Here is a 144179-nt window from a genome sequence, read left to right as displayed (position 1 = left end):
ACACTGATCATACATGAATTAAAAGCCCCAATCGAAAGTAGGCTCAAATCTTCAAACGGTGCGAGATTTTGAAAAAGTAATCGAAAAAATATTCCCTTTACGGTATCTCTTGCCTATTTTTATCAAGACGTTTTTCCCTTATGTCTGTAAAGGGACATGTACAGATGTTGTGAGGAATGAGGAGGTTTCTGCTCGTATGCGAATGATGCGCTGTGTAGAGAGCGCAGGTTCAGCTTGTTTATATATTAAAATACTAGGTTTATACCTAGGTATGTTTGTCTCCAAAGAAAAGTTTATATGTTTGTCTCCAATCCTTTCGACAATGAGATCTCGAAAACCACAAGTGCTAGAAACGTGCTATTTTCACTGGTCGAGTCAAAATTTTATGTAGATTGTCCAGTTCTAATTGATTATTACAAAAACATGGCTTTTATTTCTTTATTACATTTTTAGGGGTAAACTGGAAGTGTTGAAATTTTTAAAAAGTAAATCATTATATCCTACGAGTTATACATCCCAACACCACACATTTGTATAAAGGGGTTGCATTTCTCTCATTCGTTAATGTCATGCATAACGAAAAATGAAGAATAACCATTTCTCCAGCCTAACATGAAATTTTACCATTTGGAATGTTTTGCACAATGAACACTATATATCACTGACATTATAATTAATTGTGTGTGTAATGTATTTGCTTATTGCATAAAACAAGAAAGAAAACAGTGATCTATCTATATATATAAAAGAGAACGTACAAAATCCTTTGTCCGCTCATCACGCTAATACGGCTGAACCAATTTCTTTCATTTTTGGGGGGTTATTAGGATTTGGACCCTAGATGGTTTTTATCATATCACTTTAATTTTTAATTACCAGTGTCTTGAGATAATTGACCATTCAAGTGTCCATAACGTACAAATCCTTTGTTATTAGTTCATCATAGGTAAAAATAAACGTATTTATATGCAACCCGCATGACCGTGTCACTCGGCGGGTTAACATAAATGACAGGCGATATACAGCGGAAAATAGCTTGAATCTTCTGTTTAAAATTTTTTAATTGATTTGCTTATTTTTACAGACACTTTTACAATATGCCAGCACCGGGATGACCGCAGCGAAGCGGGGCGGGTTAACATAAATGACAGGCGATATAATGTTAAGATTTACTGCAATCTTCTATGGTTTTTATCATATCACTTGAAAGCGAAAAAGTAAAAATTATCTAAGTAACAAAGTTTATTGCGTTCCGGGGTGACCGCAGCGAAGCGGGGTGAACGCTGCTAGTCACACATGAATTAGAAACTCCAACTAGAAGTAGGCTATGTTGAAAATGTTGCAAACGATGGGAGATATTGAAAAAGCAATCGAAAAAGTCTCCCCTTTATGATACCCCTTGCCGATTTCTATCAAGATTTAATTCACTTGTGTCTGTAAAGGGACATATACAGATGTGACGAATAACAAGATTAATGCTCATATGTGAATGATGAGCTGTGTAGAGATCGCAGGTTCAGCTAGTTTACATTAATATTTTTTCTAAGTTAAATTGTCCTAGTATCAGCATTTTTAACTCATATTCCAATTCGTTTTAATATATTCGTAACATTTTATAAAATATAATAAAAAGAAAAAATCTTATTGTTTTATTTTTAAAATTCCTAGTAGTGTCACCTAGTGGCACCTAGTAGTGTCAGGTATACATAACGTGAGGGAGTTTGATTTGTATGGTATGATATTTTTTCAATTAACACTGAAACTCTAACACGTCCGGTCTTAACAGAGAGACTACAATGAAGATGCAATATATTCTTGAAACTCTTAACTGATTGCAGAAAACAGCTTCTCGCTATTTACAGTTTTTACTGTAGCGATCAATGGTAAAACCGGAAGTGGTTGATTTCTGCCCCTTCATTTTTAATAGAAAGATTACAGTGAAGACAGAATATATTCTTGGAACGCTTAACTGATTGCAGAATACCACTTATCGCTATCTGCTACCATTTTTAGTCTATAACGATCAATGGTAAAACCGGAAGTGGTTGATTTCTGCCACATCCGGATTAGTAGAGAGATTAGACTGGAGATGGAGTATATTCTTAGGACACTTGATTGGTTACAGAAATACGCTTGTCGCTGTCTATTATGGTTTTAGTTCTATAGTTAAACCACTAGCAGGTTGAATAGAGATTTAAGGAACAAGGTGGTAACTATTCTTAGAACACCAAATCAATTCGTAAAACAAAACTACTTTCGCTATCTCTCATAGCTTCTCCTTTGTATAGCAAAATGTTGAAGCCTTAGGTGTTAATGAGTTTCTGTAACTTCTGGTTTTAATAAGGAGCTAGCTTCTCACTGTCTAGTAACACTTTTTCTCTGTAGTAATTAACGTTAAAACCGGATATGGTTGATCCATATCGTTTTCACCATCAACTAACTCGATTCCTAAACTTTTGCCTTTCTACGTCCATCAAGTGATTCTTGAGTTTTTTTTTCTTCCGGACAGATGAAGAGAATAAGTATACAATATAAAGGAGTTTTGGTAAATCAGACTCCTTAAAAATTCTATCAGATCATATTTTGTTGAAAATATATCCCGATAAAATTATATCTTCACATCTGATAAGTATGTACTGAGGTATTATAAGCAGAACAAGTATTGTGTCAAATATTGTATTTTAGTATCTATTAGCACTGGAATCTTAAAAGTAATACTTTTCAATGTCATAAAGATTGAATATCCATCTTCGTTTCATTTTCAAATATGACTGCAAATATTAAATGTTATCCATACTAATCTTTATTCTGCGTTATTGTTTAGCATTTACAAATTACTAAAATGCTTAAAGCTTGCAGTGGATCTACTCTGAGAAACAGTGAAGAAAAAACATGGTTAAATTATAGAGGGATAAATAGTCCATTGTCAATCGTGGATCTCATTTGCAAACTAGAAATTGTAGTTATGAGTGTTGAGTACGTAGACATCTTTATTTTTCAACCCTTGAATTTAAGAACAGAATGATTCTTTTCTCTTTGAAGTTAACTAGAATCTTAATGATTTGATTTTACCTGTTTTCTCTTCAAGCCTAGTTAAATATCTTTGTTTTATTTTTAAAAAATGCGTTATAGATAAATTTAATATTGCTCAAATTAAATTCGTACATATAGAGTGTTCGAAAATGTAGACAACCTTATGGGGAATGTCACTTATTATTATTTTGTACATTTTCTACATTAAATGTTGGAAGTGGCTGGCGTTTGTTCTTCACACAAGTGAACACAACGAAGCATATTGTTTTAAAACCCTTTTCAATGCTATCTGTAAGGTGTTACCAATATAACAACGAATATTGGTTATTAATGTAACCATATTGAACCATGCATCATCAGTCCAGTAATAATCCTCAAGTTCCTTTCCTTCTGGCGTTACAGATTCCATGAACCAATGATAATAGTCTTTTCGGGCACACATGTCTTCAGCTAGCAGTTGCTGGACCCCTCTAACTTTATAGGGGCAAAATTTCAAACATTTGCGCAAGGCTGTGTGCTCTGCCAATAAAAAGCTCGGACTGGATCGAGTCTTCTTAGTGATTTTATTTAAATTCACGACATACACAGTTTGCACATCAATCAATTAATCTATTAATAAACTTGGTCGACCGCTTTTCGTTGTGTTGCGTTCACTACACTACTTGTCTGATGGAACTTGTTGTACAGCCACTTGATGGAAGATTTATTTGGAGTATCTGTTCCTAAGTTCTCTGTGTGTAGGCCTTCTGGGTCAAAGCACAACTTGGCGCGGATATACTGTGTCACAATGAGTATACGGTGTTGCAACGTGTACCTCATGACTACTTAATTATTCAACATTATAATGAAACAAAAATAATTCATGAGATTACCAATAAGGCTGCATTACTTTTGAATTCACTGTTTTATAAGTACATACGTATTATTCACAAAGAAAGGAACATTTAAGTAGACTTGAAGAACGAATCAATAAAAATCAAACCAAGAAAGCTTCAGTTCATTTTCAAGAAAGAAAGAAGAATACTTCCTCATGTAAGTGAATGAACTAAACATTAAAAGATTTTATGGGTTCGCAACATCCTTAATGTAATTCTGAAACCGGTTAATGTATTTTCCATTGCTATTGCAGCTCCAGTTACTTGCCAACGAATTATCACATAGAAAAGTTCAGCTTACAGCCTGTGGGATATTTCCTCTGGATATGACAGTGTTACATTCAGTAAGTATGAGAAGAATTTAATTGAAAGCAAGATTTTCTATACAGTATTTTTACATAATTACAAAAAATAAATTGAAATATAAAGTGAACATTTGTCCAGAGCTGATATTAAAATATTTAAAGTTCTAGTAACATTCATGCATTCATAATCCATATCGACAACTCTCTAATACCAAAGATTCGAAGAACTATTTGGACTAAATATATGACTTAAGAACCCAGACATCCATCACTGTAGCAACAAAAATGCTACGTTGGATTATCTTGTGTCAAAGAACCTGTGATATTATCCTCCTCTATGAGTTCTGTCCTTATATTGACCTCCTATCTTTTTGGTCTGTTCGAAGACTTGTAGGAATATGTAAATGTTAACGTAATTATCGGGCATAGAATTGTTAAAGTATTGCTGGTATGGACTCTGGTTATATCGCAGATTTAGGCCTATTATTAATGTTTCAGTTGGTCTTGATCTTAGAAAACAGGAAAATTTAATTATTTTTGTTCATGTTCTGATTGCAGTATTGGTAAATTTGCAGTAAGCTAGCAAGAGGGTTCTGATATGTAATTGACAGAGCATAGAAAAATAGAAATGTGAAGTTGTACGAGGGTCATTCAAATCAGTTTGAGATATTTTATAAGTTTCAGATCGAATCCCAGGGTGAAGCTAGTACATGCAGTAGGGATTGGCAGCTGTGTCCTGTTACTGGTAAGCGGTACTCTTTTCACACGCCAGTCCAGAGACCATTAAGAGTGGCGGACAACAGTGTGAACGTGTGCACGGAAAAACGTGTGGTGGTAAAGCTTTTTAGGAAGGAGGCTTAAAACAAACTGAATTTTGCAGAAGATTCAGTCACTACGGTAATGAGACACTCAGCTGCAATAAGACATATAAGTAGTGCAAGCGCTTCAAAGTTGGTCGTACGTCTGTCACTATTTATTTATTATTTATGCATTATTTTGTGTGATATTGTTTTCATTTCCATTTCCACTTCATATTACGGCACTCACTTTATAACATATAAAATAACGATCAAAGAGTGGACTGTGCATGTGTTCGCTGATAGTGCTCTTATATTCTAGAAATCCTGCAAGTAATGCAGAAAAACACATTTCCCCTCCAGACAACTCCTTCAACCAATAACCCATATAAACACAACAGCTACTCTGCAAAACATAGTAACTCGTCCGATAGGTAATTCATGTCTTTCCCAGACTCAAAGATAGCAAAAGGACAGCGGTTATCTGTGAAGGTACTGCTCATTGTCTTCTGTTTCTGGCACAGTGTCATATGACTGATCACCTGCGCAAACGTTCAAACTGTTGCCAGGAAATATTATCACGATCTACATACCAAGTTATAGGGTATTATCACGAAGAGTCCCCAAATTCAGAGAAGGTGATTCCTGATCCTTGTAGATACGTAATTACTAGGAATGGCAAATATCGGAAGTTTTACTTTCCGGAATCCGGAAAGCAAAACTGGAAAATTCTGGAATTCGGAATAATTCGGGGTTTCGGAAAAACTACGACCTCGGAAAAATCCGGAATTCGGAAAAATTCTGGAATTTTTCCGAGATCAGAATTTTCTAAATTTTGGAATTTTTCCGAAATCCGGAAAGTAAATTTTCAGGAATCCGGATTCCGGAAAATTTTGGCATCCCTAGCAATTACTCAGTCTAATCCGGAGACGGTGACGCTTTGAAGTCTGTGCTTTGTGCTAAGTTCTTACGAGACGATTAACTTATAATTTTTGAAGTGGAAAGTTTCTTCAATACGCAAAGTTTCAGATTTTTGCAATGATCTGCCGTCCTGGAGAAGTGTGTTGCTATTTTTGGTGATTATACAGAATATGTATACCTGGCTTCCTTTCTTTCGGTTTTATTGCGTTCATGAACATGAAACAGCCTTGTCTTAAAGTGTATAAACTTTCATACCGATTTCCTTATATGCCATCAAAAAGACTTTCGCATCTTATATCACTAAGGCTATACAAGTATTAAGCTATTAAGATATTGTGTAAAATATTATTTATGTGCTATCAAACATAAATCTGATAATGCAGTATACTATTGTATGTATTGTCCGATACTTTAATTATTGGAACGTCTTTTTAATATATTAATTAGTAGATGTCTTTTTTCTTGACAGTAATCAGAATAACATTCTACATAATCATTGCACTAATATTCAATTGTTGCTCCAGTATCTTTTTCGTATGTTCTCTTATGCTTGTTTTGTTTTTATTCCAGATGGCAGCTAGTATTATGACATACGTAGTGATTCTTCTTCAATTATTCAACTAACCAGAGAAGGCATCAAGTATTGAAGCAGAAACCATTTATCCACCAGAGAATCAAACATTGTCACTCCCTATCAATACCACTATATAGTAAAACTTGGTGAAGAAGATGAAGTAAGTTTTGTTGAATTCGGTGAAGAACTAACTGTGATGTATGTGTTTCGACTATTCAAGTGTTCAATCGAATCACTCTGTAAGGTTCAGTTAATTAACATTGATAATAAAGGATAAGAAAACACTATCAACATCATCATTTAAACGTTTTGTGTAACAGGGCATCATCTATAGAGCAAATACAAATACTCTATGTCACTGTGCAATTAATTGTATTCATTCTGTGGAATAAAATTCTTGATTTCTGTTTTATCAATATTTATTGGTTCCCAAAAAGTTGTAACGTGTGCAGCACATCGTCCTGAATAAAGTGGAAGTATCATTGATGTACTTGTTGTTTAGTCAGGCTTATTATTATTATTATTATTATTATCATTATTATTATTATTATTATTATTATTATTATTATTATTATTATTATTTTGAATTTGACTTATTTTTCTCACATTAGCAAGCGATGAAGGTATAAAATCATAAAGAAATATGAGTAAACATTTACAAGAGAGTTGCCATTATATGCAGGAAGTTTGGTGCACTTTGGTTGATTAACTACAATCTGACAAGGGCGACATTCGTAACTATCATGAGATACATTTTACAAAGTAGTCTTAGAAGTTATAGGAAAATGTTATATATTTTTCTTGCTTCTGAATCATTTTGCTAGCAACTATTTTGATTAACCAGGTATTGTATTTTTCATTTTATTTTCCTTTGGAAATGACTCACTTGCAACGATTTTTATTTGCACCAATCTAATACTAACACAGAAATCTCAGCCACAACACACAAATAACGCTCTTTCTACTGCATTTATGTGTCCTCTTAACGGTTATCTCTTCAATAGTAGTTTGTTTCCTTGGCACCTTCCAGAAAGCATAACTGAAGTGTCATAAGTTGTACATTGTTTCCTCTCTCAGTGACTACAAGTGACGACATTGAAAGGCATATATGTCTTCACCTTTTCCAAACAACGTTCTTATTCAGCTGCTACTGTGCATAACAGAACAGGAAAGGAAAAAAACATTTCAGAATGAACAATTCGGGCAACAGGAAACGAAATTTCTGAGTTCTCAGACGGTCACTATCTTTATTTTCTGAATAGTAACTAAATTTACACTTTCAATTTTACAGTTTCTATCCTTAATAGTCATTCGACTACACATATCTAGTATCTGAAGAAAGAATTAAATAATAAAGTATATCGCAAAATAGAAAAAGCAAAATTAATAGTATATTGTATATGATACAGTCAGACAATAGGTTTCACTGTGACTTTGTGAGATATAAATATCTGGAAATAGGGAATAAAAACTTTTGAATATAATGATAATAAATTTTATTCAATATAGAAATTTAATAAAACAAATTACAATTAAAATTCTTAAGTTCAATCAAAAGCTTGGGAAAGGATTTCTTCGTAGCTAAGAATTCCAGCCGATTACCTTAATGCACCTACCAAATTGATATTTCGATGATTGCTTAACTAACTTTAATCTAGAATATGGAACTTCAGTCGGTTTTATTGTTATCCTTCTTTTACTGTCGTTTGTATCTTCCTCATCCACTTTAATCAGTTTAAGTTGTTTACAAACTAAATTGAAAACATTTCTAAACAAATTTTCACACAATTTCTATTAATGTAAACATATTTACTATAGCAGACCTTGACGTTTTTAATGCATTTAGCTAGCTAAAACAAATACACAAGTCATCGCAAATACAGTGAATTGAAGCACCACCCAATAAGTCAATACAAAATGAGAAAATTTGCTGAAAATATATGCTTTGTAATATTTATTATAAATTTTGTTCGGTGAGAGTTACTGGTGTTTCTCGTAATTTATATAAAGTTGTAAATCACTATGTTTGTGACTCTAAATCTCTTGAACCGCCAGACCGATCTCTATCAAATTTGTAACATGAATGAGGTTCGAGGCTGGGCTGGTTTTAGGCTATTCACTTTGATGGTAGAGGTTGGGTTTGAGGAGGAGGAGGGGGTATAAAAATAAATAAAACTTAACTCCACCGATCTTGTTCAAATTTTCAACATAGATGAGGTTCAGGCCTGGGATCGTTTTATGATTAAAATTTGACGAAGTAACGTAGGGGACGAGAAGGGGGAGGAGATATATAAAAATGAATTTATATAAGACTGAAAGTGACTATTTTTGTAACTTAATAACTCTTGAACTATCCTACCGATCTCAATCAAATTTTCAAGATACATGAGATTCGGATCTGGAAAAACATCTTTATAATTTCACTTTAAGGGTAGATTCTAAGGGGGGGAAGGGGACGTAAAAATAAAAACTAATAAAACCTAATAACTTTTGAACCACCCAACCAATCTCGATAAAATTTTCAATGTATATGAGGGTAGACCTTGGGTGTTTCTTGTCGTTTCACTTTGACGAGCCAACGTAGGGGAGGGGGAGGTGAAGATATATGTAAAAAATAAAATAAAAATGACTGCTTTTGTGACTTCATCACTCTTGAACCACAAATTTTCAACATACATGAGTTAAGGAGCAGGGAGTACATCAGGCTATTCACTTTGACGATGCAACATATGGGAGGGGGTGGAGGAGAGAAATTTAAGAATGATCAAAAATGGCCGATATTAGTGTTGAATCCATAGTTTCTGGGGTAGATAAGAGAAACAGTGACACTTCTGATGCTGTTTCAATCCAAGTTCAGCCCTGATAGGTGGGGAGGGGGAGAGTACAACGTAGAGGAGGGGAATAAACATTTTAAAATGATCGAAAATGACTAATATGAGTGTTGAATCCATAGTTTTAGGAGTAGCTGAGATTAACAGTTACAATTCTGATGCCATGTGCTGCAGCACTGAGGAGGGGGAGTTATATATAATAATGATTGAAAGTGTCCAATATTAGTGTATAATCCATAGTGTATAATCACTCAGATGAACAGTGACATTTCCGATCCGGTTTAAATCCAAAATCAGCACCGCCACTTGGAGACGAGGAGAAAGAGATACATAAAAATGATCGAAAATGGTCACTATCAGTGTAGAATTTATAGTTTTCTGGGTCCCTTAGATGAACAGTGATACTTTCGATCCCGTTTAAATACAAATTCAAACTCGCAACTTGGGGGAGGGGGAGAAAGATATATTTAAAAGTCATCGAAAATGACTGATATTAGTGATGACCACATTTTTGGGGGTCGCTGAGATGAACGGTGACACTTCTGATGCCATGGCCCACAACATGGGGGAGGGGAAATATATATACAGGGTGGTAGGAAACTCCACCGACAAAATTCGGGAGGTGATTCCCGACACCGACACAAGAAAAAAAAAGTACGTTTGCACTTTTCTCTAGGACACACAGTTCCGGAGCTACATGATGCCGAAAACGTCACAAAATACACTTTAGAGCTCTCTATCTTCTCTATTTCGAATGATAGAAGCAAGGCGGCATGGTTACCTCAAAGGAACGAAACCTGCTCTATTCAAAGATGGGTATGTCGCAAACGTGAAATCAGTGCACAAGGGATTCCCCAGAGGAGCGTAGGGACTCCCGGAGAAACTGTCAGGTAAAGATACGACGAAATAGGAGTGAATGGATAGGTTTTCCATCTGGTAACCATAAATAGTTGTAACCATGTCGAGATCTGAAAAAGAGACGAATTGATGGACGCGTCTTATTAGGTATGTGTGGTTGCATAACCACCAGGTACTGATGGTGACCAACAATGAAGTTGTGGATATGAAGTGTGGGTGAATACACTTCGGGAGGTGACTCCACAACTGAAACAAGGAAACAAGCAGGGGTGTAGCCAGCAGGTTAATGTAGGAGGGGCCCGTCGTTTTTGAAGGGGGGCCAAGCCAAAAAAAGTGTTGCAGCTAGTGTTTTTGAGTCCTGAAAAAAAAAACGGAAAATTTTTGTTTCCTTCCGGAACACTAAAACCACTGCTTTTTAAGATGATGATGATGATCATGATTATTATTATTATTATTATTATTATTATTATTTCTCCATAAATTATATTCCAGATAGTTTTTATTATATTTAACCCAGAACTACTATCCCGGACCAAATGTTATACCTTTGTGCGTAACTATTTCAGTTTAAGCCTTTGTACACAGAACCTATCTGCATAAGATTGATTTTCTTTGAAATTGCTCTTAATTTCTTTAAGATTTCCTAACAAAAATATTTATTTATTATTCGTGACTAAACAAACATAATTATTTTATTAACAGTTATATCTTACTTCCTGTTTTACACCAAGTAGATTTTAAAAAAGCGAATGAAATCCAAACTGAAAAATTGTATAAAAACTTTGTTTTTCACCAAATTTTCCATATGATAAAAAATGTTTTATAAAACACGAGGTAGAGCATATAAAAATATAATGTACTTACAAATTAATTTAGCACCAATGTTTTATGGTAGTATTTATACTACCTTATTAAAACGTTTGTCACCAAACTGTCAAATACAAATCGCAGTAAATTGTGTAATCTACTGTCACAGAAAAGGTATACCATGCTACTTTCCGATCGGTATAAGGATGAGATACCATCAGCGGCGTAGCGAGCATTACAAGATTGGGGGGAGAGGGAATGAAACTTGACATTGCCAAGTCTTGATTTTAAAAATTGCCAAGTATTATTTTAAAAAAAATGTAAAGTGTTTCGAAAATCTTAGTCTCACTTTTACCAACCCTGTGGAAATCTATTACAGCAACCTTATTTTCATATTAGTCCCATTCCATGCTTCGTCTGAGATACGAATACGAACAGCCCTTGTTCCACTTTCGAGTGCAATTTTACACCTCAACTCAGGATCATTATCACCATGTACGATGCACAACTGCTAATTTGACAACTTATGGCTAGGTTAGATAATCTGCGGCACCCAACCCTCACGAGATTTTTTTTGAAGGTCAGTGTTCTCACCTGCTCGGAAGGCAGTAGCAAGAGTCTCTTGGCGGAGACAAAAGGAAATCGTTTAACTACAATGATAAGGGTTGAGGAAGCGGGAGAACACCTGTGATATTTTCCAACCCTTCAACTTTCATTCCAAAATAGGTTCTTATGATTCCGGGACCCGTGTCACTTTGATTTTTCTTTCTCGGTAATTAAAACGTATTTTACAGTATATATAGTTGCACGTAAGAAGATACATAATATGAATTTTGTAATTTAATATTTAAAAATACAGTATGATAATTAATTATAAAGTACTAATTTTATTTCATCACTTTCAGCCCAACAAATGAAATTCAAACAATTCGCACCCTGGGTCTTGGTCATCAACACTGCGTCTTATTCTTTGTCGTGTACAGTCAAGTCTTGGCCCTGCATTTCACAGTCTTGGTGGTTTTCATGCTATACAAGAGCCAAGAATGCTAGCCTCATCGGTATAAATGAAGACCAAGTGTAATTTTGATTATGGCCTTTCATACTATACGGAAAGCAATAAAATATGCTCATCGCTACTTGGTGATTACCAAAACAAGGCCAAGAGCAAGATTACTATGCACTTCGCCTTGCATATCCAATCTTTATCTTGTTCTTGTATCGATGTTCTTGGGCTTGGTGAAATGAAATGAAATATTCAGTTTAAGGTAACTCGATTCTTCACCGAGGCTAAGGGAGATGGTGACCATGAGAAATGAATGAAATGGTGGAATGAAGAAAGTGGAAGGAAACAGGAGAACCCCGAGAAAACCCTCTACACGGCGTTTCTCCACCACAAAGCCCACTTGGACAAGCTGGGATCGAACCATGGACACCACGCACCAGAGGTGAATCCTCTACCACTGAGTCACCGCGGCCCCGCTTGGGCTTGGTCTTCCATATCCAATCTTTCTTTTCGCCTTACTTAAACAACTTCTAGTTTTGTTTTAAATCCAGACTCCATATTGGCGTAGATATTAACATTACAGTCGATTGGTAAAATCAATCTTCCACATTTAAAAATTAAAGTACACACAAGTGCAAAAATAAGCATTTGCCATAAAAACATTAGCTGCAAGTGTTCAAAATAGATTTATGGTATCTATAAAATTAATTGAGAATTGCTATTTTTAATTAGGCAGATGGTGAAAAACAGCAGCTTTCGACTCGAGCCGAGTTTAAGCTCAACCTAAACTCAGTTGACCAAAGTGAACTGACCCGAGTGACCCGACCCGACAACTCGACCCGAGCTGACCCGACTGACCCGACCCGAACGGACCCGACCCGAGCTGACCCGAATGACCCGATTCGACAACCCAACCCGACCCGACCCGTAACCCGACCCGTTTGAGAGCACTAATGATATGTCATCAATTGCCGTTGAGTTCATTTTTCTAGCCGCTGCCATAACCTAGATTTTTGGGTAATTCAAATTCTGGTCACACTGTAATTTCTATGGATGGCAACACTGAAGATTCTTCCGATTCATATTTTCGGGTGTAGAACAACATTATCTATTATTGAGGTAAGTTACATTTTATTATCTCTTTTCATTTACGAAAAACTGGAAAAAGAAAAATTGTTAGCTTTTGAAAAATATTTAGTAGTCTGTCCCCTTCTGTCGTTCACTGTCTAATACTGTCTAATTTACTAAAGAACTGACTCCAAAGAGGACGCTGGTTGGCAATAATCAGCAGGGCAGACCAAGGCAAAATATTCACCCGAGCAAAGTCACTTTTTGGCGCCCTCTAGTCCTAGCATATACGAGTATTTTACATTTTATTACATGGTGTTAATATTTTTAAATCCATTTTCTAAAAAGAAAAATTAATACTCAAATATATGATATAAGTATATTTAGCTTAAAAATATACATATGATTTTAATAACATGGTGTTTTTTTTATTATTAACGTTTATGTAACGATATGTATAAACAAAAACAATATCGAACATCATTTCTTGAATACTACTAATGGTGACATGGTCACCACTATATTGAAAATTGTTTGGTTGTATAAGTAACATCAGGAGTCATTCTAGCCATAGTCGCCTAACACATGTAAATAGTGGCGTGGGGCAAAATTGGCCAATAAAGATTAATTGAATTTTATAATAATAATAATAATAATAATAATAATAATAATTATTATTATTATTATTATTATTATTATTATTATTATTATTATTATTATTATTATTATTATTATTATTATTATTATTATTATTATTATTATTATTATTAAAATGATTGTTCTTTGTGTAATTTGGCTTTGATTATAAGCATAGCTTCAATTTTTATTTGTATTTGTGGTCCACAGCAATCATGGTTACTGTTTGTACGAGGAGACGATCACCGTTGAGCGCCCTATCGGGAAGGAAGACTATTGGTGAAACGGGGAAAACCCAGGAAAATCTATCAGTATATTTTCTCACATTTTAGACCGATTGTACTCTCTAAAAATTGAAAGTGGATTCGCTTGAGCCGAAACCAAGATCACTATCAAATTGCGCTACGTAAGACCCCAACGAAGAAAACACACTATTGTAAATAAATGTTCTGATAACAATGATATTAAATTGTGCAATCAACAAATAAATTGCGCTAACCTCAATTAACTAGTGGTTTTCGGTTTATTAAAATTTTCGACACCTTAATGGGAACATAACCCGAAGACATTGGGAGATTTCACCGCACAAAATTAAAAAAAAAAAAAAAAAAACTCCTTACGGAACTCTCTTTTACCACACAAGGCATCGATAATTCGGTGAATTTCAGAACAAAAAATACTCGCCCAGAAGTCAAAACAATTTTTCACTATGAACAGCAAAATGAACAACCATTGCTAATCGAATTAGGAATGAATGTTGCCTTTTGAAAGTATTATACAAGAACGAACTAATTATATAGTAAATTACTGCATTGTTTTTCCAGGGTAAAAAAGTAATATATTTATAACTTACGTAATTTAAGGCTTCTTTCTTGAAAATGATCATTTCCTGGTCTTGTAGAAATATATATAAACACCAAATGTTCGAAATGTTTAAGATACAGAAGAAGCTGTTTATCCAAAAAAAAAAAAAAAAAAGTCAAACTATATCACTATCACTGTTCCCTATCGCTATCGCAGTTCCCAACACACCACATATACACAATAGTTTTGGCTTCAGAAACAACCAAATGTTTTTCTGAGGATTTCTGTCTTTAATACGAATTAATTTGCTATATCACGTAGACTTAATTTGTCAAGTCTTTCCTGGTGAGTCTGAAGAACAGCAACATGATTAAGTCTTCTCTGAGTCATTGTGCTTCTAAGATAGGTCTTTAATCGACGCAGAGCTGAAAACGTTCTTTCAGCAGTAGCCGTTGCAGCGGGTAAAACTAAATGTATATACATAACCAGAAATGTGTCAAAAATTAAGAAATTAAAGCAACGAGTATCCGGAGATCTATAATGAACTCCCACTCCGAATTAAAGAGGAAAGCAATTTCAAAGCATATAAAAGGTTACTTTTACAGTGGTTAAAAGAAAAAAAAATATTATTAACAAAAAGTATGAATTATAAACCTTATATAGTACGGTAAGAAAACAAATAAATAAATAAAATACTAGAATCAGGCTCGCACACAAGCATTTGCTTATGTTAGTCAGTTTCTGTCTTTTTTTAGTCTTGGAATAAGAAATACAAAAATTTTCGCAATATAGAAACAAATGCATTGAATTAATCTGCCCAACACCGGATGATAGACATGACTTCTGCAGGTCCGAAGCCCTGTCATCTCTGAATGCCGGGTACATTAAGCTCTATTAATAAAGGGAATCAAGGTGGTCCGATTTACTTTATAGAATTAATAGCACATAAAATACAAGTTAGTTTGTCAATTTCTGTAGCAGTTAACCTTTCCTTATTCTTTTATTTTTATTCCATTAATATTTTGTATTCTGTTATTTTATAATGTAATATGTTTATGCTTTAATATGCTGTTATTTTGTATGTGTATGCTTTAATATATTGGATACACCCTATATTTCAAATTTTCTTATTTCTTTAAATAAATAAAATAAAAATAAAAATAAAACAAAATATCTTAGTATAAGGGTAATGAATACATATGAAGTAAATAAGAAAACAAAAAAGGAGAGAGTAGATTATGGTTGAAAATGGAACGTACTGCTCTATGCAAAATCTTTTATTGTCGCGGACAGTACTGAAGGATTTACACTAAAAATCCATAAGAACTTTACTCTGCCTATAGCAGATATAGATGTTAAATCTGCTCGTGAGAGGAAAAGGAATTTGTTAAAAGTAAAGTTGAAAGAAAAATACTCGATTGTAAAATAACTGGATGGAGAAAGCTATATGAGGTATCACTTCACTATATGTGATCTTAGACTTCAAGAAAAAACCTAAACACCATACGGATAATAAAGGTACAAGGCATCAAAGAAAACACGTCCTAGCACGAATAACACGAATCAAGGTATATACCACTATAAGTATCAAATGTATAAACTTGAGATCTTGTATTTGACTTACTTTCGCAATACCTGCTACAAAGGACAGAGTTTACCATTAAAGCGGGTCAGAATCACGACCTGGGCTTCACTGTGGTGATTTAACCTTCACAATATAAGTCGTTCTCCATCAAACTAACTCGCCTCCAAGAAGACCATGACCACGCTACCTGACCCAGTGAAAACATATGGGTGAAAGACCATTGAGTAAACCAAGATCAAAGTGGAAGACAATGTAAAACAGAATCTTCGGAAGCTGTATTTCAACAATTAGGGCTATATTGGCTCAGTGGAGGATACTGTCCAATAACAGTTTTGTTTCTGTGGTGAGACACCTTAAGTCACTTAGATATGTGTCAGACAGGAGTTAGGTCAGGTCAGGACTTCTTGAATATAATTTTTGTTATCGAACTGATTCTATCATAAAGATAAACGTCGGAACGTTTGAATAAAAATAAGATAGAAACAGAGAAAATATAACCTTTGTATAGGCCTACGTAACGAAAACATGATCAACTTAGGAAAGATAAGAAAGGCATATAAGTGTTTTGAATCTGATTAAGATTTTTATCTTATGTGAACGAAGCCGAAACTATTAAACACAAGTAGGATATTCTAGTACATATAAACTTTTAAAGGTTTCAAGCAATGGGTACGATTGTACGAATATTAGCCTTCTTAGGTTTGCTGTCTTTGGTGGCAGCCCAATATGAGGCTACGTGGGAGAGTTTGGATACCCGACCACTGCCAAGTTGGTACGACGAAGCGAAAATTGGTATTTTTATTCATTGGGGACTATTTTCTGTTCCTGCTTATGGTCACGAATGGTTCTGGTGGAATTGGCATGGTAAGCTTTACTGTTACATATTTCAGTTGCATTCAGTAAAATATCTCAAAAAAGGAATTATACATAAATTAATGTAAAGTTATATAAGTAAATTTACATACAATATGGGGTCGACCAGGTTCTTAACTGGGCTAGTATTGGACATAAAGACTTAAAACGAAAACTTGATATATAAAATCACATGTACTAAATTTAATACTGATATTTTGAATTTCCAAAACCAACCAATAGAAAGCAGTTATTTATTATTTAGTTTCTATTCCGCTAAAAGTGACATTAAATATTAAATAGAAACGGAGCTTAATATTCAATCAGTATGATTGAAATCTCTGACGAGGAAAGGGCACGATGTCACTCAGATATAATTGTACAAAACTTGGTGTAGGAGTAGCTAATGGGAATAGGAAAGAACGTGTGGAAGCATTCGTTTCGCAGGTGTTCGGAATAAGAGATAATGGGCCCTACAGCTCAGGAGAAGTATGGCCTGTCAATCAGATATTGATGGGACGGAGCCTTTGCTCGCTGTTACGGTCAATGCAAAAAAAAGTTAAATAAAGTAGATTGAAAACAGAAAAGATAAACTGAATAGAAAATGCGCCAATGTCCGCTCTCAGTCCCACCAGGCGAATGTCGAGATACTAAATCTATCAACTGCCCTGCCCTTGCTGTTACCAATTGGGTACGCATCACTAGTTAGCTTAATGAAATTATATTTAAAACATAAAGAAAATATATACAGAAATTAATCATAAGTATCCTTAGAAGTTTTCCAGGGAAGAGGTCGAAATGAAGCTGCTGTATTTCTTCATACTATAAGATGCTGTCAGTACGCAAGTATTAAATGTTTGAACCCACCAATATTAACTGATTTCATTTGCACGGGCGTTTGATATTTACGACGTGGCGCCCACCAAAATTAAAGTATTGTGTGCTTGTGAGGTGAATTTAAATATATATTTTGGGATTAGTGATGTTTAAAATGGGAACAACTGTGGATAGCCATAACAAAAATAACCGTTTGAATACATACAGGACTGTTCATTAACACAACTATGTTAACAAGGATATAGGAAATATTTGAATTTGTTCTACTCGCCACTAGAAAGCAGCAAAATGTATTGTACAGAAACAGCCTTGTAACAACTGCGTTCAAGTCTCCAAATATAACTTACTCATCTTTTACAAACACTACGCTTTAATAGTGTGAATACAAAATGAACATGAGCGTTTCACTTCTGTTGCCTAGCACACAGGAGACAGAACATCTTCACTGGCTACACACACATGCCATGTTCGTAAAGTTAGCTTCCAAATTTGCCTCAACAAGATTAGAAAATGCCGTAGTTAACCTTAATATAGAAATACAGTGAGTTACATACTTTTTTTTACATGAAACAGTTGTTAACAGAGGCATTGAAAAGTATAACAGGCACACATAGTACCGGGAACTGTGTTCGAAAGAAATATAAAAAACACGTTCAGTTTGAAAAAGATGAGACTGTCTTCTTAAAAATTTATTTCAATTCCTCTTTGTAAAGACAAGGTGGGTAATGACAAGGGCAGGTGATGATTTAGTATCCCTGTATTCGCCTGGTGGGACTGAGGGCGAACATTGAAGCATTCTTTTTCAGCTCACCTTTTCTGTTTTCATTCTGCTTTATCTAACTTTTTCTGCATTGACCGTAACAGCGAGCAAAGGCTCCGTTCCAAAAATATCTGATTGAAAGGCCATACTTCTCTTGAACTGTAGGGTCCATTATTTCTGATTCATAACGCCTGCTTAACGAATGCTTCCACTCGTCCTTTTCTTTTCTCATTACCTACTCCTACACCAAAATTGGTGAAATTATCTCTGAGTGACATCGCACCCATCCCTCGTGAGTGACATATATCACTTTCAAAGGAAAGAAAAGAAACTGTTTAATTAAAATTGTCTCCGATTGACACTACATAGGTTTGCCATCGCTCGGCCAATCAAAAGGTACCGTGACGAAAGAACTCTAGAGTCTGCGACGCAAAGAATTTCTCAACTGCACGTATATCTTGCCATGAGGGAAGTTCCTCCCATCCAAGAAGGCAATCGAGATACCGGAAGAGGTTATAATCGGTGGGATATATTTCGTAGGTACGATGGAAGGGTTTAATACTGTAAATCATAAAAAGTCCTTGATATACAACATATTTATATCTATATATGAATGTAACAGAAAGAAAATTAGATGCTAAAATAGTTATTAGCCGACTACTTAGAATTGAATGTGAATTGACGATAAGTCTTACGAGAAAAGAAATTGAATACTTTGCTCAAATATAGAAAATATACAAATTGTCACACGTGACGTGCCTATATATATATATATATATATATATATATATATATATATATATATAGTTGGAAGTGGAAAAAAGCAGAGGCGGTATGTTTTATTACGATTTTGATTCAACATACCGTCTATTTAAATATTGTCTTGATCACTGAAAAAACAGAGACGGTTGGTCCTCCTTACTGAAAAACCAGAGGCCGTATGGCATACCACCGCATACCGTCTCATTTCGACCACTATATATATATATATATATATATATATATATATATATATATATATATATATATATACACTGGATGTTTCAAAACAACACAGACAACATTTGGGAGATGATTCCTGACACCAAGATAAGACGAACAGTATAGACCAACCTGGGTGCACAAATGCTTCTTTGGGAGTTATAGGCTGCCGAAAACATGAAAAAATGAACTTTAAAAGTCCATAGTTCCAAAACTATGCGACCTACCTTAGTCGAGACAAAACTTTATTTAGGAACTAATATGTACCTTATCCAAATATCCATGTTTCAGAATCCTGCGATACTTTCGCAACAATTTTTATAGGGGTAGTTGGTTAGTGCTTCAAACTATATGCCCGTAGCCAAACTCTCTCTGTAAAAATTATTGCGTAAGTACCTTAGGATTCTGAAACATGTATTTTTGGATAGCACACATTTTAGTTTCTAAGTGAAGTCTTGATCCGACTACGATAGGTTCCATAGTTGTAGAGCTACGGATTTTTAAAGTTTTTTTTTCTTTTTTTTTCATGTTTTCGGCAGCCTATAACTCCCAAAGAAGCATTTGTGCACCCAGGTTGGTCTATACTGTTCGTCTTATCTTGGTGTCAGGAATCATCTCCCAAATGTTGTCTGTGTTGTTTTGAAACATCCAGTGTATATATATCCGGAAGGAAGCGTTTGTGCACTCAGGTTAGTCTACACTTTTTGTCTCATCTTGGTGTTAGGAATCACATCGCAAACGTTGTCTGTATTGTTTTGAAAAACCCTGCATATATAACTGACATGTCCAATTTCGTTGTATGACGATGAATGGATGCAATAAATTATGATTATGATTATAAAAAGCTTTAACTTGGTCAAAACATTAAACATCATGAAAACCAAAACCTGAAATCTCTATTAAATAGTGGTGCTCCACATACTCCGTTCTGCTCCACCTTTCACTATTCCAATGCAGCCTTAAGATGAGCATTTTGTAATATAGTAGGTTAATAAATTAGTTAATTTTAGCTTCTTAAGACATTTCCTTATTTACGAATTGCATCATTTAGTGTCTACAATGCATTTTTTTAAAAATAGCCACAATATTTACACACATCGTTTATTAATTAAGACATTTAATTTTTGAGAGGGATTAGAACGTACAAAGTAGGGTTCAAAGGAAAACAAAAATAATGTTTACAATTCATGAACCTCAATTTATCTAGTCTCACACGAATACCTAAGATAGTTTCCCGGGATTATTTTCTATTGTATTTATTAAATCGTATCTTTACGGACAGGTTTGAAGCCATTGGATTCTTTCCATTAAACAGAAAAAAAAAATATATCCGAACAAGGAAGGAACGTTTAACTTGAACCAGAAAGCAGTTTAATGACTAGCATGCGTGTTTACTACATTGGGTTCCATGTTCAATTCCTAATGAGACAGAAATACTGTGGTTTCGATTCCACCTTAAACTGTAGGTTCTTATCTCACATAAAAGCTGTACTGGAAAATGACACTACACCTTAACAAACAAACAAATGGAATGGAAATGCACTTATAATTTACAATGTAATTATCGTAGTTCTTATCTATATATAGAAATTACTTAAATTCAAGTAATATAATTATTAAGTTACATTCAAACTTCTAGTAGTTACTAAAATTTTATGTACGAAAACATGCTGTAGTGTTGTTATTTTAAGTTTTTATTTTTTGGTAATATTTTTAGAGAAGGATCCAGTATTTGTTGAGTTTATGGAGAAGAATTATCCCCCTGGATTTACATATCAAGCATTTGCTCGTGAATTTACAGCTGAATTTTACAATCCTAATGAATGGGCTGAGATTTTTCAAAGTTCAGGTGCAAGGTAAATTATTCCACTTGTACTTTTTTTGAGTTGTATGGATTTAGTAAGTATGCATAGACATGGTGATTTTTATTATAAGTAGTATGCGTGTCACAGTTAGGAAAATATAAACTACAATTACGATATGCTAGTCAATATTGTATTTTGCTACATACGTATATAAATAAATAAATAACAATTTCCTCTAGCAAAATATAAATTATTATTGCCAGAAATGATATACATTTTAGCAGACACGTACGCAGAATTTATTTCGGAAGAGGTCCAAACCTTTTAAACGAAGAGTTTCAAATTCAGTGAGAATAAATTATATTAAAATTTATAAAAATCATCCCTAAAATTAGGCTAAATTTAGAGAAAAGTCAGGATTTCGGGAGAAAGAGTCCGTACCTCCAGGACCTATCCTTTCTGGCACTATAAAACTTTGCGATTTTTTCGAGTACTACGCATGAGGGTTTGGTCTTAAGCGTGCTATGTATTTTTATTCAGCTGGATAATGACCTATCGACTCACAGATGTCTTATCTTCAAAAAATATTTTTGCTAAACAGAAATTTACTTGTAAGAATTAATTATGCGAGATCTCTCCGGAAAATAATGTAATATATTTTATTGTGAAACGACTGTACATTGCAGTGCACTCTATCCGTCAAGATCGATAGTGGCGTGATTCAACTACCGAGGAAGTGCTTGCTCAGTTGTCTCCAAGCTCTCAGAGGTGAAGGACGAGCGATTTCGTAAACTTTTTCTTCGTCTTTTTTTTTTTTTTTTTCGTCGTCTCTTGTACAAGTTGCGATGTAGGGCTCAGTCGGACAAGGATACGGGATCAAGTTTTGTGTGAAATTCGGCAAGTCTGCAGCGGAAACTTTTACAATGGCTTAACAGCCCTTTGGGCATGAAAATTTATCATAAAGGCAAGTCCACAGATGACACAAGGGGTTTTTGGGAGGAAGTGAAGAAATCTACGACGAAGTATGTGCTGGACGCCTATCAACTTTCTCAAACGACGGAAATATGACTCGTGTGAAAGAACGTTTACAAACAGACTGTCGAATGAGTGTTTCTTTAGTTGCTGATATGTTCAATATTTTCCACGAAATTGTAACCAAGGATTTGCACATGAGAAAACAACTTGGTGACATTATTTTCCAGACAGATCTTGTAATTTAACTTGGTTATATCTTATTAATCATACTATATGTACTACTAGGATCAATTACCCGCTTCGCTGGATTAAATTAAGTAAAAATAGTAATATGTTCCGTTAGTCAGTCACTTTTTACTAACTACTAAAGCGCTCTCTGATATCGGTCATTTTTGATCATTTTTATATTTTTCTCCTCTCCTCCTTCCACTATGTTGCTTGGTTGAATTTAGGTTTAAACGGTATCAGAAATGTCACTATGCATCACAGCAACCCCGAAAACTTTGGATTCGGCACTAACATCGGACATTTTCGATGAATTTTATACATTTCCACCCTCTCCTTCCCCATGTTGTAGGGCATGGCATCGGAAGTGTCACTGTTCATCTCAGCAACCTCTACAGCTATGGATTCGACACTAATATTGGTCATTTTTAATCATTTTCATGCATCTCCCCTTCCCCAAGTTGCAGGGCTGAATCTGAACGTAAACGGCATCGTGTCACTGTTCCACTCAGCAATCCTGAAAACTATGGAATCTACGCTAATATTGATCATATTCGGTCATTTCTCTCTCTCTCTCTCTCCACACACACACACACACACACACACACACACACATATATATATATATATATATGCTTCCTCTCCCTTCCCAAGTTGTGGTGCTGAATTTGGAGACTCTAATATGGGAAATTTTCGATAATTTTTAAATGTCTCTCCCCCTTCCCCTCCTCCACCCTAAGTTGCACCATCAAAGTGATATCATAAAAATCATTGCAGGCCCGAACCTCGTCTATATTGAAATTTTGATCGAGATCTGTCGGGTGGTTCAAGAGTTATTAAGTTTTATACATGTAAAACTCCCCTCCCCTTCCCCTACTTTCTACCGTCAAAGTGAAATTATATATATATATACTTTCCAGACCCAAACTTCATCTATGTTGAATTCTTTTTTATATCTCTCCCCGCCCTCCCCCTTCCCTAAGTTGTACCGTCAAAATGATATGATAAAAACCATGTCAGGTACGAACCTCATCTATGTTGAAAATTTGATTGAGAACTTTCAGGGGGTTCAACAGTGATGAAGACACAAAGATAGTCACTTTCAACTTTTTTTAAACATATATCTTCCCTCTCCTAGATTGCACCGTGAAACTGAAACGATAAAAATCGTCCCAATCCCGAACCTTATTTATGTTAAAAGTTTGAGAGAGATTGGTCGGGTGGTTCAAGAGTTAAGTTTTATTAATTTTTATATATCTCCCCTCCTCTCCTCCCCAACCCTAAGTTCTACCGTTTAAGTGAAATAGTAGAAAAGTTTCTAGGCTCGAACCTCATCCACGTTGAAAATTTGATTCAAATCGGTCTGGTGGTTCAAGAGCTATTAACTGACAAACCTAGTTACTTTTATTTTTATTTATATTGATTTTTGTATATTTTCCCTCCTCCCCTTCCCTATGTTGCTCAATCAAAGTGAAATGATTTAAAAAAAAAAAACATCGAACCTTATCTATGTTGAAAATTTGATCGAGAATGATCGGGTGTTTGAAGAGATTAGGAATTACATAGTCACTTTCAATTTTGTAATATAGATTATCTTGCAATTATCATAATTAAGAGCTAATGAGGGTATATTTCAGTATGAAGAATGTCCTCCTTTATCTTTACAAAGAAATTTGGTTTTGTCCATTTTCTGGAAAGTTACGTTTGAGGCTTTAATTCACATACTAGTCTATATCATTTTGTTCAGCAATACGATCTCTCGATTGCCATCTATATGTCCTCGTCCCTTTCTATTCATAGGACGTTAATCATATTGTCGAATATTGCTATACGCACGGTATTTGTTTTTCTACTCATATTTTTGCGGAAAAAATCAACGTAAGATATGTTTTATTAAATGAAGAAAAATATTCATGACAACATACACAATTCCGAACATAAAATGAGTTTGTGTGTGTGTGTGTGTGTGTGTGTGTGTGTGTGTGTGTGTGTGTGTGTGTGTGTGTGCGAAATTGGTAACATTCCAACAATAGGGCTTTCTTTAAGAAAATTTCGTCCAGGCGCGTAGGGAAGAGGCAAAATCACAATGTGAGCGAGGTGCATTGCGACCAGCTCATCACACGAATAACATCTACCTAGGAAATCACAATTTAATTTATCTTAGCTCCAGGAAATTCCCTCCTCTTTCTCAGGAACTGTGCTAGAAGAAACCTCTAACTATAATACGAATATGCAATGAGTACATGAATATACGATATATACAGAACCTTTCTAATAATGAACCAGGTTTGTCAGAAAGTAATCTTATTGCAATGTTTATCTTCTTCATAAAATGGTAAACTTATTTTATGGGCTTTCCCCTCCTGTTAGAAAGCACTCGTTTTATCTAAAGTACCATTAAACAGAACAAGTACAAAAAGCTATTGGTTTCATTTGTCCTGCCGAGTACTTGAGATAAGATATTGGTTGCATGAAAGAAACAAATCTAGTTCATTTTTTACTTTAGAATTATTACATTAGCTCTGTGTTGTATTACATTGGACACTACTATTAAGTTTAATGCTGTTTGTTCATAAATCCAGACTGCATCTAATAAAACTCTAAGGATTCTGTATTTGAGAATGTTCGGGTTTATTTAGCTCAGCGGCGGTTCTTGAGCGAAGTGACACCAGTAAAAATTACAAGCTATGAGAAGAAAACGTAAATACTAATTCTTATAGATCTATTCAAGGATTAGGACGTTAGACACGTTTCCGTCTTAGCTTATAGTGATAAAATTGTAGGGCGGTATTCAGAGAGAATTCGTTAAACGAGTTTTAGTGACAGTCTACTTAGAGGCATACTAACTCTTTACTAAGGAAGGTGCACTTTTTGGTATCCAGAGTCTACTTTGAGTACAACTAAAAAGATGATTTGGGTATGATTAACTTATATAACTCCAATGCATCGGGTGAGAAAAATAAATGTGGCAACTATGGAAAAGTAAATCAGCACATGCGCAGTCTGTAAAAATGAAAACACATGAAATACGAAATACGAAATGTTCTGTCGCACGCTAAACCGTGGGTACAAGATTAGCCTCTGCTTTAGATTAGTTAGTCACATGTGATTAACTTCGTTAAATACGTCCTAATCAGAGACTCTGAATACAATTTTGATAACCATCCGTTAGTCAACCTCGTAATATGGCGTTAATCAGATTTCAAAACGACTCTGCATAAGGCCCGTAATGTCTGCCAGTATGACTTTCCTCAAGAGCCGCCACTGAGTTAATACATACTAATGAATGAATTGCAACGAAAGCTTTACTAGTACCATGAAAACTGCCTTAACCGATTCTCTAAATAGCGGACAACTTCAGAATACAAACAAATTTGATTGTCACGGAAAATATACCTGTATTAATGTGACAGAATCCCTATCTTGTACGGATAAGACAGTCTTCTTTTCTCGCACCGCCTTAGTCCTTCTTCATAACGGACATTAACCCCTTGCGTTCCAATGACATCCGGTGGATGTTAAAACACTCCATTGCAAAATATTAATGACACCCATGGAAATGTACCCTTTATTAAGGGTCATATTAATAATGGAGGTCATGATTTTTTTGTAGCAGACGCAAGAAACGAGTTAGTTCTACTGTTTCTCCTTAGGTGACAGCACCTTACTCATTTCCGGTCAGTGTTACCAACATGAAGCAACATAAAACCCCTTCAGAACATCAAAATTTACCTTTTCAGCCCAAATGTTCAACAACGCAAATATATATATATTTTTTTTTAATCAGTAATGTGAACTCTCCTCGTGCATGTATATGTGCAAGCTCGCTCAATGTATGTCTTTGTGTGGGTGTGTATAATTTATCCAAAAAGGAACAGATTTATATGTATATATACGTGTGTGTACGAGCTTGTGCGATTGTACAAAAATTTATATTCATTGAACTTTATACATAACTATGACCTATATAACGGTTTAGACAGTCTTTTAACAGTGAATAATAACCTGGCATTACAGCATGCACATAGCAAAATTACACCTGGAACGCTAGGAGTTAATTGTTCTCAGTTCATACATATTTAGCACAAAATTTGTAATTTGAATTTAAATCTGTGAGGTAGTACACTAGACAGAAAAAACATTCCTTCTCAAAATGTCTTTGCTGTAATAAGTCAATGACCAAGTGAACCACCACACATAACAGTTGCAAATTAAAGTTGAAATTTTTCTGACCACAGTAAATATCCAGTATTCAATAGTAATGTTGCATCTGCTTATTGTATTATTTTTACTTTTAGTACAGCCAGTATGCTAGTTTAGGAGAAATTATAAGAGGGTAATATGTACTTCCGAGTAGAAAATTACAACACTGTATTATGTTTTGCATCCTATCTTTCAGTGATACTTTTGCTTTTATTACAGGGGTTGATATCTCCCTAATTTCCCTCGAATATTGAGTAATGTATTTTGATATTTGTCTAAATTAACATTTATGACTAATATAATGACTGTATTTTTCACACAATTAACGCATGACTTGGAGTAATTGATATAAACTTGTTTGTACCATGTTCAGGACAGTATCAGATTATTTATTAGACCTTCAAACCATTCTATGCATAAGTTTCGGACGTCTTACAGAATGACTTTATCCGTCCGTTTGCCTGTGTTTCGAAAGGTATCAAAGGAGAAACTTTAAGAGAGATAGAGAAGAGACTTACTGCCAATCAATTCAGCGTCCCAAGACTAAGTTACATCTCATCCGTTCTTCACCGCTATTTAAACCTGAAGTGGCAAAATTAAACCATTTCCGGTTTCAGCGTTTATCACCATAGAGCAAGAACTACAACAGATAGCAACAAGTGACTTTTTGCAATCGATTCAAAATCTCAAGAGAACGTAACATCACTACGTGCAACACCCTACTGGACACGGAAGTTATTGAAATTCACAAATACTTCTGGTTTCAATATTGATTTTCATAGGCCAAAATGGTAATAGATATCGAAATCGGTATCAAAATATTTTCTGCAATCGATTCTGCGTTCAAAGAATAGGTTTTATCTTCTTTGTTAATCCTTCATTCAAACTGAAAGTAGTAAAAATCAAGTTTCTGGTATTAACGTTTATCGCCATAAAGTAGAAATTGTAATAGATAGTGACAAGCGGGTTTTTCTACCAATCAATTACCTTAAGAGAATAACCATCAGTATCTGAAATACTCTACCAAAACCCTAAGCAACTGATATATATTAGTATTTCCTGCTTCAATAGATATTCCCATAGAGTAAAATCGATAAGAACGCGAGTGATTCTTTTTACTCAGATTCAGCGTCCCGAGGATGATTTGTCTTTTTTATCTATCCGTTCAAACCGGAAGTGGTGAAAATCTATGAATGCCGGTTACAATCCTGATCGTATAATGGATAAAATGGAAATAGATATCGAAAAGTAGTGTTTTGATGTGCACCACGAGTGCGATATCGAAAAGTAGTGCACCACGAGGATGTATATTTCATCTCTGATATTATTCCTCTATTGTAACCAGAAATGATATACATCAATTAGAACTTTCGGTTCCAATACTCATCCCAATATAGTGAAAAGAGTAAGAGATAGCGTGTAATGGCTTTTTGATATGGATTTAGTGTCAGAGAGACATTTTCTACCTTCCATATGATTCCTCTATTGGAATAGTTGTATATGTACTTCAAATTTGAGTATTGAATTCATATACTTTGGAAGTCTACGATAGTTTCTCACTGTGAAATGAAACTCACTTGTTATTATTGTTTCATTTAGGTATGTTGTGTTGACCACCAAACACCATGAAGGTTATACTTTGTGGCCTTCTAAATACTCATTCAGTTGGAATTCAATGGACGTAGGTCCTCGAAGAAATCTTGTAGGTAAGCTACTAACGTATGTAAATATCAATCATACCAATTATGTTATTAATATAATATTTAAATAGCACATGTAAGTATAATAATTTACAGTCTACTTAATTAATAGTATTAGTTACATTAATACTTTATGTTGTCTGTTGAATTTTACAGTTTTGAAAGCACTTAACGTTTACTTTTTCTGCGTAGTTGTTCATTGATTACGTAAACTTAAGAACTGTATTAGCTAACGCATGATTCTTTTAAGATTAAGTATTTGAATTATGAATGTGTATTTTGAAACTTTAGTGAATGATAGTTTGTTTATTGCCATTAACGCCATACTTTTCTGACGTTTCCTCCTTGGGTAATCCAGAAAGTCTGCTACATAACTCAGTCTTCACTTAATAAAATACGTATTCTTTTACACATCTCGTTAATATGACTATCTCCACAATATTTACAAATTGTTCATTTGTTATTGCATTTATTTACTGTATGTCCATATTTAAAACACCCAGTCACGCATTGTTTTACCATCGGAATATATGTACAAACCGGTAATCTCATGAAACATAGCTTACTATTCTTTAGTACCTCAATGTCTACGAATTAAATGTTAGAATTATTGTTTTTGAATGTATTTTAACAGAACTGGTCTTTCCTGTATATTCTACAGACAGAAGTAACGGATACATCGCATTTAACATCATGCAGTAAACCGTCGATAGTGGAATCTGTATCAACGTCTTTTATAATACCTGCAGTATACAGAACGTGACTGGAAATAAAAGCTTCCCACTCATTTTTTACAATTATGTCATTATCAATAAAATTGCTAGCTTCCTTTCCTGTATAAAAAATAATTCTAACAAGATTTCATTTATGGATTAAATTTAATCAATACCAGGTATGTGTGCAAGATGTAATTTTCTGCTAATTGACATTATGCATTATTTCCCAAATATACTCCTTTTTAGATTTTAAATACATCAGATATGGAACATACTGGTGTGATGTATAAAGGTTCTTGACTATTTGGTTTTAGCTCATTCGCAATTGTGCACAGGCTCTGATGTGTTATTACTCTTACATTTAAAGATTCTCTACCAACACTTATCTCCCTTCTGGTTTCTGTTAATTTGATAAATTCACTTTACGTGTACTTTCTTGGCTGTCCATTATAGTAATAGTAGGTACTGAGTTTAAAGGGGAATTAACTTCCGCCATCTTGAACATTATTAATATTGAATATTTGAAGATTATTCCTATTTATTTGGCATTCGCGCAGTTATTAAATTTACTATACTTGACTAAAGTAAAAGTGACCTCTCATTAGTTATGAATAATTAGTGGATCTCATCTATGTAAATAGCGAAATAAATAAGAACACATATCACTCAGAATCTTCCAGAAATTTCAGGACAATGTAAGTATTACAACTGATCAGTTTACAGTTGTTCTGTTTTCACATATATGTAATTAATGCTATGGAACATTAAAAGGATACCGAAATTAATAATTGATTTCCCACGACATTGTAATTGCAGCTCAATTCCAGTGAGCATTTGCTTTCATCCGCCAGAAACCCCTCATTTCCAATTTTATCTCTAATCTTAAGTGCTTCTTTTGCTAGGTGAATTTGCTGCTGCCATCAAACAAAACACTACGTTGCGGCTTGGATTATATCACTCGTTACTGGAATGGTTTAATCCTTTGTACTTAAGAGATAAAGACAATCAGTGGACAACGAATGATTTCGTGGTACAGAAGACGATGCCTGAGCTGTATGAATTGGTACGGTTTCTTCTTCAAACAATATTCTGAATCTCCATAGGTTGTTTTAAAGTTATAATTATTTTTAATTTAAATATGGAAATTATTACAAACATGAATACAAAAATTTGATTTCTCTGACACGATAAACAAAAAAAAAACTATAAAATTTTCCATTAAAACATGATCAGTATTATTGTGTAAAATTGGTCCAGCAATGAACTTCACTAGCAACAAAGATATTTGGCTCGAATTTTCTTTTTGGCGTAAACCTCAACTAAAATCGCCTTAATAAAGTACAATCATGCTGAGCAACATTATGAACTAACTGTAAATATATATCTTTGACGAAAAATTAGTTCTGAACTGAAGTATCTAGATTAATATGCCAATATTAATAATAATTTATGAGAGTGCCAGTATTTTAAGTACATAGATTTTAAAATTTATGGGAGAAATAGTTCCACTTTACAATATTAATGCATAAGTAATGAAAAATATGGGTATCTTACCTCTAACACGTATAATAAGGTAGAAACACCTAATGCAGACTGTGTGCTCTATAAAACGTAGTACTCCGTAACGAAGCAATGATGAACTCAAAGCACTGTACGGAGTGATTATGCATAACCATAGAAGTGTCGCAAAGTTGTGCCAAACGCAAAGTATGTAGTTTTATGTAATATAATTTTTTGGACTATTCTCGCTTATGAAGATGGCTATCGTAGCTGACGTGCTGCTCCTTAGAAACGCACATCTTTCCCCGAACGAGCCCCTCTGCTGCGCTCGTGCCCTGACTCGGTTAGATAGCATTTGTGCTTTCTAGTGGCTACCTAGTACAAGGCAGTTCGTGTTTTTCGCATTGTCATTTGTATGGTATACTGTATTTATACCCACAATAGATACGCCCTTCTAAACTAAACCTACAACCAATAATACAATTCCTCCCTTAAGAAACACTTGTTAAGATACTTTGAGATAATTTTCTGTTGAAGGAAGTTTAATATCCTATCACTGAAAGTATGCGAACTTAAAATAGGCTAGCATGTAATAATGTTATAACAAATAACTTATATTAACATTAGTGGTGGCCTGTGAGGTAAATGATATTGAAAAAAACTTTTATCGCTTCAAACTAAACAAAGAAAACTAATCTAATGTTCTAATTCTTGTATACAGATAAAGCGAAGGAAACTTACCTAATATTCTAATTCTTGTATACAATCTAAGGAAAGAATACTTACCTAATGTTCTAACTCTAGTATGCAAGCAAAGGGAAGAAAGCTTAACTAACGTTCTAATTCTTGTATACAGATAAAGGGAAGGAAACTTACTTAATGTTCTAATTCTCGTATACAAGATTTAGTACATTAAGTATGTTTCCTCCCTTATTTTACGACGAAAGATATTTAATTTTTCGTAATATGACCTTTCAAGATCCGCCACTGACTAACGTATTAACTATTTGAAAGAAAGAGCATAAATGTCCTTGGTTTCCAACAGTCATTAATATTTGCTTGTCATATAATAACAAAATGTTGTAGCTTAAATTGTAAAATGTCTATAAGACTGAAAAGTAAAATGTTTGAATTGTATGTGATTGCCAAGAAATCAACACTTAAATTTTTAATATTGCAAATTTTGAATTGTTGCTGTAGTAATATTTATTTAAAATTGTTTCACTAAGAAGCTTTTGAAATTTGTAGATGTAACATCAATGTAACGTGAGTTAGTTTCAACAATAATTCTAAAAAAAACAAACACACAAACGACGCACAATCCTCATTTATGTATCGCCATTTTATCCTGATATTAATAGAATTTTATATTTTCCTACAGCATATACCAATCTACTGTAAAATAGTCTACTGTACCTACATTTACTTCTCGTTATTTAATATCGCTGGAACAAAAATATTTTTTACTTCCTGTGTACGATCATAGACCCAAAAAGTTTTGAGATGTAAACCAGCGTTTCTCATCACAATGTAAATCATACCATTAGACATGTTGGAGAGTAATATCTATGTGAAGCTTGTAATCACAAGATACATTTTAATAATAACAATTTTGTCTATTGACTGATTTTTAATGTTTAGGTAGAAACCTATGAGCCTGAGATTGTATGGAGTGATGGAGAATGGGAAAATCCAGACACATACTGGAATTCAACAGGATTTATTGCTTGGTTGTACAATGAAAGCCCTGTGAGGGAAACTGTAGTAACAAATGACCGCTGGGGATACAATACTAACTGCCAACACGGAGACTTTTATACATGTAGCGACAGATTTAATCCAGGTAAACATTTTTTAGTACACAAATTTGTTTTAATACCTCTTTTATTTATTTATTACCGCTAGAGCATGTACCACGGTAGTATGATTAACTTTGATCAAAAACCAAGTTCAAAATACCTAGAGAAACAATATTATATTGTAACTTTTATATATTTATAAATATTGAAGTCGATATCAAAATATTTAAAGTTATTTAATATTACATTATTTAAACATTATAACTTAAACATTATTTAAAGTTTAAACACTGTCGTGTCATGTGTACCTACAGTCCAATGATTATAAATATTACAACATCTGCTTTGCCCTAAGTACGTTATATTATAATTTCTGGAACTAATTCAAACGTAGTTTACTCACTAAATATTCAATGATTACAAGATAAAATATACTTAAATTGATATATTTTCCGAAAATTTCCTGCATTTGCCTTTTTTTATTTTTTACAAAATTACTTCTTTATAATTGAAGATACGTCCACTATTAATGGCTTCTTTCCGTATTATCTCTGAACCGTATAGAAAAACATGTTTATACATGTCTGGCCACAAAACTTAACAAGTTAAATGTTCAGGTCGGCCCATAAAGAAAAAATGATATCATACGATACGGATTGTTTTCAATATCAACATATAGGCCTACATATTTATAAATGTTATCGTTATAATATTTAGGAGATTTATTTCTACTTAAGAGTAATATTAAATTAATAAATTTGTGTCGTTTGCACGCACTAAACGTTTGTTACCGATATAGAAGAAAATGAACTTTTACGGGGTACGAACGCTTTAGATGTGCTTTGCAAATTCCTAAAAAAAAAAAAAAAAAAATAGTTATACCAAACTTTGATTGAACACGATTTGTTTATGAAACTTTCAGTGTGACAATATACATGTACTTCAGCTACTTTTTAAAAGCATACTGTAAGCAATTACAAATAATTAACGTAATTGGACTCTCATACAAGCGCTACTCGTATTAGAAACCTCGGCCCAGGATTGATAATTTAGCATGATCTCACCAAAATAACATGGGCATGAGATTTGGAACATAAAATATAAAAGTCTTTATAAGACAGACGCATTAAAGTCCGTAACTAGTTAAAGAAATATATTATAAGTCTGGAGGGAGTTCAGGAAGTTAGATGGGAAGGAAAGGGTACAGTGTAGAACGGAAACTTATTGTTCTAAATGTATATCTTTCAACAGAACATAACTAGGGGTGTCCACAAAGGGGGGCTATGACGCAAACTGCATCATTGAAATATTTGGGGAGGTTAAAAATCTATATAAATATGTTTGAGGGGGTGTAAAAAAGTAATCGAAAAAAAATTTTCATGCAAGAACACCTACGGATAGACAATTGAGGGGGAGTGCGTCATGGATATGAGGGGGGAGGCACCACTGACATAACAATTACCATATGAAAGAAAGTTTTTACGAAGAAGTAGAAGGTGTATTTAAACAATTCCAGTGATATCCTATACAAGTTCAGTTAGGAGATTTCACATGCAAAGGTAAGACGAGAGGATATTTTCAAACCGATTATAGAGAATGAAAGTCCGCATACGGAAAATAATAACAACGCCGCTGAATTCGTAAACTTTGCAACATCCAAAAAATCTTATCGTAAAGAGAACGAAGTATTACATCTCGACATTCGTAAATATACTTTGAACTCACCAGATGGAAAGAGAGCACTTAATCAAACAGATCATGTTTAGTAGATAGGAGAAAACAGTTTAGCATAATTGATGTTCGGTCATTTTGAGGAACAAACTGTGAGACTGATTACAACCTCGTTGAAGCAATGACAAGAAACAGAAAATCATTGAAAAAAAAGAAAGAAAGAAAGATTCAGCATCTGAAAACGGAGAAATTACATTTAAAGAAATTAGAGGAGTGTCAGGTGAGAAGGGAATGCCAGATTCAAGTTTCAAATAGATTATCGGTTTTAGAAGGTTTGGAATGCACTAATATTCAGGATACTTGGGTTAAAATTAGAAATAGCTTTAAAATTTCAGCAAAAGAGAAATTGAAGCACGCAGAAGTATAAGGGAACGGCGGGAAAAGTGGCATACAAGTCATAAATGGCGTAATATTGTCAGAACAAAACACAATAACAGAATGTTTATACACATATGGAAAGCTTGGATCTTCTGCCATATTATACAACAAAACTGAAATAAAATGATGAATCATGTTGGTGATAGACGAGATTTAATGTCGATATGCGACAGTCCACTTTGCCCGCATATAAGCGGGAAAACTCGAACGTGTATGTGTGTAGTGTAAAAATTGTTGTTTGTTGAAATAGTCGCGAATTTAGTTAAGACATTGGTTGCGCAACTATTAACTTCGGAGAACAAATTATGAAGTTACAGATTTGTAATACTTTATGTTTACAATACATTTGTAAGAAATGAAATAGAAAGTAAAAATAAAAATATTCAAGGAGCTTTTGCATATAAATGTCTATTCAAACGATATGAAAATCTACTCAGAATACAGCTCATTATGTTCACGTAGTTCTAAAAGTGGCAGTTTAGTACTGAAGAATCTTGACTGTCCGAACAATTATCATGAACCCACTCAAAACAAATCATACAATAAAGCCATGCTTGAAGTAATTATTGCATGGCAAGTTGGCGATATGAAATTACATAGTTATAATACACTCTTAAATGGCAAGTCCTGTGTAAGAAAGAAAACAGGTAAGTATCGAATATAAAAATGTAAAAAAGCTCATGTGTAGAAACACCTTCATACATTAACACGAACCATCTAACAGCTGAACATTTGCCTACACAAACTGCAAGTTATCATGGAAGGATCTCGAATGCCAAACAGTTTTCATGAGCCCGCCGGAGACAAATCATACAGTGAAGCTGGTCTTCACATGGAGGATCTACATATTTTTCATCACGAATAAGATAATTGTAAGCAGCATTTGCAGAAGTGACAGTTGCATTCCATTCCATACGTATCTCCTTGGGAGATTTCTTCGTCCGTTTGAACTGTTGTTCTTCAAGAGACTTCTTCACAGGTATATCCTTAGCACTTCAGCGTGGTTTGTCTGACGTTTCCATATTGCCTTCTGCTTTGTGGCATTGGTGATATATATGCAACATGGGAGAATGGTAGCGGAGAATCACAATGATTTTTTGAAGTGACGTATCTGAAATAGGAACAAAAAGATCAGCCAGATTATTTTCCTGATACAAGTTTTTATTTACTCGAGTTTGATCCCTAAACGTGGAAGGTGAATCTTGTGGGAGAATATTTTCATTCTCAGTGATTGTGTTACGTGGTGCTAGGCATGGCATGAAGTCCGAGTCATTAAATACATTCTCATTTATTAGGTTAACTTTACATCGCACAATACCATTCACAACAGTTTCCATTTTTACAGCACGAAGATAAGCGCTCTTAAAAAGCTCAGCAACATGAAAATCGGTGATGGATTGTCCAGGATGGGCAGACAGCTGTTGCTGGCAAGCACTGTTGTAATATTTCTTAAGAGGTCCGAAGGAGACATTTAGGGATTGTAACCTATGCGTCGTGTGTGGCGGAAAACAAATGGCAACAATACCAAGTTCTTTAGCTAAATCTAATGCAGGGAGTGACGATTTATGTGTCCATCTAACAATAGCAAAACCTTTTCATCCTTTGAAGGTCGAACGTGCTTCATAAAATGTCCCAACCATGTAATAAGTAGTTCACGAAGACTTTTCGAATACTACTTGAATTGTTTGTGTGTGTGTGTGGAAGCGGGCGAAGTGAAACAATTCCACTTTGCTCGCCGTCTGTTATTCCTCTTTGCCTGCGTCAGCAGGATTCAGATTTAATACCTCTCCAAATCAAGGTTTTCATCAATTCACAAAACCATTTCATCTATTTCTACCATGAATAATACTGTACTCATCTAATTGCAAAATACGTATTTCAGTTGAATATTCAGGAACTACAACCCTTTTCTTCCTGGCCTTCCGAAAACTTGTCTTTTCATGTCACACGATTATCCTCTATTACTCATGCGCAACGCAGCACATGGAGTTTTCCATTACATCATAGCGTCATGCCACTTGCTTCTCTTCAGTGCTACCACCTGTGTCTTGATGTATAGCGTTATGTTTCTGAAAATGTCAAATTCCGCTTTGCCCGCACGTTTCACTTTGCCCGCCCTTTCCCTACAGGAACAAATCATGGCTCGACTAGGAATTCACAAAACTAGCAGAGAATAGAAACAGGCAAATCTGCGTAGGGTGTGCAATCTGAATGACATAACTGCACAGAATTTCGTTGACATCAAGCGGGAAACTTCCAAAACTTTTAGAATAAAGACACGTATCTCTTATAAAGATAAAATTATTGAGCTTGCAGAAAATTGTAAAAATAAAAACATTCGGGGGATGTATAATGGCATCAACGAATTTACAAAAGGTTATCAACCTCACGGACGGAACCTATTAAAGAAAGCGGACGGAACACTTCTCACGGAAACAGATAGTATTATGAATATCCTATATGGAAAAATTTCTTTGACAATTTGATTAACACTCAGTGCAAAAATAATATTCGTACAAATGAAATGCATACAACAGTACCAGAGCCTAACCAAACAGAAATAGAAATTACTATAAAGAAATAAAAGAAACACAACTCTCCTGGTGTAGATGATCATCTGGAACAAGGAGGAATTGCCACAAGACTGGAACAAATCAGTCATTGTTCCAATTCACAAGAAAGGTGACAAAACTGTTTGTAATAAGTATCGAGGCATCTCTCTTTTGTCAACATCCTATAAAATCATCTCAAACATTCTATTAGCAAGATTGATCCCATACGTAGATGAAATTATTGGAGGTTATCAGTCTGAATTAGGCAAAATCGATCAACTATTGACCAGATATTTACTATCCTCAAATACTCGAAAAGAAATGGGAATACAATACTCCGGTACATCAATTATTTATAGACTTCAAAAATACCAGACTCAGTTAGAAGGGAAACATTATATAATATTCTTATCGAATTTAGAATATCGAAAAATCTACTTAGATTAATTAAGATGTGTTTAAATGAAACCCAAAGTAAATTCAGAGTAGGAAGGTACTTTTCGATGAGTTTTAACCCCACGATTGGACTGAAAACAAGAAGATGCATTGTCACCATTATTATTTAATTTTGTTCTGGAACACGTTATAAGGAAAGTCAAAGATAGCAACCAAGGCCTAAAGATGAATTTTACTCACCAAATTGTGGTATATGCTGATGTAAATATAACAGGGGATGATACAACAACAATGGAAAAAAGAAGTGGTTTTATTAAATGCAGCAGGTAGTAGTTTAGAAGTGTGTGCAAAGAAAAGTGACACACTGAAATTTGCCACGACTATAATACCACAAATTAAGAACATGTTAAACTATCAAATAATACTTTCAACAAAGAGGATATTATTTTTATTATTTTTATGACTTATAAAAATAGTAGTAAAATAAATATTTTAAAACTAAATTATAATTTACATATTTTTTATTTGTAGAACAACTGCTATGTGACTTTCTTTCTAAATATTAAAGTTATTTACTTTACACAAGTTATTGTGTAAATTTGTGTATAGAGAAATGTGATAAAAATATATGTAAATACACATATTTACTATTTTACTACAGGTATAGTAAGTGCATAATTTTAGCACTAGTTAAAAAACAAAACAACCTTTTTTAAGATCGGGATTAGTTGCAACGCTAATTTAATACAAAATATCCATATCAAACTGTAAAGCCAATCTCAACATTAAAAAATACAAAAATATATTATTTACTAAACTTCTATTAAACCAACATCTATAAATCTAAAGTATATACTCGTTTCATATTCATCAATACCTAGTCATAATTCAATACTTAAAAAGTTTCAACAACCACAAATAAACATAAAATTACACGCATTAAAATCATTCCTCCACAACTCTATTCTTTCATTTCACCATAAACAAAATATTCATAAATGCTAGCCTAATATAAAAATTATCAATAACTAAAGTTCTTGATAAAGTTAATTATTGATATAACTACAATACCTCTCGCGTACTTCCCGTTCCATATTAATCATAAATAACTCATAGGCTAACCGCATGGTGGAGACTTATTCCCATTTTTCAATCCCAAAAGCATTTCTACAGTTCTTAAATATAGTTATTTCAAAAGTTTTAGCCAATAATTCAACAGTTTTTCTTCTTAATTCTTAGGGAAACACTTCAAAAGTCAGTGAAGCAGAAAGAAGAGTTACAGTTCTTTATTTAATTTTCTTGAGTAATGTTTATGTTTGATACTTTTTATATGTTAATATAATCCTTAATATACGTACATAATTCTAATTAGTGTAGAATTATTTCAGTGTAAGAACTTACCAGAATTTTTATTCACGAAGTGACATACAACAGAGTTCTTGTAAAATTAAATTAATCCCTATATCAGTATACTGCTTTAGTGTCATATCTAAATGGAAATATCTATAATTATTACATGCTCGTGACCAAGAGGCTAACATCCCTGTTTTCTGTGCAGTTGGTGCTGAATTTGATCCCAGTTGAAGACACTAAGCCTCGGGTGGAATGTCCGAATAGTGGTTTGGATCCACTTGAAACAATAAGTTCTTATAATAATAATAATTTTTAAAAATATAGTTTTAGCATGATTTGTCAGCAGCAAAGGAAAAGCTCCAATCAGAACTTCTTTAATTATTATATTAAGTACATAACCTTCGAAACCTACCACGTGTATATACCGGGTTACTTAAGAAATGTATACACTTTAAAAGTATTTTTTAAGGATTCAGGGTCTAGTTCTATCGTTCAGCAAGAGAAACAGTTGGCGTAAAAATATTAATCGATACGATGCGATGCAATCAGCTGAAAAAGTACAGCGATGATGAAAGTACGACTGTCATTCGAGCAGCGAAAAACATTGTGAAATGGCATTGGAAGTTCGGGATATCTGTGAAGTGGAACAATAATGGAAATAGGAATATGGAACTGAACCGCCAACACGGCTAAGGATTGCTTCCTTTATTACGCGATCATTTAAAAGGGAAGGAACAGTGGTAGGTATGCACAAGAGAAGTTCAGGTTGGCCAATCACATACACGCTCACCACAGTTTCTTTGAGCTTTGTAAGCAAAGGTTTTCGAAAAGAAATCATTTTCCATATGTTTAACAATAGATTAGATTTGTTTCACAGTAAATACACCGTATGTATTATAATAAGCTCATTAGTTTGTTCCTAATTGCAGGTGTACTGCAACCTCATAAATGGGAAAATGCTTTGACATTGGATTGGAAATCTTGGGGCTATCGCAGAAATGCAAAATTGTGGGATTACATGACAATGGACCAGCTTCTTGACCAACTGGTGTCGACAGTCAGCTGTGGAGGTAGGAGGTACTTTTGTATCTTACATAGTTTGTAAAAACTGTTGAACGTAAATATTGTAAATATACGAGTAGAATACACCAAGTGTTATCGTATTTTAATATCTGACTAATACTTCTAGCCACTGAATTTTATTGTTTCCAAAATATCGTTTCAAAAGTGTAATTAATTGTATATAACAATCATACATTTGTAGTTCATTTCAGAGCTGAATCTTGAGTTGACATTAAAATTTCTTTATTACAGTTTATCTTACACGAATCCTAACATACAAAGTGTATAGATCAAATACAACATTAATATATTTCTCAATTATATTTGTATGTGGTATTACGGTTGACAACTCACCGGTATTTTTATCAGTCTCAACTATATATTTCACGGTTTATAATACAATTATTCTTCATCTGTTTTAAGGATTATAAGCGGGTGCCAGTAATTTTATTTTTCAGAGTTGGAAGCCCTACATAGCTTCCCACTGGTAGTCAATCAGAAGATAATTTAGTGCGCGCTTACATACTTCAAGAATTTGTTTTAGTTACATCGTACATCACATATAGATATATATTTTGTATTAGTTCCAGAGGAGTACTATCTAATGCCAAATACACTGTATTAATAGACATCCTCGTGTGTTTCACTCAAAATCGCTTAAGAAGTTTCGCTAAATATCGATGTAAAAATTACACTAATACAATTGTGCTAACACCAATCTAAAGCATATTACAAATAAAAATAACTGTACTTACTATGTGAAATGTAAAGAAATGTAAAAAGTGTCGTCAGAGAAGAAATATAATCAAAATTCCAGGATTTCACTTGCTTGAGTACAATATGAACAATAAACTTACGATAAACGAGAGGGGTACAGTGGCTTAGAGTAACTCACCACCTACGAACAAACTGTTTACCTCTGGTGCGATAGATAGCTGGTATGATTCTAAAGTAGTTTGTAGCATACAACATCAGGTGAGTGGATTTTCTCGGGGTTCTTCCGTTTCCTGTATGTTTTTATTTCATCAATTACTTTTTGCAATTAAAGTTTGTTTCCTTCAGCTTAAGGACATTAATTCCATTTTATATATTTTACACCAGTATATGTAAAGACCTAGAAGCAATTTGTAAAGATGTTCCATATATAAAACTTTTCTACTGAGCTACTAGATCATTGAGATATTCAGGCTACACATCTTAAGGAACAATTGCTTATAACAACACAGCTTGTGCTCGTGCGTCCCGTATATATAGTAAAATATTTTAAGTATAATTATAATTTGCACGATCATATTATTTCAAAAATTGTTCTCTATTGTAAGAGTAAGCTATATATATGTATGTATAGTGATGTATAGTGTGTGTGTGTGTGTGTGTGTGTGTGTGTGTGTGTGTGTGTGTGTGTGTGTGTGTCACATTTCGCTTTTGAATGAAGTTACTATAATACAATTGTTCCTAATCTACTTCTTATTTTCTGCTTATGAAGGAAATATTTTGATTAATGTTGGTCCAACGAAAGATGGGATGATCGTGCCAATTCAAGAACAAATATTACGCAATTTAGGATCATGGTTGGCAACAAATGGAGAAGCTATATACAGCAGTAAACCGTGGAGTGTTCAAAACGATACTCTTTCATCCGGTGTTTGGTAGGTGAATCGACATTTATCATTACATGTTACTTTCTATTTATTTACTCATTATATCATAATATAATAAGTTTTCAATGTCCAAATATGGTTGTTTGCACAATATAGAACTTATTACCTAAGTAAAATGTATATTATTAAGAACATCAGCACATAATAATATGATTGCACATCAGCACATAATAATATGATAGTTCCGCTAAAAAATACAATTATTTTGTAAATTTCTTGTGTATATCTTCTGAAATATCGAAGGACATCAACACTCGAACTCTTTCGATTGCAGCCAGTGCAGGTGGCGTTGTCCTATAATTCAGCTCTCTTAGAGGCGAGATAGTGTGCTGGAAAACGGTCTACACTATGAGGGTTGATTTTGCGTGATGACCTGTACATACACCAGCTCCATCGGCGTACTTCATAACTCACGTTAAGAGAGTGCGCCATCCTTGATAACACACGTTAAGAGTGTTCTATCCTTCATAAACCACGTTAAAAGTATGTCCCATCCTTCATAAACTACATTAAAAGTATGTCCCATCCTTCATAAGCCACGTTAAAAGTATGCCCCATCCCCCATAACCCACGTTAAGAGTATGCCCAATCCTTCATACCCTCGGAGCAACATAAGGACGCAAAAACATAACAACTCGAACTTTCCATTGCATCGTAGAAGCAACTATTCTCTCTATATTAGAGACCTTTAAAGCGTACTAGTTCTCTTTCTGATTATAAAAATGGTATTCTTTGTTACTCAATTTTTAATTGATAGAACTTGCAAATAAAGTGATGGATTTAATTCAGAGGAGGTCAATTTTATCATATTAATCTGTGTAAGTATATAAGGTATCTGCAATGTTTCCTCAGAAAAAATATACATAATGTTGTAAAACCCATGGCTATACTAGCAAAATTACTTTTGTATTTGCTAATAATAATAATAATAATAATAATAATAATAATAATAATAATAATAATAATAATAATAATAATTATTATTATTATTATTATTATTATTATTATTATTATTATTATTATTATTATTATTATTATTATTATTATTATTATTATTATTATAGTTATGCGAATAAATCAAAAATATGTAAAATCATTACTTGGAGCTAGGAATTTTAGGTGCTGTACCTTATTTGTTTCATATTAAAACGCCCAAACTAGCTTGTTTTGAAAAGAAAACATTAACTAAAAACTCCTGTATATTGATTGCACCTTTTTGCACACTTTTTTAAATGCAAGCACCGTATCTCAATGTCATCACATTTTTGTATCAAAAGATCCAATATATTTCAATCAAAATTTTTCTTGTGGGCCGTATATCTGGAGAACTACATACAGTGTAGAAAAACCCAAACTATCACTTAACTCAGTATGATGTTCCTATTCCGTAGAAAATAAGAAAACTCGATTTAGGTGCCGTTCAAAAATTTTGTGGCCCCTGATCCAAAAACTAATTGTTGGCCAAGATCGCAATCTTTTGATCCACTTTTGGATCATTCCTAAAATTCTTGTTTAAAATATTTTTGGCTCCTTTGCTGAATGTTATTCCTATAGTAATAAAGCAAGGGACAGTGAATTTGTGCAACATCACATTAGTTTCGCTCCAGTGAAGTCCCGTTAGGTGAAAGCTGTTGAATAGAAAGTAGAAAGAGGTGACCACATTGGACTGACAATCAGAACTTTCACCAATCGATATTGTTGACTGCTTTTCTGCTTACAAATATTTTCTTAGTGGCCGGAGGTGCATCGAGGAAGTTACATAAATCGTAATTTCAAAAATCACCAATGAGCATCATAGAAATGATAATATGAGAAAGATATGTTACTCGATAAGAAATGCGCCAAACAAATATGTAAACATTCTAATTGGGAAGTATGTGAGTGAAGAGACTTTTGAGTACCTCAAGAAGATAGAGGGATAACATGGAACAATAACGTAAATTGGCAGAATGAATCTTATTTTACTACACTAGCCTCAAAGAAGAAGATAAACAAATGGCATATATATGTTGTCATAGTAACACTTGTTACTACGATCTGTGGTATTGATATGTGAAATGAAATAATAATAATAATAATAATAATAATAATAATAATAATAATAATAATAATAATAATAATAATAATAATAAATATAAGGATTAAGAGATTTTAACTCATTGTTCTTTCGAAGATAGTTGAATATTCAACTATTGTATTTTATATTGTAATATTCCTTACATGACTCTGTTTACAAACAACTAACATGTTTGTATTTATAAACAACAATATGTGAGTCCTACTACGAACTACCACATAAGCAGACTACAGGAACACCAGCGATACCGTCAGTCGTTTGTAGAGGAAGAACACCATCGCCACTGCCACACTAGAGTAGCTATATAACCGAGAGAACATCAGTGTTTGGCTGGTCTAATCCATTCTCTTAGGTTGCCTGGAGCTTTGAGAGGAACCTAACCCAAAACCTTAACTTGCTCGGAGCTTTAGGCCTCTTATTCTGCCTTGGAACTCTGTGAGACTCCTAACCTCAGCCACCCAGCTTGCTTGGAGCTTTGTGGCTTTCTAACCTCTCCTGCTTGCTCGGAGCATTAAGGATCCTAAGTCCACTCCACCAAGTTTGCTCGGAACTCTGTGGAGATCCTTCTCTAGGCTGTTCGGGCTTTGAGATATCATATTTTGCTCAAAGTATTAGAAGATTTTCATCATAATAATTTTTATAACATATTGTTTATAAAAGGGAAGGTCCTGTAATAAAACTTGGTAGTGGGAGAAAACGATTCCGAAGTATAATTGACTATACTTGGCTTAACTAAGTTTTCTACATTTAATTATCTATGAAAGAGCAATGACTTTCAACTTTTTAAATCTTCGTATTTTATTATTTTCGTTTCTTCTCTCCATATCATTACTACAAATCGTTGTAACAAGTACTACTATAAGAAGATATTGTTACCATTTCTTTATCTTCTTTCAGAAGAAGTGTTTAAAAATAAGACACTTCCCACCAATTTACTATTCCGTTAATTTCTGGAAATGTAAAATAAAATTTTTACTTAAATTACAATGATACCTATTACATTGGGTAGGAATCGAATATGGTGCATTTTCGAGTTTTCGTTTCTGAGACAATGAACGTTAGGTTATCTTAAGTCATACAAATAATAATAGTAATAAGATAGTAATAAATAACTTAACACGTTGATCTGATTCCTCCATGTTTCTTGTTAAGGTATACTCAAAAAGAAGACGCTGTGTATGCAATGTTCTTGGAATGGCCAGTAGGCGATGTGATTACACTTGGTTCTGTTGTTGCCAATGATGCAACTAGAGTGACTCTTTTGGGCTATTATGGAGATCTTGAGGTAAATAAACTTTTTGAATCACATTTTCCTTCTATTGTGTTATTCTATTTACCTTCACGTACCTTGATGTCAAATTAATATCAATGTTAAGTCTTATATTATGTAGTAATATTTTTTAAGAACTGGAAACACTGTTTCTACGAAATTTAGATTTCATTTGTTATTCAAGATGGAAAGTGTTGAAGAGAGACGGTGCATAAGGCACGAGGCACGAACATTTCTTCCAGAATTTTAAAGTTAAGTTTGTTATTTAAGTGCACACAGTGCAGTTATTATATGTACTTTGTGGTTTATTTGAAGTGTTAGTTAAAAACCAGGGATTAGTAGGGTACAATAAAAGCTAAAAACAAGTATTGGAAGTTTCCATTGTTAGAAGACAGTCCATTACCAGTTAAAGTAAATCGCGAACATGTAAGAACATAAGCATAAACAATCAGTAATGTATGCTTTTAATCTTAACGACTTTTGTGATTTTAAAGTTGCACAAATATGTTGGAATCAAGATGATTAATACCTCAAACCATACTGTGATGTATTATAATTACTTTGCAAACATCATTTCGTGAAGTCAATTTCTTCAGTTCTAAGACCTCTTTCACACTATCTTGTCTTCCGTACGGTTTACAATACCATTCTTGTTCTCTTTCATTCTCAAATTTCGTTTTTGAGATTAGGCAGAAACACAAGCGGGATCTTATCCATAGGGAAATAAATTAAATGTGTTAATATATATAGTGCTGTATGGTTTATCGGTTTCCATTGGATATCATTCGTACAAAATAATCCAGATGGCTTTAAAAGGGTGTTACAAGTTGCAAAATGATTTTCCATTCCTTGTTTTTAGTATACCACGAACATATCTCTGCTAAAGAGAGCAATTGCTGTTTTCATGTTTAAGTGGTAACAAGTATGTTCTGCATAAGAAGCGACTCCCATATATGGCGCATTCAGTTGATAGTGGAATCAAATCTACTTTTCATCGATCATTTTCGACATATTTCATCTTTAAGATTTGAGCTCCTTTCAAACCTTAAAAGATTCGTGTCCAGATATTATAACTAACTCTTACAATGTGAAAAACAGTAATAACATTTCCATATACTTAAAAGTGTGTATGACCAAAGAGTAGCAAGTACCAGAAACAGGTCTGTTCCTGTAGCTTCTGAGAAACTTGAGCGATTCACGTTTCTCACTGATCTCCATTATCCCGTATCCTGTAACAGTCTACATGTTATAACCTTCTTGCCTGGTGATATTGAATTGTTAATTTTTTGTGCTTTTTCTTTGCGTTTAATGAATAGAACTGTAATGAAATATAACTAAATATATGCTTTCTGTTCATTTCAGTGGGTGACTACTGATCAAGGAACACAAGTAAATCTTCCAGCAAAGGTCCCTGGAGAGTGGGCATGGACATTGAAGTTCACAGGATTAACAAATAAATGATGCAAGACATAAGATGAAAGAATGATTATCTCATGTTGGAGAACGGATGCAACAAAAAAAGGGTTAAAATTCAAGTATATAGTTCATACATTCTGTATTGTTAATTGATCATAAATAAATATGTTTTTAAAAACTTTCATCTCCATTATTTTTAATGAAAAATAATTAAAGCTTTATTTTTATTGTCGCTAAAATTCCTCTGTTATTTGTAAATTGTTTATTATAGCTTTAGAAAAATTCAATCTATCTATATCTATCTATCTATCTATCTATATATATATATATATATATATATATATATATATATATATATATATATATATATGTGTGTGTGTGTGTGTGTGTGTGTGTGTATGTGTTACGTTACAGCTATATAACAATGTGTCTGAGGAAGGCTATGTAACATAGCCGAAACTGTAACACATGTATACACTCTTAAAATATATATACTACTTTGGTCAGTTGCAGTTTTATTAACAATTCTCTGTTAAGTGGGCCATACATTGACGTATTTTTCGGACGTAGCCATAAAATTTCATACGCTAGTCTTGTTAGCAGCTGTCAATACGTTAGTGTATGGAACCTAGCGTTAGTTTACGCGCCGAATTTTTATACACTGGAAAAGTCTGGATACTTTTAACTTCGAGCGTAAATACGGCGCGTAAAAACGGCTCAGATGAAAGAGTTTTTGAGCAGCAGGTGGTCTCTTCCACTTTCCAGGCCTTCTCCCCGGTCTAGTTTTATTGTTTTCAGAAGAGAAAATCTGTTCTTGTGTTGTCCTCGCGAATCGTTGCTGAGGTTTGCTGGTAGACTCACCAGAAATCATCATTCCAATCTAGTTTCAGTCTTTCTATACAATACATGATTTCGGCTAAATTAATATTTTCTATTGTACAAAACGAGACATTATTTCCTAATTAAAATTCATAATTAATTTTCAGTACATAGAGAAAAAGGTATTTAAATCCAATACTTCCTAGTCAGAATTCGCAAATAATGAGAGCTCCTCCTTGGCTATATAGTCAGCGTGCGCTTCTCCGGCGCGGGACATTCTGTTCGATTCTCGGCAGGAGCTCATGCAGTGTGGATCCCACTTCTCATATAGCCTCGCTGTTTAAGAGGTCGCTAAATTCCAACCCAATCCAATCGAACATGATGTCTTTCGACTACGAATTTAACATTAAATTTAATATTTGTACATTAGTCCCCCCCCCCACACACACACAGAGGTCGAGATGGTTATAAAAATGAAATCACACCTTTAGAGTTGGCTCATGTTCTGATATTAAAAAGAGAAGTATAACATGACTTTAGCAGTGACCAATTCTCGCCAAACGCTATTTATAAAAGAGAGAGAAAGCAAGAGAAGGGAAAGAAGGTTTGGGCAACCAACAGCAATGTAACTTCCAGACATACTTTCGGGCACTTGGTTCTCTCCCGTCGAATATGAATAAAATGTAACCAGTAGCAAAGATAATTATATTTCACTCTCATGAAGAACACTTTTTCACCAAATAATGTTCAAATGCAGCTCTCTGATATTTTGTTTTGTCCCACGCTACACAGAGAGAAATCTGTTCTCCGGACAGCGGTATATTGTATATACAAATATACCATATCCTCTTGCTTACTATAGAAATCAGTACGTTATCCGTATGCTACATAGGCACTGCCCTTAGATGTTACATCATGCCGTTGCAGGAAGTCTGACATAACAGTTTTCCATATATCACATGCATATATGTACTTATGTTACTTTCGTCAGCTATAGGTTATATACGTCCATTTGTATGTGAGATCCTGCCCGCCTATATTGTTTCATACAGAAAGTACGTATAGATGGAACACTTATACAGAAAGTATTATAAAACATGCGTTATCAGTTATACGTCTGCTGTACGTTAAGTCCAAAAATTACCGGAATTACGCATGTAACCTATCTTTTAAAGTATGCCACCTACATTTTTTCTGTGTACCCATACAATATTCTTAGAAGAAATCATCACCAGCATAGAGGCTAGAGTTACCTACTAGGTATATTTAAGAATAAAAAGTAATAATCCTGACCTTCAACAAGATACTATCTCGATATCTGCCTGATAAAACTGAGCAAAAATTGCGTTTGAGTATCGAAGTTCGCTGAAATTTTTTTGCTATTTCGACCACATGTTGCTTGTTATTTTAAGTACCCTCTCAATCTTACAAGAACTTGTAGCAAAATAGGTTCAGAAAGTCACTAGTTTTTTTCACGTAATCTTAACATTACTCGTGAAAAAGAAAATGTGATAAACCACAATACATAGCCTAATGTTTCTTTCTTTGTGTATTATTTCAAACCTCAGATTGTACACATATTTAAATTTAATAGACTTAATAATCCTATTTCGCCATTAATGTTCACATAAGGGGCGTCATTTAGGGGGACAGAAGGGGCAATTACCCTCCCAGGAGTTTGAGGAATACATATACTTTAATCGATTGTCTACTAATATACTGATACAAAACGTGAAAGTTTTATGTCGAGGTGCTCTTGCCCCCTCAAGCGAAGTCTGAAATGACGCCCCTGGCTCACATACTAAGCCTAAGTAGCACAATCATTGTACCGTTCGTTTTAGTGTGCTTGGTTTCCAACCTTAAAAGTTCTAATTCAATCCAGGGTACCCGCTATGTTGAATATTTTTCAACATTTTATTATATCTCGTCATGATGGGGACTGTACCAACACTTACTTGAAAAGCTTATGTAGGTTCAAAACAGAACATACCTAACACCAAAACTGAAATGACACCCATTTGCAGGAAATAGGAATACACTCATAATAGTTCATGTTCATTTGCAGTATTCCATTAAAGCATTTCTCAACTTTTGTGGTGTGGTTACTATCATTCCTTCCCAGATAAACGTTAACTTATATTGCTACAAAATATTAAATTACAATGCATACCTGACACTTAAATAATTTATTTCACGAACGACTCAATCGTAATACTGAGCTCATTTGTGGCTAAACGGTTAGCGTACATGACTTTGGCGTGGAAGACCCTGATTCGCTTCCCAGTGGGAGCTCATGTGATTCGGATTCCACGTTAATCAATAGGTCTCGTCTCATATAGCCTGAAAGGGATGTTAAACTCAAAATCAACTCAAGTTAATCGTTTTACTATGTTTATAAGTAGCATATCCATCACTGTCAGGAGAATTTATATAATAATTGACGCAACTTCCTACTTAATAGTTTGTTATTGTAGTGGTATTTTTACCACAAGAGCTTTGATATTAATTGATATTTAATTGTTTTCAGTTTCGTATAACATACAAGTTTGTTTACATTTTTCTTTTTACTTTCTGCTTAATTCCTTATAATTACGCTTTCTTACAGTGAAATATGCCTTATGTAATGAATATAAGAACTATGAGTATTAAAAACATACAATTCGACGGGATCTATACACTGAGAAAAATGAAAATTTAAAATAAAACAAATCTGTTTATTTTCTGAACCAGTATGGAAACTCTTCCGACTTAGATTGCTTCAAATCATTGGTTCATAAATTGTGAAACAAATATAGTAAAAAAAAAAAAAAAAAAAAAATTTAAACGAACGAATGGATTTGGTTGAAAGTGTCTTTAATGAGATAACAGTTTAATCATTTGAAAAAAAAAAGTCTGAACCAAGATTGGGTAGTTCTCAATTCATTTTAATATGCAGTTGGATGTTTGTACCAACATGTAGTAAAATTTAAACAAACCAGTCGTTCAGAATAGTTTAACTTCGTTTGAAAATAACCTAATCTGAGTTGAATTGGAGAATAGAGAGTTGTGAATAGCTAAGGTTTGATCCGAATTTGACTACTATAAGTTCGAAATTAAATAAATTAAGGTCTATATTATGGTAAAGCTTCGTGATAATATGCCAAATATCATAGCTACGCCAAATTCATGAAACAGCTACAATCAGTTGTAACAACCCCACATTTTATTATTTGCAGTTTCTTATGTTCCCCTGTAACATATACGTGCAAACCTATTTTTTTTAGACAAATTTAATATTTAATATACTAAATAACTATAACAATTTTAATAAAGTGTTAAATTTATCTTACTTTCCACGATCAATTGTAGTTGCGCAAAAAGACGGATCCATTCGCTTGTAATGGAAAGTACCAGTGACGGAAATTAGGTATGAACACTAAAAAGAGGGACAAAACACTACTAATAGAAAGGGGGCATGTAATATAGTGTAAAGAAAAAAGTGGGGACAGCAATTACCTCCACGCCCGTAATCGCCGATGGACAGCACATTTGTTAATAATATTCCTAATTTAAGTGAATTTTAAGACATTATTGAGGAATAATTTTAGTAGTATTTAATTATATCTGTACGCTTTTATTTGAATCACTTCACTTCAGATCTACAATTAGTTTCATTATATTTTCATTAACTGTTAGTCATCCAACGATGCGTTTAAACATAGAATATTCATTAACAGTCATTATATTGGCCAACAACTTAAATTAATTTGTTTACAATTAACTAAATTAATTTAAAAAACACCAAATTTGTTAGGGGCTATATTTAATTTGAACAGGTGGTTTGGTCCAGTCATTTGAATCAATCATTTTTTAATTTAAAATTTGGTTTACATCGTATTTATTTCTTTTGTATGAACTTACAAGTACGAGGAATGTCCTCAAGTAAGTGTAACATGCGTCATATGTACAAAAAATTTACATGAGTAAAATAAAGTAATATTACCTTGTCATGATATTTACGTACTCCTCAATCGTATAACAAGAATTTTCTAATAGAAATAATTTTAACTTTTGTCTGAACCTTTTCATATTTGCTTCATACTTTATACCAATAGGCAACATGTTGTACAACTTAACACCACCATAACTTACACTTTTTTGATACATTGATGACCGGTGATTACACAAATGAAAATCATTCTTATTTCGCGTATTATGATTATGTACATCCTTATTTGTTACGAATGCCGATGAGTGTTCTTTCAAATACAAAAAGAGACGATACAAATATAAACTATCCAGAGGTAGTATATTGACCTCCTTAAACAAATGTCTACAAGAAAAATTCGGCTTCTTATCACAAAGTATTCTTATGGCTTTCTTCTGAATTTTGAAAACATTAAATCTCTGACTTGAATTTCCCCAGAACATGATACCATATTGCAAGATAGAGTTAAAACACGAATGGTACAAGGTTTTAGCTAATTTTAAATTTACCTTCTTTCTAATAATCCTTAGTGCATAACATATTCTATTTAATTTATTAATAACTGACTCTATATGAAATTCCCATGTCAGGTTATGATCTATAGTAAGACCTAAAAACGAACAGTGTGTTGTATAGTTAATTTTATTTTGGTTCAGATATAGGTTAGGGTATATTGGTTTACTGCACTTGTTATGAAAATTTATAGCAATGGATTTTTCAACATTAACAAAAAGATTATTGTTCTTCATCCAAAGAGATACTTCATTTAATGTTTGCCTAGCATTCTGTTCCAATAATTTTTCATTTTTTCCACTCACTAGCAGAGTGGTATCGTCAGCGAAAAGGGTAACATCTGCCGAAGATATGCTTTTCTCAAAATCATTAATATATAAAAGGAAGAGCAATGGCCCTAGAATAGATCCTTGTGGAATTCCGTGTTTTATATATAATTCATCTGATAAATAGCTTTCTACAATGTTATTATTCTTATGCGTTATTTCTACGACCTGCCTACGATTTTTTAAGTACGAACCAAACCAGTCCCTTCAATCAAATCAAAAGTGTCTGCTTACTGTGTTAAAATGTTTTCAGTAGACCACACATTGAATGCTGTAAATTTCTTTTCTCTTATACATGAACACGGGAGGCGGACATAGGGCGTATTGTGAAATTGTACAGAGAAAAAAATGTATGTGGCATACGTAAAAACGTAGGTTACATGTGTAAATTCTGTAGTTTTTGGATTTAACGTACAGCAAACGTATAACTGAAAAAGTACATTTTATACATACTTTCCTTATAAATGTTTCGAATAAACGTGCTTTCTGTACGAACGAGAGAACTGTATATAAGTGGTCAGGATCTCACATACAGATATACGCATGTAACATACAGCTATCGTATGTAACATACGTATACGTGTGTGATATATGGAAGACTGTTAGATGTCACACATCCTGCAACGGCGTGATGTAACATGTAAGCGAGGAAAGTCTGTAGCATATGGATAACGTATGCTCTGTCAGATTTCTGTAGTAAACATAACGATTCCGTATATTTGTACAATATACCGCTGTCCGGACAACGAACATTTCTCAGTGTATTAATTAATAAGATTTTTTCGTCCGGATATATATATATATATATATATACAACAATGAGGAACATCACAGTCGGATCGCTAAGTGTCAGTAAACTAGACAAATGTTTAGAAGAGGGATAGAAAACAGAGCCATAGCTAGAGATTTCGGTGTCCGGGGCGAAGTAGAATTCGGCGCCCCTACACTCACCTTATCAAGCTTTTTTTATTCTTTTTTCTTTTTACAAATAACATATACAGCTGTTGTTATGCTACGCTGAATTTTTATCAAGCTGCTTGCACAGACTATTGCAACAGCCAAAAGTGATCATTATCTATTCTTTTACAAATAAAAGTTGTTTTCAAGAGGCTATTTTGGACTTTTTGTTAAGCTTACAAAACTGTCTTTGGCTGTACACAAATCCACTTTGAGAACAGTTTGAAAATTTACAACTATTTACGTTTCATATTATCTATAAGAAATGAAATTTTAATACGTTAGAAACTGTGTTTAAAAAATTTTCGAAATTGGTAACGGCATAAATTTCCAGTAATAATTGTAAACTTTTGTTATTTTATTCCGTATGTGACCACATAAAGAAAATTTTAATTTTGATTGTTTTACGGTAAAAAAAATATATATATTTTATGAAATGTAACGGAAGCTCTGAAGGGACCTTCTTTGCGAATTTCTTAATATTGATCGATAGAGGTGAAGAATATGTTTAATGTTTGTACTTGAAATCCAAAATATAGTTTGGCTACTACATATGTTTAAAATTATAGTACTTACTTAATTTCTTAATGACTGAAAATTTTGAATTTAAAGTTACTTATTATTAATAAACATATTAAAATACACAGATATATATATATATATATATATATATATATATATATATATATATATATATATATATATATATATATATATATATATATATATATATATATATATATATATAATTTTGTATGTATGTAGATATAAAAAACATCACACAGCTAGAAATGATCCCAATAAATTCCTTTAAATTGGAAGCATTTCATATGTCAGTGAAATAAAAATAAAGTCACTGGTAGTGATCCAGTGGCACAGTAATAAGGTAGGCAGGGTAGGCATTGCCTACGGGCGCAAGGCCTTTCAGTATATTACGGGGCGCTCCAGGTTTTTAATAAAATGGAAGCAAATTATATAAATGGAGCCCCAAGTTCTCGCGGTCTTTATTTCCGAACATTTCAAAAATAAAAATTCCTGCTCACTTCGCTCGCAGTTTAATACATTTGCGTATCAAACTATTGGCATTACTGTAAACTCGTTGACGTTAAACACTATATGATTAAGAAATTAATCCTCTTGTATTAATACGATATAAGTCCTATATTACATATACTGAACTTACTAACTTTAAATAAAATTCCCCTGCGCACCAGGCTTTCAACAATAATGACAATTTTTATGACCTATAAGATCTGGATTAAAACGAGTTAAAAAGATTTGCCATGTTTAGAGGCACAGCAAAATTGCCACATACCGCGGCTACACAGAACCAAGCACAAGCACCAAGAGTTGGACAAACCGGCAACTGCCCGGGGCGCTAACGTCACGGGGCATCCAAACGAGCACCAATCTACCCATCTGAAGTGACAGATATTGTTCTAAAAAAGCAGATTTTGAACTATGGTTCATGCAGGCCACGATTACCTGTGTATCTTACAAATAAAAATGATGGAAATCGTAGATTTTCCGATGAGTACTACACTTTTCGAAGTAAGGCTGGTGTTCTAGAAAGACTACGGTTATGTTATTCTCCAAGTTAGATGGGGTCTACTGTGAGCCTTGCTGGTCGTTTGCAGATAGGCGGGGACGAAATTTCCGAGAAGAATGGATTAATAGCATAAATACATGGAAGAACTTTTCAAATAAAATAGTAAGGCATGAAAGCTCAGAAACCCATATTCAGTCAGTAATGGCGAAATCTGCATAGGTCAAAAGACAAACAATGGTAAGCAAACTCGATTTGGAAACACAAGCGAGAATTATGGTCTAATTATTGAGAGTAAGAATTAAAACGGGTATTTTGTGTTTTCATTTCCCTGTATTTTGGTAATGTGGACATCAAGAATCTGTGAAAGAATGATACAACTCAGGTAATTTCTTTTGATGTTTTGAAAATCCTTTTTAGAAGACGACAGGAAGTACCTAAGCCCACAAATTCAGAATCAAATCATCGATCTCACTGCAAACAAAATTAAGAAAGACATCTGCAATGAGATTCTAGGGGCTCCTTTTTCAGCATTATCTTGGATTAACGTGACATTACAAAAATCGAGCAAATAAGCATCGCCATTTGCTATCTTCTAAACCCAGTGATCATTTCCCATAGTTCGAAATTGTAGAAAGCTTCCTTTGATTTTTCAATATGGACGAACACTGTGCAGAAAATTATGAAGATTTAATACTAAAAGTCCTATTTTGCCTAGGGGCGCCAAAGACCATTGTTCCGCCACTGTAGTGATCAGTCTTTGAAAAAGACTAAATTCGTGGGGTTAAGTTCTGACCCATTAAGCCCCTATTCTACAACTGTTTCAAATTCAAGAACGTTATTATTCCCCTTGTTTACCTTAATTTTTTAACATTCCCGCGCAAACAGCAACTTGTGTGTGTCTCTTCGATCCTTTCATTTTTCATACCTTTATTCTCACCGTCGTGATTAAAGCGATTGGGTAGAAAAACGTGATTAATTAACCAAACTCATCATCATCAAAACGCCGAATAAGTACGTATTTAATACTGTGATCGTTTCTGATTTTGAAAACGCTCTTGTGTACACTGTAAGTCTTCTAAAGCTCGTTCTGACAATGCTGTTGGAGCATTCTCAACTGGTTTATTCTAATATTACTGTTTTGGCTGAAAGTATATTGAAAAAAGGAGGGGAAATAAAATGTATATTTTTAATTTAACGTCCGACGTTTATGCTCTTTAGGCTAAAGGAAACAGATGGAAAAATAAGACGAGAAGTAAAGAAAAAGAGAAAATATGTGCGTCTGTGAGACTTTAGATATCGAGATTATTTGCAATTGAATAGGAATATAAGCAAGTTCCGCTTCGAATACTTAACTATTACATTTATTGAATGTTTATCTCTTCTCATTCCATTTTTATGGAAAACGTAAACCATATTTTGTAACGAATGGCATATTTATCCAATTTTATATAGGTACAAAATCACTAGATAGTCATACTTTTATTGCGTTGTCGAAGAAATACTTACATATATAGATAAATATATTAAAACAATTTCAAACTTTAAAATAAATTTTGAAGTGTTCTAAAGAATTTTCATGGAATATCCACATCATAAATATGAGTATATATAATATATACGGTTCATATACATATGTTTCATGAGTGTATTTCCAATACATTAGTTTTATCATAGTATTTTGGTAATAAAGAGTGCTTGCAAATTATTTGTATATTTTTTCGTGTATGTGAATATTTCAACAAGACATTTAAAAATTATATTTTCATTTTAATAAAAATCAAAAACAAGTATACTTATTCAACATATAGTGTCGCAAAACAATTCCAAATACTTTTATTCTTGTAAATGTGTCCACATCTTAATATTTTATTAAAAATAAACGAATAACTGAACGAACACAAATGAAAATGTATTACTTATCCAGAAAAAAAACTTAGTGTTATGTTTTAAATCAAACTTTCGAATTCTACAGCAGTGTTACTTAGATATAATTAATCGCTATAATTAGTGAAAATGTAAAGTCAAAGTAAAAGTCTAATGAAGAGCTTGTGAGAAACCATCACTAACATAATTTAATATGCTCATTCAGTGAAAAACCAAACGTAATAATAATAATAATAATAATAATAATAATAATAATAATAATAATAATAATAATAATAATAATAATAATTTCCTTCTTTCTGTTGAGAGTAACAATAATGCACATGCTAATGGAGATAGTGGTGATGACAATGAACGTAATTGTGGAATGAAGAAGGTGGAAAAAACAGGAAAACCCAGAGAAAGTCCACGCGCACGGTGTTTGTCCACCACAAAACCCACTTGATGCTAGCAGCAGAGCTCAAACCAGGTGCACCACGTACAATAATATATTAAGCATAGTATTTCATAGTAATATAAAGAAGTGAATTTCGTTTCCTTATTTCTCTTCTACAATAACAGCTGTGAATACTTCATGAACAGGAATATTTCACACAATTAAATATCACATCAGCATAGAACCTCAATCAACATCACTTATTGCATATTTCAGGTTCGCAAGAAAGGAACAACTTGCAGAGAACATTGGGGAATTGTTTTAGCAAACCCCACCCCTACTACTTACATCATGCTTTCTAATATTTCCCAGTGTGAGTTGTCATTTGAAGTAATTAATGGAAATGCTAAGATATTTTCGGTGACAGTATTACCGAATATAATTTAGACTAGACGAATGTAAATAGAATGTTTTTAAATATTTACAACCAGTTTTGCACCACATGTACGGTTGGACTGTTAATATATACAATTTTACTTAAAGGCTTTTTATCATAAACTCAGTATTTTAAAAGCATTAAGGCAGAATTCTTAACCTATTCTTCGCCAAGCTTGAAGCAGTATATTCTACATCAGGAACTCATTTACAACCAGTTGCGAACATCTTTATATGCTAGTTCCAGGGATATAGGTAAATATTCAATTTCTTTTATAGAATTTTATTTTCTGCCATTCTCTTATATTGAGCTAAGAACTGATCATTCAGAGTTTTCCCAGAGCAAACAGAGCAGTTAAAAAAAAAAAAAAAAAAAAAAGACATTTAATTTCACAACCACCCAGGGTGCAGATCACAAACTCTCTTTTCAGCCAAGATTAAAGAGCAACAACCATTCTTTAATATTCTTATGTAAAATGCATATGTTTTAGACAATGGATATATTGATTTGGATAAATACAGGTAGAACATAGTAGAATGACAACGTAATTTTCCCATTGGAGCCTAACTACTATTCAATTCACAAAGTCTTGCTTCGAACTCTTGAACCAGTTCCTTTGTGAAATGAGCAAGAGGTCCATGAATAAACACTTCGACAATCACATCCTCAGATTTAGTCTCTGATTTACAATATTATAATTCTGCACTATAAACTTTGCAATCCAAATTCGAAATACCATACAATACCAATGTGATTTCAAACTATTCGAGGGTTCTGTAAATATGTATATTTTGTCATAGCGTGAATGTTTAAAACGAACAGCGTTTTTTATCAAACTAAACTTACAACTGTTGGTACATTGACGCGTTCGAGAAACCAACTGCAAGAAGAGGAAGAGCAGCATACAAGCAGAATGGAGAATGTCTTCTGACTACAACTGTTACTCATCGAGCTCGTATTTTCTCTTCCCAAATGTAGTGCAAGTGAAATAAATGTGAAGTAAAGATTTGTTTAAAGTTGTGTTAACTTGTTAGAAATATTTTAGTGCGCTAGTTGCATGAGTTAAAGGTAATTTCGAGAAATTATAATTACAAGTGTTAAACGAATTATCATGTCGATTTTTTGTGTTGATTTCTTTTATGAGAAATGATACAAAGCAATAAAAGTAGCTCCAGGTAAGATTTCTTGTATTCTTGTTAGACGCTTATGTTTGCATGCAATGTGTACGTAGTATTTTATCACACGTTTCCCTATAAATCCAAGGCTTACGTCACTGAGAAGCCGATACTTAGCTTCCTGCTTTTATGCATAGTTTTCTGATAAGAGTTCATTTGTTCAATCCTCCAGGGCAATTAGTTAGAATTTCTGTGTGACGCAACCAAGGGTCGAGCCAGAAATCACAAATAGAATAGAATTTCTGTTAATTTTCAGCGGGCTCAAGCAGCTGAACCATGTTTGTTCTTTTAAATACATTTCATGTAATACAAAAATTTTTAGTGCTTGTTATTTATGATATTGTAATTGCGGACTCAATTTTACGGCTTATAATAAAACCAAAGAAATACGGAACAGAAAAACCTTTTAAATGTTTGATTCTAAGTCAAGTTATGTACACAAGGATATTCTTGATTCATTAATTGATTACGGTTTAAAGAGAACATCATCAACTAGGCTATGTGCCCCCTCCAGGATAAGGCCAATGGCCGAATATGCTTCACACAGTGGTGAATTTTGTGGGCTACCGGACCTACAGGCGGTAGATCTAGAATATTACAAAATAAAGGCATTATAATACAAACTAATTTATATTGATAATTTTATAATTTAGTATATTCTTTCAATGATACAAGTTTTTGAGAACTTTGTGTATTTAGAAACACCAGTAGCTTCTTTGCAGGTAATTTGCCTCGCTTGTTTACAGATCTTCGATTCGGCAATACAGCAGAAATCTACCTTTCCTAGTTACTTGAGCAAGAATCTTGTTATCAGCGCATCTTCCTTCGCTCCACCTCGAACCGCAGCTAACGAACGAAATACCAGGTAGCAGCATTGCCTATAGAGTAATCGCTTTCTTTCGCACTCAAACCGTTTTTCCGCAGCAAATAAAAAAACACGTATTCGCTTATTTTTTGTGTATTGTTCCTACACGGAGTTTGGTTAAAATTCTGCATGCGCTTGAGGTACTTTTGCATTACACTTACTATCCCTTTTTAGATTTCGTGTTTATACGTTTGGAGGGGTCTGTGCCCCACCCGACTGATTTTTCCCGGAAAACACGAAACACGTATTCCCTTATTTTATGTCTAGTGTATGTGTGTACAATTTCATTTGCTTCGGTCCACTTGTTCTTGCCCTTCGGGGGCCCACTTTCACAATTTTGGGTGGGGCTTTTGCCCCCTCAAACCGTTTTTCCGCAGAAAATTAAAAACACGTATTCGTTTATTTCCTGTGTAGTATCTCCCTGCCAAATTTCATCAAAATCGGCTTGGATCACTAAGATGATGTTCCTTGTAAGTCTAAAAAATGAAACCACTTTTATCCCATCTCACGCATGAAGGTGATAATATTATCACTAAAGATTACATTGTTTCCAAAAAACAAATTAAGACTTTTAGGCAGACACAAGCCTTCTTTCAGGTCTGAGTATTCTGGACACTTTACATGAATGTGTCGAGTACTCAATGGGACGATACAGTCTTCACAATACAGGAGATCAGTGTTATGAATAAAATAAAAACACTTTAGATGGGAATGCTCCATGAGCAACTTAGAATTATTTCGCGACGACTTCTGGCAATTGCTGAAAAGAGGTTTTACTGTGTAAAGCTTATTTCAATTATGGTAGTTCCAATCCACTTTTCGGTCAGCGCATCCCTTGGACAAACCAGCTACTGAGATCGGAACACGGGAGAAAGGGCTCCAGTGCAACCTTGGCCAGTGCGGAATTCTTGACTGCTCTGTCGTCGTGTTGATTTCCCAGAATGCCGACATACCCCAGCACTTAGTAAACAATGGATTGGCCTTACAAGGATTGCTGTGATATTTATATCAAAGGTACCTTATATCCAAAGATAAATTTGGCCAGAAAATCAAGTACAAATTTCTTCGAATTTCGAAGTTATTGTTGAAAATTCGAAAGTCAAAATTGTTCATATCTTGAAAACGACTTGAGTTACGAGAATGAAACAAAATATGAATATACTTTGCTCCAAAGGCCTATAGGAAACAAGAAACAATGTATTTCGCCTTCAAATTTCTAGCAAAAAACACATCGAAAATTTTGGAATTGAAGTCTTTCTGCTTTGTGTTTGCGTAACCACCTTCTATGTCACACCATAGGAGCAGCACTAGCCCACCTATAATATACCACGGTTTGGTACCATAAGTGCAACTTAGTGTAAAATGAGGAAAGCCAAAGCCGGTATGCTGTATTTCGCCTGTAAGTTAGGGGACCCACGTCACACCATAACTGTTTTGGCCGGCACGAATACTGTTAGTCAAAGATGGTCGATTTTAAGTTTCTGACTCGTCTTGAATGGCTCTACATAGTATATATATAAGGTATGCCCATATATAATGTAGAACAAGTTATAATGCACAAGATAATGATAATACAAGAATATGCAAAATGTTGTTATTGCAATGTCTTTCCTGAATTAGAAAAAAAAAAAAAAAAAGAAAAATGAAGAACATGTTTCAATGCCAGGACTGAAAGGTAAGCGCAGGCAATTGACTGTTTCTGAGACGAACTATTCCCGCCTCCAGTAATAAGTACAGATAAAGATTGAAGGTTCCATATACCATGTCTTCCATTTTCCTTGTATTTTATTTTTCAGGAAAGACAATGCAACAACAAAAGTTTTTCATATTTTTGTATTATCATCATCTAGTGCGTTATAACTTGTTCTACATTATGTATTAATTATACATTATATATAGGCCTAACCAAAAATTTTTTTGTAATAAAACGATTACAAATATTGGTGTCCCACTAAGGCAGACTGAAAATCGGTGTCACTAGTGCTCTCATGCGGTTTCTGAAAGAAATACGATTAGTCTATGAGAGTTAATTGCTACGTAGAGCCATTCATGACGAAGCAGAAACTTAAAATCGACCATCTTCGACTTCTGACAGTATTCGTATCACCCAAAACAGTTATAGCGTGACATGGGTTCCCAATCTTGCAGGCGAAATACAACGTCTCGGCTTTGTTTTTTTCTTATTTTACACCAAGATACACCTATGGTATCAAACCATGGTCAAAATATACTATAGATGGATTGGTGCTGCTTCTATGGTGGGCAATAGAAGGTGGTCACTCAAACAAAGCAAAAAGATTTGAGTTTGAAATTTTCAACGTGTTTTTTGCTAGACATTTGAAGGGCAAAATATATTGTTTCTTGTTTTGTGTAAGGCTCTTTGAGTAACGTATATTCATATTTTGTTTTATTCTCGTAACTCAAGTCGTTTCCAAGATATGAACATTTTTTGATTTTTGAATTTTCAACAATAACTTTGAAATTCGAAGAAATTTGTAGTTGATTTTATGCCGAAGTTATCTTTGGATATGAGGTATCTTTGGTATAAATATCACAGCAATCCGTGTAAAGACACTCTTCACCCCCTTTTTTCCGGCTATACCCTTTGTGCTAGTCAATGCATTTTACTGTACCGAAATGATCTTTAAGATCAACATTGAACAATTTTAAAAAGAAAACATTATTCACATTTATTTTTTTCTTGTATATAGTGGTGACTTTATTTATTTTAATATACAGTATAAGTTAAGAATTTTCCTTGAGTTAGGTGCAACTCAAGATACCTACTAATTATAATTTGTTTGAAAAAGAAACAAATTTCAATTTTTTGAAGTTTTGTGTTTGCATTAAATACTTTCTACATTATTTAATGCTTAAATAATGCCAATATATAACCAACTGGATATTCAAGTATGGCAAGTAGGAATGCCCTAGAGGAGTTGAGTCTGTCTTGTCTCAAAAACATATATGAAACTGAATCTTGTCTCAAAAAATATATCTCTTTCAATTGGAAAAGCTCTGTCGCACCTTGAACCTTGTAACTAAAAATTATGTCTCGCCTGGTAAGCAGGATTGTGTGAACATTATAATCCATACCCTTAAAAAATTCCTTTGTCATATTTAAGTATTTAGAGATGACCCCGCTGGTCTACTAGCTAGTTCGCGCACCTCTTTTGCACGAGGACCCGGATTCAATTCCAGATAGGAGCAGCGGAGCCGATTTCTATACAACTTTGGAGGGATTCAGGTATGAATGTTTCATTGTCATATAGGGTATCCAAGCAAAGATGCCGAGATTCTGGTGGACCCAAGCAAATTTGGTGCGAGGGGGAAGAGTTTTGGACCCAAAGGATTGGCACGCAGATCAAAGAGCCTTGAAATTTGAAGGCATTGCGGGGATTCGGTATCACGTTAAACTGTAGCTCCATGCCCCGTACAGACTTGATGCCGAAAAGAGATATTAAACTTATTGGCGTAACTAGAATATTTGCTAGAAGCGCCTTACTTCTGAGAATTGAAAGACCTTTTCAACGATCACAGTTTCAGCCTGCAGTCCAACAGTATTCTAAACCGGAGAGAGACCTGACCATCCCTGGTAACCCCCCTAGTTACAGCTATAGCTAAACTCCAACTAACCAACCAAGAAATAAAAGATGATAATGTGGTTACTACTCTGTTTTTAATTATTTTAAATGTATTGTAAACGTCATGAATTCAAGTAACTAATATTGTAACTAAATATCTGCATTTAAGTTTGTTTTAAGATAAATTGGACCAACATAAATAAGATTTAGATCCTAAATTTTCGCAGCTTATTCATTGCTTATTCATCTTAAAGAAACCTTTCTGCCATCTTTTGTCCTTGACGAAACGAAGATTTGTCGTTTCTGCCCTTGGTCATTGTCTTAAATAATAAATATGCTTCCTTTGTCTCCCTGTCATTGGCTCGCACGATAATGACTGGTATTATCTTGTAACTCATTTGCACTTCGCAAGAGGTGCACGTGAACCAGCACGAGAAGATAATACTGGTTAACGGTCCTCTTCTAATCAACGGACCTCGAAGAACTGAAGACTGAACGAGATTGCCAGAAAATGTAAGTAAATTTTTGGTTATTTATAATAATTTTAAAGTACTCAAATTCTTTTATTAATTTTCATAAACATTTTTATGCAAAAATAACTATATTTTAAGAAAGTGTCATTTTCTTCTTCTTCTTCTTCTTTAAACTGTAATTGTTCATGTAACTCTTGAAAATATTGCAGAATCAGAGCAAAGTAAAACTATAATGTTATTGGTCGCTTGAATGATTTGGAGTTTACCGTGCCATTCAACACCGAGACTATACAATACGTGCACTTACAGCTTAACGTGGGATTTGGACCACATGAACTTCTAGCGGGAATCGAACCTTGGTTTTCCACTTCAATGGCATACGTTAATCGTATAGCCACGAGAAAATTCCATTATTTTATTGTTCAGGTTTCTTTTAAGTTTACTTTCATGTAAATGAGAAAAATACAGGCCAGAAAAAGAAAGAGACAATGGTTAGCAGAAGCGGTTCAGCTATTTCTTCTAAACAAATGTTACAATTTCTGTAGTTTCTGTTCATATTAGGTTAGTTTAGTTTAGGTTAGATTAGTTTCGGTTAGGTTAGGTTAATTTATCTTAGTTTATATTAGTGTACGAGTCCAGCATAATTTTCGAAAAAAAAAATGATAGAATTTCGCTAATTTGTATTAATATTAGGTTAGTTTAGATTAGTTCAGATTAGTTTAGGTTAGTTTACTTTAGTTTAGGTTAGGTTAGATTTGGTTAGGTTATGTTAGGTCTAAGAGTAAATTTTGTATTTTTTTTTAACGTACAGTACATCTGGACCACTTGTGTTAAACATTTACCAAAGAAAGAAAGGCTAATCTGATTTTTTTCTTTTTTAAATATACGTAGTATATACTTAAGAGTGAATAAGGCGTTAGATAAAGTCATTCGAAAAATCGAACTCAGTTGATAGCCGTTATATGTCAGACATACAGACGCAGGGGTTTCAGTTTCCATCGTACATTGCACATCGCACCTACAGCTTGGGTATTGCTGCAGAGCATCGTGCATAAGCCCTATACTATACCCTGGCCGGCGAACGATGATTTCTGACAGCTCAGCTCGCGAGGACGACTGAGGAGTGCGGTGTTGCCATGTGCTTCTCGCGCAAGGGGAGAATCGTCTGCTTCCTCGTTGAGGGTGAGAGGGGGTGAGTGAAAGTTTGGCAATGTGCGGTGGTTACCATGGAGACGCGACAGGTTCTGAGCCTAAGGTTGGTTGACCTGCTGTCTTCTGCTCGCTCGCTGTGGCCTTGTGAAAAGCTGTCAGAAATCATCGTTCACCGGCCAGGGTATAAGTCACCAATTTCAATCCAGCATAGTCTCCGGTAATATTTATAATAGCATCTGATCCAGACAAAGAAAGTCAATCTTTAATGATGAATCAAGATTCACATTCTTTCTTTCTCAAAACAGTGATTAAGCAGACTCGTATTGACACTTCCAAAACAAAGTATGTGATGTCACGTTACAGTAATATGAAGACAGCGCAGTCAGAGCCCCATCTTGAATCTTTTATGAGTACTTCTTAAAATAAATTGAAACATGGATTCAAGACCAGGACGACACATTCATACGCACAAGAAATGTCGGAGTATAAAGGTTATTGATCTTTGACCAAGCCGTACAATGTTTCGACCAAAAGGGGACGCGATGGCTCAGTGGTAGAGCGTTCACCTTCGGTGCTTGGGGTCCCTGGTTCGATCCCAGCTCGCGCTGTGTGGATTTTGTGTGGACAAACACCGTGCTCATGGGTTTTATCGGGATTCTCCCACTTTCTTCATTACACCATTTCAATAATCTCTCATTATCACCGTCTCCTTTAGCCTAACTGGCATAAACGTGGGACGTAAAACTTAAAAGATTTCATTTCATTTTTCTTTTTTTTCGACCAGAAAGTAACTGCTGTGCCTACAGCATCTGATAGGTTTACCTAAGAAGCACTGATATTGTGTGGACCTGGCCAGGATGTGTCAAGATTTGCCCAATTACTTTTCGGTATGTAGTATATCTTACATAGTTCACCAGCTGTAGGCGCTGCCTTAAATAGTCATCAAAGGAAGCCTTAAGTAGTCATTGTATGTTTTATAATTGCGTTTACTCTATTGGTTTCAAAAAGGAGAAGAGAGCACAAACCCAACAATTGTAACATTCGATAAAAGATACCATTATGGTCACTCGAAGATAATAAATTTATTGTTTACATTAATTCGTTCAAGAATACTTGTGCGTCACATGTCGCAGTGAGAGAGCTATTTATTTGGCGAATCGTGACAAAAATAGATAACAATTATTAGTGACTACCAAAGGAGTTGTTGAATTAACGACAATAATGTACTATTTTTATGCATTTTCCGAGTCAATATACTTTTATCGAACTTTGTATTACCTGACCAGCAAACGAGTGCGGGCGGCCGGTTTTGGAACTAAAATACAAACAACAGTGTTTCTAACCTGATTACTTGTAATTAATCTATCACATTTATTTTTGTCCTGTTCATAATAAACCACTTCACGCATATGTTCAAGTTAAGACAAACACGGTTTCAAACACGGGAATCTGGCGGGGAACGAAGGGGACGCGTTCCCCCCAATATTTTGAAGTACAAAATATTCAATATTTTATTCTAATTTAATTTATATATTAACGACAGAATAACATATAAATACTATTATATTTATTTGGAATATAATATTCAGGTTGTAAAACGATTATAACAGAGTTCTTTATATACCTAAGTGAGTCCGTAAAGGTAAGCAGAAAGGTAAGAAATAGAATCGAATATTATACACAGTTTCGGCTAGGTAGTGCCATATAAATCACTTTCGTTTATGTCCTCCCCAAATTTTACATGCTAGAGACGCCAGTAGTTTCAAAAGTTATAGAAGTTATTTCCAGAACACTTTAGAGGTGTGCAAAAAAAAGTACATACACCCTCTATATTAATTTGGCAATAACTTGCGAATAAACCTCAGTATTCTACAAAGAAACACTACGAACTTCGTAGCATTAGAGTGTAAGGAATTCCTACTTCTTCTATTAACACAACCTCGAAGTTCATCTTTGCGAATCTAAGTTATACTTTGGCAACTGCGATTTCGTTGTTTAAAGCAAGTTCTACTGTGTAGAGGAAAGGGGGGCAAAGTGGATATATGAGGCAAAGCGAATAACGCAATTTACAGTCAACTGAAAACAGAGGGCAGGAAATGTTTGCCCCAGTTTATGACGTCACTAGTGAAAGAAGAGAAGGACGTTACTGCTTTGTGTGTACGTGTTGTTGTTTAGATGAGAAAAAGAAAAAAAGAAAATACGTATTTTGCTAAAAAATTCAAGACTAAGGATTTTGAAATATTTTCTTACTATTCCGCAGAATGTTTGCGAACACACTATGCATGGACAGGGTGGGATCTTACCTTTGTTATCATGTTTGAGAATTATCGTAAATACGTCGTTCATATGCTGTAGACAGTCTTTTGTCTCATGTGATAGTGTGGGGCAAAGAGAATAATTTTAGAAGGGGCAAAGCGAATAGCGATTCACTTTGCCCCAAGCATAATGCAGTACTGTTTTAGAACATCTGTTTGGCACTAAATGGGTACGTATACGTTGCAACACAGCTAATTTGAATATTGAAATTCATATTGAATTTGTTCCGTTAACATTCAAAATCACCAGAAGGAGACGGTAGTTACCAATGCAAGTTCTGTCATGAATATTATTCAGATCCACTTAATGAAGACTGGATTCAGTGTTCTCTTTGTCTGTCATGGTTTCACGAAAACTGTACCGATTATTATAAGGGACAAGACATTTACATTTGTGATCTGTGTAAACCAAGCGTGTGATGTGATATTATTTTCAGCCTTAAGCCTTATTATTGTTTTTTTTTTTTTTTTTTAATCTGTTTGCTGCTACGTAGATTGTACTCATTAGGGTTACTATAGATTGAAAGAAACTAGATACTAGATGCCTACTTGATAAGAAAAAAGACTTCTATGGACTTGAGCTTTTTAAACATATTTAGAGATTATGTGTATGCAAGCTTTGTCTAGACTTAATTCTATATTTAAATGTGTTAGGCTAATACTCACAAAATATTAAACATTTAATCTTCTGGTAGGTAAAGCAGTTCATTTAGGTGTCATTCTTTTATTATCTTAGACTGTGTACACATATATTGTTCTTCTATGCAATTTCTATTTTGCAAATCTGTATTAAACCCTGACTTTTAATGTATGAGTTTTTGCTTATTCACTTTGCCCCACTGTCATGATCCGCTTTGCCCGACCGGTGGGGCAAAGTGAATAAATTGCAGTAGTTCAGTAATTAAGCAATATCATTTATATATATGCAATCCTTGTTACTATTGTGTTTTTATTTGAAAGTTTAATAATCATAAAATATTTCCTCAAAATTTTGGTTTCCTAGTCTTAATTTCAGTTGCCATTTCAGGCCCTTGAAGTTAAGTGATCCGCTTTGCCCTCCTTTCCTATAGGTTTGAGATAAGACATATTCGAAATTGCGATCAAGTTGGGCCATGTAATCTCCGATCGACTGTCTAAGCAGTGTCTTGAGTAAGAAAATTCTTTTGCATTGAGATCATTTTCGGATGTGCTGCAAAAATCCGGTCAGAGAGAAACTAATAATCTTTCACCACCTCCGAAGGGGACTTGGATCCGCCCCTGATTGAGATGGTAGATAAAGATAACTGTCTGATGTCTAACCTGCCATTATTTAGCATGGTTTGGTAATTTTAAAAATCCAGTATTTCTGCCATATTTTGAAAACTTTATTTAAAAGAAATATACCCAATGTTACATTGGAGGCGATAGGAGAACGATTAAAGTTTAAAGTGGGGTTCCTGACAATTGAAGATTTCTTGTTCTTCCAAGGTATTGAACTCCAGTGAAATTTAGGAAAAAATGAATTATGTATTAAAAAAGAAATACAAAACATATTTTCAGGGTAACTCTTACAGGCATTATGTTATTATAAAATTAATGCTACTTCTCAAACTGATTAGAGTGTATAGATATGTATTTGAATAACAAAACCACTTTCATACGTTTCTCAAAGTATCAAGTTTGAAAAACAAAGTTTGTCCTTCACTGTTATTTCATTGCTCAAAGATACCGGTGATGAAACAATTGGCAGAAAATTACGCGGCCGCTTCTTTCATCAATTCATGAAAAAGGTGTGCCAATATTAGGTACCTAAGTTCATTATTAGCAAAAAAAAAAAAAAAAAAAAAAAACCTCTTGCAACCATACTTAGCACATTTTAATACTTAGACTTGAAATAAAAATACAGCTGTTTAAAGATGATTTGACTTGTCTTTGAATTTCATATGTGGACAACAATATAGGGCTTTTCAGATTAGGGATGGCCAGATCCGGATATTTTTGGATCCGGATATCCGGATCCACTTGGGTCCGGATATCCGGACACTGGATCCGGATCCGAGATTTCGGATCTTGGATCCGGATCCGAAAAAACGGATCTTGGATCCGGATCCGAAAAAACGGATCTTGGATCCGGATCCGAAATTTCGGATCTTAGATCCGGATCCGAAAAAACGGATCTTGGATCCGGATCCGAAATTTCGGATCTTATATCCGGATCCGAAAAACCGGATCTTGGATCCGGATCCGAAATCTTGGATCCGGATCCGAAATTTCGGATCTTGGATCCGGATTCGAAACTCCGTGTCAGAAAATTCGGGTGTTCCGAATCAGCAAAATTTTCGAAATTATTGACAAAGTGATTTTCATTCCTATGCTTAAAATAAGATTTTAAGACACTTTTGGTATCTGATCGTGTGACAGCCTTGCGTTCCCTTCATTCTGTTGATATTTGGTTTTCGTGCCTTAATATGTCACAATTACTCCAAATTTGATTGAGTAAAACTGTCGAGTTAGGTGAGAGCAATCTCATTGTCAGATTAGATTCTAGTGGAAATACTTGACCGAAAAGGTAGTAAATCTTTTTTAAAGCTGTCGTCCTGGTGGAAATTTGTCCTTTGTTTTCTGTAACACTAGTCAAATGCTGGGATGAAACCTTAGTCTCAAGCCCAAGCTTCTTCATTAGACTCTGGCTGCTTACTTTTCTAATTCTTTCTGAGTTATTGTGGTCACTGAATGAGGCCATTTCCTAGTCGTGATGGGCTAGGCCATTGCTAATAGAACAGCCCATAAAATATAGATCAAATCAAATTAAGGAGCAACTTCCTTTTCTTGCTCTTGATGAGCATTTTTTTCTTTCTTTAAAAATACGTTTCTCTGTGACCGTACCACTCCAGTTAGAATTAAGAATTGTAGTAGAGATGAAGTTCTAAATGGCAATTAATGTATCAAAATCAATGTATTAATGTACTGTATGTGTATAAAAAATACCATATGGAGCCTCGAGTAGTAACACGTATCTTTGTAATTAGTAATCCACTACTATTAACTCTGCATAGGTTGTATAAGGAGCTATATCATTCATGTAAACACATAGGCGGATGCAGGGGGAGGGCGAAAAGTCGTTTGCCCCTACCCAGCGCCACCATTAACAGTGTACTTTAGTAGTAATTTGTGGCAATTTCAGATCATCTAAGTAATTTTTCACTGCTAGCATCCCCAACCGCCCCCTAAGAATCCATCCGCCCCCTCCAAGAGTCCGTTCTGGATTCGCCCCTGCGCAAACATAATTTTATACAACTCATTCAAGAGTACATTTTGGTAGCTTTTTAAAATTTTTATCTTAAAGGATTGTCATTTCTCGTGGCTACTTATGCAATTTTGTCCACAGGCATACATGCAATTTCCAGTCATTACGCAAATACATTTATATACTTAATAGACCTCGGCTAGTTGGGGGCTTCGCTACTAGACCCCCGTTACTAGGGCCTCGCACCACAAAAGCCTCTAATCATAATCAATTTAAAAAGAAATGTCTGGGGATTTGCCCTTAGACCCTCTGATATCTCATTTGATCGGCCTATGACCTCGTACCTCGTAAACCTACAACCATACCGAATCTCAGTTCAAATATCAAATTGTATGTAATAACATTCCGGTATCCCGAGACATACCGAATTTCAGTGCGAGTACATGGGGCCTTTCCCCCCAGCCCACACATTTGCTCGGTCTACGGCCTCGCACATCATACGCCTGCAAACATAACGAATTTTTAAGGGGCCGCGGTGGCTCAGTGGTAGAGCGTTCACCTCCGGTGCTTGGGGTCCCTGTTTCGATCCCAGCTTGCACCGTGTGGACTTTGTGGTGGACAAACACCGTGCTCGTGGGTTTTCTCGGGGTTTTCCCGTTTCCTCCTACTTTCTTCATTTCATTTATTTCTCATAATCACCGTCTCCTTTAGCCTAACCGGCATAAACGTGGGATGTAAAACACAAGCATTTCATTTCACAAGATAACGAATTTTTGTTCAAATAACAAGTTTCATTTCTCTAACATTCCAGGATTCCGAGATATAAAAGTCTTTTCTCCCCGCCCCTTTACTTCCCTCTAAGACATACATAAAAAAACGCTTAAGTACATACCTAATTATTTCAAATGTAAAGTCCAAATACCAAATTCTATGCTCCTAACCTTCAGAGGTTCCCAGATATCGACATGTTATTATAATAATTACAATCCCCACCCTCTTTCCTTTCCATCTTTTTTCTTTTCCTTTTTACTAAAACGTCAAAAAACACTGAAACACATGTCAAATTATTTTCAATGAGAAGTGCAAATACCAAATTTCAAGTCTCTAACCTTAAAGGATATAACATATTATTGTATTAATATGTTAATTTTTTTCTCCCCACTTAATTTTTTCTCGCCCCTTTTCTTCCCTTCTGGGCCAAAAAAAAAAAAAAAAACGTTGAAATACGTATCTAATTATTTTAAGTGAGAAGTCCAAATACCAAATTCCATGTTTCTAACCCTTTCAGTTTCCTAGATATAGGCATATTATTATACTAATTGCAATAATTGCAATTACCACCCGTTCTTTTACTTTCTACATCTTCCCTGCCCCTTCTAATTTAAATATCAAAAAGCACTTTAACAAGCATCAAATTATTTTCAATGAGAAACCCAAATACCAAATTTGAAGTATCTAACGTCAAGAATCATCAATATTTTCCACCCCATTTCCCCCCTTCCTCGTCGAATTTTCCAAAGTCCTTCCTTAGTGGTATCCTACGTCACAAACCCTATAAACTGTCCAAATTTCAAGTTTGTAGCTTAAGCGATTTGGTCTGTACGGTGATCTGTCACTCACTCACTCAGTCACTCAGGACTTTGCCCTTTTTATATAGAGATATTTAAGATTTTATGGGAAAGCCATGGATTTTGTCCTAAGGCCGCCAGTGTCTTAGAAATGTAATAGCTTTGCTATAAACTTTAAGCAATCAACTGACTGATCTGCGTCTATATGTATTATGTAAAATACCGCTTATGATATTTATTTTGCTCGTAATAAAAAAAAATAGAAATGATGACGAAAATTCAAAGACATCCATGATTTTAGCGTAATGCTGCAGGAGTTCAGATCATTGAATTAATCATAAGAGCCGATTGTATAAGATAGACTACATTAAATTCCAATGTGGCACAAAGAAAATATGCAGCATTACTATGCAGTTTTTCAACGTTATAACTCATTCTGAAAATATTATCATAGGTCTCACAAACAATCGAATTTTAATCCTAACTCGATTAATATATAACAAAAGGCAGATCTATACAACTACTGACTTCAGATGAAAGTGGCATACTTGTAGTACGTTTAAAGATATACTAAAGACTAAATGATGGGGTGTGCGGAACAATGGTCTAACCCGAAAAATGTGAAAATGAGATTTTGATGTAATCTTTTGTCATTTAAATTGAATTGTCTTCCCACTGAGTTAGATAAAATTCACCTAGTCAATTTTATACATATGGATATTTTAGTTCTGGGTCTCAATCTAAGGCCTAAAATATTCAAAACAGGAGTATGAATCTGAACTTCGAAATTTCGGGTGTGGATCCAGGAACCGGATATCCGGATCCGGATCCAATATTCAAAACTTCGGATCCGGATCCAAGATCCGAAATTCCGGATCCGGATCCAAGATGCGAAACTTCGGATCCGGATCCAAGATCCGAAATTTCGGATCTGGATCCGAGATCCGAAATTTCGGATCCGGATCCGAGATCCGGATCTTATAGGATCCGGATCCGGATATCCGAGATCCGGATCCGTCTGGCCATCCCTATTTCAGATACAGGGGGGTGAGGGGCAGGTTTTGTTAAACAAGACCGTACATCTGATATGCAACTTGTGCTTACGGGCTAAACTTAGTCCTCTAAAGTTAATCGACAAATCATTATGTATTACAGGCACAAAGATAACACTAGGCTCCCAAGTTTTAAAATTATATTGTGTGTGAAAACAGACAGTAGAATTAATTCTTTGTCGCCTGAGACCTACCTGTAAAGTCTGAAAGAAATTTAGAGGGAGTTCAAGGAAAATTTCTGCACTCACAAATAAAAATTGAGAGTTTATCATGTGTTGAAGCAATGATACGCTTACATTATCCATACGCTGATGTTTTATCAATACTTTTATCCCACATTTACCAAAAGGCTGGATTACAATAATAATCCTAAAAGAAAGATGCATTGTAATCAGATTTTACATGCCAATGCCGAAAGGCAAGTTATCCAATCCCATAGCCCTTTAAGAAATGAAAGAAAAATTTCTTCTTCACCTTTTTCCACAAAGGGTTCACATTCATCGAAAAAATGAAATGAAATTTTAGTTTAACGTCCCATTATTATACTCTTTATGCTAGAGACGACAGATGATTAGTGAAAGATTGTAAAATTAATTTTTGAGCTCACTCGGATTTCAACCTAGAACCACGTACAACAAAGGCACATACGCTAGCCAATAGACCAACGTAGAGGACTTCCACAGTTCTCGAGTGGAAAGGTATTGGAATTCTTCCTTGGCTAAAACTCGAGAAAATAATTTACCAACCGATAAACATACATTTAAAACAAACACAAGCATCGCGAGCCTTAACTTGATTTAAACTTACAGTCACAAGGTATTGCGCAAGTCTCTAAGCTATCAACCTAATTAATCTTTTAGTCACTGGCATCGTTATTCCTGTGTTTTCAGGTTATTTCTGTCTTATAATGAAATCAAATAAAACGTAATTTTTATACAATCTGCCTAATACATGGTAGAAACTCAATTGCGTGCTATGTTGTTCTTAAATTGTTAATTTCCATGCATATGTCATTATCCACAATACATCTGCATTACTGCAGGAATAACCATTCCTGCATTTAATAACAACTATATAATTTATAGCGTTCTTATTAAGCGAAACAGATAAGGTTACTTATAACATGTAAACTGCAACTTTTAGAAATCGTTGGATACACTGCAAAGTGACGCTCTGCGCTCTCCTGTCCCACAGCGCTTACCTAGAAACTGATGTAAACACAACAGCAGCGACCTCCTCGAAAAACCGCACTAATATCCTGGTCAGGTAATACTGTATATTGTTAGAACAAATAGGCAGAGGCGCAAACACAGAGGGTGGGGTGTCCACCATTTTTAAATCTCCAAGCTTCGTAATTCGACAGACATTGTACAGTTCCTTAATAAAATATGCTTGCTTCAGCAGAGAGATGATTGGTGTATCCTAAAGATTTGACCTTACACTTCATCTCAGTGGCGTAGCCAGAAACTCATCAAGGGAAACATACACGCAAGTATTATATATATATACTGGCGGATCCCCCTTGACGCTCAGGTATACACTGGATAAAATGGGCCTCAATCCTGCTTTACACTGGATAAAGCGATAAACTATAGTTTAGCCCCTCCCTTTATCATATCCTGGATCCGCCACTGTATATATATATATATATATACAGTGGCGTATTTAAGGGGATTCCGGTCTTAAGCCCTCCCCCGAAATCTTACTTACTATAGTAAAGTATATGAAATATCTTGCTGAATTTTCACATTTTCAGGCAAAGCCCCCCCAAAAGTTAGCAAAGCCCCCCCGAAACAAAATCGTAAATACGCCACTGTATATATATATTTCCATAAATCACATCTGTGCAAGAAAAAAACGGTGACCAACTCTCTGATCTGGGTACTGGATTTAGACCTGAAACTTCGTATTCTCCCCATAACATATAACAAAGCAATATATAGAAGTCATTATACGTAGGCCTATATATTCAAATGGAAAGGTCAGAAATACAGTATAACCTACGCGTTTGAAGCCAATAACTGGATACGTAAGGCCCGAATCAACACACCATAGAATATACTTCAGAACCCTCCTCCCACTCAAACAAAATGGCTCTTGTGTTGTAAATTACAATGACTAAATTGTCGTCTTCAGTGGATTCAGCATTCAGTCGTGGCTATACAAAATGTTATTTAATGCACATTTGTGCGGCAGTCGTTCGAAAAGATAGAAGTGTATTATAATGCAATACAGAAACGCCCACATAAGAATTTTCTAGTATAATAAGTCAATTTGTTCAACAATATATAAGTATCCCAATCAAATAGTAGAGAAAGTCAAATATGTGGCTCCACCCTTCTAAGCGCAGGCACTAATTCGAGCATGACCACTATTGTGGGCAGTAATGTGAGCCATATGGCTGGCTAGGATAATCAGTTCAGTTCTTATCGGTTTTCTTTAGTTACACTTTATTGAAAAAATAATGAAATTTGCTAGATAGAGGGAAATCCTAAAATCCTTTTCACTACTGATCTACGTCCGGTCAGATGGCACTCGTTCAATTGGCTGATGCGTGGTCATCCCCAAGGGCGCCGATTTCTCTATAAATTGGGGGGGGGGCATTCAGATGCAGAAGATATATATATATGAAGATTTTAAGACAAATTGCACTCAAATTATGACAAATATTCTGCACTCATAAATACAATAGGGGGCACATGAGCTTTGGGGGCCCCGGCCCCCTCGGTCCCCCAGGATCGGCGCCCTTGGTCATCCCGTCACCTAACAGGTGAAGTATTCCTGGCTTTCTGAACCGGAGTTAGATACCTTTTAATTCAGATAGTCCGCCAATTGTCTCATGATGCTGAATGAACATATGATAATTTTAATGATCCCACCGGGAGTAAGGAATCCTGCAAGTCGAAATCGTCGCGCATGTATTGCTGAGCTCCTGCTTATATATGCTACAGATAAAGAAATTGAAGAGGTGAAGAATACTGCATATAACTATGTTGAAATCTTATGTAGGGTTAAATATGAAGCTTTTGGTAAGGTTTTAAACATGACTACACAGTGCTTTTCATACTGATAAATTATAAGAAGGGTAAGATAGTCGTTGAACCGAACAAAGAAGCTCCCGCTGTGCAAAGCTATGGAACACAGCCTCTGTTACCGCCGAGCTGTTACCAGCTGAGCTCGACCAGTGCCGGATTTACGTATAAGCTAAACAAGCTACAGCTTAGGGCCCCACTCGCTTGAAGGCCCAAAAACTTTAAAGAAAATGCTGATTGTAAGGTAATTTACAAATAACAACAAAAAGCAAATAAGATAAAACGCACGTACAACAATAGTGCTTTGTATGTTATGTACTAGGTACGGATGCATTCGAGTCGAGTCGAGTCGAGATTTAAGCCTGTCTCGACTCGTCTCGAGAAAATGTTGTCTCGACTCGTGTCTCGACTCGAAAATATGTTTCTGTCTCGACTCGACAGTCTCTGTCTCGACTCGTGTCTCGACTCGACTCGAATTCGAGTCGAGACGTCTCGAGATTCGGGTCGAGACAAAATGTACGAGTTAAAATATACCCACACATCAGCCAGACCATCATGACTACCTACCTAATTGTCAGTATGTCGACTTTTGGCATGGATAAAAACGGCGACACGTCTTGGCATACACGCAATGATCCTTGATAGGTCGCTGGAGAGAGCTGGCACCACATGTGCTCACTCAGTCACCTAATTCCCGTAAATTTCGGGAAGGGGGGCGATGTGTTCTGACGTCACGTTCAATCACATCCCACAAGGGACATCACTCAAATGTCCGGCTCCAATTTCAACGAAACTTTTTTTGCTGATAGAAGGCATGTATGCACCATTACTTGTGATGACAAATTTTTGCCATGGTGCATGTTTTCTATTTTTTTTTTAATAACTTTTAAGAGTTGTGATGTGGTTATTAGAGATTACTATAGAAGTCCCTTACTAACCTTTGTAAACGGAGCGTTAATGAAGAAAAGTGAAGAAAAACCATGTGGATACATATAAGTCCTCGGGGGAAGTCGTATGGTAGATATGACCTTGATGGCAGCCATCTTGAAATCCGCCATTTTGAATTAAGGTCAAGTTTTCAAAATGGGAATAGGGTAATATGATACATAATTTCGGGCTAGAATTTAATTAGAAAAATAATGGTGAGGTTAGTTTTAAGATACACGTATTTGGGGGAAAGTTACAGGCATATTAATTGTTTTTACATACTGTGTGCGTAAGTCCCTTCTTACTTTCGTCTCAAGACCTGTAAATCGATCGCAACGGCAGAGCCCGGTTTTGCACTAGTGTTTAGAAATCTTTAAACTCACTTGAGGCAATATTTGTGGATTATTGTATTGTATTTTGCCTTTAATTAAATTTGAACCCACTTCATGATCTTGTGTAAAGTATCACTAAAAGAGAATTTCTGTTTTTATGGAGAACGTAAGCATAGCAATTATAAAAGGTGAGTAAGGTCCGTATGTATTTATAAGAAAGTTTATTTTACGAGTCTTTTGTGGTTCCGCCAACCTATTCTTTAGTTGTTGTTTTTTTTTCAATCTCTTACCACTATTCTTTAATACTTATAAAATTTTATTTATTGTAAAAGCACTGGCGAGATATTTCTTATCGCCCACTAAAATTATGGTGGAGCTCCTTCGTGGCTAACGGTTAGCATACTTGCCTTTGGCGTGGGAAACCTGGGCTTGATTCCCGGTGGGAGTTCATGTAATTCGGATTCCACGTTAATCAGCAGGTCCACGTCTCACATAGCCTCGCTGCTGAACGGGACGTTAAACTCAGAATCAATTCAACTCAAAATTATGGTTTTGACTTTATTATGATGTCATTAGTTTAAACGCCCAACTGCCCAGTAATTATAAACATTGACTACATTATAAAATTGTAATTTGTGACGACTAAAATATCAGAAATTAAAGATTATTCTTTGGGTTTTGGAACATTTTGAAAAACGTGAAAAACTGGTACTGCACCGATACAACACACCTTTTGGATTTGTCATTGTGTAAAGTGATACAAACTAAAGAAGAATTACAACTTTATGAAATTGTATTAGGACTTATTATTTAGAAATAAACACCAAATAAGTGTAATAGTTCATATCCGTATCAAATACCAAGTTTATGATGAATCAACTACACAAAGTAGGATCCAAAAACGCTCATTGCAATTTGTTCCATCCTTCAGTCGAACCAGGAACTGAAACATAAAGAGTGACATTTTCTTTTTAAAGATACTTTCTCCAGCTAAGTATTGTGAAGGTTTATGTCAGTAGAAGGAATTGCATTCCATTATACAAGCGCAATTTCACAACTTTATGTACACACTAGCAGCGTTCACCCCGCTTCGCTGGGGTCACCCCGGAACGCAATAAACCTTGTTAATTAGATAATTTTTACTTTTTCGCTTTCAAGTGATATGATAAAAACCATAGTAGATTGCAGTAAATGTTAACATTATATCGCCTGTCATTTATGTTAACCCGCCGAGTGACACGGTCATGCGGGTTGCATATAAATACGTTTATTTTTACCTATGATGAACTAACAAAGGATTTGTACGTTATGGACACTTGAATGGTCAATTATCTCAAGACACTGGTAATTGAAAATTAAAGTGATATGATAAAAACCATCTAGGGTCCAAATCCTAATAACCCCCCAAAAATGAAAGAAATTGGTTCAGCCGTATTAGCGTGATGAGGGAACAAAGGATTTGTGCGTTCTCTTTTATATATAAGATTACTAAATATCGAACACCCTTGTCCATATGATTAGCGTACGCGTCTTTGGTGTGGGAGACCTAGGTTTGATTTCCGATGGGAACTCCTGTGGTTCTGAACCCACGTTAATTTGTAAGTTCACGTCTCATATAGCCTTGATGCTGAAAGGGACACTAAACTCTAATCTAATACTAAATACAAATATTTAAAGAAAAATGATGACGCACCAAGATGACGTGAATTTGGCTATCAAATCCATTTTGTGTTTTCAGTTATTTTCTAGTAGTATTTTTTCTAGGCATCCTTTCAAAAGACAGTGATGCAAATTTCGTAACTGCGAATTCCTGTTAGAAGCCATGAAATTATCCGATTAGATGCAAAATTTCCCGTCCACTAAAATAGATACCGTAAATTTACAATATCTAACAATAAATAATTTTGAAAGATATCGCTTTCGAGGGAAAAAATGAAGTGAAATCTTTGAGTTTTACGTCCCACGGTTATGCCGGTTAGGCTAAAGGAGAGGGGTGATGATGAGAAATTAGTGAAATCGTGGAATGAAGAAAGTGGGAGGAACGGAAGAACCCCAAGGAAACCCACGCACACGGTGTTTGTCCACCACAAAGTTCACTTGGTGCGAGCTTGGATCGAACCAGGGTCCCAAGCACCAGAGGTGAACGATCTACCACTGAGTCACCGCGGCCCCGCTTTAGAGGGGCCATGACGTATAGTTGAACTCATTCTCGTAGTATGAAAGGCATTATTTATAATTATGCATGATAGGATCACAAACAAAATTTAAAAATATTATGTGCACTTTCTTTTAACAAACATTATATTGTCTTTTATGGTGTGGAAGGGAATGTTATGTTCGAAAAAAAGTCCTTAACACAATTCTTGTTGCTACACACTGCATGTTCCTAGCCACAGAAAAGATGCAGCGATAGGTAGGCTATTTTTCAATTGCTTTACATTAGCTTGATGTTTCAAGTCTTTTGTGTGTTTCTGAAGGTCACTTTTACCACAAAAGAGCTCAATATTAACATGTCTTACATAGCTTTGGTTCGATTCTCAACACGGACTGCAACTACCCGTTAAATTGTGCATCCGAAAGGCACTCTTTGTTAAACCTCGCTTATCACCGCTCATCTTAATAATATATATAACTTCACCGCGAAGCAAATGTTGCATTTCTCTCTTTCATCCTAACACAAAACAAAACTAACCACAGCTGTGACACGAAGGAGCTATTTCGAAAAGAAACAAGCTGTGCTTCATAGAGATGTGTACCAAATGATAGAAGTATAAAGTATTGTTTTCTTTCCTGTTTATTGATATCAGTTGGTGTTCTTAATAAGTTTACTCATTAGTTTAGAAAGAGTATATATGGAATTTGGACATATGTTGTACGTATTCTCCTGAGAAATTGATGAGACCAGAAAAATTATAAGGACAGATGGAATAGGTTTAAGCGCATCTACGTGACTTTATCAAATATTTATTCTCCATAATGGTACCACGCGGAAAACTTGGTATAGGCCTACTTTTATCTTTGCCTCCCTCTGTTAGCTGTTTTGTATCATATATATATCGGATGTTTTTGATATTTCTTCTGATCATTAAAACAACAATGGTACCTGTGTGCGTGCAGAAATGCAAAAGCACAAGGTAACTTCCTATTTGTTTTGGAAACAACAAACCCATTTCACGTGTGCGAGAGAAATTGAGCACAGCGAGATCGGGTGTTTACTCACGGTCAGTTCGCAGCAGGAGTCCATGGTAAAAGATTTGGCTATCTCGAAAACACTCGCAAAACCTTACAAATACAAAAGACTGCGCTTCAAAGAAAGTTTAGACACAGATGTTTCAATTTTCTTTTAGCATCTTTCTTCAGCAAAAGAGTCGGTTCATTGTATTCGAAAAAGGGAAGGGAGAAAGGGTGAATTTATATTTTATGTGGGGGGTAACGTTGTAAGTAGTATACATACCGCTTCCGACTCTGTACTGAAGCACTTCCTTTAGCGGTATATCACTAGATCTATCCTGACCTTCATCCCACTTCTAGTTGTAAAGTAGAAAGGGACAGAAGTATTCAACATGACTGCGTACTTGAGTTTCATTTCACAATACTAAAACCAGTGAGCAAGTAAACAGTCTTTTGTAGGATCGTGTTTTACTTCTTGAATTTATTTTTGAACATTTCTGTGAATTCAACAACAGAACGCAGTAGAAATAGGACTAGTTTTTACTCCAACCATTGCTTTCGCTCCAACCCAGGGATGCCACATTTATGATTTCGTACTAGATTTAGTGATTTTACTATTGAACTAGTGATCTAGTACGTACTTTGAGTAAATAGGCACATTCTAGTGATTTTTTTGCATTTTTTTCTGATGCAGACAAATGGGAAGGAAATGGTTCTTAAAATAAAAGGAAGAAGTATATTGCAGTTCAAAACAAATGTAGAAACCTTAAATTATTTTTTCTTTTCCCTCTGACTGAATGAAATCCCTGCTGTGTAACGACCTTAGGTAAACAACGGCTATCTTTGGTCCGCTACCTCCTTTTGTTAGCCGACATGAGATGGGTTACTTTTTTTCCTGGAAGAAAATGAAGAAATAATTATCCAGTACATTTACGTTCTGTCAGGCACACAGGCGCAGTCTGTACTTGTTTCCTAACGAATTTTAGCAACATAACATAAATGAAACACATGTACCAGAAAATAGAGGCAGTACAAACGGAAATTTTCATCTGTGACACATTTGATGAGAAATATAGTTAGATGTCACGTGCAAGCACTCTAAACATGTCCTATTCTGTAATTCTATTCGTATGTTTATGTAGGTGAGACTGAGGAATCAAGAAACAATAATAACTGGTTTTCTTCCAGGGGAAAAATCTAAATGTGAAGGGGTGTTACACTGGGACTTTAATTGCGTCCTTTGTACAAGATTAACAAGTGATAGCAATTTTTTAATTTATTTTAGTTCTTGGGGAGAGGAAGATGGAAGCGAACCCTCGTAAGGATCTCTGCAAGGAAACATGAATACTATGTTTCACAAAATAGTTTTACATTACACAAAATAGTTATATATATATATATATATATATATATATATATATATATATATATATATATATATATATATATATATATATATATATATATATATATTGAGTTTTAGTCAGGGTTTTCATTCTGCAGGAGAGGGGGGGATAGTAATACCTGACGAACATTTTCTATTCTCAGAGTGTTGCAATGATAGCATTTCCTCCATTATAACTTGGCCAAGCTAGTTGCATTATATGTAAGGATTAAGTTAGCCTAAAAAGCTTAAATTTCTATGGCTGTTTTACTTTGTACCCATGTTTCTCATTTTCGGTCTACGGGACTCTGTGTCCGGAAATTTTCGATGGCTTCCAAGTCGGAAAATAAGTGTATCAAAGGCATATATTATATCTATGGTTATATGAGGCATGGATCTACAGTTTAAAGTGGGATACCGGTAACAACTTCATGAGCTTCCACCGTAAATCGAACCAGAGTCTCCTGCGATCAAGGCGTATGTGTTAACCATACAGCCACGAGGAAATTCACATAAGCACACACACATATATATTGTTGAGTTGATTTTGACTTTATCGTCTCTTTCAGCAGCGAGGATATATGAAATGTAGACCTACTGATTAACGTGGAATCCGAACTACATGAGCTCGCGCCGGGAATTGAACCCGAGTCTTCCACGGCAAAGACGCGTACACTAGCCGCGGAGTTCACACACACACACAGAATCAGAGTCCTCACACACCAAGGGTGAGAGCTGTGCCACTGAGTCACAGCGGCCACGGGGCTAGGTCGAGTCCACTTTACGTTCATAGTTTCTTAGTACATAAATGTTACGATTATGAAATAGATTTTCCTTAATGAGCTGCATAAAAACAAAAGCTTTCGAAATGCATTAAACAATTGGCTCGATTTGAGTGTGAACTTAAAGTTATATCAGAGTGTAAATACGGATACGCACCAAAGCTCGAAAACTTAATACACTATTTCTCCTATATAGTCAGCATGTATCAAGCAATCGTTCAGCTTTCATTTGAGAGGATGGAAATCGAAGGCCCTTGAACAACTATGTTACTAATGTGCGGAATGTATTTATCTTACAGTGAACTGCTTTGATGCCAAGTGGCCTAACTCAAAAATTGAAATTTTCCAGGAGTAAAAGTTGAAGTTCAATATCTCATGAACAATCCATATTTCTTTTATGTTGGGAACCAAAAGCATAACTACTGTATGTAGTTCATTGTTTTATAATTTAGTGTTTACAAAAATCCTTTTAAAAAATACCTATTCATAGAAGTGAATGGTACTTATCTGTACTAGTTCTTGGCATCCAAGCAGTCCATTTATTGTAATACTAGCTTAATATACCCATTCTTCGCATGGGGGCTGTATTTGGAAGCCAAAACCTGTGGAAGTATCACCATTCATTTCAGTGACCGCGAAAACTATGGATTTGACACTAGTATCAATCAATATGGGCTATTTATACATGTCTCGGTATTCCTCACCCGCTGACACCCGGCCCGCATACAGTAGTAGCTGAATTTGCAAGTCATCGCTGATGGAAGTGTCACCATTGATCTCAGCGACCGTGAAAACTATGGATTTGACACTAATGTCGATCAATTTCGATTACTTTTACTACATGTCTCGCTAAACGCCCCCCTGAGACCCTCTGGTTTTGACAAAAACGCTTCGCCTTAGACTGGGACCTGGACCAAGGTATCCGTGACCAAAATTTGGTAACTCTCGGTCAACTTGTCTGGTCCCCAGGTCGGTCCCAGTAAACGTCCCCCCCGAGACCCCCCTGGTTCGAAATTAAAAAAAAGCGCTTCGTCTTGATCTGGTGCCTGGACTAAGGTACCCGTGACCAAATTTTGGGAACTCTCGGTCCACTCGTCTGGTCCCCAGGTCGCACACAGACAGACAGACAAACACACAAACAAACTCTTTATTTTATTTATATTAGATAAGATATACTATGTAAAATAGTCTCGTATCATAATATGTTATGTACAACAAATGTTACATTATATATTATCCGTAGCTCGTGATATGCTGCAACATATTAAAGCCTCAGAATAGTTGGGCAAGCGAATAATCCAGAAGTTACGTAATCCTATTGTGTTTATGGGAACGAAAACACAATAATTATAACTATGCTAAATTACTATAGACTACCAACTGCTCATTCAGAGAATTTATGAAGTTCACTTTATCGCAATAGTTTTATACAAACTAGATTTAAACTACGGATAATAGTTTTATACAAACTAGATAATCAATTATTATTATTATCATTATATTTGCAGTACAACCAAATACAACGACATTAACTATTAGTTCTAATTAACTGAATTGAGCTGAAAATTAAATCTTGATCTTTAAATATTAACTATTAATTTTATGCGTTCTGTACCTTTCTGAAGGAATAAAAGCTGGAATTGGTTTCAAGGCTGTTTCTGAGTGAATACTTTCTTCAAAATAATATTAAAAATTATAGAAAGATTTTCGAGACATTCGAGTCGAGTCGAGATTTTTAAGAGCCGTCTCGACTCGACTCGTGTCTCGACTCGAAAATTCGAGTCGAGAAATACGTTTGTCTCGACTCGTCTCGAATTTTACAAAGTGTGTCTCGACTCGAATCTCGACTTGAATTCGAGTCGAGATTCGAGACATGTCTCGACTCGAGCGCATCCCTAGTATTAGGCTTTTATATAGCAAGTAATAGGGCTCTATTTTTCAGCCCACTTGTAAAGAAGCCTCTGTTATCCAGCCCCGCTTATAATGGAATTCCCGTTTCCCAGCCCTGCTTGTAATGGGGCCTTGGATATCTATTAAGTTCATAAATTAGCATATAGCATATATTCAAACCTAAAAAACGGCGACATTTTGTAGCTGAAAAAGAAAGCTTGACGTATAAATGACCCCTTTCAATAGCTTAGGGCCCCATCAAACCTAAATCCGGCACTGAGCTCGACCATCAAATATAGCGATCTTTATTCCTTTAACGATGGTCTTACATGACAAAGAATTTTGGTTTAGACACACTTAGTATTTACCGAAAAGTAGAGTACCACACATACACACACACCTAGAGTGAAACTATAATTTCACATATGCTTACTCTGGAAGCTCAAAAAAAATCGGAACATCGGAATCACAAATGGAACATACTACATGTAAGCAGAATACTTTCAGTATCACTGCATTAAGGGAGGGGATATTGAGACGGATCATCAGCGGGATCATCTAAGTTGAGACGTAGAATTCAAGCTTACACCTGAATTCTTTATTTTCTTGAAAAAACATTCTAGTTCTATTTTTTCTGAGAATATGAGAGGTGGCAGTATGTAAAACATTTTTTTTTCCGGGTGTAGAACAAAACAGTTCAATGTTACAAGATGTAGTGTCCCGATGTACTGGATCTCTCCCAGAAAATCAGACCACCCCAACATTTAGTTCTGGGAGCGCGCCTGCAAACAGGCTTATAATATCATCTCAAAGTAAACTTCCTGACTATAACTCATGAGAGACTATCACCTTTCAGATGATGCATTTTGAAGTAGCTGATGCGTGGTAAGCGTAATGTCTTATTTCCGGCTCTCTATACCGGAATTCGCTGCTCTCTCCCCGGAGTTGAAGCAGCGACAGACGAGCGATACTATATAATCGTGTAGAAAAGTAATTCGTACCTTACATAGGTTCACGTCTCATTTATCACGACAACGATCAAGGCGTTTGGAGAGCATTAAAAAGAAAATTACTGAAAGAATTATAATTTTCCATCAATTATTTCCAGTGGTACGCCAAACTTGACTTTCAATTAGTTGGTCTCATATTTCTGTTTATCAGACAAATAAATCTAAATTTTATAACTAAATGATTAAGCCCTGGTTTTCAACATAATTGGCGAATGAGACTTCTTGAAATAAATAATCTTTGCAAAAGTTAAAGAAGAGAATTACGAAAATATAAACAATTTAAACAAGGATCTTATAAAATAGAGGATCTGCCCTTACAACAAAATCTTGAAGCCATACGTCACAGTTTCGCCACCCCTACTCTGCCTACTCCGCCCAATAGGATCGCAATGTTTTGAGCCAACGATCATGGCGGAAACGAAAGTAGCCAATCAGACGATGGCAGAAACGAGAGTAGCCAATCAGACATGCCGATGCTCGGTTGTTTTTTGGCTTCATCGATTTAATAGGATGAAGGTATGATCTGTCAGGAAAGTAAATGTACACCTATTTTTCGAGTCTGGCATTCCTGCGCTCCATCCGTAAAAAGTATGAGAATTAAATCAATCAAATGTTTACTGAGGGGCAAAAAGAAAAGCTTAATCTGAATAAGACATTGCAGAGGGGCACAAGCTGTGAATACGAATAGTGCATCGTATAAATAAAGGACGACAACGAAAGAGAAAGTCAGAAACAGCTGTTAAACTTACAAAAAAAGAGTAAAAATTGTCGAAGTGGGAACATAAAACACAAATACAACAAATACGCCGACAACTAAACGGTCACCATGCCATGAACTTGGTGTAGTGGTTAAGGTGCTGGCTTACAAATGCAAAGGACGCAAGTTCGAATCCTCGGCAAATACGTTTTTAAAAATTTTTGTTAATAACACATACAACTCATGAGAGATGGTAAAAGAGGTCGTATTTAGTTTTTCGTAGCAATTATTATTGGTAATGTTTAGTACTGATAATACTTTTTGTCTTTGCGTATTGCTTTTGTTCTTGTCTTCATTTCGAAAGAGAAGAATATCCGAACAAATGCCACCAAAATTCCTCATATTTTGAATGTAAACGCCATTTGCAATTAGTAAAGAATAAAAATTGAACGTTCCGAAGTAGCTGCAAAAAGTAAAAGGAAAAACATGGAAGTCGACCATACTCATGGTTACTAAAAATACAATTTCTACATGCCTTACACCTCCCGACCACGTTTCTACGTGAGCAAGTAAGAGGCTTGTGTTTAGGTTAGGCTCGTCAATACGTTTTGCAAAGGGGCCCGGTTTAGCTCTGACGCACCACAGGTGCGAGAAGGGAGAAAAACACTTTTTCTCTCTCCCTCTGTCTGTCTATTTATCCATCTATTTGTATATATATAACGCTATTTGTGAATGCCATAACCACCCTAATTTTCAGCGGATTGAGACGAAACTTGGCACAAACATTAATTGTTGAAATATCTTGATGAGTTCGTTAACCAGAATAATCAGATGAAAATGTTCAAAATGGTGGCCCTTCAAACTCTTAAAAAGTTCCAAGGGAACCAAATTTCGCCCATAAATAGGTATTCAGAAAGTTTGAATAAATTTTCCTCTTTTACTGAAATATTTGTGTGCAGAAACTTATTGAAATATTGGACCCGATTAATCGCCTAAAGAAGGTTCACGCCCTTTCGCTACGGTCAGTTTTTTTCTTTTTTTGCAGGAGGGGGTTATCTTCCTATTGGAACAAGATGATTGTTACTGATGATATGAAATTACACATTGAAAGTGAAGTAACTTGTGTAACGTGTTATTTGAAAGAATAATATAATAAATGTGCATTCCTCTAACACAGAGAACTCATGTATTTCGAGTTCGGGAGCCTGAATGGCGAGGAGTGTTATTTGATTTGCTTTTTAGTAACACATTGCATTGCAAATAAAGGTAGGCAACATTAGTGGTAAGTAAAATAATAATAATAATAATAATAATAATAATAATAATAATAATAATAATAATAATAATAATAATAGGTGTTGTTTGTGGCAAGGCAATATCTTCCTCAGTTCTTCTTCAAACGTAATGATTGTAACGCCATATCTCCCTTACAAACAAAATATTAGCAATTTATATCGAGAGAACGGGAAACTGTAGAGCGATGGGAGCAACGTTGGACAGTATGCACTCATAGTACTCAGAAAAGTAAGCGATTTCAATGCAAAAGGAACGAAGAGTCATTGTCATGGGTACTCATGGGGCCACGGCAGAGCCCTCTTTAGGCAAAATGTCGATAGCTTATATCGAGAAAACAGGAGGTGATACTGGGATGGGACCAACTTTGGACACCGTGGACCCATAAGGCGCATCGAAAAAATTAGGGAGGCGGGCGCCAGCCAGCCTTACTTATTTCCACATAATAATATAAAATTATATTGTCGAAATACACACACGAGTTAGCTACTAATATTTCATATTATTATTATTATTATTATTATTATTATTATTATTATTATTATTATTATTATTATTATTATCTACAGCGTCTTTTTATTACGTGAGCATGTTTGACATGAAACCAAAGAGAAAATTCATCCTGTAGCGAAAAGAAACAATACTTTCTCTCAAATGGATAAAATATCAAGCCGAGATTGATTCGAACTCGCATGGACGGCGCGAAAAGCCAGTGCTTTGTCCACTATTTTTTTAACTGACTCACCGAACGCGTTTCAGTAAGTTACTTATTGCTAATTTTACTTGCTTCACTCGTTTAACTTGCTTTTTCTAATAACTTATAACGACAGGGACACGAACACAGAAACACCGAGAACAGTTAAAAATGATAGATGCTCTCCCGCCGAGAATCGAACTCGAGACTCCATACACCCAAGGCTCACGTGCTAGCCTCTAGACCAGCGGCGATGGCAACGCTCACTTCCTGTGTCGTTAGGGATTACGACCACTGTCTTGCCAGCTATCACTTCTGTGGGTTGTATACTATGATCACATGTTTCTTCTTTGCTGGAAGAGTAAAACCTACATTATATGTAATACATGAGGTATTTAGACCTACATGCTCTTCATATAATGTAATAAAAGGGTCATGGTGTCGGATTTTAATACATGACGTATTGCAGTATACAACATGCTTTGCATTACTTGTTTGTTTGTAGACAGCTACTAGCTTAGTGTTCTGAAAGGTTGTGTATAAACTAGGGATAGCCCGTTCCGGAATTATTAGTTTTCGGACTCCCGAAAGTAAAGCCGGACAAATTCCGGAATTCGGAAAATTCCAATTTTGTAATAATTTCGGAATTCGGAAAAATCCGGAATTTAGAAATTTCTGATTTCGTTAACATTCCGGAATTCGGAAAATCCGTTTTTTTTCGAAAGTCGGAGTTTTTCTCAATTCCGGAATTTTCTAAATTCCGGATTCTTTCCGAGTTCCGAAATTCTTCTCAATTCCGGAGTATAACTGAATTCCATAATTTTGCGAAATTCGGAAAGTGAAAGTTCCGCTTCCGAAAAATGAATTTATTTTGGTTAATATGAATCGTGGCGGAAATAAGTCTTTGACCAGGTAATGGCGACTGCTTTGAAAGAAATGGGGAGTATGAGAATTCAGTCTGTCATATTTGTAGTTTCGTGTGGAGAAAGAACGAACTTGTGAACCAGTGGTTTAAGAAAAACTCAAGTTATTAATATAAACTTTGCCGACTTCATAAAAGAAATACGAAAGACATTTTGAATCGAAAAATAAAACATACAAGTTTGCAAGCGGAGACAAAGAAACCTAACGTAACCAGACTAAAGACGGATCGTTTACCGCGTAGCGATCGCGGTTCAGTGGTCAAGGTGCTTCTGCGAATGCACGTTGCAATTTTTTTCTTACTTTAGAATTTTTGATGGCGATTGATCAGCGATAACATACGTTTTATTATATTCAGATATTTGAATACTCGGATGTTTCAATACTTGAACTATCAAATCTTCAGGAATAATAATAGTAATAATAATTATTATTATTATCTCGTAGAAGATTAAAAGCTAGAAGCTAAATTATCGCTCAGGTCATACCATTACAAGGAGAAACGTGACATTTGGAAAGAATATTTCGGTTTGGTTTAATGTTGCTCACGAGAAGAGGAGTTTCTCATCTCGTTTCTAAAACAAATAAAATAACATGAGAATTAACATTTTACATTCGAGACGGGTCAGGGCTAATCAAAATTTTCGTCTCTCTTTGGAGATGAGAATCGAGACGAGACGAAAAGTATCGTAAACATTTCCCGTCTTGTCTCGATTCTCGAAATAGTGTATGTCCATTCTTTAAGTAACAATTGCTCTGTAGACTGAATCTCATAGGCTATTTCGTTACATTGTATTTCAGAGCTCATTGAATTATGCTCTGTGTAAGTATTTTTGTAGCAAAGCTTTTATATTTACCTCTGCATATTCTAAAAATTAGTTTATTATATGCCTTACTGTCGCGTGATATTCAGTTATATTTATTACAGTTATTTTCCTCAAAACATACTTTCTACATGAAACTTCAATAAAAGGTTCTAGTTTAAAATGTTGGTAGTTGCAGAGGTGTGTCTTGAAGGTACGGAACCCTTTCCCCGAAATCTCTACTTTTAAGTAAGTTTTGCCAAATTTCAGGGCAAGTTTGTGACCCGCTTCAATGTCTTATTCAGTTTAGGCTTTTCTTCTTACATTGACTTCACATGTGATTGATTTAATTCTCACTTTCCGCGCACGACCGATGAAAATGTTTTATTATTATTATTATTATTATTATTATTATTATTATTATTATTATTATTATTATTATTATTATTATTATTATTATTATACTATTGAACTTGCACGGCGAAATTACTGTATAATACGATATCATTTCTGTAATTTTACTCCATTGTATGTTATTTAGTTTATTAATGGGCACTAAATTGTCTCCAGATCAACGAATAAATTAACTACGGCATGCACTTTGGTGGAAATATCATTGCAATAAGATTATTGGTTCGTTCCAAACATGTTCATGTAATGATATTTCCACCAAAAGTGCATGCCGTAGTTAATTTATTCGTTGATCTGGAGACAATTTAGTGCCCATTAATAAATTAAATAACATACAATGGAATAAAATTACTGAAATGATATCGTATTATACAGTAATTTCGCCGTGCAAGTTCAATAGTATAATAATAATAATAATAATAATAATAATAATAATAATAATAATAATAATAATAATAATAATAATAATAATAATAAAACATTTTCATCGGTCGTGCGCGGAAAGTGAGAATTAAATCAATCACATGTCAAGTCAATGTAAGGAGAAAAGCCTAAACTGAATAAGACATTGAAGCGGGTCACAAGCTGGGAATAAGAATAGTGCATGGTGTTAATAAAGGACGACACCGACAGAGAAATCCAGAAACAATAGGTAAACGAAGAAAAAAAAAGAGTAGAAATTGTTGAAGTGGAAACAAAATACAAATACGAATAGTGATGAGCAGGAGTCGAGCCAAAATTCGACTCGACTCGAGTTCAATCCGAGTCGAGTCAAAGGTATTTTTCTTGTAGTACTTAAAATTATACTGTAGTTCTTAAAATTAAGGCTGAGACCTGCACGGTCGAATTCTTGAGCCCAAGCAGAAGACCAACTCGGGTAGTGATATCAACCGGCTCGGCTCGTATCAACTGAGCGAAGTTGTTGTATTACTATACATCTGCTTCCGCCCCTGTCAAATCTGGTCGATCTCGCTGACGCGACATATTTGCTTTTTTATATCCCTTTCTTCGTTTACTGAACATAACAGTAACTATTCTGAAATATACTACTGCGCATGCCTCGTAGATAAATATTTCTGATGCCAATAGTTTCCGTTTTGTCCAAGGAATGTTCTTTTTCTTATTCCCAGCATGACCCTTTTATTACATTATATGAAGAGCATGTAGGTCTAAATACCTCATGTATTACATATAATGTAGGTTTTACTCTTGCAGCAGAGAAGAAACATGTGATAGCTGGCAAGACAGTGGTCGTGATCCCTAACGACACAGGAAGAGAGTGGTGCCCTTCCCGCTGGTCTAGTCGCTAGCACGTGCGCCTTTGGTGTATGGAGTTCCGGGTTCGATTCCCGGCGGGAGAGCATCTATCATTTTTAACTGTTCTCGATGTTTCTGTGTTCGTGTCTCTGTCGTTATAAGTTATTAGAAAAAGCAAGTTAAACGAGTGAAGCAAGTAAAATTAGCAATAAGTAAGTTACTAAAACACGTTCAGTGAGTCAGTTAAAAAAAAAGTGGACAAAGCACTGGCTTTTCGCGCCGTCCATGCGATTTCGAATCAATCTCGGCTTGATTTTTTATCCATTTGAGAGAAAATATTGCTTCTTTACGCTACAGGTAGTCCACTCTTTTCGAATTTTTCGCTGTCGTTCACAGTTAAAGTAACTGACTATTATTCTTTCTACGAATGATGGATCTTCTCTTTGGCTTCATGTCAAACACGCACACGTAATGAAAAGACGCTGTCGATAATAATAATAATAATAATAATAATAATAATAATAATAATAATAATAATAATAATAATAATAATAATAATAATAATAATAATAATAATAATATGAAATATTAGTAGCTAACTCGTGTGTGTATTTCGACAACATAATTTTATATTATTATGTGGAAATAAGTAAGGCTGGCTGGCGCCCCCCCCCCTATTTTTTTCGATGCGCTTTATGGGTCCACGGTGTCCAAAGTTGGTCCCATCCCAGTATCACCTCTCGATATAAGTTATTGACACTTTGCCTAAAGAGGGCTCTGCCGTGGCCCCATGACTACCCATGACAATGACTCTTCGTTCCTTTTGCATTGAAATCGCTTACTTTTCTGAGTACTATGAGTGCATACTGTCCAACGTTGCTCCCATCGCTCTACAGTTTCTCGTTCTCTCGATATAAATTGCTCATATTTTGTTTGTAAGGGAGATATGGCGTTACAATCATTACGTTTGAAGAAGAATTGATTAAGATATTACCTTGCCACAAACAACACCTATTATTATTATTATTAATATTATTATTATTATTATTATTATTATTATTATTTCACTTACCACTAATGGTGCCTACCTTTATTTGCAATGCAATGTGTTACTAAAAAGCAAATCAAATAACACTCCTCGCCATTCAGGCTCCCGAACTCGAAATACATGATTTACAGTTCTCTGTGTTAGAGGAATGCACATTTATTATATTATTCTTTCAAATAACACGTTACACAAGTTACTTCACTTTCAATGTGTAATTTCATATCATCACTAACAATCATCTTGTTCCGATAGGAAAATAACTCCCTCCTGCAAAAAAAAAAAAAAAAAAAACTGACCGTAGCGAAAGGGCGTGAACCTTCTTTAGGCGATTAATCGGGTCTCCAATATTTCAATAAGTTTCTGCACACAAATATTTCAGTAAAAGAGGAAAATTTATTCAAACTTTCTGAATACCTATTTATGGGCGAAATTTGGTTCCCTTGGAACTTTTTAAGAGTTTGAAGGGCCACCATTTTGAACATTTTCATCTGATTATTCTGGCTAACGAACTCATCAAGATATTTCAACAATTAATATTTGTGCCAAGTTTCGTCTCAATCCGCTGAAAATTAGGGTGGTTATGGCATTCACAAATAGCGTTATATATATATAAATAGATAGATAAGTAGACACACAGAGGGAGAGAGAAAAGTGTTTTTCTCCCTTCTCGCACCTGTGGTGCGTCAGAGCTAAACCGGGCCCCTTTGCAAAACGTATTGACCAACCTAACCTAAACACAAACCTCTTACTTGCTAACGTAGAAACGTGGTCGGGAGGTGTAAGGCATGTAGAAATTGTATTTTTAATAACCATGAGTATGGTCCACTTCCATGTTTTTCCTTTTACTTTTTGCAGCTACATCGGAACGTTCAATTTTTATTCTTCACTAATTGCAAATGGCGTTTACATTCAAAATATGAGGAATTTTGGTGGCATTTGTTCGGATATTCTTCTCTTTGGAAATGAAGAAAAGAATAAAAGCAATACGCAAAGACAAAAAGTATTATCAGTACTAAACATTACCAATAATAATTGCTACGAAAAACTAAATACGACCTCTTTTACTATCTCTCATGAGTTTTATGTATTATTAACAAACATTTTTAAAATGTCCTCGCTTAAGATTCGAACTTGCGGCCTTTGCATTTGTAAGCCAGCACCTTAACCACTACACCAAGTTCATGGCATGGGGACCATTTAGTTGTCGGCGTATTTGTTGTATTTGTGTTTTATGTTCCCACTTCGACAATTTTTACTCTTTTTTTGTAAGTTTAACAGCTGTTTCTGGCTTTCTCTTTCGGTGTCGTCCTTTATTTACACAATGCACTATTCGTATTCACAGCTTGTGCCCCTCTGCAATGTCTTATTCAGATTAAGCTTTTCTTTTTGCCCCTCAGTAAACATTTGATTGATTTAATTCTCATACTCTCCACGGATGGAGCGCAGGAATGCCAGACTCGAAAAATAGGTGTACATTTACTTTCCTGACAGATCATACATATGGGCAGATCCTCTATTTATAGTATCCTTGAATTTAATTACTGAATGGATGCAGTTAGTTTAGGAGGTAGCAAGCATTAACTCTATTGAGGGTATAACTAATTTCAAAAGTTTCAATATTAAGAGAAATAAATAGTATAATCTGTAATGGAACGATCTATGAAATGGTCCGTCATAAAGCGAAGATAAAATAAAGTCTGGGCCCCTTCTGTGAAAATTAGCAGTGTCATTTCTCATGTCTACGTAAAGATATCAACTGAAGTGGGCTTCGTGAAGTTGACTTCAGTCATCTTCCATCCTGAATCCAATGCAAATAAAGTTTCACTTCTAGTTTATCAATTTTTTGCACATTGGTGAAACCATTCCTTACACTGTAGGTCAGCGTTTCCCAACCGGTGTGCCGCGGCACACTGGTGTGCCGCGAATGGGTCGCTGGTGTGCCGCGAAGAAATCGATACAATATTATTAATTCTATAGCAATCAAATTTCAAGACATAGGGAAAAAAGTATATTTGTATTTCACATTGCTATGAACCTCTACTGTGAATCTACAATTTTAAGTTTCATATTGTGTTACTTTTCATACTGCGTTTGATACTAAGTTTCTCACTGTATTAGAAAAAAGTATTTTTTTTTCATTGTTATGGCCACTGTTGCTTCTTTATTGTTGCAAACTATTTCATAACTTGAAATTTTAAAATATCTTTCAATCCTTTCGGGGAAGCAAACATGCATACAAATGACCAACATGTGTTTTAAAAGTACAAGAGATTTGTTTGTTCGTTCGTTATTTAGTGATCTTCCTTCGTAGTGAAAGGTTGAATAGTTTTCGAAAAAGAAAGTGTATTTTTAAAAACTTGAGTCCTATATCTCACTGAAATTGTTTTCTATTTTTAAATTAAAATGAAAAATAAGCATAATTATTTAATATAGGGAAAAACAGTGATCGAGATTTGTTCTCTGTGAGAAGAATGTCAGTAATCACAGAAAAAATGCCATGGTATTTTATATTTACAAATAATAATAATAATAATAATAATAATAATAATAATAATAATAATAATAATAATAATAATAATAATAATAATAATAAATTTTAAGTGTGCCGCGAGAATTCATGTTACATCAGTAGTGTGCCGCATGTTGAAAAAGGTTGGGAAACGCTGCTGTAGGTACTGAATCCAATTTCCACCGTATACATCATCATCCTACAGGTCGGAGCAAGAACCACACCGGTAGTGTTGAGTATTTCGGTGTGCGTCACTGATTCCTTTAGAAAGAAGAGAGTAAAACGAATCGTAGAGCATGATGCTTCAGATGTCTTTTTATCCCCGTGCTATTTACCCTTTCTCACTTGACGATTAGAGCTATCTGGACGTCCTATTAAATTGTGTCTGTCTACTGCTTGTACGGAAAATTTATTGTGGTCCCCAGTACTGCTTGACTATGAGGATTTTTTGTGAAGAGTCTTGCTTTCTCTTCTGTAGATTTACGATTGAAGCTATAGACCGCATTGAAGCAACTAAGCCCGCATTGTTTCTCAGTTCAGTGAAGATACAACTGAGAATTTCACTTATTCATGCTGATTATTGCGCGGAAACACTAAGAAAACAAGTACCCAACTTGAAGATTTGTTTGAGAATTTGTAAAAATGTATATTGATCATATATATATATATATATATATATATATATATATATATATATATATATATATATATATATATATATATATATATATGTATGTATATATATGGATTGAAACAATGGTCCTTTCTCTTACTTTTAGACCGATTCCACTTACAAATTCTTCCAAACACAAAACGTTTCCACACGAAAACAAACAGGCTGTTCTTCGCTCTTCGCATTACAGCGATAATAATGTAATCTTTTGATGAGTTCCTTCAACATTCACCAAAGGGCTGTTATCATTTCATGGCTTTCACTACATGAAATACACTCATTTGCCATCTATGATAATTCTGTGTCAATATTTTGATGTCGGTGATTTGACATGATACTATCAAGGACAATTCCTCTCCAGGCCTGTATCCAGAGGGAGTCTAGGGGGGCCACCTCCCTAAATATTTGCTGGCTCCCTAAAATTTTCACGATAGGCTTGCAAATGAACTATAATATGGTGATGAACTATTATATGGTTGGATCAGGCCCCTCTAACTTCAACCGGGCCCCCCTACATTTTTGGGCTGGCTACGGGCCTGTTCCTCTCCGTCACCAATTCGTTGCTATCAATGAAAGTATGATTGAAGTAAGCGATAGGAAAAATAAATGACGTGTACCTATCAACTGGCAACTATCGAGGTACAGAGGCAAATTGCGAGAAGCACACAAGAACACTTTTTAAGAATGATCTTTATGTGCAAGCGAGAAACAACACCATTCTGGTTTATTTGCAGATGATATTATAGTATTTGGAATCAACCTCCTATATGAACATAAGATACATAATAATAATAATAATAATAATAATAATAATAATAATAATAATAATAATAATAATAATAATAATAATAATAATAATAATAATAATAATAATAATAATAATAGATCGGCAATGAAGTTAGTTCCGTAGAGAGTGGCGCGATTTGCAGTTTTTTCCAATGTTATTTTTGTTTAGACGAGAACGGTAACCATTCTGATTTGCAACTTTCATTTCCAGAGAAAGTTAACGTAATCATACGTAGGAATCATCCCTCTGGCGTGAACATAAGGTACCAAAAAATTTCGGCAATGAGTAACAGCTTCTCATATACCTCTTTATAAGATTTGCATCTTATTGCACTCTTCGTCCTGATGTATTTTGCAATCTGGAAATTTCTACTTTTTCCCGAGGGAATTGTTCTCAAACCTAAATGATTGCACCCAATATTCGAATTGATTTAAAATATCATTTCCCGCCACAAACTGTCATAGTTTTACAAAATCGTGTTTAGATAGGTCTATTCAAAACCAGAATCACAAATCACTCCACTGATCGTGGAGTGAAAATACAAAATAGGGTGCTGTAGCACCCCATCAATGTTTTTCGTTGACAGAAGTCGGACTGTACGTTTTGACTGTGCTTTTTTGAATTCTTCCTTGGTCATAATCTACTTGCGTACTGACATGTTTTCATTGAATTGGATTTTTAGTAGCTCTTGACGCCTCATATTTACTTTGGGATTCCTAACACTTCATCTATGTATTGCTGAGTGTATCTATTATTCTTATTTGAAGTTCTATAATAAGTGTTATTTTATTTTTTTACAATTACGCTGCTATGAATCACTTGGACCCAATTGATAGTATTTTTGGACATTATTGGTGAAGTAAATGATTGTGACAAATTTGAGAACTTACATGAAGTTAAAGACAACGTCGAATTTCAGTCCACAAAAATTTAATTCAGAATAAATACAATATTACGTACTTATATATTTCTAAAACATTGGTCTTCTTAGCTAATATCAGTATTGTGCTTTACTAACTATCTCAGTCAGGTTGAAATTGAAATAAAGCATTTGTGCTAAACACAGAAAATATGAAGAAAGTAGTTCGGATTCTCCAGCGACCGATTTGTATATTAAGAGGTACAGAAACGGTTTTGTATATTCCAGAGTTAATATTGTTGTTGTCGTCATAGGCTGTTGCTGCTAGTTCCGCCTTGCTTGTAAGGAAAATGCGAAAACAGGGAACAGTTGGACACGGTGTCTACTTCGTTCATCCAGTAACAGTAAATTTCTTAGTTTACATCGTAACTTTTCTTGAGGGGTGAGTATTAATATTAGGATTCTCCTAAAATATGAAATTGATCTCCCAAAAATATGAAGTTGGGCCCTTAGAAAAGTAAGAAATCCCCTTAGAATTTAAAACCTTAATAAACATTTTTGTTATTTCTAGTGGCTTCAATTGGCGTTTTACTGAAGTAAAGCCCTAAGAGGAGCCATCATGAGGTGGTCCCTGAAATTTGTTTCTCGTGCGGAGGAACAATGCAATCCTTACTTTGGTGCTAGTGTTGCCAAACCACGGTCACTGCTTTACATAATTAAGAAACCTACCATTATAGATGCACCGAAAAAAACCTTGACATATGAGTAGTGGCAACGCCGCTGCGAGATATCATTGACTTCTCTTGCTGCCTCCCCTATACATTATTTTATCTTAGAGAGATATATACTGTTCAGATGATGGGATAGCATCAGCACCTTAAATTGTCTCCAGTTCTTTTGAAACTGGTATGGTGGGATGGGTTCATTCTACACTTCACAAGTTAAATCCAGAGGACCAGACGTTAAAGCTTTAAGAAATATATATCTATTATTCCTGAGGACCATAATAATAGTAGATATTTTAACGAATTGGGCTCAGATCACATTTTTGTTTCTATTAAGAGTTTTTTTTTTTAATATATGGTAAAACTATTTCATACTTCATTTATAGATTCCTCTTCTATCATATCATACGAAGTATGAAAGTTCTACTAGGGGGCAGTTGCCCTTGTCTCTCACAAGTTGCTGCACTGTTCTTAGTCGTTAACAAAAACGAATACGTATGTTATAGTCTCTTACAATATTACATTGGGTTCGAGGCAAGATGGCGTCAGGATAGAAAACAAGTGTCTGGAACTCTAGTTTATTACTATGTTTTGTTTAATACCACTGGCGCAAATCCTGGGGAATGAGGGGGACATGTCCCCTTCAATCTTGGAACTGAGAGGGACTGTTTCCCCAATAATCCGATTTGAAAGGTATTTTGGGGGAGAAATTTGATTATTGTCCGATTGCCACAAAGGAACGTGAGATGAAATTGGTGTCCCCCAGAAAAAAACTCAAATCTGCCCGCATCCCAACGTTGAAAGCAACCCTGATCCTCCACAACATTGTTTTTCAACTTCATAAATATTTAGAACATGGAAAAAAAAAAAAAAGGAACGGTTTTACTCGTCCTCCCAAATGTTGAAGACAGATTTGTGCCGCTGTTTAACACAAATGTTTGTTTTTTAGATTATTTTTTTTTATTATTTTGGATACAAATTTTGATAAGTGTGGACATTCCTGGCTTCACTACTTTTCATATTGAAAATAATTTAACAGTATAACCATATTGCTTAACACGGTCGATTTCGGGCTGTATGCCTGCGCCAGTTTGGTTACAGCCTAATTTGTAACCGTGACAATTTTAGAGCAAACTATTTTTGTTTAACACAATTTTACTACTTTATAACAATTTATTGTGCAGTAGTCGACATGGCTAATAGTTGCGACACTTCTTTTATTTTAAAAAAAAAAAACTACTAGATTATAAGATTAATAATAAAAATATTACAGATTCTGAGCAATTAATATTTTCTGATATCGGTAAGATCTGTCCATTGTTGCTTTAATTGTGACATTAATTATTAATATTGTGTTTGTTTGGTTTTTAGGTGTAGCTTTTTTCAACACATAATCTCATTTTAAATAAACATATCATTTCATGATCAATTGTCTCCATCCATTGGAGCCTCATACAGATGCAAATGGCCCCCAAATAACTCAAGTTTTAAATACTAACATCATCCCCATCTCTACAGACTCAATGGAAATATCAAATGAAATGGAAATAAGTACAAAAGAAGTTCAAAACATTCAGGGAACTGAATTAATTCCAATCATAGATAAAATTCAAAATAAGAAACAGGAATTTCAAAACTTTTCGAAACATAATGATCATGTAAATCTATATAGTGATCATCATTCTGCCCCATATTTTATCTTTTTAAAAGCTAACAATGGAGAAATTGGGAGAAAGCATATTATGTCTATAAGTCGGAAACTCTATTTAGCAGAAATCCCTGGCATTAACAAAATCCAAACAATTGGAAGAAACCTTTTAAAAATTCACTTTAACACAGGAACTGAAGCGAATCAATTTATGAGTCACCCAATCCATAAAACACAGGACTGGTCGTCCTATATTCCAAATCACGCTCTGTATTCTACGGGAGTTGTGAAAGACATTGATGTTGACGTTTCAACAGATGACTTACTACAGGACTTGGATTCTGAGATACCAATTATCTCTGCGCGCCGTATTCTTAGAAATGGAAATAATAACCAGAAAGTTCCCACTAGAACAGTTATTCTAACTTTTAATTCACAACAATTGCCATCAGAAGTAAAATTATACTTTCTCAAACTTCCTGTAGAACCATATATTCCAGCCATTCGACAGTGCCTTGATGGATGTTTAAAATACGGTCACACGAACCGTACGTGTAAAGCAGGCATAAAACTATGTACAAACTGTGGTCAAAATCATGCTAAAACTGAATGTTCCAATCCTACACAGTGCTATCATTGCAAGTCTAATCATAGAGCAGATTTCCCTCAGTGTCCCGAACGATTGAGACAAAAAAGAATTGTCCAATTAATGGCCAACCTACATCTATCTTTTAATGAAGCTAACATGTTAACGATTAATAATAAATCAAATTCATCTAATGTCACGAATACTACGGCTCTGTACAGTGAAGTTACTAGACATCCTCCTGTTGACAATGTATTCTCTCAATCAGTGAACTTACATAACAAACCACCCTCTACTTCTATTATTCCTGCAATTCCTCCCGGGAAAAGAAGAAAAGGTTTGCAAGATGATCACTTTACTCCATCTCAATCATCTTTCGATAGTAAAAGAAGTTCCTCAATACCTTTTGAGGTGCATTCTTCTCCCTCTGCTTCTTCCATGTTTCCCCCACTAAGATTAGACACTCCGGGATCTAAACCGGATCTTAAAGGTTTAGTTCGCAATAAAGACAAATTTAGATTTCCTGACATGCAAGCATCATCTAGTAAATCAAAATCAGCTTCATCCATTGACAACAAACTCATTGAACATAATAGTGCAGAGCCTTCAACTGGACCAATCAACAATCGCCAGAATTATACTTTCCTTCATAATAATGACAATTCTACTAATGATCAGATTCGTGAATTATCTCGCCATAATGATATTCTCCATAATCAAATAAAAGCAATAAAACAAATATTGACTACCGCTTCTGTCACTTTTACCGCTGACCCCAATCCCAAAATTCTAGATACTTTAATTCAACAAATTACTAGTGTTCTTTCCACCAAATAACTTCATCATGGCTTCCGATACTTACGAAAATCTAGTAGTTCTTCAATGGAACATGCAGAGTGCAACTGGGAAGGGTTACGCCCTACTATACTTAATCAATATATTTCATCCACATTTGATCATGTTACAGGAGACTTGGTCAAAACCTCATTTGATGCTTCGTTTAAAAAATTACAAGTTCATCGAGCAACTGCGAGAGGATGGTTATGGTGGAATAGCAATAGGTATACGTCACGACCTTTTCTATCAAGAAATACTAGTAAAAATCCGCAATAAACCTCCTAATGTCCAAGTCCTAGGAATACAAGTGCAAAATTTTAATCTTGCTAACATTTATATTCCCTCTTCTGTTACTGTTGATGTGTCTTTCTGGCAGGAGTTATTCCATTCTAATAATTTTGACATCATTACTGGTGATGCTAACACCCAAGGACTTTGGTGGGGTAGTGCATGTACCAATTCTGCTGGCAACAAACTAATCACTGCCTTATCTACAGGTGATTATCTTCTTCTCAATGATGGTACACCTACTCGTATTTCTTATAACTTTAAAAGTGCACCTGATATTTCGCTGGTACGAACAAAACACTTTATTTATTCCTCCTGGCATGTTTTTTACGATGCTCTCGGTAGTGATCATTTTCCCATTATTACTGAGGTGCCAGTTTGTAAAATACCTACTTCAACTCAGGGATACTATTTACCTTTCAAATCTTTCTTGCAACATATATCTACGGAATTACACTGGGATAAATACAGCAGCTTCATTGCTTCACAATTTCAAAATAACTTTTCAACTCCTACTATTACTCCTGATATGCAAGAAGCAGCACGAAGTTTGGATATTTTACTAAAAGCTGCGGTGCATCATTCAAAAGTGCAGCCGGTTCTTCCATCGAAATCATCACGTATTTGTAGTCTTCCAGCCAAACCTCCCTGGTGGACTCAAGAATGTCAACAAAGTGTTAACTTCAGACAGCGGACTTGGAAATTATTTCTTCGCACTAAAGAAAAAAATCATTTTCTAGCTTATCAGAAAGCAAATGCCCTCACAAAAAGAATACTGCGACAAACACAACATCAACATTGGCAAGATTTTTGCAATAATTTGTCATACCAAACCCCGAAAACAAAAATTTGGAAATATCTCAAATACCAAAAGAGTGTATCTCTTAAAACTGAACAAAGTAATATTCAACTCAGTGGATATACTTGGATCGAAGAATTTCATCAGAATCTGGCTCCACCTTTTGTAAATAATGACAGGTTAGATCTTGTAAAATATTTTTCTTCGACGTCACACTCTACTTGTGATCTTCCGTTCACTATTGAGGAAATTACCACTGTACTCCAATCACTAAAAAGAGACTCATCTCCAGGGTTTGATGGAATACATTATAAACACCTTAAGAATCTTCCGTCGGAGGGAATCTGTGCATTGTTAAATTTCTATAATTCCATCTGGAAAACTTCACAAATCCCTTCACAGTGGAAGAAAGTTCTGATTACTCCAATACGGAAACCAACAAAACCCATAGGAGCAGCGACCAGTTATAGACCGATCGCTTTAATATCTTGTTATTTAAAAACATTAGAACAATTAATTCTAACCAGATTACAATGGTTTCTGGAATACCACCAGATATTTCCCCCTAATATGACAGGCTTTAGAAAACACAAGTCAACTTTAGATGCACTTAGTCCATTCCTTTTAGACATCTGGACAACTTTTCAACATGGTAAATATCTCATGGCTATAAGCATTGATCTTAAACAGGCATATGATCTAGTTCAATTGGATTTATTGATAACTAAAATGGCAAAAATGAACATCCCTACCGCTTTCATAAGATTTATTCATAATGTACTCATTAATAGACAAATTTATCTCGAAATAAATAATAAATATAGTACTCCTCGGCAAACTTCTCTTGGTCTCATGCAAGGTAGCAAGCTTAGTCCCACACTGTTTAATATTTTCATGGTGGACTTACTGGAAATACTCAATGGTACTGTATCAGCCTCTCTCTTCGCAGATGACTTACTCATTTATATTGTTACAAGTGATCTGGATATTGGTCGAAAGAAATTGCAGTCATCATTGGAAATAATTGCAGCCTGGTGCCGGAACAATGGTCTAGAAATTAACTGGAATAAAACAAATTACATAGTATTTACTAAAAAGAAAATCACTAACTTCCCTCCTCTTCAACTCTCTCATACACAGCTTCACAGCACAACAAATATCAAATATCTTGGATTATATCTTGATCACAAACTAACTTGGAAATCACATTTAATGCACGTAATAAAAGAATGTAAACAAGTACAGAACATTCTTCGCAGCTTAAGTTCTAAAAAATGGGGCATTCATCCGCACACATTATATACCATTTATCAACAATGCATTGAAGCCAAGATACTCTATGGAAGTATAATCTATTCTGTTACCATGCCAAAATTCTATAAATCAATAACAGCGATTCAGTACACTACTTTAAAAATTATACTTTCCCAACCCCACTTTTGTCCTAAAAATGCCATTTTGGATTAAACAGGCACGCTACCGTTTTCTATTAAAATACTCAAACTTGCCTGTAAATATATCATATCTCGACTCGCTATCATGAATTCGCCACTAATCAAAAAACTGGGAGCCTTAGAAGTACAGAACTGTAATACCAAATTACCATATGTTACTAAGTTACCATGGATATACAAGGCATTTTTACTTTTGAAAAATCTCCAAACTCAAATAATAAAACTTCCCAACCTGCCATGCTATAGTTTCGCATATGAAACAAATACAACAATTATAAAACCTATTCTGCCTTCATATGTAGATACCAAGATTAAAGATCAATCTCATCGCATAAATAAAAATATTTGGCAAAGTTTTCTCGATCAATTCCATCCTGACACAATATTCCTTTACACTGATGCCTCTAAGGTTGCACATAGCCCAGTTGGAGTAGCTATCTTTGTCCCCCAACTTGATATTATCCAACAACTGAAACTTCCAGTTGCCACTACAGTATTTGAGGGTGAAGCGTTTGGAATACGACAAGCCTTACTACTCATTCAACGTAACAATATTCGGCGTGCATGTATCTGCACGGATTCCTACAGTGTATTACAAGCACTTTCTGTTGTTCATTGGACAATTAAATCTACTTGGACAGTACTAAACATAAAATCCATATATCGAAAATTAATTGAAATGGGTCATATCATAGATTTTATCCACGTCCTAAGTCATGTTGACATAAAACCGAATGAATTTGTCGACGATTTATCCAAAAAATCTCGCAATTCTGGTATTTCAGCCAATATAAAATTATCACCTCTCAATTTTTTAGTTTACATTGACCAGATAATCTCGGAGCAAACAGTCCTTTGGAAACATAAAATCAGAAGTGGACCAGGAACATACTATTGGCAAACTAACCATTTGCAATCATCCAGCTGGAATGCACTTCGCTCTTGGTCACGGTCAAAAATCATATTATATTATAGACTTCGTTTCAACACTGCAATTACTCCATATCTTCTGTACAAAATTCATCGGAGAGATTCACCTCTCTGTTGGTGCAACGAAAAGGTTGGAACTCTGAATCATCTCATATTTCAATGTCCTTTGTTATCTAAAAATAGAACTAAAGTTATGGAAGAGCTAAATAAACGCTATGGTTATGGACCCTTCACCATCAAACAAATTTTGACGCACAATGATTTGGATATCTTGAAACATTTAATCATTTTTTTTCAAGATAATGGACTTGTCCTTTAATTTACTTTAATCATTACCTGGTTAATAATATCATGTCTTCTTAAACATTTCATTTTCCGGTGGTTTAAAAAAAAAAATCACTAGCTCTGTATTTCCCACATAGGCAACGGAATTACTAATATATTCCAACAAGAGGGAATGACTATTCCAGTTCTCATTTTTCAATTTCCACCGGAAAAGGTCAAAGCACACCTACTAAGCAACAAACACAATGTTACTCCGCTTACAATTCCAAGGATATGGGTGAAACAGACTATGTCTGCACTCTGATAATGCAACACCTCTCGATAGGTGAAGGTGAAGGTGAAGGTGAAAATATTACATTAGGCTATGTGATCTGTGATTACATTATGAATATAGTGTATATACGAACCTTGATTATGAATAACTATAATCTCTAAGTATCAAAGTGGACAAGTGCTGTATTTTTATTATTATTATTATTATTTCATGACAGTGCATCAATTCAATTTGGTGTTCATGATAACTTTTTCTCTCAGAACTTAAATATAAATTCGCCATAATTACCTGAATGGCTGTGAATTCTCATTTTTCGTGTTTACATTCATTTAACTATTTGAAATTCTCAATGGAGTCCTTTCTGGAACGTCTAATGGAAAGAGAAAAAGTTTGGGCTTCCCTGGGGCTTTCTTATTTTCCAGTTTGGAATTAATCTACAATTAGATGAAATTAAGCAAAGGAAAATTAACATAATTATCTATAAAGAATAAAAACTAATCATAGCTATTCATCTATAAAGCACCTTATTATTTATTTGAAGTACAATGGGTCATCAGATAATAAACAATGCTCTATTGCAACTCAAAGACTGTTTTGTTTAACGTATTTATCTTCAGACTAGTGACCTTATCGCTTGAGAAGTGTAAATAACCCCTGGCTTGTTGTTAACTGACAAGATATAAAATGAGTAGAGGATTTGTCTAGCTGAACAACCCACAAGAATAAAACTATCCTTTATTTTCCTTTTTAAACAGACGAGATAGAAACGCCGTCGCTGTGCCAAAATGATAGGCTTAGCGTTATTCGTGCTGTTAGGAATTTTTGCATCTGCACCAGCCCAATATGATCCTACATGGGACAGTTTGGATACTCGACCGCTACCCAGTTGGTATGATGAGGCGAAAATAGGAATTTTTATTCACTGGGGCGTGTTTTCTGTACCAAGTTTCGGTACCGAATGGTTTTGGAAAAATTGGCATGGTAAGTAACGAAACATAGAATGTTATAATAAATCATGTTTAAAATTTTCCAACGCCTGCTAAAGTAAATGAATAAAATAATTTGAAGCCATTATAGTTTATGGTATACAAAATGTAATGTTCCGATTCATTGCTCCAATTACAAGTAATTTAAATATCTAAAGAATCACGTAAACAAATCACAGTTATTGGATTAGTGAATGGGAACATTATCCAATAAACAATTAATTACTAACCGATAATTTACAAGATATACATATTCTCCTTTCATTTCTGGAATACTTTATGTGGGAAATAAAGCAAACCTAAACGTCATAATTTTAATATTGAAAGCTATGTTTTGAAAAGATCATTCTACTGCCCAAACGACTAAGGAACTTTATAATAACTACAACCGTATCTGTTTGAATCTCAAAAGAATGTGAAAGAACTATAAATTGAACGAGTAGAACGGTATGTGCCATAATTTATCACAGAAACTTTATCAAAAGCTATGTTTGATAAAAATCATTCTGACGCCTATACGACAAAAGAACTAGAACCGGACCTGTTTGAATCAAAAAGAACTGTGAAACAACTTTAAATTGAACAATAGTATGGTATGTGCCATGAATTATAATAGAACCTTTACTTGACATTACTTTTTACGGTTTCTACAAGAAACAATTAATGTAAGAGAATTAAAGTGTTTGAAACTGAAAAGAAAGACATAACTTAGGATAGCTATAAATGTAAATTTTACAAGAGTGTGCTAATACAATAAAATGATAAATTTTCGCTGTCTTTCGTTTATAGAAAGAAACTCATCTGTAGTAAGTTATGTTTCCAATTACGATTAAATGAAAATTTTGAAGGAATATTTTATGACCGAACATTTTGAGACAGACATATAATTAGAATTTGTTCCATATAGTAGCTGTAGGTAAGAAGTATTGTGTAACGTCACAGAATGATTATTACTTTTCTAATCTTCTATTGTAAATTCATGATTAGTTTGGATGCATAATCATGAATCAATACTACAAGATCTCTAAAATCTTTATTCATGTATCCACCTAGTCCTTTCCATTCAAATGATTTTCCAATATTAGATTTAACTTTGAAACAACAGAATCGTAATATTGTTTTTCCATTATTACATTGTTAGAAATAAATTTGTAAGTTAGTAGGAGTAACTTTGCGTCTGTACCACGTATTAAATTAATAATAAACTAACGCATTCTTTCAGGTTAACATTATGACACATACAGTACGTCTTCACTTACATAAGATTCAACCTTAAATAGACAATTTGCCCCTTTTGACTTAGTTGTGTTTTAATATGCGAGGGAGGATCAGAGTTGTTTTAATAAGTGTAATATATTTACGAGGGAGGATCAGAGTTGTGTTTTAATATGTGTAACATATTTACGAGGGAGGATCAGAGTTGTGTTTTAATATGTGTAACATATTTACGAGGGAGGATCAGAGTTGTGTTTTAATATGTGTAACATATTTACGAGGGAGGATCAGAGTTGTGTTTTAATATGTGTAACATTTACGAGGGAGGATCAGAGTTGTGTTTTAATATGTGTAACATATTTACGAGGGAGGATCAGAGTTGTGTTTTAATAAGTGTAACATATTTACGAGGGAGGATCAGAGTTGTGTTTTAATAAGTGTAACATATTTACGAGAGAGGATCAAAGTTGTGTTTTAATAAGTGTAACATATTTACGAGAGAGGATCAGAAACTAAAGTTACAAGGCCGATATTTCTGAAGTTCGTCCGTTATAGAGAAATGAAGAATGTGCTTTAATTTTAATACACGGAGTTGGCAACTATGCAAAGCTTCATCCACTTGCCACGTACGGTGCTAGTTGTAGACAAACAAATGGTGACTCGTTTGGAAAACTGATCTCGCGAAGAAGTCCTCTCAGTTATTCGATTTCTGTGGGCAAAACGTGTAACTGCGGCTGAAATTCACCGGAAGCTGGTAGAAGTTTACGGAGAGACTGTAATGTCTCGTCAGCATGTCGCAGAATGGTGTCGAAATTTTGCGACTGGTAGAGAAAACGTCACCAACGAAGAATGCAGTGGCCTACCTGGCATGGCTTCAATAGATTTGAACACAGTTCATATGGAGGAGCTGATTCATGACAACCTTGCTCCAAGCGAGTTTCATCTGTTCCCACATTTGAAGAAGCACCTAAGAGGCCGTCGCTTCGCTTCAGAGGAGAAGGTAAAACACTTTGTTACAACGTGGATGAACAGCAAAAATAGGATTTTTACCAGGAGAGAATCTTCAAACCCATTCCACGATGAAAGAAGTGCCTCAACCGATGTGGAGAGCATATCGAAAAATAACCTAATGTATGTACTGTTTGTTGGCTGTGTTAGTTGTATGAAATAATAGGCTTATATACACGTTTCACTGCAGATTTTGTAACCTTATTTTCTGATCACTCCTCGCACTACGGCAACAATCTCAAACGTGAAATTTCAGATGTTTTCACTTACATTCTTTTTTACAACTTTTTAAAGAAGAGAGCCAAAGAAAGAAGAAAAAGTTTAGGCGAGCCAGTTTGGTACTGCAATACTAATCTTTATTAGTGATCTAAGTTTCTCATAATCTGTTTGAACTCGGCTGCACTGATTCTAAGAAGCGAAGTTCACTTCCGAAGTAACCAAATTCTTTTCATCTGTGCGATTAGCAATCATGTCGAGGGTCAAATAGAACTTTTCAGGGTGTCGCATCTGTCTCAGGGTCGTAGTTTGCGCATCACTACTCTAGTGTTTTAATAAATTGTCATTACACTTGTCATAAACATCATAGTTGGTCATTACAATTTAGAATGTAAAAATATTAACAGTAAGAAAGAAAATACTTAATTTCTACTTAACATTTTACTACTTAATTTCTTTGAAGTCTTACAAATCTATAGAACTTTGTAAAACTTAAATTATTTGTTTTTCTTTCATTTTATGTAGATAATAACACGAAGTATGTTGACTTTATGACCAAGAACTATCGTCCAGGATTTACATATGCTGACTTTGGACCTCAATTCACGGCTGAATTCTATGATCCTAATCAATGGGCTGATATTTTCCAGAGCTCTGGGGCAAGGTAAAGTATCTTTTTCTACGTCACATATTAGAGATAAGTGGTAGTTTGTTCATAGGGGACTCCCTACTGTTACCATTTAGTTATTTTTACTTTCGAGTGATTGATAGGAGAGAAAAAAGTATGGTAATCGTGAAAAAATCAAATTCGAAATTTCAACGAATTTATACATTTCATGGCAGGTACATGCTAAAAGAGTGATTTTTCGTTATATGTGTCATGATGTTCACGCACCTAAAGATTCTCCGGAAGGATTTTTTCAATTTTCTTCCTGACGCTGCAGAATGAAAATAAGAAAATATTATTCTCTTGAAAACGTCTCTAACTGCTTCATTTATCACATAGTAAAGTTGTTTCTCTGGGAAAATTCAGAACAGTAGTTTACTCTTGAGGGCAGTGACGTAACTAACGGACCACAATGCCCGCAATACAGGGAGGCCAACGGCAAAAGAAGGTCCATTTAAGTTTCGAGAATTAACTTTGTTACGACATAAAAACCCACTTTTCAGGTTTCATACATTTCCCTCTTCAAATCAATGCATAAAAGATATTTAATTTACCGTGAACACTTTGTATATGAACGAATAATAAACAGAAAGGACTTCACAATCTCTAATAAAGCCACATGAACTGCCTCATTGACATAATATTACGGGTACTTCAGCTTGACATGGAAAGTTAAAATTTAGCATGCTCATAGCTTGAAGAGAAAAAAAAAAACATGAAAATTATTAAAAGTATATATATATATATATATCTTTCTTTTTCTTTTCTTTTTTTTTTTTACATTTTCAGGACTAAGAAAAAGGCAAAATGTGTCCCCTATGTTATTTAAATGTGTCCCCTATGTTATTTGATATGCTTATTTAAATAGGCTTTTTTGTAGATTAAATCTCATGTTTTAGGTAATTAGAATTGGAATAAAGACTTGAAATTTGATATGCTTATAGGTTTCTGATAGAATTATCTAAATAAATAACCAAAAGTAAAAATTTCCAATTTTAGGAATAAAGAGTTGAAATTTGATATGCTTATAGGTTTCTGATAAGAGTTATCTAAATAAATAACCAAAACTAAAAATTTCCAATTTTAGGAATAAAGACTTGAAATTTGATATGCTTATAGGTTTCTGATAAGAGTTATCTAAATAAATAACCAAAAGTAAAAATTTCCAATTTTAGGAATAAAGACTTGAAATTTGATATGCTTATAGGTTTCTGATAGAGTTATCTAAATAAATAACCAAAAGTAAAAATTTCCAATTTTAGTGGGTTTTCATGAAGGATTGAATGAATCTCCATGTTACTTAACTTGGATATTCTCTACACTCTATAATTATTAGGCATTTCCGATAGGACTACAATAATAAAATTTGGCATGTTTGTAGCCTCTTAGAACTAATCCATAGAAAAGTTGCCGAAAATGTATACTTTACTTAATCAAATAATGTTATTTTTCAATGAGAAACTTAAAAGTTTAGGTACTTGAGGCTCAAAAATTTCATACTCATAGGTTTTTCAAGTTGGCAAACAAAAAAATCGTTATTTTTTAAAAAACTATTTTTAAGGGGTATGAGGGGGATCCGTAACTTCCTTAATATTGGTGCTAGATGGAAGATAAAATTGTTAGTTAATCCTCGTAAGGATCTCTACAACTTCTATTTCGATCATTTTTTTCGATGGATGATAAAACAAGACTGCTGTAGAGGGCCGTAACATGTGGGGGCAGGGGGCAACTGCCTCCCAGGAAAGCTCCCCGCCGTTTAAGACAAAATTTTCTTACTCCATATACGATACGAACATGAAATCATAAATGAAACATCAAACAGGTTCACTACATTACATAAACAATTATTATTAAGTATTCTGCCTTTTGGTAGGTCCTGGGACTAATGAGGATTTTTTGAAGTTTTAGATTTGAGTCTGGAAATGTTTCTTCCACTTTTCTTGGTCTTCAGCTTCCTCTTTTAACTCCCAATATTTTCTCCTAGTTTTGAAGTCATCGATCAGCTGTGTTCTTCTTCTACCTATTCCTCGCTTCCTTTCCATCTTTCCTTCTATGGAGGTGTGAAGAAGACAGTTTCTTCGCAAGATGTGTCCAATGCAATTGGCCTTTCTACGAAGGATGGTGGCTAGAAGTGTCTGTCCTCTTCTCTCCTACCCGTTTTAAAACATCTTCGTTTGTTGCTCTCTCTGTCCATTTTATCTTCACCATCTTCCTCCAACATCACATTTCGAAGCTCTCTAAATATTTCTTCTCTAACTTCCGTAATGTCCAAGTCTCTGAACCGTACAGTCCAATGTTCCATATATAGCACGTGACCAACTTCTTCTTAAGTCCAATATTGTGCCTGCTAGTTAAGAGTGGTCTTTTCTTGTTTAATGCTTCTTTAGCTATGGCAATTCTTAACCTGAACTATTTGGTGCAGTAAGCGTCTCTCGTCATTACAGTATACGAAAGGTAAATAAATCAAAAATGAATCATGGGCCCATTTCAGTAAAAATGTCTACTATTTGGGGCCTTAGAAATAATATTTATTCGTATGGCTTTGAGATTGTAAATATTGTGTCGCCTTAATTAATTTGTCGTATATGGAACGGGCCCAGGGGCGTGCGAGAGGGCTCACAGGCTCCAGGGGCCCATAAAGAATAAGAGAAAAGTGGAAAAAAGGGGCCTATTTTCGAATTTTGCGGGAGGGTTCAAAACAACTTTTTTCTATGGGACCCAAATATTAATGCTTGCCCCCAGAAAAAGTCTAAGTTACGGCGCTGCTGCTGTAATAATAAAATTCGAGTGAAGAAGTAAAGACTGAAAATGAGGCGTGAGGTCATAGGCCGAGTAAACGCGGGAACCTGGCGGTAAGGGCTGGGCAAAGAGTATTTTATTAAATAAAAGCGAATGAGAGCTTTTATTTGATCACATGACGCAAAAACTGTTGAACCAATTAAAATAATACTCGACATTAATTAAATTTAGGCCTCTAAGGAATCTTATGATATTAAATTAACTAAAAATGTAATCTTAACAGGGAAGTGGGGATCAATTTATGCGAAAAAAAATAAGTGTAATGACAAGTGAAAAAATCTAAAACGACCAATATTTCTCTTCCAATATCCATAGTGTTCGGAGTCGCTGAGAATAATAGTGACAATCCCGATGCCGTTTAACTCCAAATTCTTCTCCCATCGGCATGGAAGTTGAGAGGTGGAAAGCGAGTGATATTGCGGATTCTTTATTATTGCACTTTCATTACAATGCTTATTCTAAGGGAAGGAAGGGGTTCAAATACTTAATATAAACCTTTTCCCTCCGTTCGAATAATAATAATAATAATAATAATAATAATAATAATAATAATAATAATAATAATAATAATAATAATAATAATAATAATAATAATAAAGTAGTGACTGACTAGATGGAACGTCCAAAGTCAAATGTATAAATTTTACGTGTCATCATGAACGTGGGAAGAGGGGATTCTTTTAACATTTTCAAGGGAGGGTTCATGCATCCTTAGTTATGCTACGCTTAACTACTACTTGGGGAGTAGGTTCTTTATAGACGATTTTATCAAAAATAGTTCAAGCAATTTTGTTCACCTTTAATACTTGTAATAATAAAATAATTTGTAAACTCTCCGCATCTAATCGCGTACGAAGTTGTTTCTTCAATTTATGGTTGGGGTATCTCACAAGAAGTCAAAATGTATGTCCAAAGGAGATTATAAATACCAGGGACGACAGATATTAGTGTCACAGTCATAGCTTTTTGGGTCGTTGAGATTAATATTAACACTCCTGAGGCCGTTCGTTTAAGTCCAACTTTAGCCGCTATTATTAGGGGGTAATGGAATATATCATGTCAAAAATGACCTATATTAATTGCCGAATCCATAGTTTTGAGATCGCTAAGCTGATTAGTGACAGTCCTGATGACATTTAAGCCCAAGCTTAGGGAAAAAGGGAGAAGTCAGCTAGCTCGAGAATTGACAGGTACAGCGTTGTTCTTCGTAATTTCACCCTTATTGACAGGGGCACTGCAGCTCTTCGTTGTAGGGGGGCAGTATATATTGGCAGGGGCAGTACCAAAGGCGTTGCTCTTCCTTATTTATTTCACTCATATATTCATCTATTTTTTCGATGGTGACATTCTCGACATCATTCAAATCCAAGTTAGCCCCCATCGTCATGGAGGTGTTTTAAAAAGTAGCATGTTCAAAATGACCGGTCGAATTCATAGTTTTCGGGATACTTAAGCTGATTGGTAACAGTCCAGATGGCGTTTAAGCCCAAATTTAGGCAAGAAGAAACATGGCAGCTGGTCCGGGAATTAACAACGGAAACATTCAATGCATTGACCTTCGATATTTATTTATTTATTTCATTTATATTGATAATGGCAGCGCCAAAGACATTGTTCTCCTTTATTTATACATTTCACTCATGTTAGGATGCACAATGCCGAAGGCTCTTCCTAATTTCTTTCACTCGTTTCTTTACTTTCAAATATTTTGCATACACCTTATCCTCCCCGTGCGAAGATCGGGCATTTCAGGTAATATGTCATAAGTATATTTCCATTACAATGTAGTATAAATCCTTTTCCATTAAAAGAAATCTCACAAGGGGTAGGGTAATATTGGGAATGAATTCTTTCTGGACAAACACAACGCAGGAAATTTTATTCATATGTCATAAATGAATACTTCATTAACCCTATATTGTAGCATAATCCATTAATCATGAAAAAATCTACAAGAAGTAGTTTTGCATTTTTTCCGAGGGGGCACGTTGGCTCAGTGGTAGCGCGCTTACCTCTAATGTGGTGGAGTCCTTGGTTCGATTCGCAGCCAAGGAAGTTTGTGGTGGACAACATCGTGTCCGTGGGTTTCCTCGGGGTACTCCCGTTTCCTCCCACATTTTATTCCAACAATTCTCCTGTCATCATTCATCTGCCTTAATCATCGTCTCCCTTATCCTAAAGGACATAATCGTGGGACGTTAAACAGAAAGATTTCACTTTCAGTTTTTTTGAACACTTTTCTAAAGAAAAAAATCCTTCAGTTGATTTTGTTCTTGTTTCACAACTGAATATTACATTAACAATGCTATAGTGCGGCATAAATCATTTTGCTTGAAAAAGTCAATAAATGATAGTTTACTCCTGGAAGTAAGATCCCAATAGCGACTATAAAATCACTTTTGATCATATTTCATCAATGAACATTTCACTAACAACCTTTCAATATGGCAAGAATAATTTCTTATGAAAAAATTCAACTTTGGGTGTAAAGGACCCCGCACTTTTCTTATGGAAAGTGGCTTTCGGCTAATGTTGTTGAAACTTCGCTGGTTGATAGTTCTTAACATGTGGATCAAAAATCTCAATGGGCACGAAGACCGAAATCCACTCCTTCCCCCCCAAAAAACCGCCTCCAATTAGCTGGGGGGGATTGAACTGATTTCAGCATATAAAACAACTTGTTGTTTTAATCAACTCAACAAGGACCCCAAAGAACCACATGTTAGACTATCAAACTACCCACTTGACACCGCCCTTTGCCCCCCACATATCCCCCCCGCGAATTACCTTACGGATGTTCCATATTACTGTAGTTTATAGTTGCGCGTATGTGTTGAAATACCTACAGTTTTGGTCTCACCGACGATATAATGGGTTTCACGTATAGCTGATTACGAATCTGAGGTGAGAGTTCTAGAATTCAAGATGGATGATCAATATGGCGGATCAAAAACACGAAACTCCTGAATGTAGCCACAAATAGCTGTTTACTAGGGTATTTTGGGTCGTTGGTTACGAATCTGAGGTCAAAATTCTTGATTTCAAGATTGCAGACCCAATATGGTGGATAAAAACGTCGAAGCCACAAATCATAGTAGACTAGAGTGTTTTTAGATCGCTGTTTAAGTACGCAACATTCCTTGATACTTCAGCCACCATGTAGAATTATTCTGCACCCTTGCCCTTTACCAAAACGCACCACAGATATCTTAATGCTGAACGGTGTTAAAATAATTCATCAATTATCTGTTCATTATTTTCATCATTTCGGTTTGCAGCATCTAATGTGGTACTTAGCAATGAGTCATCGGGATGTCTAATATTCTGTAAATGTCGTGCATGGCCTAAATACCACAAGACACTTGCAACGTGCGCGCATGCCTAATGTACGAGCACCGCTTTGACATGTACAGTAGTAACCTTGAATAACATTTTGATCATAATCCTGGTCATTGTGTTAGTAGACAGAGGATACCGCGATGCAATTCCTTTACTGGAATATTTAGGAATTGATCATAGAGTGCCCGCACTCCTACTACCACGTGAAAGACAACTATCAACAGAAGATGCGAATACTTCTCGACTATTTACTAAAAGTCGATGGATAGTCGAGGCAAGAAACGGGCATCTAAGATCTGTTTTTAAGTTTCTAGCACAAACGTTGAATCTGGAACATGCAAAGAAACTGAATAGTTTCTATCGCATAGCTAGAGCTATTTTGAACAGATACCATCCCGTTATTTTCATGCAAGATGCAACCATTGAATTAGCTAGAGAAATGAGAAATAGGTCAATCACGCCGAACGTTGTTAAAGCAAGAGTGAAGGTAGATAATCTTATTAGAAGGAACGGTCAATGGGTACCGCTGAATGATCAAGGCCTAATTGATTTCTGTGTACTTACGAGATTTGACTGTATGCACATATCAAGTAGATCTCTCATCCTCTTACGTCCAAGATAAACATACGAGATAAGGATGAGCAATTCCAGCTTGACGAAACGTAACTGAACCGGGATTCCTGCGCATACGTCTCTACTCAAGGTTCCACAATGCAACTAAGCATCAAGTTTTTATAGCATATGTAGTCAATGATGAAGATTACCAGGATTATGATCAAAATGTTATTCTAGGTTACTACTGTACATGTCAAAGCGGTGCTCGTACATTAGGTACATGTGCGCACGTTGCAAGTGTCTTGTGGTATTTAGGCCGTGCACGACATTTACAGAATATTAGACATCCCGATGACTCATTGCTAAGTACCACATTAGATGCTGCAAACCGAAATGATGAAAATAATGAACAGATAATTGATGAATTATTTTAACACCATTCAGCATTAAGATATCTGTGGTGCTTTTTGGTAAAGGGCAAGGGTGCAGAATAATTCTACATGGTGGCTGAAGTATCAAGGAATGTTGCGTACTTAAACAGCGATCTAAAAACACTCTACTCTACTATGATTTGTGGCTTCGACATTTTTATCCACCATATTGGGTCTGCAATCTTGAAATCAAGAATTTTGACCTCAGATTCGTAACCAACGACCCAAAATACCCTAGTAAACAGCTATTTGTGGCTACATTCAGGAGTTTCGTGTTTTTGATCCGCCATATTGATCATCCATCTTGAATTCTAGAATTCTCACCTCAGATTCGTAATCAGCGATACGTGAAACCCATTATATCGTCGGTGAGACCAAAACTGTAGGTATTTCAACACATACGCGCAACTATAAACTACAGTAATATGGAACATCCGTAAGGTAATTCGCGGGGGGGATATGTGGGGGGCAAAGGGCGGTGTCAAGTGGGGTAGTTTGATAGTCTAACATGTGTTTGTTTGGGGTCCTTGTTGAGTTGATTAAAACAACAAATTGTTTTACATGCTGAAATCAGTTCAATCCCCCCAGCTAATTGGAGGCGGTTTTTTGGGGGGAAGGAGTGGATTTCGGTCTTTGTGCCCATTGAGACTTTTGATCCACATGTTAAGAACTATCAACCAGCGAAGTTTCAACAACATTAGCCGAAAGCCACTTTCCATAAGAAAAGTGCGGGGTCCTTTAATTCAAAAAAAAAAAAATCCGAGAATGCCTATTAAAATTATATTCTTATTTCGTAAATTAATATTTCAGTAAAAAAAAAATACAGTATGATATGATTTAATTTAAGAAGTGGAAGCGAGGAAGTTCAGTACAGCGACCCGTTGCTTTTGTTCTGAAGCCGGCTAATGAGTAAAATTCCTTTATTAGAAATTGAGTTCTATATGTTTGAGTCCCTTATTCCCTTTAGATTTAAGCTATATTTTGAAAATCAACTTTTATTATGTGCATGTAGGTAAGATTATTTGATTCGACAGCAAACGTCTGTTCAATGCCTGGAACTATTTGTAATTTCATTGAGCACATTTGGACATTTTTACTATGGTATTATTATAATACTGCTTCTTTTTCTATGTTGTCATTAGCCACTAAGCAAACGTTTCTAAAGATTTGAAATAACACTAATTACTGATTCATGTGTTCTGTGTATTGACTGTGAGAATCCTTTCAACCTAAAATTTCAATCGCTTATCAGTGGCTTTCTTCGGGGCATCCATTATAAGGTTTTTAGAGATACAATTTTTTCTAACTTTACAAAGATAAGGCTCCCTTCCTTAACTAACTTTGGTAAAATATTTGAATTATTAATCACAACTGTTAAGTGAACATGACATCTTGGACTCATGTATGCTTTGCCAGTTACCCCTTATGCACAAGGATATTTTGTAGTTATTCAATAAATATACTTCACTGTTTAAATTAAAGTGTTCTTTTCAACTCCCGATATTCCTAATATAAATAATTAAAGTGAACGAAATTGAAGACCTCGGTGCAATAAAGAGATAGCTCCAATTGTAGATCTGATTCACAATTGAAAAAAAGACTGTTAAAACGCAATTTATTATGTGATATTATATGGGGTAAAACATTTCTTTGTAAAAAGTTTGGAGGCTAAAGCAGAGTAAATAGATTTCTAATAATATTTGGTTTCAATCCTGAACCAAACGTAAAATTAGAGGTGTTTCCTTCTTGCACAGACGTCTTTAATTAGAAACTAATAATAAACATATGAGACGAAATCGCTTATACACTTGCAGGAATGTTTTAGAGTAAATTGTCTTCCGAAAACAAGTTTATTAGTGGTTTATGTAACTTTTCTTTTCTTTTCTTTTCTTTTCTTTTCCTTACCCTTTCTTCTTTATTTTCAATTTTTTTGGATTCACCATGATCTACTCTGGAAACATTCTCCAGGTATGTTGTTCTCACGAGTAAACATCATGAAGGATATACGTTATGGCCATCGAAATACTCTTTCAGTTGGAATGCAATGGACGTGGGTCCAAGGAGAGATTTGCTAGGTGAGTACGATAAAAAAAAAAAAATAAAAAAAAAATAACGTTCATAATTAGTATCTTAATAAGAGATTTCTCATTTTAGTTCTGGTGTTTATTTTGTAAATATATATTAATATAGCAAATAAGTTCAATGAATGTTTACTTCTGCAAGTGAATAATGACTGGTTTACCATATTCATTTTTCCAAATATCATCATAAGTTATACTTTAATAATTACCATTGAGGAATTAGAACAAGCGGAACACAGTCAGTAAACCGAACTCGGTGGCTCCCGGACATCCGTCTCTTTCTCTTCTAAAAGTAGCCCTTCTATTCTGACTGGGTTGAAATAAATATATTCCATCAAAAGTGAAATATCAGAAGAGATTTCTTTCTAACTTTTTCCACTTTTTCAAATAAAATATTGAAATAGCGCTACAGTGCGACCATGTTCACTGTCTTCTAACTGCCTGATGGTAAGATAAAGATTTTGTGACGATATTCCATCGCTGTATTGTATTGTTGAGGTGAGTTTCCCCAACATACGTCGAAACAAAAATTTCATTCGCACCAATCTAATATAAAATCTCTGAAATGGTCCTTCTTTTTAAGTAATTCAGTATTAGTTATCTGAATACTGTAAATAGATAGATAAACTACATATTGGTTTCAATTTTTGAACATAAACTGTCCTCAAAGACACTTCCATATATTCTTAAGATTATTATTTTGAAATCAAGATGTCATCTTTATTTTGTAAGATGATCAAGTATATTGTGTGATTTATTGTAACTTGTTAAGCGTCTTAGGCAACTTTTATAAATAGAAACTAAATGATTTTTTTAATAATTTTCTTTTTGTCGTACAGGAGATCTGGCTGCAGCAATCAGAGCAAACACAAGTTTGAAATTTGGACTTTATCATTCATTGTTTGAATGGTATAACCCTTTGTATTTGAGAGATTTTGAAAATAATTTCCAGACCAATGATTTCGTTACACAGAAAACAATGCCTGAACTATATGAACTGGTAAGAAGAGTTATTTAATATTTCAATTTAAAATTAAAAAAACAGAGCGGACTCTTTTTAATTCGAAGTCCATAGGAAACATGAAAAAATTTGAATTATCCAAACTTCGAAATATCTAAAAGAATGCATCTTTAAATATCTAAAAAATAAAATAAAAAATAATATAAAATAAAAAATAAACGAACAAAACTGCTGAGCGCCAAAAACAATAACAAATAGCAGTAAATTTTACTTTTATAGCAGCACATTATTTGCATGATTCAATACCACCAACAAAACAATGGCGTTTACTCGCAAATAAATTAGGCTACAAGTACCATGGAAATCGCATTTAAGTACAGTATCATCCCGCATCGGAAATCAAGATGTAATCACTGTACGGACCGTTTACGATTGTCCTACCACATTCAAAATAACATACACAAGCGATAATCTTATTTATCTGCTGTCGCTTAGAAAACTTGGTGAACTTAGTTTGATTTGATTGTTTTTATACGACCAACAAAGTCTTCAATATAACTTTTTGATTAAATAAGTCATTAAAGTATTTGGTTAACATTCAATAAACTTCGTAAATTTTCAACTATTTTTGAAACTTTAGATGCATTTGATACTCATCTCCCATCCCCTATCTCGACTTCATCTGTATCATCAAATAATTGTGCATTTGTTCACTCTTCCCCACTGCTGCCTGTGAATAACTGAAAATCAGTTGAAACTATGTTCCTTTGTTGGAAATCTGTCCAGTACTAAAAAAATCTTGTACAGTAATTTCTTCGAATTATCTAAAGATGAAATTCGCGTGTTCGATCTACCAGTGATTTTTACTATTGTTTTCAATACAATTGTTTAAAGGGGAATACTTTTGTTTGAATTACTCAATATTTCCAATTATCCAACTACGAATTAACGAGAATCCGCTGTATTTATTTTCGTTATTCAAGTAATAGTTGTTAAACTAAACAATCAAACTAAGAAAACTATGCACTTAAGCTTCTTAAAAACTATTACTTATAATTTTCATATTCATTAAAAATTAATCTTCAAAGTGATTGAATAAATTAATTATAGTTTGTAATCATCAATGTATGAACAATCCTGCGTTGTTTTAGAAATTCTCCAATTTGAGATTAGAGCAGATGCATTACTATTTCTTACATTTTATTACTTTTTAAACACAGTTACATCCTTTTTTAATGTGTGCGTATATGTATTTATGTTTATATTTATATATCTATCTGTGCATAATTAACCCTTTTAGGATTTCCATTTTTTGAGGTAAATTTTAGATTTTTACTCAAACAGCTACTGCTTCCTTACTATTTATTGTAGGATTATGGTTCATCGTACCTCGTTTCCTTCAGGATAGAGCATCCTTTCCAACGGTACCACTCGCTTGTCCGTATTATGCACCAGAAACGGGAAAATCGGGGAAAACCGGGAGATTTTTCGATTTTTTTCAAAATTTTTGCGCTCCTCTGGCCCGGGCCTGGGTTCGCGTAGGATCTGATTTTCAAAAAAATACGTAGTTATGTACACAATACATCTGCAAAATTTCAATCCTGTATCTTAAAAACTAAGGTCGGGAGAAATTTTCGAAAGTCTGAAAGTGGCCCATTTTGTATATATTATAAAAATTTACTGCGTCTTTACTGTTTGACCTAGAGCCATGGTTCAAACGCGATTTTCTTCAGCACAACGAGCCCTTTCCAACGGTACCACTACATGTCCATATCATATACCTAAATCGGAAAAAACCGGAATTTTTTTCTGAAAAATCACCCCCTCGGGCTCGGGCCCGGGTTCATGTAGGGATCTAAAAAAAAATGTGAAATACTCGAAGGTGCACACAGTCCGTATGCAGAGTTTCAATCTAAATCTTGAAAATTAAAGGCGTGAATTTTTTTTAAAATTTGTTTTACGAAAAAAAAGTCACGTCCCTCCGCCAAGTTGACCATCCGGTTCTAAAGTGAATCTGGGGTGTTCTTTGGTCCTTTCTTGACTTGACCAATAGAAAACGGCTTAAATAATTGTTATAGAACGTAAATAAGCGGTGAAAGACAACACTTATGCCATGGTATCTATAGATACCATAAATTCTAAAAGTCATCAGTTTGGTCAATCTGACATATACTTTTCCTTAAAATGACAGTAGTTGTATTTCCTTCTTGGACCTAATTCTTCAGCCTGAATGTCCATCATTCTATCGGGAATTATGTAGGTGAGTTCTGCAATTTTGACCTATGTTACATCAAGCTATGCCTCACGTAACAGGGCTTGTACGTGTGCCTCTTTTTAATTTTTTCTAACATCCGTCGTATGTTCCTATCCAACATAGCCCTCATGTACTCCATGGAACTAAGAATCAGGCTCTGCTTGAACGTGGTGATTTTCGGATACTGTTTTGTTCATGCCTCATCTTTCGTAAGGATAGAGGTAATCTTGGACACCTGACTATTAGAAAATATTGGTAGGAGTCTCTGTTCAATGATAGAAGCGTAGTTTTGTGTATTGATGGCGCTGTCACATTGAATGAGCTCGAAATGACTTGTATCTGTTGTCCGCTTGAATATTTGCTACCTGCCTCGTGCCTCCTTCACACAGTAGCTCTATCTCCTGGAATCTGACTCTGGGTCTAGATCCTATCTACAGCTCTTCAGCAATCGTAAACATCTTGCTGGTTTCCACAGCACGGTTCATAGCTCAAATTACACATCTGGGATGGTCCAAGTGAACTCGGATATGACAAAAGTGATTTCTTGCTTGTCGTCCTGAAGTCCGCCAGCATGCAACGAACTGTAGCAAGACTAATAAGTAGGTTCTTTCAGAGGTTTGACGTTGGCTGGTGCCAAGCTCTCTTATTTCCATGGCTCGCATGGATTAAGACGTCTTGTTTCCTTCTCTCCCACTCACCTACATATTCTGCCAAAGACAAGAAAAACGGTTACAGCTTAAAATGCTCTAGATGTCATAGATACAGTACATGTGATAGATAGGTGTCTAATTCTTTTATGTCCTTGTATATTACTCCATATATACACAGGGTGGACCTTAATTCGTTTGGCACTAGCAGTTATTCAGTTCTCAATTGACTTGAACAGTAGTAGCTGATTGACGTCAACAATACGTTATGATATAGTTCGTAAATAATACGTTGTAAGAAGTATTTTATAAAGAATTTAAACCATAAATAGTTTACTTTAAATGTATTTTTCAATTGACTTATGGCCTATTCTATAGAATGTATAAATATCATATATAATGTCTGAATTTACATACCCATATTTCTGCCATTTATTTCTAGGTACAAACTTACCAACCCGAAGTCATCTGGAGTGATGGCGAGTGGGAAGCACCTGATTGGTATTGGAATTCCACAGTCTTTATTGCGTGGCTATATAATGAAAGCCCTGTTCGAGAAACTGTAGTAACGAATGATCGTTGGGGATCTGGCCTTTTATGTAAGCATGGAGATTTCTACACATGCTCTGATCGATACAATCCAGGTAAACAAAATAGATTACGTAAATACAAGAAATGGTATTAAGGAAACATTTTGTGCCTTGGTAGGCTACTAGACATAAGATATTCTTTTTAATTGATAATTAAATTTTTAATGGTGTTTATTTGACAAGGATAACTTGTAAATGAACCCAAATTTTCTCACGGGACGAAGCGAAACAGAATTACCAGAACGAGATAAAAGACAAGACAGAAACAGATATACTTTCCAAAATGAGAGAACATTTGTACGACACTTTACCGAGACGAAACAACCCCAACTCGTTGTTTTATAGGCAACCCTGGAAGAATCCTATTTAACAGGATGAAAACTTTTTAATGGCATTTGGAATTACTTAGAGTTAAAAGATCAAGAAATTAAGAGCTACCCATATGCTTTGTATTCTAATAGCAAAATAATTCAATGATTCTTATCAAGAATCGATGGTTTCAGTAATAATACGAAATGTGACTGGAAAGTTTTAAGACAATTGGCAACACTGCTCAGTAGGGGTAGACATAATCGCCCGTTAGCATGGAAGCGGTGGCTTAGTGTGTCCTTGAGACATGTTGAAACATGCACCGAGATATCTTTATTCAGTACGGCGTAGCAACCAGTTGAGTGCGGGCGTGTGTGTGTGTGTGTGTGTGTGTGTGTGTGTTGGCGGATTTTTAAGTGCGCAAAATGGATGAAAAATTGGAACAATGCGTTTGTGTGAAATTTTGTTTTAAAACTGGGAAATCTGCTTCGGAGACTTACGAACTCTTAAAAACAGCTTTTGAAGGCAAATGTCTGAGCCGATCAAACGTGTTTATCTGGTTTCACAGATTCAAAGATGGCCGCGAGTCAATAAAGGATTACCCCCGGTCTGGCCGGCCTTCAACATCAAAAACTAACGAAAATATTGCGAAAGTTGACGATTTAGTGCGCTCGAACTGTAGACTTACAATTAGGGAGATGGCTGAAAACCTGAATTTAAGTTTCTATGCGGCTCAGTCAACTTTAACTGATGATTTGAACATGCGTCGAGTGTCCGCGAAATTCATTCCAAAAATGTCACACGAGCAGAAACAACACAGGCTTGAAGTGTCCCAAGAACTGTTTAGTCGAGTCGAAATGGACTCAGATTTCTTGAATAGGGTAATAACAGGTGATGAATCATGGGTTTATGGGTATGACCCAGAAACAAAGGCCCAATCTTCTCAGTGCAAGGGCCAAGATTCACCAAGACCAAAGAAAGCGCGACAAAGTCGGTCTAATGTGAAGATAATGTTGATTTTTTTTCGATTCTAACGGTATCATGCATCATGAATTTGCCCCTAGGGGGCAGACAGTCAACCAGGAATACTACAAAAGTGTCCTTCAGCGTCTGCGCCAAAATGTGCGGCTGAAAAGGCCTGCCCCCTGGAAAGAAAAGAATTGGATTCTCCACCACGACAATGCACTAGTGCATTGTGCGTTCTCGATCGAGGAATTTTTGGCCAAATTCAACATTCCTGTGCTTCCACAACCCCCTATTCCCCAGATTTGGCCCCGACCGACTTCTACCTCTTTCCTAAATTAAAATTGTCATTGAAAGGGAATAGATTTGACTCAATGGAGGACATTCAAGCAAATATGGAGAGAGTGTTTCACACCATCACGGAAAATAATTGTCAGGAATGTTTCCAGACGTGAAAACATCGTTGGAATCGGTGTGTTCATTCAGCAGGGGACTACTTTAAAGCAGATCCATCATAATAGCCTGTAAGTACTGCCATTTTTTAAAATTACAAGCCCAGTCTTAAAACTTTCCAATCATACGTCGTAAATTTACATGCAATACAATAATAAATACAATTAATGAATCTATAGCTAAACGTTTGTTAATTGTTGTACAGATTAATATGAATGTATCCAAAATTGTACAAAATTTATCCAAATATAATTAGAGTAAGAAAGGATACGATATATTTGAGGCACTCATGAGACATGACAAAAATACAGAATAAGCACCAATGAAGCAATTACAAAGAAAATAACGTTTTTATAATGTAGTTGAATATATGGCAAGAGAAGAATAATTTCATATTTTATTCTACTATATGCAGGTATAATAATAATACATTTTCTCGTCCATTACTATTATAAGCCACAAATGCATGAATATTGTATTTGCAGTTGTTGAACCCAGTGTGTCCCAAAACAGTCAAGAAGAGAGAAAATGGGGCGACTAGAGAACAAGGAAATCAAGTTCAATTACCGAAGTTATGAGAGAAAGAAACGTAAAGTTTGTATGGTACGCTTAAGTACCTAATAATATTTTTTAATTATAAAAATTAACTTCAATATCTGGACATGAGTCTTTTGAACTCTGAAAGGAACTTCAGAAAGAGATCTTAAAGATGAAACACGTACAAAATAATCAAAAGTTGACTTGATTCCCTTCTGTATTGAATGCACTAAATAACTTGATTGGGCTGTATTTGAAACCACAACGTTCATGTTTAGTATGTTTGAGTGTGAGTAGGCATTAAGTTGTCTCGAATTCTCTTACAGCCCGCCACACATATACATTAATGCATATGGGAGATGTGAATAGTATATCTTTTGTATTGCTATTGAAAACCTGAGAACGTGTGTGAGTGCAAAGCAGGATGGCTGACAGAATTTTATATTCTATCACCGTTATATGTAATAGTTACACAATTGCAGGACAGGTGTGATCTGAAGAAAAGATAAATAAGGCACAAAGAGAACGGTAACTAACAAACAAAATGTGGGGACGGTATTATCAAAGTCTTTCTCAAGATCCAGAATTCGTACAACAATCTTCACGAGAGTCAGTTGTGTACCGCATTTTGGTGCAATTAAAATGAAGGACGTACATTCAGAATTTGCTTCACGGTATGAATAAGGACGATCTAGATAAGCGTTTCGAATTGTGTGAATATATTGTGAACATGTGCAAACAGTACTCAATCCATTGTTGGTTTGATTTTATGGTCATGATCCAATGAGTTTACTTTTAAACTGAATGGAACCATCGATCATCATAACTGTGTAGATTTGATCAACAAAAAAGCCCAATAATATTGTAATAAAAAAATTAAACTTCCTGGGTTAAGAATATGGTACAGTATGTCTGTAGCACACTTGTAGAACCCTTCTTCTCTCAAGAAACAGTAAGAGGTGAAAACTGCGTAACCGTACGTCAGCTGTTCACTAACTCTACCCAAGTGAAGATTGGGTCACACAGCAAGACAAAACATTACCACATCGTCATAGAGAAATAAATATAAACTTTTCCTGGATGAAACATGCCCTACAAAGTGGATTAGTCAATAAGGTGTTGAATATCCACTTAGATCTCCGGATTTAGCATTACTAGATTTCTACTTGAGAAACTTGCAATAACAACATATACACCATGAAGTTATGGACACTAGATGATACGAGGCAGGCAGTTGAGACTGCTTATGCTTTCTTCAACTTGATTATGTTAGTACTTAAGTAGTTTATGCTGTACTTAACAAGATAATTCTTTCTCTGATTATTTTCATCCGTTAAGATCAACATTATCGTATGATTCAGATATAATTTAACGATTTACATTACAGGTGTTCTTCAAGCTCACAAGTGGGAGAATTGTTTCACTGTTGATAGGAGTTCATGGGGTTATCGTCGAAATGCTAAGTTATCAGACTATATGACTATGGATGAAGTCATAGAACAGGTTGTGACAACTGTTAGTTGTGGAGGTAAGACCAACATTGCTTTTAATAATTAGTCTAACGTTTGACTAACAACTACCCCAAAAATATAAAAATGTAATGCTCCTTGTGTACAGCTGTGTGCAGAGTTCTATTAATTTTTTAGACTGTGTCTACGTTGGCTTGTTGTTAGTGTAGTTTTCTGCCTGTTGTTAGTATGTATACTCCTTTAAAATATATTTTTCTTCAACATGAGGTGAAAAAGAGGGGGTGAAGGATGGAAAGGGTGATGTTGCGGATTTTTCTCATTATACTTTCATTAAAATGCATATCCTAAAGGGAGGAATGAGGGTTCAAATAGTTTCCACAAACCTATTCCCCATACGAAGACCAGACATTTCAGCTCGTCATCACTATCAATATTTTACATTATAACAGAAGTAATAGCGATTTATTTGGTTCGATTTATTTAGTTCAAATTTGGTGGTAAGAATTTAAACAGTACTATATAAAAGAGGGTGTCCCAAAATTCGCGCAAGAAGTAATTTTGATTAAAAAAAAGGGTTTATAATTTAAAATTGTAATTTTTTTTATTGATTCATAAAGTATGGGGTTATGTATGGAATAACATATCGGGTAAATGGTCTTCACGGTTTTGTTGGCACATACGCACATCCTTTTGTTGAAATTTTCAATGAGTTTCGTTATTATAGCGCTCAATTTCCTCCTTCAAGATGCGGATGGTTCTGGGCTTACTAGCGTAAACAAACTTCAGAGAAAAATAATAAAAAAAAACTCCAACGACGTTAAATCGCATGAATCTGGGTGGCCAATTCTGATTACTAAAACGAGAAATTCGCAATATTCAATTCTTGATCACAGTGCCGAATTGATGTTCCTGAACTCTCAGCAACACACTCACTTCACAAACTGCTTCGATATTTTGTGTTGAACGACGGCCAGAGTGTTTAAGATCACAAATTGATCCACTCTCCCTAAATGTTTTTAGTTAATTTCTTTACAGTTGATGAAGTTAAATCACTATTCCGACCATATTTTGTACGAAAATTGCGAAGTGTAGCTGCCAAACCTTCATTATTTACAAAATTTGCTCAATAATGAAAACACGTTGTTCTTTGATCGTAGCGCTCCATTTTTATGACCCTGAACTGTCAGCTAGCTGTCACGCTGTTTTTGCAACACCTTACCGTACAAATGACACAAAATTCAAATCTTGCGTGAATTTTGGAACACCCATTTTTATGTATAAACTGACAATTACTGTGACTTTTATTATTTATAATAAAATTATTTACTTTGAAGGCAATGTTCTCATTAACGTTGGCCCAACGAAGGATGGAATGATCGTTCCCATTCAAGAGGAGATACTACGAAATCTAGGACGATGGTTATCACAAAATGGAGAAGCTATATATAGTAGTCAACCGTGGAGTGTTCAAAATGATACTTTGACATCTAATGTATGGTAAGGAAAAGTATAATTTATTACAATAAAAACCCATTATATCGCACCTCAAAACAATGTGAAATCGGTAATATCATGGTACAAACATGTTCTCTGAAGAATACTTGAACTTTCAACTCCTTTATGCTTGCAGCCTAGCTTAGTTTCAAATAAGTTTGAGTTCTTTTATATACGCGTTAAGAATTCACTACCATCTTAACCCTGAAAACCGGTCATTGTGCAGTTTCTAAATTTTCTACTTGTACTAGTGCTTGTCTTGGTATCAGTCGAGGAAGCATGGCTGCAAGTATTAAGAGAAAAATATACAATAGAAAAAACGTAAAAATAATTTGAGAGTTAATATTAGCATTTCAAAAGTGAGTATATAATCGCGACTGTTGATAACATAATATACAATATAGGGAGAGGAAGAGCTCCACCACTTATCCACTGTGTTCTCTTATTGAATGAGTAGGAACGTTTGTTGATATGTCATGATGAGTAATATACACAAAATCTTGTTTCAGTGAGTGAATCAATATAAGGAAAACGTACATCAACGAAACTTAAATAAAGGGTTTAATTCTTCGAGGATTTGCTTTTCAGAATTTTTTTCCCCTGTGTGGACCTCAGAAGACTCACAAATCGCAATACTTCCACGATCTAATCTTTGATAAAATTATAAATGTTCGTATGCTCAGAACATTATTTCGTGTTAAGTTATTGGAAAAGTTCAAGTTTCAAAGTAATAAAACATAATATATAATGAATTTCTGCTTATAGTTCTCTTGTTCAGACTCGAAAAATCCTGAGCACCAGATAGCCATGGCGACTATACATAGGAGTGTGGCGCCTAGATAATTTAAATCCAAAATATGTAGGTCCATGTATCCAATTGTATTTGTATTATTTTAGTGCCTAGTTTTGAGAACTGGCGTGTAGGTCAGAAGAAGAATTTTCGAGCACTGTTCTTGTTCATGATGCCCTTTCGGCAGCCTAACCATCAATACTACTAATCTGTCCCTATTCACTATAACTTTCCTCAGCTCCAAACCACCGCGGTGACGACGAAAGTATTTGTATATAACATTTTCCATTATCTAAGAAAAGTTTACAATAAAAATGCTTTTAGTTCGATCCTAAGGCAGTTTAAGTTGAACATTGCCAACCCAAAACTACTGTATTTATAACCATAGTGAATAAGGTCGCCTAAAGCAAACAAGCACCGAGAAATACCAAGTCAGTTGTAACTTTTGAAGACGTTCGGAGTCTGTCTTGTCCAAAACGCGGAACATTAGTAATTATTTCTAATCGGTACACCTATTCTTAATCTGTACCGTAGAAGTATCAAGTTGTAGATAAATGCATAACGTTTTGTGAATTGAAATAACTTTTGATTCTAATAGCTTAGAAGTGGGTTGTGTTGAATAAAAAACAGTCTGTAGTTTATATAGCCCTATTGTGTTCATGTTGCTTATACTGCTTGTAGACGATCCAAGAAAGCTTGAACAAGACTCTTGTTCAAGACCATTCAAGACTATTTGATGAAAAAGACGTCAGCACTGACGTCATTTTTGTCTTGAATTCAATAGTTTCGTTCCAGAAATTTCGTTTCGGTCCTGTTCTAAACAATTCAATTCAAGAGCATTCAATAGCCAATCAGCGCTCGAGTTGAGTGCAGAGAAGTACAAAAGAAGTATGATGGCATCGTGAGACAGAGCTACAGTTGAATAAATATCTTTTCGTTACTCTTTTCCATAAACATCTGATATTCCAAGTGTGCATTGTAATAATGAACAAAAGTTAATATTTGCGCAGGGAGATATTGTTAGAATTTTTTGTTGATAACATACACGATTTATATAGTTATAATGTTTGCATGCCCATAACTTTTGTTAAATTTTGAGGCAATGGGAAGTATAAATATTAATTTGAAAATTTAATATATAAGAATACCGGGTGTAGATTAAGAAAGAAGAGTCCATTAAATAAAAAATATATAACTGGCTTTTCTTGATTTAATAAGACGTTTTGTACTGTTATTAATCTCTGATAATATCAAATAATTGCGTACAGATTGAGAATATCCTCGCAAACTGAAATATCCTGGAAATGATTACGTGTTATCCTATTGTAATCTAATTATTTTATCACGAAATCCACACGTAGTATTTCAGAAGTTATTTCTTAAGGTAGAGGTTGCTTTCACGCGTGCAGATTAATTTTACCACTGCTTTCCCGTAAGGTTCAAGTGTGCATCCTAACATATGCTACGTACAAGACAGTGCAAAAAAGTATAAATAAAATCGAGAATGCTATTTAACAGTGTCGAGGCAGGAGCATTAAAGAGGGTCAAAGGGAGAATACGTCCGTACGGAGCAGGCGCGTCATCGACGGAGGTCATAATGCAAGAATAAGAATCATGTATAAATGAGAATAGTGCAACAAACCCTTGACTTCGTATTCACCCATTTGAACTGAACTATAGCTCTTGTCATGATTTGATATTGGTAACATTAAACTTCTAAACATAAAATACTGGTTTCCTATATTATACAGGCATGTTCCGACAGTGGGAATTATTACGGTATCTCAGATAATTCTGCTTCATACACACACACACATTTTAACAGTAAAATTACTATTTGTTTGACGGGTTATTCTTAACCAGTGCCAAATCAGATTTGTGAAGAAAGTCTGATGCAGATATGGGTGGTAAGTCCAGTAGCCGAAAAAAATATTATCATTGCTTCATTTGGTTTTCTGTGATTTCAGCCTTTTCTTTAAAGTCTTCGATGCCATAGCATAAATAACATCAAATGCCTCATGATACACACAATTTTAGGAAACAGTTCGATTTTTCTTTTTGAGCGTGGTTCTGTCATCAGCACGCCATAATTTTTTTTAAAGGGTTAGTATAGGGAACGATTTTATACCTAAGCAGTACTTTACTTTTTTAACGTTAACTAACCTAACTCGCATTTAATGTAAAAGGGACAAACTACTTAGTGAAAATTCGATTGGATTGCTGCAAAATCAATTTACCTGTTTTCTAAATTATTTAATATAATCTATTAAATTACAAATGCCTACAGAAAGTTACGAAAAATATGCTAATATTATAACTATTCATGCGCAGGTCTAAACTATTATCAGTACGCAGTTTCGCTTTCATTTGTTTTCATAGTTACAGTCATTTGTTTTAGACTGCCATCTATTAACAAGAATATAAAACAGATTCAATACCTCTATGATCGTGTAAAAGTTGTTTCAAGTCCATTCGAGACTCTTGTTCAAGTGTCTTGAGCAATACTCCTTTGAACGTGTAAATTTGAGGTATTGAATGGTCTTGTTCAAGCTTTCTTGAATCGTCTACAAACAGCATTAGTTACTAAATTATATCTTGCTTGACATAGAATAAATACTTGTGAATTTTATATAAGTATAAATAATTACACCTTTATTTCCATTTAATAGTAAGTGTTAATGCTAGCACTCTTTGTCTGGGTTGGCGGTAAACATTGTTAAATATTGCACTTCTAGCGAACGTAAGCGGCGATTGTTAACTACGAGGAAACTACTAGCATTATCCACAAAGTATCGCTATTAAGATGATGTTCTTGTCATTAACTAGTGTTAAATGCTTCCTCAGCTCAGATGCTATAGACTAAAGACTATACCAGGCGGAATGAAAGAATGTCCTACCACGGGAAATATTTCTAGACTGAAACTCGGACATATTTACTTTCAAACTTACTGAACATACTAATTTCTACTTTATTTTTATTCTGGCCACTGCAGCTATTGAAAACCAACTTAACTGATTTTTTTTAAAGGTCTGTTGACATTAATCTCTGATACAAGGCAGACGCTATTGATTCGATCCTTTGTAATATTAGTTTTCTAGCCACACATACGCCAAAGTATTGTCTTTGCCTTGGGAATCATAAAGAAGTTCCACGACACACTATAAAGTAATATAAGTGAAACTGACCAAACAGTATGTTGATTTATCAGGAAGTCTCGGATCTGGGTGATTCTTTCGACAATAATAATAATATAAAGAAAATAATTTGTCATCATCTTTACGAAAATGCTCATAAAATTCTGCGGATCCTCTTTTGCAGGGGTGCCCACAAAAGGGGGCTATGACGCAAACTGCGTCATTGAAATATTTGAGGGGGTTAAAGATCTATATAAATATGTTTGAGGGGGTGTAAAAATTAATCGAAAAGATTTTTTTTCATGGAAGAACACCTACGGATAAACAAGTAAGGAGGGTGCGTCATGGACATGAGGGGGGTGGGCACCACTGTCTTTTGTGTACAATAAATTCCAACTGAAAGTCTAGTTTTTTCTGTGAATCTTTAGAAGGTTGTATCTGTTCTGTTAAGGACACTGGCGGATCCATGTGGCAGCAGTTCCCCCAAAAGCTACCTTTTAATAGACCTACATATGATGTAAAACTCCGTATTTGAAGCCTTCATCAAAGATCCACTCTCTCCAAAGCCAAGTGGTTAGGGAGAGGCATAAGAGGCACTGGGAACAAACATCTCTTGCTAATGAACCGAAACCAGTGTTATAGTTACGAACAAAAATTTGACGGAAGAAATCGAAGACTCATCACGGCGAAATTAAAATACTGCTAATTTTATAGTAATTATGTGATATCTTCAAATAGATAAGAGATAATTGAAAAAGTGGAACAAGAGCTCGCTAGACAATATTATTTTACATGAGATACCATTATCATGACTCACTTATCTGCTTTCGAAATTCAGCCATTTAGAAAATCGGCATTTATTTTCGCGTTTCTAAATGGTTGCAAACGGAAAGCTACTAGGTGACTCGTGATAACGGTATCTCATGCAAAATAAAGTTAATATCGTCTAGCGAGCTCTTGTTCCACTTTTCGATTATCTGTTATCTATTGGAGATATCACATAATTACTGTAAAATTAGCTGTATTTTAATTTCGCAGTGATTATGCCTCTTAAGACAGTTGTTGCTCATTAAATTTAGATTGCTGCTACTCTTTCAAGAGATTTTTAAAGCAGAAATCACTCGGCAGATACTTTCGTGAAATATATTTTTGCTCGAAGAGTAATAGGATTTAACGCTTCAAGAGATCCAATGAAATGCTTCGCTGTTTGCCTCTTATCATACGCAATCTCTTTTTTCATGAAGTGTATCATCAAGAAATCTTTGACAACATTTGATCTCCGTTTCTTGTTACTCATAACATAAAAATTAACTCAAAAATACGAACAAAGTTTGACAGTGGACTGAATGAATTATAGATTAGTATACTACTTTTAACGATAATGCTTTACTAAGACTAAACAATTTACGTTTCAGTTTTTGTTTTAGACTAAACAAATTTCCAAACAGTTCACAAACTTTGAGGCTCGTTTTTAATGGCAAGGAATGTACTATACGCCAGTTTCTGCCTCCTAGATTGTATACCTTGGTACATAAAACTTTTAACTCATTTTCCCCCTCAAAATAGGGAAATCGAGTGCTGCAGCTAGACATATGTTTTTAATTCTATCAAAGGGAATTGGTTAGCAAAAAGTTCCCATACAGTGACGAGTAATGAAGATTTGAAAGGTTAAGAATGATAGTAAAATTGTCCCAACGAGCACTAGCACACATTAAGAGAATAAGTAAAATCTCCAGTATTTTTTCATATTTTTGTGTCTATATTTCACGCCTATCTATTGTTTTTCAATTCAAATTCAACTTCAGCTCTAAAGGTTCTGTATATGCCAATTGCAGATACTGTATGTTCTAATTGCATTTCCATATATTGAATATAGGTACACTAAAAAGGATGATGTAGTATATGCTTCTTTCCTCGAATGGCCAGAAACTTCAATCATTACGCTTGCTGCTCCAGTCACTTCTGAATCGACAACAGTAACATTGCTGGGATATGACTGGAATTTGCAGGTTTGTTAAAGATAATACTTACTTAAATCAAATATAACACGGAATAGAAAAAAAATATATATTCGCACTCAACAAAGTAATCAAATTGCTTCCTACCGTTATCACTTGGAGCAAGGTTAGCCCAATTTCGCATTCTGATTGGCTACCTGTCCGTGACGTCACGTGGAGGGACTTTTGCCCATCTTGAAACAGTATACTAACTAGCGTTAATTGTGTATGCAGTATTTAACTTGTTCTATTTAACGATACCTCGATACTCAAAGGTGTTATAAAGTAGATGATCTGCCCATATGTATCTTCATCCTATTAACTGAATAAATCCCCCCCCCCCAAAAAAACAGCCTAGCATTGGCGTCTGATTGGCTACTTTCGTTTCCGCCATATATGTTGGCTCAAAACATTAGGATCTTCATATGTAGACCAGTAGCAGTTTGTGGTCTATAGAAGCACCGATTGCAATGTTACAATATCAAAGGTATGTAGTTACGCGCAAGTGTTCCCCTCCCCCAGCATCCTTGAGTCTTATCCAAAATATATTCAGGAAATATGAAGAGGAAAGTCCTTTTAAGCTCCATTTGTATATTTATTAATTTAAGTGTATTTTTTAATATTGATTTAATATATGTTATTTCCTTTTTTTTTTTTCAAACAACCACTATCAATGTACGTTTAAACAATATTTAAATTAACTATAATATGGTGATGAAGTATAATATGATTGGATCGGGCCGCCCCCCTAAATTTTTGGGCTGACTACGGGCCTGACGGGAGGATAGCAAGGACGCAGGAATAAATCCACTTCCTCATGTTAAGAGATAGGAGCTCGCTGCCATATGATCAATGTTACTGCTTCCAGTGGCAACACTCGCTGCAACTGGAAATGTAAATCTCTCTCTTTCTTTCAGTTTTTTAAATTGATTTTTTTTAGAAATACATTAATACAGTTTTGCGCTCAAGAGCAAAGGTTTATTTTTCACTGATACACTACTTTAATTCTTAAAAATACCTTTAGTATTAAAATATCCGGTTACACAACCATGCAACATATAGTACCAGCCGCCGCTGATGTAGACATATAGTATCTCTGTCGTTTATTTTTATTTTAAGTCGTTGCTTCAGATTTATATCATATAATGATTACATACTGCACGTATAGGTGTACAAATAGGAGTGAGAAAAAAAATACCCGGAATAACCTTTGACAAATACGAAAATCACCAATCATAGGATACGCATGGTTGTGACATGTGGCTTCACGATTTTGCGGTATGGGCAGATCTTCTATTTTATAACATCCTTGGCGATACCTCCAAGTGACGTCACCGACCGCAAAGTATCCTTGGAAAACTGACGGCAGAAAAGCTGAATCGGAGTCCCCTGACTTTGAACATGTGAACATTACCAAGCATATCACACACGTTTCTTGTACCGTAAAGCTAAAGAAGAAGAATTTTATATCTAATTGGTGTGACACAGAGAGCTGAAAATTTTAATCTGTTTTAAGTCTAATTTCTACGTTGATTTCATTAACTGTTGAAACTAGAAAACTATTCATTTTCACGATGTTCCATGATCTACGCGTGCAATTTAGTAGAAACGTTTATACATAAATTCTGTTATATTATTAACGTCTACCGGAGAAAAACTTCGAAGATGAGGCATATAACAATCAATAGATCATGTGAATTTGAACAAAATCGTACGGATGAATTTAAATCCTCATGCGTAGTTTTCGAGGAAAATACCTAAAAATTAAAACTACGATACGCTAAGATAAAATTGATTCTGAAGTTTACCTTCATCAAGCTTTTTGTTATAACAGTACCATAGCGACAATACATAGTATGGTTAATAGGATGTAGCTCAAAATTGTGATTAGCCCTTAACTAGAAGTTTTGTTTAAGTATATCATTGTCAAAAGGTGAGATATGTATGAATCAAAATAGGACATCAAAATGAACAAAAGAACATGCTTTGAGGCTAAATGTTCATGCGTAGTATTCGAAAACGTCGAGAAAACTTGTTTTTACAGCGCAAAAAGTATGTCGTTGCCAATAGTAATGGATAGGTTTTATTCTGCCGCAACAGATTATTTATTTATGTACTGTATAGATTGTTTATGTATATACAAGGTACCAGAAACTTCGTGCAACCACATAGAAGGTGACGAACTTCGAACCCACTCGGACATACCGCCAAGGTGATGCTTTCCGTCAGGTCATCATGACAGATTACCTACCACAGGGGCAAAATATTACTATTTCCTATTATAACCATCTCCTGACTAAGTTACGAGAGGAACTGAAGAAGAAACGTCGTGGATTGATCACAAAAGGAGTGCTGCTGTTGGCAGATAACGCACCAGCTCATTCCGCCCGTGCATCTGTGATGAAGGCAGTGTAATTAGTCCTACAGTGCATGAATTTTTGAACTTACTTTTTTTTCTTTTTACATTATCATTTAGTGTTTACGCTCCACCAAAATTCAAATACATGAGATCTAATGGGAAAAATTACAATTAGAGCCACAGAAAAGCATAGTAAATGTATGATATAGCCGCTTAGAGTTGTACTATTGCGGCTATCAAGACATATAAAACGTAGTCAAATGGCAAAACCATGCGCTGGAGGGTTAGGATACAAAAATGCTCCACCTTCATACCTCACCGGACCTAGCACCAGGTGACTTTTCTCTTACCAGAAATGAAGGGTCCACTCAGAGGATACCACTTTGACAGTAAGGACGACGACATTTCTGAGGTTGAACTGCGGTTCCAAAGCCAAACTGCAGACTTTACAAAACGGAAAGTGAAGAATCGCTGGCTAAAATGTTTCGCCAGGCACAGTGACAACGTACAAAGGGCTAATACCATCATGGTGTCATAGTTCTGCAGAGTGGATTTCTTCTAGGTGATTGCACGAACTACTTGATACCTTCTCGTATAGATACATAGATGGATAGATATAGATATAATACTCTGTTTAGCATTATTTGTCTTATGCTATGTGACACATACAGTTCTACTGTAATATTAACACACAAATTCATAACTGTGATTCTTATTCCTCTAATATTACAACAATCTGTTCTTATATTCATTTTCCACAGTACGAAAGTGTAGGGAAAATTTAAGTTCCAGAGTATAGAGATAGGACAAGATATTATACATATGTATATTTTACTGCTTTATCCTAAGTGTAACATGCGATATCAGCTACTCCTGCCAGACAAATTTTCTCATGATCTGTCATAATTTTAAACAAAGAAATTGAATGGTAAAGAAATTTACTGCTTCAACTGTGCTTTTTCATCAACCATAGTTCAATCTATCGTGAGACTAGGCTCTGTTGTAAATATATATAAATCCATCTACGTACTTTATGTTTCTAAAACAAAATTGCAACATTTTTTAAAAGAATACAGTGTTACCTCGGTATATGGTCTTAATCCGTCCCAAATCCTTGGATTTACACCAAATAGGGCGAAAACCAAATAAATTTATCCCATAAAGAATATGATTAAATCGTTCCTATGAACAAAAATCCTTTGTTATTGGCGTATTATACATTGATTAGATTTACAAAATACATCTAAACAGTGTTTAACGCTCAAATATAAATACAAAAGTAATTAAATGAAATAATTGAAAATTTAACGTCACCTTAATTGCGTGAGAAGACTCAGCTGCCATTAGGATTATGCTGAGCATGGAGCAGGAGGTGTTATTGTTTGGAGACTCCAATTCCAATAAAACTTTAGAAATTTGAAATTCTAATGCATTTTTCTCTTTCTTTTTTCCATACATAGACTTGGTTGGAGCTTACCAGATTTGACTTTTACTAAAAATCTGCCCAAAGAACTTTACTCCTGCCTTCTCCTCAATATGTTTCGACAATGTGACATTGTCTGGTCATTTCAGACATTGCTTTTTATGACTTGTTTGGTTTTTGTTGGGGTGGTATTTCTCTGCATAGTTTGTGACTGACGCTCGTGGGCAGTGATGGCTTTGTCTCGACAGAGTACGCTAGCGTGCGATGTTCTGACTCATTTTGACCCATACAAGCTCTACCACGCAAATCGTATTTCACACAAAGGTCGCATATAAAGCAAAACTTTTCGTGGCGGCTTTAGCAGGTAGGCCGGGTAGACATGGGACTACCCAAAAATTTGGAAAATATATAAACGCTCTAAAAGATGCAATAAAGAGTAAATATATTTTGCACTATTTATATTAATGGTAGATAACTATTTAAAAAATAGCATCAACCACTACTGTAAAAGTAATTTCCTACGGTTACTAATTAATCAAACGTGTATATGTATCCATAAGCAAGGGAGCGGACCTATCCAAAATTAAACTCCTAAAGCCGTTTCTGTATCCAAACAGGACGTATACCACGTTAGACTTACTCCAAAGCGGATGTATACCGAGGTACCATTGTATTTCATACTCTGGTGAAAACATTGGAAGGCAGAGACTATTTCAGGAGGTAGAAATCCCCTTGGAGCTACAAAATACCCCTCCAGGATATTTCTCCAATCGGGCTTAACTTAGGTTACTAGTATTTGCAAAGTATTTACTGCTTCCACCCACGTTCCTTAGAAGTCCTTCTCTTCCCGAGAAAAATTAAGATTATCACTACTGAAAGGTAAGCACATTCGCAAACCACCATCGATTTCACAAGTTTGCGGACTTGTTGTAAACACATTTACCCTTGGTATAACGAATTTTAAATTTGGAACGAATTAAGTAATTCAACTAATTATTATTATTATTATTGTTTCAGTGGATAACTACAAGTGATGGCATATCGATCAATCTACCTACAACGCCTCCTGGTGAATGGGCTTGGGTCCTCAAATTGACTGGTATTACCAACTAACGTTTTGAGAAGCATATAATAAGCAGATTAAATTCAAGGCGGAGCGGCCTTCCACCCAAATTGTTTAGCTAAAACTACACACCGTCTCTCTAATAGTTATATATGAAAATGAATTCTATAAAATCAGAAAAAATATTTTTATGATAAATTTTCCCACAGCCGGAGAATACCTAAGACTGCTCGATAACACTTCTAATAACACTATTCGTTTTAATATACACAAGTTTCATTACTGAGACAGACCATAAGCCACTCTTTCTCATAAGAGTAATATTTGGTGCAGTGCTCCTCCACCGATTACATTAGAAGTTAGTCCCTGATAAGAAGGTAATATAGGTCAAAATAATTCCTTGTTATGAACTGTATTAACATATTACATCAAAGAAATTTTATATGTGTTACATGATTTGACTTCTGTAAATAAATGTTTGAAAAAGGCAAAAACGTTTATTTTCTGTCTTTTTTTATCTCCCATAAGAAAAAAAGCACATGAATAAAAACTAAGCTTCTTAACATCATATTCAGTGTTTAACATTGAGGATAATTCTCCCAATCTAGGGAAATTTGCTGGCAATTTTTAGCAAATAAAGAATAAACTAAATTTTAAGGCAAAATTCTGAAATCAAGTTTTTTTTTTTTTTTTTTTTTACATGAATTCTATTGAGAAAGGATAACCTTAAATTCTTTTCAGTTTCCTTCGATGTTTTGCTTCTTTCGAATTTTGACAAGAGTACTCATCCCTTCCAAAAGTACTTCTATGTATTTTAAGGTCATGTTTAATACTGATTATAACTTACACACGTACCCAGAGTTCTTTTCGGCGTGGGAGAACAGGGTTCCCGTCGGGAGCTCATGTGGTTCGGATCCCACATTACCACATAAGATCGGCCACGAAAGGATAAATAACAAATCTAAATATTAAGGAGCAGACACATTTGTGTCTCTAAAGTTTTGTAAGGAAACCAGTTGAAATGCGTGTTATGGAATATATTTGAATTCCTCTCCGTTAGGATATGCGTTTCAATAAAAGTGTAATTATAGAAACCCATAAAATATTCTACAGGTGGCGCAGTTAAAAATTAGCCAGCATCCCCTTTGAATATGAATGCAAAATATTTCGATTTCTGAAATTGATTAATCATCTACAATGGACATTTTATGCAATTATCGATTGTTATTTCTTCAACAATCGATCATAAACGATGACAATCGACGTGTATATTACTGCACGTGGCTTTTGAATAACATCAAGGATGGTTTCTTAGACCCTTTCCGTTACATCATGAGTGATGATGCATGATTGCATCTTCTCGGTCATGTAAATTCTCAGAACACGAGGTACAGGGCAACGGAGAACCCTAACATTATCAGCAACCTTCATGATGAAAAAATTGACGTTTGGTGCGGTGTAACAGGAACGCGCATCATTGGACCGATATTTTTTGACATTACCCTCAATACGGTTGTATACTGTATATATGGAATTTTTTAATGCATTTTGTGCTCAACTCACTGAATATGGAAAACAATACTCCTTCTTCCACCAAGTTAGGGCAACATGCCACACTTCTAAGGTATCCCTGGAACGAGTCCATGATGTCTTCTCTGAGGAACGAACTGTCAGCAAAAGTTTGTGGCCAATGCGTTCGCCGACTCTAACAGCATGTAATTTCTTCCTGCATCACACATGAAGAGCAAAGTCTATGAAACTAATCCATACACAATACAGGAACTGAAAGACAACATTAGCCATGAAGTTGCAGCCATCGATATCCGAACTTTACGTCGGGTGTATCTGAATATGCCTACATGTGCAGAGATGTGTATTGATATCGCAGAGGGTCACTTTCAACAACATCTTTAAATGTATTTTTCTATTTTTCACTGGAAATAAATGTAAATAACTCAATTTCAGCTCTTCGTTTCTGTAATTTCAATGCACTTCCTTTATTCTTACACGGGCTACTTTTATCTGCGCCGCCATCCTGTATTTTGGCATATATTTTGAACTCCCCTTCCCATTGGGATACGTTCCTTAGTCAAAGTACATAATAAAAACACTGAAACAGGAGTTATGCCCCAAGATTCATTTTAAACGGGTAAGTCATTTTCTGTGGTGCGATCACAAGCAATAAATAACCTATTCCAGTGTAGCAAGAAAATATAGAAATTTCAACTTCCTCCATCTTAAAACCGGAATTTTGGAAAATGCTCGATCTTGTATCCGTTTAATTGCAATGAACAATTGAATGGGTGAGTTGAAAAAGGGACATATTCCAAAAACCTCAACTTTCAAACATGGGTGGAAATATGATCACATTCCAGAAATATCTTCGATTTTTCACACATACGTTCCCGTAGACTTCAGTAAAGAGGACGTAAAATTAATGAATGTTTTCCTTGTTCTTCTCAAGCGGTGTAGGTACATATAAAATGAATATAACAATCCCGGTTTAGCTTGCCTATTTTCTGGAATGTGTACCTTTTTCAACTCACTCGTTCAATTTAAATTCAGATTTCATCTTCGTAACTAAAGGGACTCATGAAACATTATACTAACTGCGTTAATTTTGAACCCCATACCCCTTGAGAATACGCCCTTAATCAAAATAGTGATTGAAATCTCTCGCTCGAGGTAGATACCAAGTTATGTCCCAAAATTAATATAAAATGGTAATTAATTAAATGGTAATTTTTAGAAACCAAAATTGGGAAACTGAAGTTGGAATTGTTACTATTGCATGTCAATCGATTTTAATAATTACCTATCAGGTTTCAAGTCCAAATTTTAAAGTTTGAGGCAGGGATCAACCAATCTAATTAATCATACGACTAACTAACGACCAATCAACCAATTTCACTAAAGATAACTTTCATTAATAACGTTAGAATATGCATGAACTGTGGCTATAAGCCCGAAGATGTAAAAAAGATTATATATCAATCGGTTTTACTAATTTCTTATCCGGCTTCTTACCATAAATTTCAGTTTTAAGATCAAAATTTGAAGTTAATGTAAGACAGTCAAATCAATCAATCAAACTGAACCAAAGCTAAATTTCTGACATTGTGAATCAGAAGCAGGAATCAAACAATCCGAATGCACCAATAACTATAGAGGTCTGCGCGGATACAAAATATCGCATCCGCACCCGCAGATAATTAGGTAGCAAATATATACAACTTATATATTCTATAATACACGTAGTTTTCTGAATCAAACGAAACAATACATTATATCAGTTTCCTCGTGATCAAATACCAACTACGGTAAATAAAATGCAATATAAACCGTGCAGATCAAATTAGACATTAATGAACGATTTATGTACTTACCCAAGATCTTCAAATGCAGATATCGGACCAAAATAATGCAGCGTAGGTAATATGCTCTCAATCGACTAATTTTAGAGCACGTCACTAAGTTTTTAAACTTCATCATTACTCATAAAAAATGGGGGGCATTTGTTCTAAACACAAAGGCGAAATAGAAATAATCGTTATTAAGAAATAAAAATTTATCACAGGACCGCAAACATACATCCAAATATCCCTAACTGACACTAGCACCAGTAATTGTACTAAATTAAAAAAAAAAAAAATGTGACGAAACTAACAACGCAATACAATGCATTATTTCACGACCAAGCTCCTTCGTGGCTAAGCGGTTAGCGTACGCGCCTTTGGCGTGGGAGACCCGGGTTCAATTCCCGGCGGGAGCTCATGTGATTCGGATTCCACGTTAATCAGTAGGTCCACGTCTCATATAGCCTCGCTGCTAAATGCGACGTTAAACTCAAAATCAACTCAAGCTTTCACGACTACGCATTTACTGAAACTAGAAGTGAAAATAACTTCGAATACAAATAGGAAGTCTATGCCTTTAATTTCGGGAAGAGACAATAGAGGAAGTTTAGAATTTACTGCTTTTCTTTGCAGCTCCCACTCATTGTTGGACACATTTAGAGTAGGAGAAACAACTCATTGGTTGTTCTTTCTTTCTTAACCAAAGGCCCAGAACATGCATACATATACTCATACACACAAGAAGAAAGAGAGAGAGAGAGAGAGAGAGAAACAATTGCTATTATAAAACTCCAATTCCTCGGAATGTTCATTGAGGTCTGTGTACCTCTCCGAAAAGAGAAATCTGTGGGGTCGCAAATGTGCATTCAGTATCTGCTGTACTTCAAAGGAAACAGTGAAGATTTTTTTTTTCTTTTTAAGAGAGAGGGAGAGAGAAAGATGAGCGTATGATGTGATTTGTTTACTATTTCGGTGACCTACGCGCTTCTCCAGTTTGTCACAAAAGGCAAAGATAGTTCTGCTGACCAGTTTTCAGTTTATGGAATGGGATGCGGTGTTTTAAATTAGGGTTTTGGTTCCTGACCTCTCAGGATAGAAAAACTTTATTTGAAGACATTTCTTCCTCTTCAAGAATGGTCTGAAAATTTTCAGTTTTATCAGGGGTTTTGGCGGCAATTTTTTTTTTCAACAATTAGCGGTACTTGAGGAGTAGCGATGGGGCCTGTCGTTTCTTTCTGTTTAGGTCAGAAATGTCATTCACCTACAAAACGACTGCTAAAAATATTGAAAACAGCAATAAAAGGACACTCTCTCGTGTTATTTTTTGTCCTTTTGCTGTCACTGAGACACACTTTTATTTTGATTTTAGTATTTTTCAACTGGTTTTAAAACTTTTAATTCAAAACGAACTTTTCTAGTGCTCTTTCCACCATTATCAGAAAATTCACAACATTTTTTAGGTAGAAAAATGTAGGAAACATTATCCGCAACTTTATCCGCTATCCGCACAGAAAAGAGATATATATCCGCAAATACCCATTTTGATGCGGATATCCGCATCCGCGCAGACCTCTACCAATAACCTTAGCCTATGAGTTGTCCCTAAATTTTAAAGTGTTAATGTGATATATTAGGTCAAAATCCTCAAATTTAAATTTTGGTAGTCTTTTATAAACCCATGAAAGGAGAGAAGTTAAACCATCGAAATTTACAAAAGGTATAAATGCGAGTCCTAGAGAACGATTATGAATTTTTATTTTTTGGCAACTGCAAAATTTAAGGATAGGCAAAACTTACTTCTCCCAGAATTCAAGAAGAGTGCCTCAAGGTACTCATGTACCATACTACTGTCGTTCAGTGGCTCCAAGCAATCAGTAAGGTGCAAAAGTTGGGATTTGTGTGTCCACATGAGTTGTTACTGGTCAACAAAGATCGGCATCTAAAGATGTAGAGTTCTCTGAGTATAAAATACTGGAAAATCTTTCTGCATCGGATTGTCACTTCTGGTGAACAATGGATCTGATAAAGCTATAATAAACGGTCAGGGCAGTGGTTAGCTCGTGGTAAAGTTCAGAATAACAAACCAATCGCAAGTATTATTGCTGATACGATGGTCTATGGTGGGAATGATCCAACATGTCATTCTTCATCGAGGCGAAATTATTACTGTTACATTCCACGAAATACACAGCA

The 144179-nt window shown here is 34.9% G+C and overlaps 2 protein-coding genes across 4 annotated transcripts; both read left to right on the top strand.

The window, feature by feature from the left end:
• Positions 1-16698: 16698 nt before the first annotated feature.
• Positions 16699-46524, top strand: LOC145661958 (alpha-L-fucosidase-like). The gene is made up of 9 exons (XM_081727309.1): positions 16699-16961; positions 21245-21383; positions 28335-28441; positions 30054-30214; positions 32293-32494; positions 39790-39930; positions 41409-41571; positions 44813-44945; positions 46293-46524. Exons 1-9 carry the CDS (start codon positions 16763-16765, stop codon positions 46389-46391), a joined length of 1344 nt encoding a protein of 447 aa, XP_081583435.1. The 5' UTR covers positions 16699-16762; the 3' UTR covers positions 46392-46524.
• A 16646-nt stretch (positions 46525-63170) lies between these two features.
• LOC145662422 (alpha-L-fucosidase-like) lies at positions 63171-140594 on the top strand. Of its 3 annotated transcripts, XM_081727981.1 has the most exons (10): positions 63171-63310; positions 105645-105870; positions 108840-108978; positions 118074-118180; positions 119026-119186; positions 122491-122692; positions 126288-126428; positions 127704-127866; positions 133665-133797; positions 138585-140594. In XM_081727981.1, exons 2-10 carry the CDS (start codon positions 105675-105677, stop codon positions 138678-138680), a joined length of 1338 nt encoding a protein of 445 aa, XP_081584107.1. In that variant the 5' UTR covers positions 63171-63310; positions 105645-105674; the 3' UTR covers positions 138681-140594. The 3 variants fall into 3 exon arrangements, with proteins under 3 accessions (XP_081584107.1, XP_081584109.1, XP_081584108.1); XM_081727983.1 differs by lacking the exon at positions 105645-105870 and having other exon boundaries at positions 63206-63310; XM_081727982.1 differs by lacking the exon at positions 63171-63310 and having other exon boundaries at positions 105336-105870.
• The last annotated feature ends 3585 nt before the right edge of the window (positions 140595-144179 follow it).

This window comes from Thermobia domestica, chromosome 10 (genome assembly GCF_964235325.1).
Source record: "Thermobia domestica chromosome 10, izTheDome1.hap1.1, whole genome shotgun sequence".
NCBI lineage: Eukaryota > Metazoa > Arthropoda > Insecta > Zygentoma > Lepismatidae > Thermobia > Thermobia domestica.
The sequence above is the reverse complement of the archived record's forward strand: the minus strand, read 5'-3'. Positions and strand labels throughout refer to the sequence as shown.

Coding starts and splice junctions, on each gene's coding strand:
- LOC145661958 (XM_081727309.1), top strand. CDS start 16,763: ATGGGTACGATTGTACGAATATTAGCCTTCTTAGGTTTGCTGTCTTTG. Junction 16,962..21,244: donor GTTCTGGTGGAATTGGCATG/GTAAGCTTTACT, acceptor TAATATTTTTAG/AGAAGGATCCAGTATTTGTT. Junction 32,495..39,789: donor TAGCGACAGATTTAATCCAG/GTAAACATTTTT, acceptor TCCTAATTGCAG/GTGTACTGCAACCTCATAAA.
- LOC145662422 (XM_081727981.1), top strand. CDS start 105,675: ATGATAGGCTTAGCGTTATTCGTGCTGTTAGGAATTTTTGCATCTGCA. Junction 105,871..108,839: donor GTTTTGGAAAAATTGGCATG/GTAAGTAACGAA, acceptor CATTTTATGTAG/ATAATAACACGAAGTATGTT. Junction 108,979..118,073: donor TTCCAGAGCTCTGGGGCAAG/GTAAAGTATCTT, acceptor AACATTCTCCAG/GTATGTTGTTCTCACGAGTA.